This window comes from Ambystoma mexicanum, chromosome 7q (assembly GCF_040938575.1).
Source record: "Ambystoma mexicanum isolate Mex_15411 chromosome 7q, UKY_AmexF1_1, whole genome shotgun sequence".
NCBI classification, from domain to species: domain Eukaryota; kingdom Metazoa; phylum Chordata; class Amphibia; order Caudata; family Ambystomatidae; genus Ambystoma; species Ambystoma mexicanum.
Window position 1 is genome coordinate 426,452,998 of NC_090941.1, and position 144,179 is coordinate 426,597,176.

Below are 144,179 nucleotides of genomic sequence, written 5' to 3' on the forward strand. Positions count from 1 at the left end.
ACCTAGGACAAGGATTACTATAATAGAGCCTGCGGTGAAACGCCATGCCTTACTCTATGCATATCTTGTTGTTTACTAGATAAAAGCGGACACGATGCGAACCACTCGTACTGCCTATATAACAGACATACCTTGTAATTCGCTTGATGCAGAGAGCGAATACTCATAGACCGGCCAAAAAGTGCCGTGCCAACATTTAAAACGCGGTGCACTATTATAAATAGTACTCGCGTGCAAGCCCGAGACAAGTGCTCCGATATACAAGACGGACTTAAGTTGTCACCAAACATAAAGGAGGGACTGATGGACTCCAGTAGATGTAAAACACAAAAGAAGGACAAAGGCAGACTTAAAGTGTCGCCAGCCATCAAGGGAGGACTAATGGAACCCGGTGGAAGTGAAAACACAAAAGAGGGACAATAGGACTAGCCTGCAGCAGAAGCTACATAACAACACAGTGGGTATTATGGAAATCTACAACAACACACATAGTATAACTGTAAAAAAGACAGGAAACATGAATATCAGCCATATTCCCCACAGTACACCGTGCTATGAAGAAATATGTTCACATTAAGAAAAAATGAAAAAAATAAAAATTAAAAAATAAAAAATAAAGGACTCCAAAATCAAGTGTGTCCCGGTAACCAATATATTAATGCCAGACAACATCAAAGAAAATAAACAAAGTATATTAAAAATTCAGATAAATGCCCGGAATCTAGTTTTACACACATCAGACACAGCTATTACGGCAGATTTACTCATGTGTATGTTGCCACTCAATTTCTTCATTAAGACCCACAATATGACTTTGACATTTGAATATCATTTTCTGTTCCAACAGTAACAATTTGTGTGGGGATGTGCAGGGCATATATGCAGGGTTGTGTACATGTGTGTGTGATGACCCCATCCATTAGCTGATTCCCAATTCACATTTAGGGGAGGGACTCATGCTTGGCATTGCTGTGTCTTGCGTGGTCACTCACCTCCGTCTGACGTTGTTGCCACACCACACTCCATTCGGCCCACTCCCTCGATGGATTCTATGCCAATGGTGCTGGCACATGTCTCCTCCCACTCCTGCATCTTCATCGGGGATCCACCTCCGCCTCCTGTGCCCATGGCCAGATTCCTGTTGGCCGATAAAATGCTGCGTACACGGAGGCGCAGATCATCCCACCGCTTGCGCACGTCCTTTACGGTGCGGGGGGTGGAGCCCACCGCACTGACTTTCTGCGCCACCTCAGCCCAGATTTCCTTTTTTCTCAGGAGTGCCGGGCGCCGCATGTCGCTAGCGAACACTACATCTGCATTTGCAGCCAGGGTGTCTGCCAGCATTTTCAATTCCTCATTTGAGAAGCGTTCTTTGCGCTGGCGCGCATCGGCTTTCTTTAGGGCCTTGGGCATTGTTTGTTCTTCTGGGATGTGGTTTTGCCAGTCGTGGTGTTGCTGCAGGTCCTGAGTGCAGGGGATGGCAATGGATTGTGTTTTTAAAGATGGCCGCCGGGCTCTTTCCCGTTCCGGTGCGATGACGCTATTTCCGGTTCCGGTGTTTTACGGTGACCGCTAATAGCAGTGACCGCTAATAGCAGTGACCGCTAACAGCGGTGGCCGCTAATAGCGTGCAGCATGAGGGCGGAGGTGCTATCAGCACTTTGGTCGGAGCCGGTAAGGTGCTTTTCCGCCATGGCGGTGGGGTCATTTACCGTCATGGCCCTATGCGCGTGTCCGCTAACTCGTAATGTGACGCTATTAGCGGTCTCCTACGATGGCGGACACGCTAATGGCGCCATGACGGTAAATCACATTTTTTAGCGCATACCGTGTAATGAGGCCCTATGTCTTGTGAAATTTATAATATATTAGTGAATACCACTATTTCTGTAAGTAAACTGTTCTAGGTAATAGCGCCTCAATGTCATGTCTAATTTAAAGTAATTAAGTAAATAAATAAATAAAAACTAAAAATATGAAATTGTATAAGTATTTTTATAAAGATTTAAACATAGATTGTGTTTGCATGCAATTTTGTTTGAATATATGTAGTCTATATATTTCATTTAAAAAATGTTAGTTTAATATGATTTGAGTGTATGTGTATAAAGAAAGTAAAAAGTATAAAGGTTTATAAGTGATAGTTGATATTAGGAAATTGAAAAAAGTACAGTAAATTCATTTTACAGATTTTACAAGGTAAAAGTCTGTTTGAAAATGTGTTCATCTACCATAGGTCTCAACTCACACGCTTTTGGCGGGTGTCACATGCCTTGTAAAGGGCAGACTCACCCGCCAAGCCTCCTGCACGCCCATTCATTCCAATGGGTGTCTCACCCGCCAAAAACAAAATCGGGTGATTTCACCCGCCTGTAAAACAAAAATGGTTGAGAGCTATGTCATCTACTATACAGAAAATATGCATACCTGAAGTTTGTGTTCATGCATATGGATATGCATGGAGCTGTAAGTAGAAATCTTGAAGACTTGTACAGTATTTCTGGTAGATGCTGCTTGCCAATGATATGACACTTGTACTCAGAGAGATTCAGAGTACATTTGCAGTGCTGATCTATGATGATGCAGTTGGATGTAGAGGTCTTGAATGTGATTGGTGCATGGTCATTTGATTTTTGAGGTACATCCAATGAGGGAATGGCAGAGAGAGTGTAGTGGAAATGGTAGAAGGGCTGTTCATGTTACGATATGTCCACGGACATGGTGGTAGTTCGCGGACATCGGGAGTTACATCCAGGTATTTTTGGGTTCAGAAGTCATGCAAATGAGAATAAGCACTGAAAGGGATTGGTCAGGAGAGTTTGGTGGGTGTGTTGTGCCAGGAGAGATTTTCTCAGATACTCTTTTTGCTGAGAGAACAAAAGATAGCTATGGCTGTGTGTTTCAGAAAACAGATTGTTTGGATTTTAGGAGATTCGTGGATACATTGGTTGAAGGTGCATGCAGAAAGCTGTGGAGTAGCTGTAGATCTTTGATTCCCACATGTGGAAGTACACTGGCATGGAGTACGTGGAATGAAGTGGTTGGACTTGCTACCTCTCTTTGCTACTTTGGAGACAGAGCAACATCCAGACATAATTGTAATTCATTGTGGAGGGAACAGTTTAGGACATGTGACTGGAATTTTTTTGCAATTTGCTATGAAAGAAGGATTTAGGAAGGTTATGGACATGTTTCCTAATTCTCAAGTGATATTTTCACGGATTGCGCAGATACAAATGTGGCTTCGTTCTTCCTCATTTGGTCCACAAATGGAAAAAGCAAGGCGCAATGTTAATAAGGCTGTTTGTGGCTTTCTAAGAAATTTTGGCATGTCTTCTATTCACAATGAAAATATTATGTTTTGTAGTAGAGATGGAGTCCATTTTACTTATGCTGGCAATCAGATTTTTCTGAGAAATGTACAAAATGCATTGCGACATTTTTTGGAATTACAACAACGATTTTGAAGTAGATGTTAAGCATTTACAATTTTTTACTTACAAACACCACCCAAAGGCTCTTTTCAGACCCACCACTTCTTTCCAGAGAAAATTACAATGTTTGTGATGGAGTAGCAACCCAATTTTTTTAATGTTCGCGAACTGTCCGCGGACTTCTAAAAAATACAAAGAGCCCTGCTTCATTTATTTTCACTAGTATTTTTTAACTGGGAAAGGCGGCTCTGAAAAGAGTCTTATTTTTTTTTGATTTTTGTAATTTTGTATTTGTTTTGGTTTTTCAGAAACGACACACTAGGAGAGGAGGGTAAAGGAGGGTAAAGGGGGGGGGCACCAACCACAGGGATAAGAAAGGGCGAGCTGAGAGAGGAAGATGTAGAGTGGGTTTTATTTGGGTATTGAGCAGGTCTTCTCGTGCTCTGAGACGATGGTCTCAAAAGCACTCCGAAGTCGCTCCCCCCTGCAGAGTACTGTGTCACAGTACATACATACAACTGTGACCCTCGAAAGGTAAGGGTCATCAGCATTCTGTATGGCCTGTGAGGCAGCTTGAGAAAGACGCTGTCCCACAGAGGTGGTCCTTGTGGTGACAGGATCAGAAACAGAGGATGAAGTAGAGGAAATCAACCTGCTGCGTTCCTCGCAAGGTACAACCCTGCGAATAGCCCCAGAGTGAAATGACCTCAGGTGTCGCTTCATAGTAGTGGTCCCAAAGCTGTAGTTACCATGCTTCCCGCGACTGAGTATCATTTTGCACTCATTGCAGGTAACATGGTTCGCACAAGCCTTAGGACCATTCCCATGAATGGTAAATAACCGCCACACCCAAGACTCACGCCTAGTGCGGGTAGTAGGGATTTCCTCTGCCTCATTCTCATCATCCTCTTCTTCCTCCTCCGCATCCTCAGTCCTGTTCCCCTCTTCAGGCCCTTGGGGAGGTGGTGGTGGTGGAGGGGGTGGTTTTGTTGCTGAAGCAGGTGCAGCACGAAGTGGCAGTTCAGCAGCCAAGGATGCCATCTCGATGATGGTGTAGTCTGCAGGTAGCAGCAAAAATCACTGTGTTCTGAAGAATAGCCAGAAACACAATGGGAATAAGCTCTTGGGCATGGTCTTTTATAGGGGTGCTTGTGTGCGGTCCGCGGACATGCGCACTGTGTGCGGACAGATCGAACACAAAAAAAGGATCGGAAAGTTTCAAAAGGTATATAGAAACTCAAGATTGCTATGTGGGACTTGTGGCATGGTGAGATTTTATTGAAAAATATTATGGATTAACTGAAAATGTACTTTTAAATTGTTCAGGGACACGAACAGTGTCCGCATTTCAGGACACACGATGAGCGTGGGCGCGGTCATATGATCCGTTTGCGAACTAGTCCGCGAAGGAAGCGCCTGTCCGCAGGACACCAAGTGCACGGAGATTGGTTAGCGCATGCGCATTGATGTCCTACGGACATTTTCGGGTTCTGAAGTAATTAAAAGTGCGTCACACGTGAAACGAACATTTCAGGACACCGTGTGTGTTCTTAGAACAGTTTAAACTTGGTAGCGAACAGTAAGGACAGATATAGTGTTCTTCAGGACACGTGTAATTTAGTTTATGTACGAACATTTCAGGACACCAATTGTGTTCTTAGAACAGTTTCAATTGGGTAGCGAACACTACGAACAGGTATAGTGTTCTTCAGGACACCTCCATTTTCGTTTACGTACGAACATTTCAGGACACCAATAGCGTTCTTAGAACAGTTTGAACTTGCTACCGAACAGTACCGGACATGTATAGTGTTCTTTAGGACACTTTAATTTTTGTTTGTTTACGAACAATTCAGGACACCGCGTGTGTTCTTAGTACAGTTTCATGTTGCTAGCGAACACTACGAACAGTTGTACTGTTGTTCAGGACACATCATTTTTGTTTATTTACGAACATTTCAGGACACTAATTGTGTTCTTAGGACAGTTTTAAGTTGATAGCGAACATTACGGACAGATATAGTGTTCTTTAGAACACTTTAATTTTTGTTTCTTTATGAACATTTCAGGACACCAATTGTGTTCTTAGGACAGTTTCAACTTGCTAGCGAACAGTACGAACAGGTGTGGTGTTCTTCAGGACACCTCCATTTTCATTTATGTACGAACATTTCAGAACACTCGCACTGTCCGCGAACACTTTTATTGTTTAAAAAAAAAAACGGAAACTATTCACAATACAATATAAAAATTAAACTTTATTTAACATATATTAATAATTTATGACAGAGAAGGTGAGGCAGAAACAGAAACAAAAACAGGAGAATTTGGGGATTCAACATGATTGGTATTAGGTGAAGAAGGGATGGAAATCTCATCAAAACATTTAGGATTATGGAGAGGGTTTGGGGATAATTGACTGGGATATGGTTTGGAGGGACAAGTACATGTGTGGCAATGGTATGCCGTTTTTGTTTTAAAATGATCTTCAACAAAAGTTTTCAAATTATTAAAATTGGTCAACAGTAAATCAATTTTTTCTTTTATGTTGTCAAGCGTGTTTTCCATAACAGCTTCTTCAGAGGTAGTTTCTATTTTGTTATGCTCTGTACAAAGAAAATATATATATGTTAAATGTATACAAAATAATAATATTTAAATGGTTTATATTATAAAATGTTTACCATTAGTTTCACTATCGTGTGACATTCGTCATGTGGGAAATTGTCCTCTAGCCATTCCAGAGTACTAGACATTTCTGTGAGAAAAAAAAAAAAGATAATATATGTTTTAATCTAATACAGAAAGTTTATAAATATATGAGTACAATGAAGTACACTTACTATTTCTGGTAAGATAAGTCCTATGTATTCAGTGGGTCTGGTCTTGCTCTCAGTTCTGTTGTGTCTGTGAGGTAATTATGTTGGAAGCCAATTTATGTTCTTGTGGTATATTCCATTTCAGAACATATTGTATTTAAATGAATGGTTAGTGTGTTACATATATGGGTTACATTTCTTATGTATTACTATGTATAATGTGTTTGTGTGCTGCTTTTTGAATTTGTTAAATGTTCCTATATTATGATATAACAATCAAACATACAAAACCCACCCCCCCCCCGCAGTTTTTAGGTAGTGGTACTGTTCTCCGAACATGTCCGCGAACATTAAATAAGTTCGCGGACATCACGTTCATAAGAAGAGATCTAGTCAGTTACATATGACATGTATATAAAGTCAAAGTCATTATTGTTAAGTTTTGCTACTGAAAAACTATGAAATTCAGTGAAAAAACTTTGTTAAAGGGACGTTATGGTTAAGTTGCGCTACTAAAAACCTATGAAATTCAGTGAAAAAACTTTGTTAAAGGGACGTTATGGTTAAGTTGCGCTACTAAAAACCTATGAAATTCAGAGAAAAAAACTTTGTTAAAGGGACGTTATGGTTAAGTTGCGCTACTAAAAACCTATGAAATTCAGTGAAAAAACTTTGTTAAAGGGACGTTATGGTTCCAAGTAAAACCGAAAAACCCTTGAAATTCGCCAGTTATGGTAAGCTAAGCAACCATAACTCGCGCCACCACCGTGCACTGCTAAGACTAACACCCAGGACATCAAAGATGACATCCTTCACTTGAGCTTTATCTGGACTCTGAATGGTTCATTCATCCACTTCTATCCAATGGAGCTGCAAGTTATATCATGCTGTTCTTAGTGCTGCAATGATATTATAAGTTATCATTATCAGATCGGGGATGCTTTAGAATTGGTGAGCATGACACCAGATGACCAATTCCGTTGGAAATGAGTATCAAAAAAGCTTCTGTTAAACGTATCCCTATAGCTACAAATGGCAATATACATGCAAATTAAGGGACTACCCATTTCTCAAAACTCAATAATGGGAATTCAATTGATCAAGATGGGCAAAAGGATCACTACGGTTTACCAGAACTAAAGGCAGAACATGGGAGAATTAAAGATGTGTATCTATTTCATATAAGTTAGATTATCCCTACAATCAGAGCACAGACATCAGTCCTCATAAAGTTGCCTTCCCCCTGGATCTTTTTCAATTTATTTCGTCATTTTGGGGGGCTTATGATTGTAATTATATTTAAAGGCATCTTGCTTGTTAGAAAATATTGTTTCGGTACACATTTTTAAAAATGTGATGGATTTGCTCCCTGATGTTATCACCTTGTTTCACTTCTTGATACTCCGCAAATAGCTTTGTTAAAATGCTTTATAACTTAGTTATGGATTGTGCAGCCAGATCATTTCAACTATTTGATTTCCAATAAGACTTACGTTTGTGAGGGTCTTGAGTAAACATCACATGCACTAACTCTCTATTTGACAATATAGAAAGATGTCCTAGGACAGAGGTCTAAAACCTTTGGTTCTCCAGGTGTTTTGGACTACAAATCCCATCAGCCCTTCTTAGCCAAGTCAATGATGAGTTATCATGGAATTTGTAACCCAAAACAGATGGAGAGCCGCAGGTTGTGGACCTTGGTCTGAGGCAGTAAAGAAGAATCTAAATGACACACATGGGTCTGTCATCTGCTTATGACTCTGTCTCTCAATATTTTCTTTGGAAGACCTTGGTTGAGTCCTAAAACGTCACTGTGGTTCACATAGTTGGTGATTACTTTGACCAGATGCTTTTTTTTTATTGTCAATCAATCAAATAGATTCCCTAATCTGAAGAAACCAAATGAACAATTAAAGAGTCGTACAAAACTAAAATATCAAACATTGTTTGAAAAGTAAAAAGATGAATCCAACAACCCTACAGCCTGCTGCCTTTGTGTCTCCCACTCCAATCATGAATTGCCATCTCTTACTCTGTGCCTCAAACAATAAATTGCATTGTTGCAAGGCAAATGTCCAATAATTCTGTAAAAGAAAAGGCAAGAAAATTAGCAGCAACTAAAAAAAAAAAAAAAAAATCATTCATTCAGTATCTATTCTGTTTTTTCACTGACCATCTAGAGCTAGAGCTCATAGCCATCTTGGCCCAAAGACTTGAAAGCGACTTGGGCATTCAAAGGGCCCTGATCCCACCCAAGTCTCATGTGAATACTAAGATGGGTGTTGCATAGATTATCATATGTAACCCTATTTTGGAGGGATAATAAGTCACTCAGATGAACTTACTTTCTTTTGTGTCACACATAACTTACCTCCTCAAATGTTCAGGTGTGCACGAATCACCTGAAAACGAGTTGCCCATCCACTATTCCTTTGTGTACTGTTTTAAAAAATAACCTCACTTTGCTTGACTGCTGTAGTGTGAATGAGACAAGTTACTTGGCCGGAGAAATTGTTTAGTTTGGATTAGGAACATCATCCGCCTTCTTCCTTTTACAATGCTAATGCAATGGTAGGCAAGTGTCTTTAAGTCAGAGGCCTCAGCTCTTCTGTAATTAGATTCAATCCAAAGTGAAACTCTCCCCTCTTGAATCTATCAGCAAGTATGCAAGCTGCACTTCCACCAGAGAAGCAGGTACCCGCTTCAGAGGGTCTCTGATTGCCTAATACACTGAGATCATGTTGCATGAAAATAGTTATATGTATGCAAATGATTCTTATTACAGATATGGCTGTCTCGAAAAACAATAGCTGCCATTTAATTATTTAATGACTGATCATTTGTTGCCTTGATTTTCCACTGTGTTTTCTCTCAGGTAAAATGTACATCTCAGTTATGTATTTGTTTTCTACAGCATTTCCACACAAAGCCTCTTTCTCATTTTCACGGTCTATTAGGCAGCATAATACACTGAGGCGAATATAAATGGAACACGGTAAGAAGGATTCATAGTTTTTAACGCCAACCAATAAATAAAGATGCGTCAAGCTAATTACACAGCCATTTTATTTTGGAAATATGTATAATATTGATATTAAAAGTTGAACATAATCTTGCTCTGGAATATTTATGCGTACGCTTGTAGAATATACTTCTGAAAATATTCACACTTGAAAAAAAGAAAGCACCCATTATTCTAACGGGTTACTACATGTAGAGAACTTAGTCTGTCAGGAGGCATTGTATCAGAGGACAGTCGGCAAGTATATGTTTTCTAATAGGGATTTCAGCCTGTGAGATTCAGGGAACTTTCCCATAACAGAAGAATATGCTGAAGAGCTTTCTCTGTGGTGGATGGAATCCCAGGCACATTTTAACGACATCAACAGTAGCTGAAACTGGAAACTTGATGTTTGCACAATACATTCCTTTACTCTGCATCAACAGCAACGGATTCCTCCTGTCATTTATTGATCTACAATTTCTGGCCCATCTCTAGACCTAAAAGTATGTTGTCACACAACTCAGAAAGATACATCAATCTGACTACCAAAGTTATTTTGTCAGGTGCACATACAACTGAGAAAAAGAAACAAAAATATTAATCTATGCAAATTCAGAAAATGATGTGTCAACATACATGTAAAATGGGTGCTCCGAGGGGTGGAAGTCACATATTGGTGCATATCCCTTTTTACAGTTATGTATCCCTTGATCATGGATTAGAATTACACTGAGGGTGGTAGTCTTTATTCCATTACTCATTTTGGAGGTTCTCTGTTCCGATATTTTTATAGATTTCACCTGGAAATGTGTCTTTAATGATGTAACACCGTTTGAAGCACCTTCCACCTCCACCACCGCTTTGGCGAGTTTATGAGGCCTAGTCCTATGGTCCTCATCACTCTGAGCTCTGTAACCTCTCTCAGTTGAACTTTTCAATGCCTTTGCCAAATCTGCAAATGTCATAATTCTTTTGAAGAAATACTCTGCTGATTTAACCATCCCAGCAAACTATGGACCACTTGCATACCACCCTGCTATTTAAAGGTCCTACAGCTGATGGTTTTTAAACTGATATTTGAGTACCTTGAGAATAATGGCCTTGGTGTTTCACTTTCATCGGATTTATTTAGTAAAAATCTGTACCCAGACTGAATTCATGCATGTCTCTAACTTTCTCTCTGATGCTCACTACTCCACTTGCTCTTCTGTGCTCATAGTTTTAATCCACACTTCCACTTTCACCACTGTCAACCACTCATTTATCCTCCTCACTCTCCAGGGCCTTTGTGTTTGCAAAGCTACTCTAGCCTGAGTTGCCTCCTACCCGGAAGGTTGTTCCTTTAAAATCTCCTGGAACCTGCAAGCCTCTGACCCCACACCTCTCACTGTCTGCATCCTCCAAGGATCTTTCCTTGGACCTCTGTTCTTCAGCCTCTATATCTCTGCCTGAGGTAGACTTATCTTCTCCTTTGGCTTTCATTATGACTGTGTTGCTGACAACACTCAGATAATGTTACCTTTTCCTTTGTCACGCCTGCCCTTCCAGAACAGATTACCAACTGTCCCACTGCAATCCACCACTGCATGGATCTTGGCTGCCTCATACTGAACACTTTAAAAATGGAAGACCTCTTTCTCCTTGCTTCAAACACCATCTTTATACCTCTCCCGTGTCCTTCCTGCCAGACACTGCGGGACCCTCTTTGATCACAACCTCCCACTGCAAAAATGTATCACTACCACCATCTCTGTTTTTTTAACAAGTTTTATTGAGTTTAACACACATAAAATACAAACTCAATAACCATTATCCGATAACACATCGCAGTATTCATCTGTTCAACATTCCCAACGCCCCCCTCCCACCAGCCTATTCCACCTTTATATCCTCCCGTAATCCGAATTAAACTGCCTGAACCCTTCACCCAGGTCTCATACTGTTATTTGTGATGGTGCATTTATTTGTGTCTTTGTGTCGTCCTGTGCAGAGGATGCTAATTCCTGTATTATATGTTTCCAAGCCATCAGATTCTTGTTTTGTTCCTCCTGGCCTTTTCGGTATGCTTCTTAACATACCACTGCTTCTGCCCATTTCTGAAGGTCCCTTAGCCATGTGTTTGATGCTGGCCCGTACATGCCTTTCATCCCATTGCAATCCTCTGCTTTGCCAAAATATATGCTAAATCTCGTAGTTTGCTAACATGTATTGTCGGTTTGGGTCTCTGAAAATACCTAGTAGGCATGCCTTGGGAGTCACCAAATCTGCCGATAGGCCAATCTTGGTTAATGTTTAGGATATTTCTCCCCAAAATGAGCGCACTTCAGCACAGGCCCAAAACATATGTATCAGGTCCACATTGACCAAGCCACATTTCGAACAAGTTTGTGTCATCTCTGTGACAAATTTTAAAATTCTTCCTGGTGTCAAATATGCTCTGTGGGCAACATATAATTGGTTCAACTCTAATTCTGTGTTCCTGGACACTCTCTTATGATACCCCAAGATCCTACTCCCAGCTTCGTCTGATAATTGCTCCCCCAAGTCTGCTTCCCAACGTTGTTTAATCAGTGTCAAATGGCCATCAGGCTTTTCCATCAGAGTCTCATATAATATTGATACTGTGTGTCCACCCTCAGAAATATCATATAATGTTTCCACTGTTTGGTCTCCAACCAGAAATCCCGCCGCTTCTGGCCACTTCAGCTTTAGCCCATGTAGGGGTGGGAAATGGGTTTTATATTGCCTGCATCTATTCCTGATTCCGCCACTATCTCGCTAAAGGTCATGGGTTTCTCTTCCATCAGTATATCGCCCAGCATCACCTCCCCTTTAGGCTCCTAGTAATTTCGGCCGTAATTTCGGCCTAAGTTGAGTATCTTCACTTTTGAGTGTCACCAGTGGAATCTGGGGTGAATAAGGTGTATCTTTGCCCAGAAAGCGGCAGGCCCTTTGCTACATCACAATGCCTAGTTTCAGCAGTAGAGGAGGCCTAGGATCACGTGGAACTTTGTTCCACACCATCTCCCTCAGTAAGAATGGCGTACCTGCCGGTTGTAGTAACTCTGTATCTTGAGTCTGTTCATTGGATAGCCAGTATTTGGCAAACTGCAGCTGGCACGCCACAAAGTACCCTTTGAAGTTCAGCACTTTTATCCCTCCCTGTTCGTACGGCCTTTGCAGTCTTTATAGCGCTAGAACACACCTCAACTTGGTCCACAGGAAGCTTCTGCAAATGGTATACAGCTTCTTGAAAAAGGCTTTAGGTATGTTGTGTGGGATGTTTGTAAAATAATGCAGCAGCCTCGGGAGCACCACCATTTTCATCAGTTCGCCCCTCCCCATTAGTGAAATCAGCAGTTTGACCCAAAATTTCATAGAATTCTCTGTTTTATTGACCGCCTTCACCATATTCTGCTTGTGTTAAACTGTTGGATTATGAAATATATCCACTCCAAGGTATCTAAATGTTACTGTTTCCCATTTAATCAGTAATATCGGCAGCGCTTGCCTGGGACTTCTACTGTACCCAGCTAGGCGGAATAAGCTCGACTTCTGTGGATTAAATGTGATCCCTAACAAGTCTGCGTACCATTCCAGCACATCTAGTACATCTTGTAAATTGGTTTCCGGTTGTTGTATATAGAGGAACATGTTGTCCGCATATGGGGAGATCAGGTGTGTATGAACCTGTATATTAATGCCGGCCTCATGGTATTCTTTCTGTAGATATACCGTCAGTGGCTCTAGGGCCAACATAAACAACATCGGGGACCAAGGACAGGCCTCCCTGGTTAGTTTACTTAACTCCCATTGTTCCGATATCATGGTACCCGTCTTCAACCTAGTCACTGGGTTGCTATGTAATAGCTTGATCCACCTAATATTGGTTTGGCCTATGCCAAAACCTTTCAAAACCCCTAGTAACCATGGCCACCTGACTGATCAATGGCTTTGACTGCATCTAGTGAGGTGACCTCCGTAGGCTGGACACTGTCTTGGGTCCGGTCTATTACGTGATGTAATCATCTTAGGTTGCAGGTGATATTCCTATGTGGGACGTATCCCAACTGGTCTGAGTGCACGAGTTTATGTATTATGGGTTTCAGCCTATTAGCCAATAGGGCTGTCAGTATTTTCTCATCCTGATTAAGTAGCAAGAGGGGTCTGTAAGAGCCACACTCGGTATCACATCTGTTTGGCTTCAGCAGTGGAACAATAATGGACTCACGCAATGACTGTGGCAAATGCTCTCATCCAGGGTTTCATTCAACATTGCTAACAATTGGGGCGTCATTTCTGCCACAGATTCTTTGTAAAACTCACTGGACAGACCGTCCGCCCCTGGAGCCTTGTCCATCGGCAGTCCTCTTTGGGTATGTTCCAACTCTTCTTTAGTTATGGGGGCTTCTAAGGTGTCTGTGTCTTCCTAGTCTAGCTTTGGAAGATCAAACTGTTCTAAGGACTCCTCTATCTCTGACTCTGGACATCTGATGTATCTTCATACAATGCCTTATAGAATTCTCAGAAATAATTATTTATGTCCTGCTGTGTCTCGCATAGCTCCCCGCCTCTTGCCTCAATTGCACAAATCTCACTCTGTTCTGTCTCAGTTTTGTACAGCCAGTCTAACAAGCACCCAGGTTTATCTCCTTCAGCGTGTTGTCTTTCCATATATCTCCTGTAACTCAGTTTCCTGAGTCTATCCCAGTGTACTAAACACTCCTGCTGTAGGGCAACTGCCTCTTGGGTGCTCCCGCTACGGAGGTCGCTTTGACAATTCCTGTCTTCTAGTTTAGTTTCAGCCTTGCGTAAGTCATTTACTATTGTTGCCTGAACCCAGTTCTCCTTAGCAATTGCTATACCTTTAATCACCACCTTGAAAGCCTCCCATAATGTGCCTGCTGACTTCACACTTCCCGTATTATGCATGAAGTACTCCTGCCTTTAAATGTTCCTGGAATGCCTCATCTTGAAGGGATACACTACAGAGTCTCCATGTCAGAACACATTCCCTTGGGGGGAGACCCACCAAGAAACTACCAGAGGGCAATGATCCAATAGCACATGTGCCTTATATTCCACCCCTGTGAATTCTCGTATGAGATCTTCGCCTGTGAAAATATAATCTAGCCTAGTATGCAAGTCCTGGGGGGCTGCATAATGTGAATAGCTTTGAGTCTCCTGGTGCAGAGTCCACCAGATATCCACAAACTGAAATGATTGTACCAATATGTGTAGGGATTTGGCCGACGGAGCTGGGTGTGTATATTTCTGGACCGACCTATCCAGCATAGGATTCAGCATGCAATTGAAATCCCCACCCCAGATTAGTGTGCCATCTATGTGCGAGCTTATTAATGGATACACCGTGCAGAGGTAGGCTGCTCTCTCCTGGTGTGGTGCATATGTGTTAATAAAACTAAAATCTCTGCGTACACCCATCCTGGCAACCCGAACATCCTATCTTCTGTGTCCTGAAAGGTCTTAAGCACCTTCAAAGGGACCGACGGTGCTACACATATTATGTTATGCTCACCTGGCTCCCACAGAGGCGTCGATCTGAACTGGACAGCTGCGGTCTCCACCAATGTGACGCGTAGGGCCGAGATGACAGACTGGACTGGCCCACCTAGCTTCGTTTGCTTGGCCCGTAGGAATATTCTTCTGATGGTTTGAAAAGATGGTTTGAAAAGATGACCTCTCCATCCTGCATTGAGTGCAGGGGCGTGTTGATAACCAGTTGCTTCACTGGCTCGAAGGAATTGGTGAGTTCCAGAACAATATTGACTCCGAAAAGTATGTAGTTCATAAAAGTTCACATGTCTGACTTTCACTCTTGTCCGATTCCTTGCAGTTTGCAGCTTGACCCCAGCGAAGAGTTCCTCGTGGTAGCTGACGAAGTTCTTGTAAGGATTTGGCTTATCCTACACAGTTCAATACAATAAGGCCAGAATGTAACCTGTGGCTTGCTCCCTTATTCAGGTGTGGAGAGAAAATATGAAGATCGGGGAATAATGCCTCCGGCGGTAAAATTAGGTAAGTCTATTGTGGTGAGAAGAGTTCCCCTTATTTGTCCCTTCATCTCACCTTGTTGTCCTTTTGTTGCCCTTAGGGGCCGGGGTACAGCGAGGATGTAATGGAGACTGCGCCGACCCGTGAAGAGGAATAGTACCCCCGGCGGTAATCAGGTAAGTATATGGGGGTAGTTACTATTGCCTCTGTTTATTCCCTTGGCTCACCTTTGCTGTTTGGGTGTTCCCCTTAGGTGCCAGAGTGCGGCGGGAAGGATGCAGTGGATCGTGAGGATGCTACGAAGGCCGGTGAGTTCAGCGCGGCACTGCAGCAGGCAAGGCGGTGCGCGTAAAATGCTTCTTTCTTCCAGCTCGAAGGCACCGTGGATCTGGAATTCAGGTAAGGATCGAAAGTTTTGCTCTTATTCTAACATCTTCTCCTTCTGTTCCTCCCTTTTTCTAGGAGCTGCAGACTTGAGGCGGGCGTGGCAGAAGACTGGATGCAAGCTTGCAGACACGGTGAGCGTTACGCTGCTGGATGCAGAATAACGCGAAGCGTGTGCTGCTCTTCGGGCTTGGTTTAAATAGCCTCCAAAGTAGTCCCAGGTAAGTATTCCTCCCCAGCCACACCCGAGTAAAAAATAGTCCCTAGGTAAAATAGTCCCTTCCAAGCCTCATTTGGCTTGGAGCTCTGCAGCATGGTCTGCATCAGGTAAGCTTGCAGCATGGTCTGCATCAGGTAAGTTCTACTCTATGAGCCTGGCGCCATAGGTGCCAGGACTGACTCTCCATATGAACCTGGCGTCATAGGTGCCAGGACCGCACCCAAACAGCCCCTAGCAGGGGTTTTTGAGCTTGCTCAAAATAACTTGATGCCTGCTTCCGGGGTTGCTGGACCTGGTCTGGTTCCCCGGGGGTAGGCATCATGACATATTATTGCTCCCCTGGCATAAGCAGAGTTTGGTGAGCCCAGCCTGGTTCCTCTCCACTTTTTAGCCAATGCAGTCTGTCTTTCTTTCGTGAGATGTGTCTTCTGTAGAAGTGCAATATCAATTTTACTGACATCTTAGGTACGTCATAATTCTATTCTGTTTAATATAACTGTTAAGGCATCTGACATTCCAGGACATAACTCTAGGTTCCCCCATCACATTTCAAATTTCGAATACATACCGACTCACTACCCTGACTCCCTTATCCCTCCCCCTCCCAACAGATGCCCAGCTCAATACCTTGTGCTCAGGCATCCCCACTTCTCGCTATTTCTCCAGATAAATGTCCTGGTTCATGGGCGCAGTGGGCGGATGCATAACCTCTAGTATCCTGGAAAACAACTCAGTCCTGGGGGTATGTGCGTCCGCATGGTGCACAGTTAAATAAGCACCACATTGTGGGCTCCTGCATTGATTATCACATCCTCTGTAGCTACTACTTACACGTGTTGCCCTTATTGTCGTTGCATTTCGCAGACTCTTGTCCTTTCAATGTTCCGATCCTGCTCGTCGCGACTCTACCACCATCTCTGTTGATTCGCGTTAACCATTTCAGTATTCAAAAAATGTATACATTTCTTATGGATCACTCTACAAAATATCAAATCACCATCCAGGTGCTCAGCAACCTTGGCTAATGTGTATCTCTACTCATTGGCCTTACTCTCTACTCCTTCTTTCTACTAGGCAAAGTCCTCACTCTCTTTAACCTGCCCGGATCCTCCTCACTGCTACCTGAGGCTGGTTAACTTTCAAAGCACAACACTCCCTTGTTAAGTTCCTTGTCTGAGTTTGGACATCTGTCAATGGACCTGCTGCTCTGTTCTTGGCTCATTGTATTTCTGCCAAGTCTCCATCTCGTTCCCTTTACTCTTCCTCAGCACTCAACCAAACTGTCACATGATCCATCCTCTATAGTTCCTCTTGCTTCAACTCTTTCTGCCACCTCGCCCTACTCCGTTTGAACCCATTGTCCATCACAATCAAAGTCAGCCCATCTGTGGACCTCTTCAGAGAGGTTGCTTCATTCACCCGCTCCCCAATCATCCCTACTTGATCCCACCACTACCTACAGAGTTGCATAATGACATCATTGTGTATATGTGTACAGTATTCCTCTTTAGTTTGCAGCACCTGCCTCCCTAGGTTAATGTTACCTGTGTAAATTACTTTTGGTTTTTGTTTTGTTTTTGCCCCTGGTCTATGCCCCACTTTGTTCACACCCTCCTAAACTATCTCCCCACTTGTTTTAATCGGTGTGCTATTGTTTAGTTACACGTCTATTATAAATGTGTGAGTGTAAGTGATTTCAGATAGAACATTAAATCCCTGTTCTTTAACAACAACAAAAATACAAATACAGTACTTCAAATTAAAACGTGTTAGTGATAACCTGCTTTGGGAAGTTTGCACTTGATTTTGATCATCATAAATACATGATGGTTAAAAGTTCTCTTGTTTCCTAGATAAGCCCCACATTCTGTTGCCCGTGTTTGGTTAATGGACTTCCATATGCAATGCTATCAGCAAAACCAAGACCACAACATGGAACCATACAATGCAACAGTTTGAAGCCTTCCAGAGAAGGCGAGAGGGTATTACATGTTTAGTTTAAAACCAAAGGCCCTACACAAGTTGGAAAAATAGCACAATGTATATGAGGCTTCATAAAAGAGCTTTCAACAACAGTAGTTTGCAATTCATGCCCATAAGCTATAATACAATTTGCCACCTCTATGTTCATTTTCAAATTGATTATGGAAATGTAGCCAAGGTTTGTCTCAAAGACAGCTGTGATTCCATTTCTGAATTACAAAGCAAAGTACCCAAAACTTAAAGACTCCTGGAAAAAGGCATTCTTAGGGTCTTGCCTTGCATATAACAGAAACACCGTAGAATGATAGTGTGACAGTGTTAATTTACAAACCCCTGCTTGCCTTGCAGCCACTAAAACAGAAACTGTCATGCAGAAAGCATGCCTATGTGGGCCTAGATCCCCATTACTCTGTTATGAGGAAAATGTAAAAGAAACTTGAAGGGGGAGTGTCTCTTTGTGACATTTCAACTGAAATGTGTTTCTAGCACCCCTGGGAATAGAAAGCTAGGGTTCTCTTCACATATTTTGGCCGCTGACCTACCACCCAAATGTTAGATGGGAGGTAGTGCATACTTGTTTTTTGGGCGGGCTCTCAAAATTCACATATGGGGGGTGGGCAAGCAGCGCAAATATTCCACCCCACGCAGATCGCCTCTAAGTATTGAAGGCGTTGGCACGTTAAGCTGGATGAAGGATTCACCCATGGTGCACCCTGAACATTATTAACTGGCCGATTCATGGAATTATTTGCGCTGAAAATCGGGGATTTGTGCGCCATTCTGCCCGCAAATCCCTGTTTAACAAATGGGGGATTTGCGTGCAGAATGGCACACAAATCCACAATTATCGGTGCAAAAATTCCACGAATCAGGCATTAAATCTCAATTCCAGAAGGCTTACTGAATTGCTAACAATAGGAAAAAAGGAGTTAACAATAGCGACCTATAAAATAAAGGCATGTTTTGCCTAATACATGTTTATTTTATTTAGCTATTTGAAACCAAGGATCATGTGGACCGCAAGAACTGAGGAACTCGTGTTGGTGTATGCTATCAATTTAAAACTCAAGCAGACATCTTCCACTTTAAGAAACCATATTTGAGTTAGGTTCTCTCTGTTTCAGTTGCATGAAGGCATTCACTTGAGTTATTATTTCGGGCAATTGACTCCTCAGGCTGGCAGGTGTATAATGTCAAAGGGCGCGGATGTGCATGGACAGATGCAGCCCGCTCTAGAATGTGGCACTTTAAGCCCAGGCTGCTCCAGAAGAAAAGTTCCCTCCCTGGTGACTGGAAACGGCATCCTTGCAGCCCAATTACAGTAAAAGTCTTCTTCACCGACCTGACCTCTTTTCACTATTTGCTCATCTGCAGAATTCCCAGACGACTCGAGGAACCTGTATTTCTGAAAACCATTCGGAATAACGGCTGCAAGATGCTCTCAAGCTTCAATATTTGACTGGCACAGAAAATGCCCGTCGTTAGCATCTTTATTTCGACGTTTCGCACTGCTGAAGTGATATGCTGCTTTTCATCAGAGCCAGCTCTGCTGTGGATCCACTTGAACTCATTTTATATACAGCCGTATTGACAGAAACATGATTCAAATGTAACATTGTTAAAGCAAGTATTCAATTATGCACTTGGCAGCGTACACAAAACATCAATATAGAGCAAAATACATTTGCCGCATTCCATTTCTTTCTTGCAGACAAATTATTGTGGGAGCGATGGCATTTTATCCGCACCACTCTGTCATACCAGTGTACATTTGTGCTATTTGCGATGGTGCTGTTTGTCGTCATAACTTAGCATTTGTCCGGGAAAAACTTCTTCAGGTGATATATTGAAGTACATAATGCTGAACTAACTGGGCTTTTTCATTTTCTAGTATTTAACCTTACCAAGGGATGGGGGGGGGGGTGATTTTAAGGTTATGCGTACAGGTACTTTGCCGGAGAGTGTATGTGCCTACATTGGGAAATTGCACTCATTAAATGTATTAATAACTAACCAGCCTTTTTATTTGAATTTGAAAGGCTTTACTTATTTTCACACATTGTTCAACCATTCTGTTGATTTGATGATGCAATTTAAAAGAAAAAGCACGATTGTGTTTATTTCGAATTACGTTATCATCGTTCATGTTCTGAAACAAAATGTAGTTAATGGGTACTATATAAAGTGCATGTCAATATTTGTTCATATGCGTGTGTACAATAAGTGTTTCATTTGAATTACACAGTTATCTATATTTATAATAGTGAACATGTGTGAGTGGCGGGTTTGTGGCAAAGCAGTGTTACTGTTACTTATACAATTCCACACCGTTTCAACAATACGCACCACATTTTGCATAGCTACCTGTTACGATCCCCTGGACACTACTGGCTACATGACATTTGGAGACAAGACCCCATTCCTGAGATTTCAGCACAAGTCACCATTTGTTGGAGGGTTTGTGGCTTTGCGAAGCGTTGTTCCTTATACAATTTCACACTGTGTCACCAATCTGCACCACATATTGTATAGTTACCTTTTAGGACCCTGCATACATGACTGTCTACATACTAGATGGAGACGCCACCTCTTTCCCCAGATTCCAGCACCTTCTGACGTGAGACAGTTGCCTGAAATCGGTGAAACATCCATGTGTTAGTAGAAGGACCGGTCCTCAACCCTAAAATGCATGGTTTCTGGGATATTTGCATCGCAGTGCACCACAACAAACTGCACAACACCAAGGTGTGGCAACAGGTGGGGAGAGAGCACAGTAGGTCCCAGTATGCAGCAGCGCACTAACTCTCGCCTCCCCAAAGTCTGCACTGGGGTATGTAAGCCAGCCATACACTCCCATTCTCAGTGTACTTTACTTCAGAGTGCAAGGCACATCAAGTGATAAGCAAATGGGAACAGCGACCTAACTGATCATTGATTTTCAACAATTGATGGAAGTGTTGTCATGATTGTCCACAAAAGCCGTTCCTAGAGTGGGGACGTTTTGCTAGTATAGTTATATAACTGAAAGGAATCTGAAATTGCAATTGCAATATTAACTTTGGCTATCAAACAGTATGTGTTATAAGACATTTAAAAGAGCCGTAAGCGTGTTGGGAATTTGGTAGTCCTTATACTGAAATACATACATTAAACAAAGACATGTTTGTGGGTTTGTATGTGGCGTTGATCTTGGAGACGTAACTCCTCATGAACAGTGAGGTCTGACATCATGAATTGTGCATGGAATATTCTTTATTTCATTGCCGAATTAATGCAACTATTTCTAGTTCCCGAGATAATGAACTTTTTGGGAATATTTGGCATTACGTTTTGTGGTGTTCCGTGCGCTGTCAACAGATCATTCATTTGTGGTATGTGTGAACTGGTCTTGCATTTATTTGTTTTCACATTTTTTTTCAGAAGAGAGTTTGCATGTCTTTCTTTTCCTGTTTTATTTTGCAATAAACTCGATCGTTAGGGACAATTTTCATTTCTGTGCTAATTTCCTCCCACCTTAGCGACACCCAGATCTTTTGCTGGGCAGAGGACTTTTTAATTTTAACTCCTTATTGATTGGGACCTTTTTTTCACTCTCTCATTTGTTTTTCACTGACCAGGATTTTATGTTTTCACTGGTTTTGGAGTCTGACAAACTCCATAGGCATCTGCTTTTTGTAAAGTGACACACAGGACCCTCAGTGCAGTGTCACTGAGAAATTCTCTGGATTTCTCTTAAGGTTTAAATATCTTTTAATGGGTAAACTAATTTTCCCAAGAATAGTAAGGTGAAATTGATCGTACTTACCTTTTTACTTTGTTGGTCCAGCACACACCAGTGTAGAGGAGGAGCCAAACGGCTCTACCAGAAGTTCTGCCCCAATCTTGCCGATATATTGGAAACCAGAATTGTGACAAGCAAACCACTGGTAATGATGCCTATAAAACGAAAAGCCTTTGAGAGAAGTTATCCATTAAGAAAACCGTTCTTGCTGTATCCTCAGAGCGATGATGGCCTCTTAGGAGAGATCCCGGAAGAAGTGTAAAGTTGAATTAAAGCGGAGATTGGTGACGTCACATGAAGCAAAGATGACACACCAAGAAGAGATGCCAAGAGAGAAGGTGAATAGACCTTATAGAATCTGATGACAAAGTAAAGAATCGAGTAACATTTCGTACGCGGGATGAAGAGTGCACATGCAAAGAGCACTGCAGAAAATACAAGCCATTTTATAATTGTACAGATGCTGAACGCAAGTAGAAGGCTGGCTTTACATAGTGAATAGACTGCAGGAGGTGCCGCCAAAATACACATATGTAAAGAATCGGGATGTTCAATGTCTTATTTTAGCAAACCAGGACCTCAGTAGCAAAAGGGCTGAAAGTGTGGCACAGTAGAAAAAAGCAGCTGAAGATGGAGAAGGAATCGAGAAGTCTTGTCTGGCCCAGTGTTAGGGATTGAGGCAGCCAAGAAATTGGTTATTTGTTCAAGAGGATACATTGAACGAAGAGGATACATTGAACGTGAGAAGCGAGGCAAGCTCCTGTTGAGGTGCAATGGAAAATCATTATGAGTGCCAAATTTTATTCATTTAATAGTATTAAATGCGGAGAAGCAGCTAAACATGGTCTCCTGTCACATGAGGTAGATGGAAATAGACTTTGGGTAAGCCGCATCTAGACTTGAATATAAGAGTATGCTTGCACTTGCTTCTATTCTCAGGAGCAGTGATACTTTGCAAGGCCGAGTTCAAAGATAATTTAAAGGGCAGACAGCAGAAGTAATGATGGATGATGGGCTAATTGGGTGGGGAGGCATGATCAAGTCCACCCACCAGCACCAGGGCTAGCAGCTTGCGTGCTGCTAGTGAGTGGAATATTCCAGAAGGGTACAAGCGTGCCAACCAATTATAGTGTGCCATGTTGCAAAACTCCCTATAGTTTGAAAGCCAATGAAACCTTGTGTATTTGACGACAATGAAGATGACTTGCACTAGGGGTGGACATAGTTGTCTAGTTGACTATAAAGACCCAATCATAAGCCTATTCCCCATAGAAAGTATACCTAGATGTTCCCCGTAGGCCAACCACAATCCCAGATAACTTTCCTTAGTTTGCCACGTAGTATGAAATCAATGATGATGAGTTTTTACTATAAAGGTGCATTTTTCCATGTAAAACTTTGAGCGATATGTTGTAAGATGTCCTTTGATGTCCATTCTACTCCCTGTTTTAGACATATGACAATAAAACAGTTATTGTTTTGCCAGCTTCTTGAGTACATTCTGCATCCCCATCCATCCAATAAAGTGTTACCTCACTTAAAAGGGCCTACGGGTTCACCATCTTATGTGGCGTGCTGGGGGTTACCTAGTATCCCCTTATCCTACTTTCTCAAGTAACAGTTTTGTTACCATCACTACTTTAAATGGCTTGTGGCAGTGGTTCACTTTTTACTACCAGTGTGCATTTTTACCACAGACTAAACCCTTAGCTGCAGTACAGCACCAATGGGTGACCATTTTGTCAAAATGGCCCCTGTCTTCTTGTTTTGCCATTTTCTGTTTGTTGGGTCTTTCCTGGTTTTTACTCTGTGTGTTAATCTGTGTGTTGAGACAGATTTGAGCTCTTTGTGTGTTTTGTAGTTCTGAAGCCCACGCTTGGCTCCGGTGTATCTGGAAGGACAGGGAGTGGGGGAGGGTCCCAAAACTCCCCCGTCCTTTGTCTTTAGGTGTGCCTGAACGAAACCAGTCCTGATTGGCTAGCTGGCTGTCCGGGAAGGACAGCCACGCCGCTGGGTGATTGACAGCCTAAGGCTGCGAATGAATGAGAACAAGCTTAAATGGCAAAGTTCTTGGCACTAGAGGCAGATTCGACTACTGGAAGAAACATGCGAAGAAGAAACCGTGAAGAGAAGCCCACTGCAACTTCCTGGACCTCGAAGTGCCCGGTGAAGCCTTAATGCTGTGCTGACTTCCTTTTTCAAATCAACATAGAAGCTCCGGACAGAATGACTTCTCCCTTTGGGCAAGTGGGACCACCTAGTCCTGAGACACACTTCACTTTGGCGCAATTCCCGACTTGCTGTGCCTCTCCAGTGCTGCAGAAGCCCAATGCCAGGGTTCGAGTGTCCATAACTGAGTGCAACAACTGCCGTGGAAATAATCCAGCCAGAAGCACCAGGAGCCTCCTAATGACACTTGAGAAGCAGGAAATCCTGATCCAGAGTCCCCTCACCAGAGTGCAGGACTGAAGGATCAAGAAAAGTCCAACCAGATATATTCGTTCAGAATCTGTGCTGATTGAGAGGTACTGAAACCGCAAAGAGCCACTAAATCAAAGAGAGCCCATAGCTGCTGAAGTCCTTTCATGAGTACTGCCTCAGGAGCCCACTAGACTTCCTCCCTCTTTTCCCGATGACTGAGACTCAGGAACAAGGGTCTGCTTGGCTGTAGCAAGATGGAATCCAGCTGGACCACTTTCTTCAAACCAGCGGTACTTTTTGGGCTTGACATACTTACCTTATTGCCTTAAGTCATGCTTCCTCACTTGAGAAGAGCATTTGCTTAACTTTCTGAGCTGATTGCCCGGGCTTAACAGCTTGTGTTCCGTCAGCGATCTTTTTTGAACTATCTGACTTTGTGAAAGACTTTTATCCAAGAAGTGCATCAGATCTTTCGACTGTCCATTTGACTTTGGCTGTCCTGGCTCCTTAAAGGCACCCTTTTGATCTACTGACTTTGGCATTGCTTGTCCCTTCATAGGTTTTCATTTTTTGAACATTTTTACTGCTGGTAAAGGCTTACCTAGATTTCATTAGAGGATTCAAACTGTCTTCCTGTATATTCTAGCCTTTCTTTTTCCTAACTCTTCCTTGCTGAAACCCAGAGTATAAACCGTATATTGGTGTTTATGATAAATGCAATACTATCCTTGTTATTGAAGTCACTTCAGGGTGCAGGGAAAATGTATTAGCATATCCAAAGAGTATTCAGCAACTTTATTGACTTTGTAAAGGGATTCCAAAGTGTGCTTGACTGTTACAAACAATTGCTTTTTTAAAGAATGATTAACTTAAACGTATGTGTAAATAAATATATATTTATAAATGAACTTTGAGTTACTTGTATTGACTGATTTCATCTGCCCAACTCTACAGCTCACATTAACCTCTCTTGAGATAGGCCTGGCTGCTCAGTTATACTACCAACTTTTGTAGTACAGATCTATTCCAAAGGGTGGGTTACCTAATACCAAGCAGATATGTCTTGTGTAGTCTCACACATTGTGACTGCACCAATTCTTACCTAACATTGATATATGTTAATTTCACACATTAATTGAACACCACATTTTTATTTGTCTCCAAATTAAATTCTCACATGAATATGATATTTGTATGCTTACTCTGGTTATTTGCAGTTTGCGTTTCGCAGCGACAATGGCCACCACTGCTCACAACACTGCAAATAATCAAAGTAAGCATACAAATTTGATATTCATCTGAGAATTGAAATCAGAGATAAATGAAAATGTGGTGTTCAATTAATTAGTGAAATTAACATGTATCACATTTTACATTTGTGGCAAACAACAATATTTGTTCGTCTTTTCCGCTGGAATATGAAAAATAATCTGAGAATGGACATCGCGGGCAAAGCCGGGTACTTAGGCTAGTTAAATTTTAAGATTACGACTTCAGTAAAATAACTCTTACACAGGCAGAAATGATTAGTGCATTATCTTTAACAAAGTGTGTGCAGGTTTGTAAGAATATTCAATGAGTGCCAAATGCAATAAAACATGTTATGGTGTTAGTTACTAAGGTAGATACACATGTCCTCTGTAGATCCACACAACATTTTTGTTATTTCCACACTTCTATTTTAACGGTAAGTGGATTCTGGCATGTGTACTAATGGGGGATCTATTTGTGTTAAGTATAAATGCACTTTACTTGACGCGTGTTCCCTCTGCATTCGGAGCATAAGACAGGTCAGATAGGACAGGCCGATTGACGGATGTGCATGCAATTCCTTTTAATTGAAGCCAGCATCTGAGTGAAACACTTAGAAATAACCAAAGTATGTGTCCATACTAGTGTACTTCGTGTAGCCTTTCCAACATACTTCTTAACTGATGGTGACAAATAATATCTGTTTACCAATTGGAATACAGATAAGGTGCATTATTGACCTGTGCAATTATTTGGGTGGTAAAATACATGTTAGGCTCTAATTTACACAAACTCTTAAAATATTGCAAACCTTCATGCAAGTTCATCTTCTCTCAAGGCTTTATTGAAAGGGATTGCATCAGGATAGTTGTATTGCTCCATAAAATTCCACAGAAATGGCCTTATTGTTTTGATAGATTGTGTTAAAATAACTTTTTAGTAGCAGCAAACAAACACAATAGAGATTAACATCAAGTAGCAAGTGGCCCAGACAGCCTGCGTGTCATAGGGCTTGATTATGACCCCAGAGTCGTGTTTTTTATGGCGCCTGGCTTCGGGGAATTACCGGGGAATTGCAGCCCTGGCGGTCCCAGTAATTCCCCAACACCAGACGCCACAAAAAGTAACTCCCTATTCCCATTCGCATCCCTTAGGACTCAATGGGAATGGGGAGGACGGATGCATTGGCACGGTGTGCAACAGTGCCGTTGCATCGTCAAAGTCTGCAAACGGGTGCCTTTCTGCCCGCCAGTTCAGACTTGGCGGGCTGTAGGGCACCTGCATGCAGAACTTGGAGTGTGCCGGTCCATTAACAACGGTGCTTGTCGCTCACTGGCACCATTGTTACTGGCCCGGAATGCTCATAATGAGGCCCATAGTTAGCAAACATGCTTTTGTTAGGTTATTTGAAGGCGTACAGAGGTTTCATAGCTTCTTGGTGGTGATGGATGTCATAGAATAGAGGTGAAATCTGGCCCTCTTTCTGAAAGCTACCCATTGTACAGGATATGCTTGGAGAGGAGTTTAATCCTTCAACCTCCCCCCACGTTACATTGATCAGGAATATTCACTCCTTTTGTATTTTAATTTTAGGGAGAGAAAGGAGCAACAACTAATTTGGTAATGTTTAATGAACCATCAGAATGGGTCCTTGCTGTTTTTAATTCTGTTATGATAATAAAGTTGTAGGAAACTTGGTGAACAAATTTAATAGGGACGACATTGGGTGAGAAATTAAATCATACATTACAAATGAAATGGGCATATCCTGACGGTTCAAAAGTAAGTAAGAACAAAAAAAAAACATGTTCAGCCTATTTCCATACATTTTCTCCTATTAAAAAAAAGGTGTTTTAATTAAAGACATTTAGTGCAAAAAGCTCTGGACGGATTTGCACCAAATAAGAAGTAACTGGGCCAGAAAGAGCTGTAGAGTCCGAGTTAAGATGCTCATCACTTCCCACATCCGTTGAATCTCAAGGGTTCTTTTGTGATACACCAAATCACCTTAGTTCTCTCTTAAATATAGTTTTTTTTCCCATGCATTTCAAGGGTGTTGTTGTGCCATAGTTTCTTCTGGGCCAGTCATGGCCTTTGCCCATCGTCCCTGTATATGTTGCACCAATGATTACAAAAGATACACGTATGTGACCAGTGACCCCAGCCTACCGATAGATACCTATATCTGAGACCTATAGCCCGCTGCCCAGAACCAAGCCACATCCCACTAGCCATAGAGTTCGTCCATTGCCAGCAGCCTCAGAGTACACTGTGCTTCAGCCATTTCCAGTGGTCTACTAGCCATGACCTTTGACTATGCGCTCTATCAATCCTCAAATATTAAAAAGCACAAAGGGCCTTAGCGCTCACTGGACGACCATCATCTGTGTCCATTGTATATGTTGCACCAATGATTTAAAAAGAAGGAATACCTACCGGAGGAGGCCCTTACCCCCTCCTTACTACTACACCAGATGCCACTAGCCATAGCCTAAGTCCATTGCTAGTGGCCTAAGGGCACACTGCTCTTCATCCTTTGCCAGTAGACCACTAGCCATGGCCTTTGGCTGTGCCCAATGTCCATGTTCCCTCAAATATTAAAAACTTAGACAGCCACTGTACATGTTTGACCAATTATTCCAAAAAGACCCATATCCCCCTGCCTTGTATATGTGATTTTACCTCTGCACAGGATTAAAAGACTATTGCCAAGCCCCAATGGTCCATAAAATATTGCTTACACAAAAATTTGCTTGCATTAACTTCTTAACTGCTGTCTTCTATGACCACAGATGTCATTCCCAGTAATAACGTGTGCACTAACGTAATGTTTACCGATTATCATTGTAACCTAACATTTGCTGATTAGCATGGTAATGGGGAAACACTCCCCATCTTATTGGCATTCACCATGTGTCCCCATCCCCTTTTCTTGGTCGCTCCAATCCCCTCCCTTTCATTTTCCCTCCCTGAACCACTCTCATTACCGACTTTTACTCAGGGACGTCATTTGGGGGTGGCCAGGGGTAGCAGCTGCTATCCCTGTCCCCACCTTCTGCTACTCCTAGACCTGTCCTTGCTACCCCTGGGCCACTGGACAAAGAAGCAGTGCCAAGAGCAGATATATGTGCTGTGCCTGAAAAAGGCAGTTGTAAATGCAGCTCAATGTGCCACATTTTTTTTCACCTGGAATCTCGATCTCGTTAGCTGGAGAAATAGCAGGGATGCAGGAAAAACCATGAAACCGCCATCACCAACAGGTTGGCAGTCCATTAGTGAACAATTCTTCAATGGTTGGGTACAGAGGTGGGGCTGTCTGTGCAGCTCATAACCAGTACTGTAGCAACAGAAAGGGTATGGGGCCAGGTCTAGCTAGCTGGGTAAGAACATCCTGCAGTACTCAGTGACAGCACAGCATGACTGCAAATCTCATCAGTTTTCGTCATTGTCTGCTTTGCTTATCCACTGAACCACCGAGCCTGTTATGAGGGGTGTGCTCCAGTGGCTTCTGCCACCAATTCTGCCTGGGCACTGTTCGACCTGACCCAGATCTGCCAGACCTGCATCACAGGCACACTGTAGATAGACGCAAGGTGATATAATTATTTTACATGACGTTGCCCTCCGCCTTTGAAATAAACCATCTATTGCTTCCTCAAGCAAAAACAATATATTTGGAAGATTAACTCAGGGGGAACACACTTGCTTTGGGAAAAAAAGGATGGAGTGGAGTATGGGTTCAGTTCTTGTTCCAGTGCTTGAAAGCTGGAGGGGGCTGGCATTAAGCAAGATATAAAGGACCAACGAAAATAATAAAAGTAGCCTTTTCTAGGGCTGATCTCCTAGAGCTGCTGCTGCTGTTTATATTTTAAAATGAAAATGAAAAAAACTGCAATTACAGTGACCTGCAACTCATCCTTCCCCTCTATCTCACATCTAACAAAACAAAAAACCGGTGGGTTACTAACCAAATAGGCAAAACAGAAAGTTGATGGCTTGAAAGTTGCAAATCATTCATAAACACTGGCACAACTCTGAGCAATCCTCCAGACCATTGTTTTTCTGGTTGCACTCGTGTGGGTCAGTTGCTGGTTCCAGTCTGTGGCCAGACACTTGACATGCACTGGATGCCTGCGCTTTGCAGTCTAGGCCTCTTCAAATACGCTATTTACAGTTTAGCCCAAGTGATGTACAATAGTCCAGGTTGTTGTGTTGAATGTCTGTTTACATTCACAGTAATTTGGTAATATGGGCCTATATACACCACAAAAATAGATCTACATATTAATGCTACATATCGTGATTTATTCTTGTATGAAATGCATATTGTATTACAGTGATATTGTAATCATGTTTGTCTTAGTGTAAGGAGGACCAATGCTATGCCATGCAGCTTCCTGTTTTGTGAACGGGTGAAAGGTCGTGTACCATCACTTCCCGTGATGTCACTTGGGGTGGGGTCAAATGTCAGCACTTCCCATGATGTCATCACAAGTGAAGGGTCCTGCGATGTCACTTCTGTTACCCATGGCATTTTGGTGAAATGACATCCCTGCTTTCACTCCTCGGAACGTAAGGCACTTCTTTTTTAAATCTCTGCTTGCAACTTTACAGAAGTAATCTTGGGAGAGTCCCACAGGATTCCCCTGATCGTATGAACATTCCTTGCCCACGTGGGCTCCCCAACCAACCGCAAACACACCCACTTCACATGTGGTCATCTTTCCCCCTGCCCCTCTGTAGCCTGATATGACTGCACCATTTTTCTTTGTCTAAATATAGTTTTTAGCACTTTTAATTTCTGGTTTCGTTTGGTATTAATTCGATAATCACTAGCATTGATGCAGACATATGCAAGTTTTTTTTAGGAGCAGGAGGCTCCCCCTACTATGTCAAATATTTTAAAAACTACCAGATGGATTTAACACACACCACAAAAAGGCACATTTGCAAAACTGTATGCCTAAGTTGTTTCTTTTTGCTTAAAAATCCATCCAGTGGTTTTCACCCTATGGGTGTTCAATCAAAGCACTTTTTTTCTCTATGTGAACATTAATCTTTTGTTTTCTGAATAACATTTCCACCGTTTACACATATTTTTCCCTAAAATTTCCAGTTTACAGGGGCCGGGGTTAAAATGTCCTTTGAAAAATGTCATCCAATCCATCCGGTGAATCAAAGGTAATTTGCATTTGAATTGTTGAGACATTCCGTATAAACAGGTATCACCTTAACTGTAGGGCGGGGACCGCCAGCTTTTAATAAATATACATATTAATACAAATACAATTCTCTTCGGATGAATGACGAGAGAAGATAGTGACTGATGTGAGAGCTAGTTTATCCTCACATGCAAATGTTTGAATCAGTATCTATGCTTCAGTGCTTAATGTCAGGGTCAGCGTTATGAAAAATAAAATTAGCATTACACTCACTGAGAATGATGTATTTAGTGGTTCAAGTATACAACCCAAATCATAAAGTATGTACATATTATCCAAAAACAAAAAACAAAAATTGGTCTTTCTTATGTTCCCATATTTCTTATTCATTTTATTCGCATCAGACAGTGACATGACCTGTTTTTTTGCCCTTTATCAGAGGGGTTGCTTGAAACAGTGCAAAACGAGTGAACCATACTGTCGATCTCGGAATGATAAAAGCAGAAATGAAATTGCCAGGTTATTCCATTTGAAAAATGTGGATTGTTGGAGGCCTGTGTGCAACTACCGGTTGAAAACTGGGCTGGTGGTCGTTTGTGTGGTTAAAAGGATTCATATGAGCTAACAGCAAGCCCATATTAGGTGTACAGGAAAGAAATGTTTGTCGTGGTGTCATTTAGGGTACTGCCATTGTATTAACAGTTGTATACCAAGTGACAGTCATGGCATTTAACCAAGATGTTTAGGGGGAGGGAGTTTTGAGTGTGGAGGAGAAGAGAGCCTGGGGTGTGTTGACGCTTCTCTTTGAGGATACTGGGATTGAAGCCATGAGTACTTACTCCTAAGGTTTTTGCTAAACAATGCAATGAAAGTCAAAAGTAGTGGCACCTTCCTGGGCCCCATATGTGCTGCCCATCTGCCATACCTGACTAGCCAGTTCTTCATGCCCCTTTTCAAAGTGGCTTTTAAGTGAGACACACTATTATTTTGAATGCACAAATGTCACCTCTGACTTCAAAGCGTCATGTAAATCTATTTCAATCTTGAGGGTGAGAAGCTCAGTTAACTCTGAGGGCACGGGGCTCTTTCGTGGGTCCTCAAATTCACTTCTTTCCCACTAGAGGGAACAACTATGGCTGTTTTGTATTTTTCCTCATGTTACTGTTGTTTTACCGCAGTATAGGTAGATGTTGGGTTTGGGTTCGACATATTATAAGGGGGGTGATGTGGTATGTGAGGGGGTACGAGGGGATTCACATTATTTTGAGATTTAATAAAAGAAAATATATATAAAAGTAAATGGTGGAAATGTTATGTGTCCCAAAAAAGAAAGCGAAAACACATGCATCTGATGTGTGGAGTATACCAGATCACAGTAAATCAAAAGCACATTCATTGACTTACTATGATTGAAAGAGCATTGCTTAATGAACAAAGGTTCAATATTTGCCTTCTGACCTTTGTTTGGTCCCATAGAAACACAAAGGGAGGAGGCCACTTGCAAGTGTCTGTAGCCAGTAGAATCGTCCTTCTATCACAACTGCCAAACTACCAATTCTTACTTGCTCTACTGCATATTCTACAGAACGCCACAGAATGTCAACATGTTAAGACCATAACAAATAGAAGATCCCACCATTCCCTACTTAGCAAAGAGGTGTTTCCATAGGTGCAAAGTGATGAGCGTTGTAGCTTACAACACACAACCAAAAGTAACTTGATAATGCAAATTTGTTTGCTTAATGTGAATATTGGGTGTGGGAATTCCACACTTTTTTTGAAAAACTATGGCATTATTGTATTTTTACATATAATGTGCAGTTGAATCTGCACCTGGGGCACTCTCACCGATCTCGGTCCTTGGCCCAGCCACTCTCCACTTGCACTGCCTCCTTGGCAACCCCTGCACTGCGGGACTGTCTCTGCATCCCTTCAGCCTCCTTCCCAGCACTTGTCTGCACTTACCTTGCACTTGCCACCAGCTGGCCCTATTATTTATGTATTATTCTACTTACCCTCCCTTTCCCCTTGCACTTTCCCCCCCTCCCTTTCCCCTTGCACTTTTCCCTTCCCTCTACCCATGCACTTGCGCGGTCTGAATGACACCTGGCTAGTAGGATCGTTGTCTGTCTTCCCCTTGTTCCCCCCTCCCTGCCTCGTCACGCCTTGAAACACTTGTGTATAGGCGCGTTGCAAATGCCATATCATATCATATCATAATGGAAGAATTAAACATAATATGGGGGGGAGGATGGGAATCTGGCCACAATACTTTAGGGCAACTGCATAGGATGAAGCATTTTCACAAATAACTAGATTATTGGGTTGTGGTGGAGGGGCAGGAGACTTTTCTGCAGGTGGACCTTTTTAAAATGAATATAATGTGCCGGATTCCATGCCCCTAACAGTGATGTCATTCTAGCATGATTCTTAGTACTCTCTTTCCTACTAACAGACGTTTATTCAGGCCACATTCCATTCTTGCCATTGGCAATGTTTGTTTGAATGTGAACTTCTTCATGCATGTGCATGAGTATCAAGGACTTCAGGTCACTGACCAGCCCCAGTTAACTTGGTGGTGGTTGGTAGTCATTGTGTAGTATGCCTGGAGCAAAATAAGGCCAATGTAGAAAATAAACTGATAACCCTGCAGTTGCAAAACTTGCAAGGGCCGACAGAATCATCCTATGGGCTGGATTCCTTTGCAATTTTGGGAGCAGCGACATGGCAGTGGCAGAGGAACTCTAAACGCATTCCAGCAAGGAAAACAGGGTTACCAGGGACAGCAAGAACAGTATATTGATCAGTTGGCATGGAATTGTTGCAAATAAACAGGAAACTGGGAAAAAGAGGCACGCTCCCCAATTTTAAAATAGATGCACAGAGTCATTTCCCCAATCGTAATGTGATTGTTCTGGTTCCTTCTCAAACCTCAATGCTCCAAACTGTGCTCCCAGCCAACTGCAACCACCCAAGATAATTTCGGACTCAACCTGAGAGTTAATGTCTCTGCCAACCCCCTGACACAAGTAGAGCAAGAAGGTCTGTAAATTCCATCTGAGGTACACGGGCAATCCATCTCTTGTTTGGTAGATACAGGTTCTAACAAATCTGTAATTCAATCAATTCAATCAGAATCTTTTCACAATGCACCTTGATTCTCAAAAACTGTGACAGCAATAGAGATAGCCAATATCCCTGTGATAACCTGGTTATGGAGCTTGTTAGAGTTACTTTGGATCCAATTACAGATAGATGGACCTTTCTTCTTAGCTCTTCAGCTGCCATTAATCTCCCTGGAAGAGATATGTTGTTTGAATGTGCAGTACCTATTGTGTTTTTTTTTTTAAATATCTTTCAATATTCTAAATGGTCATAAGTGGACACCACTCTCAGTGGTATGAGATATTATACAATTATTATAATTAAAGCTACATTAATAATTCAAACCGCAAAACAAATCACAGGAATACAAAACAACCACAGAAAGTTACAAAAAAGTACACACTATGCAGAGCAACGTCCCACCTTATAAGAGCTCTCTATACAAAAACATATAGAATATGCAAAAAAAAGTTTGTCATTTGAATTCACTATTCAAAAGAGTGCATCACGATGAAATCTAATATCATACCCCCTAAAAGCGTTTATAAATGCCCTGCGTAAAACAGAGTAGCGTATGCAGAACAGTAAAAAATTATTCAAGTTCTCAACCTCTCCTTAAATGGCATTTTCTTTCTATCACAAACTACAACCACACTCATCTATTTTTTTCAAGGAAGCAAGTTCAGTTTGGAAATTAGCACCAGTCTCCTGCATTCCGCTGATCTAATAGAGCATATCTCACTATCAGGAAGTATGCTGACATGTAGATCATGTATTTACCACTGATAAAGATGAGCATAAAGATCAAACGAGGAGAATGTGCCTACTATCCTCACACTCTGCTTCTGATCAGTCCTTAATGCTCTTTGTTTCACAGTGGTTTGCAAATGAGAGAGTGATGAGTAATGAGAGGGATCTGTGTATGGTGTTCCCCAACTATCCATTAATGTGTGCCCCATCCTGTGCTAAACATAATTATTGGATGTAGGGGACCTCTCAATTTCTCCCACCACCACCGTCAGGTTTGGTTTTTCAGAGTGCCTTAGGCAAATTTAAATAAAAATAACAAGCAAACATAAGTTTCACCTGTGTCTCGATACTGGAAATCCCTAATTCTAAGTACAATGCCGAATTGGGGGTACTTACTTTGGGGGAGGACTACTATTTTGTTTAAGAATCCTTTCCAAAATGGAGCATTTAGCATGCAGCAAAGGAGGATTGACCCTCCATTCCTCTGCCCCAGTATTCAAATCAGAAAGAAATCAAATAAATCAAAATTGGTCTAAAGCACAAACCTGCTTTACCCCTTTATTTGTTGGGAAAGCTCCTGAGATCCTTGCAGAAAATGAGGTTCACTCTGACGCATACAACGCCTTATAAAATCAATGAAGAAGCCCGAGCGCGAAAAGGGCGAGCGTTATTACAGATGACTGTTTGGCGTTTGCGTTTGGAGGCTGCTGCAGGAGCACAGCTTTACTTTTGAAGCCCCCGCTTTTCCTCTGCGGCGCGCCGAGAGCCGTAAGGAAAGCAGGAAGAAGTGAGGCCACGCCCACACCAGGAAGTGGAGCGGAAAAGGAGCTCCCAGTCGCCCTTGCGGCGAGAAGCCCGAGCGCAAAAAGGGCGAGCGTTATTACAGCTGACTGTTTGGCGTTTGCGTTTGGAGGCTGCTGCAGGAGCACAGCTTGACTTTTGAAGCCCCCGCTTTTCCTCTGCTGCGCACCGAGAGCCGTAAGGAAAGCAGGAAGAAGTGAGGCCACGCCCACACCAGGAAGTGGAGCGGAAAAGGAGCTCCCAGTCGCCCTTGCGGCGAGAAGCCCGAGCGCGAAAAGGGCGAGCGTTATTACAGCTGACTGTTTGGCTGTTTGCTGGCTTGCAGGTCTTCCAAGACAGGCATACAACTAACCCTAACATAGAATATAGGCGGAGTTCGAGCAGAGTTAAGCAGTCTTTGCAGCCCTTGTCAGGACTGAAAGGCTGCTAGGCTGCAAGAAATGAACCTGGAATCTGTACACCCCTCGCAAATTAGGCCAGGGGACCTAACAGCAGAGGTTGAAGAAACAGAAAAAAGATGTTTGAGGAGCACGGGCCCTGCTCCACTAACCTCACAATCAACGATCCAAGCAGTAACAAAACCCGGACAAAAAGCACGTTCGCAACCAATTGCAAACTCTATCAACAGAACATCTTCTCTAAACTCAACCCCCCCAAGTGGGACCCCCAGTGGACATACAAAATGCATTCTTTAACAAACTGTACCACAAAAAACAATATCATTGGCCAAGGATCCCCAAAATATTCAGCCGCCGCCAGCGCCCGAGGCCTGCATGCCATCACAACTCACTCTGACATCGTGGCCGCTAAGCCAAAAACAAACAAACACGGAGCCGAACGAAGATCTGATTTCGTATGACCCACCTCCCGCCGAGAGCAGCCCCCCATGGCATGTCGGAGGACGGGCCACGAAGGGATGCGCTCCGGCCGGCGGAGTAACCTCGGATAAGTCCGCTCACATCACCAACAGGAGCGAGATAGGAAACCAGAAATTCTTACCGGCTCCCAGCTGCTCCAGCGAAGGAGGTGCGCAAACGTGTCCGTCCGACGTGTCGGCGGCCCCAGCTCCCGCACAGACACCAGCCAGCAACACGGTCGTGGCCATGATTCATGTATCGGAGGGCGTGGAGGAAGCCGCAGGAGCAGACGATCGGGAGAACTGCAGCTTGCTCCCCTTGTCTGCAGCTCCCACGCCCCCGTTTCCTGGAAGAGCGCCCCCTGAGGCGATCGACGGAACTCCTCCAAACAGTGTTTGGCAAGAGCTCGCTCCAGGAAAAAAAGCCACACCCAAAACAGATCAAGCGCCTGCTACAAAAGTAAACAAGCCAAAAAAAGGCACGAACCAAGAAACCAGAAATCACATAAATGTACACATGCAACGGGCAGCCAGTCAAAAAGGAAAACGAACAAAAGCCGCAATCAGCCAAAAATGAAAAAAGGAAAACAGGACCCATTAAACGAAATCCTAATAAAAACCACCCTTTGTAACTCTTTGAAGGACTTCTTCTCCAGACAGGGGAAACGAAAACACGAAATTCTCAACGAATTAACCGACAACGAAATACTGGAGGCTCTTATCGACCCAGTCCCAGCCACAAAAGCCCGTAAAATATCCTCTAAGGCTCGAAACTCAGAGGGCAAAACGACTGACCCCACTAAGGAAGGAGGTCAACCCGGTTTAAAATCGAACAGCACAACACCGGACCAAACATCTGCAACTAGAAACCAGATGGAGAAACAATCTTCAAACGTGGCTTCCACAGACGAACGCCTACAGGAGTCAAATGACAAACCACCTCAAAAGGAAACTATGCCACATCCGTATGAAGAAGCACCCAGTAAATCCAACGGACTCAACCCTGAAAAAGTAACAAACAGCGACTCTCAAAACAGGCTGTCAGAACCCCAAAATAAGCGGCCGGAACCAAAAACACTGCAAATAGCAGCACTCAACATTATAGAACAAAGACACTCCTCATTAGATCCACCAGCCGGAGCAGACTAGGAAATTACGCTAACGCCTCGACCTTTGCGCACAAGCACCCTAACAAGGGACCAAAGAGGAAGTTACTCACCACACAGCCGGACCCAGGAAAGACCTAGAGCAGAGCGGCCTCACACATCGCCGGCCAGATCATACCATACATACACATAACAAAGAACGCTCGACTCTACCAGTCCAAAGAAACTGACACAGACTTACGACAAAGAGGTTACCTGCTGACGGAACACCGGGTTGACCATCAAACCGCCAACCAGTTGACACGGACCAGCCCGGACCACCCCACATCGCCTTGCTCTGGACAAAAAAGAAGGGGTAACTACACTACTGGAATTAATCAGGAAAAGACACACGATCCGACGCTGAATGCCAGACGAGAAGACACAAAAGAAGCAACATATTCATTAAAAGAGAAAGAACATAGAAAAACAATCAACTATGTTGGTAACGAAACAACAGAAGAAAATCTTCCTACTTTGAGAAACAACCCTAAAGATAAAGAACAGATAAAGACAACCAGACTCTATTTAGGACCGATAAAACAGCTATGGTTCCCCAAAACAACCTCAAACAACCCCATAAAATAGCAACGATCAACGAGAGCAGAGGAAGATCATCTCGCAGGAACAACAAATGACCTGCTCTCGACGACAACAGCTCTGAAAATGGCTTTGTGTAACACACGCAGATTCAAACACCTGATGAGAACAGGAGAAACAAACCTAGGAGAGTTCGATATCCTAGCATTGCAAGAAACCTGGCCTTAGACGGATACAAATTAGTCTCCTCAAACGTCTTAAGAGGAAAAACAGGCAGTCCTTTAGAAGGCCTCTTGATTGCAGATCTCGCAGGCAACGGTTTGGCAATAAACAAAGAGTTATCCTCCTCACAGTACCACTTATCAGCTAAGGTAAAATGGACTACAGTAAATACTTCCACAAACACAAGCTGGGAAACCCCGATTGTCATAATAACAACGTACTGGAACCCAGAAAAAATCTCAGACAACATCTTTCTCCGCTTACTCGAAACAGAAATAGACGAGATTCAAATAAATTCAGCAAACACTGAATAAATTATCTGCGGAGACCTCAACGCAAAATGTCCTAATAAGACCTCTCATACTACACTACTGAACAGCGAGACAAGAGGAGACTCGAGAGGAAAAAAATGGCAACAGCTAATGGACTCCAGAAACCTACATAACACGTCATTGGTGGCGCAAACAAAACCCCAAATTCCAACCTGGGAAAGAGCATCTCAAGCGGGAACAATAGACTACATATTCGCCTCAGAAGGCATGTTCGAACTGATAACCGGATTTGAGGTTATATGCACAGAGGAAAGCGATCATAACATCCTCCAAATAACATGGAATACACAATGTCCGGCCAAACCCCAAATGCCGGAAGAAGTAGAAGTAACAACTCAAGGAAATCGCCTCAGACTTAACGCCGAAAGGATAAAAGATCTGGTACAAAATTACAAACTAAAACTCCACAACAGGGCTGACAGGTGTACAATGGAACCAGAGTATCAACCTTTGTTAATCCAATACCAGACAAAAAACACAAGGGTTCAGGCAAAGGACAAGCCCCAAGGTCATCACCAGTACGATAAACAACTGGTACTCAGGCGCCGAGAACTGAGAAAGCTAAAACGTGCTGTAAAAAAACTAAGATCGATAGACATGGAAATAAAACTAAGAGAAGAAACAGCAAAATACAAAGCTTGGCTAAAATCCCCCCGCATAATACTATACCAACAAGACTCAGAAGAAATGCTCAAAAAGGTAATGGGGTGAAATTCTAGAGACTTTTGGTCACTCATAAAAAACTCGGATAACAAGCAGGCAAACAAGCTAGTCAACGCAGTAAGTGAAGAAAGATGGACAACTCATTTCTTCACCTTATTTCAAAGTCCTGACGGCCCACAAACATCAAACATCCCCAAAAGAAACTTAATTTTGGAAAGATATCTCCAACACTGAAGACATAGAGGACGCAATCAAGAAATTAAAGTCAAGCCGCGCACCTGGACCCAACGGAATAACAAACGTCGACTGAAAAACAATCCAAAGTAATGGGCCGAGTTCATAAGCCTGATATTCGAAACAATAACAACTTCGAGAACGATACCACGGTCTTGGACAAGGGCCACGGTGGTCCCGATTTTCAAAAAGGGTGACCGAACTGACCCTACCAACTACCGCCCAATCGCATTGCTAGACACCATCGGGAAAATCTTCGGCTCACTGCTGTTGAGAAACTTCCAAAGGTGGGCCTCCACTTCTCCTAGCTGGGATCCTCTACAAGCAGGCTTCACAAAGAACATCGGAACACAAATAAACATCATGATTCTTAACATCATAAAGAACAAATTTCGACCACAGCAACGTAAGGTCTTTGTAGCATTTGTGGATCTAACACAGGCCTTCGATAAAATTGATCACAACAAGCTATGGGCAAAACTAGAACAATGGAAGTGTCCTCCCCAAATACTAGAGCCCATAAAGGCATTGCATAGAGACACATCCATGACGGTGAAATTAAACCAAGCCGGAACTCTATCAAAAGAAATTGTGATCAGCAGAGGTGTAAAGCAAGGCTGCCCCCTGGCTCCAGCTCTTTTCACGGCCTTCTTGGGGGACTATAAAGATTCTGGAAAAGATCTCAGAACGTTCCCTCCAATACTGGGTGATACTCCGACCCCTAGACTCCTTTACGCAGATGATATTATTCTCCTAGATAAAACTCCTGTTGGCCAACAACGCCAACTCAACAATTTAGCTAATTACATCTCAGAAAACAACCTTGAAATAAACAAGGACAAAACAAAAATCCTGATCTTCGAGAAATCATCAACTAGGAAAAGAAAATTCCACTGGTCAATAGGGAACACCAAAATTGAAGTGGTCAAGGAGTTTAAATACCTCAGAGTACTAATCGATAGCTCAGGTATTGAAGCAAGAATGCAGCATAACCTTTGGGAAAAGACTAGAAAACTCACAGCCCCGGGCCAAGCGATGGACAGGAAATTTGGGCGCTTCTCACTGCTCCCAATTATAAAGTTTTTCAAGGGTAAAGTGGTCCCAACCCTAACGTACGGAGGAGAAGCTTTCCTGACAATTCCAAAATCAATCTGGGACAAGCTGGAAGGATACTTCTGGCGAGAAGTAATGCGATTTCCGAAATCAACATCGATAGCTGCAATTCGAAGGGAATTAGGACTATCTTCCCTGAAAGCGACAGTGGACGCGAACGAAATACAGGAAAATAATCTTGGAAGACGCCCCGAACCAGTACAAACTGATTAACCAAGAAATTCAAAGAGGAAGCTGCAAAGCGTTATGTGCCTGGGCGACGCAAAAGGAAAACATTCTAACAGAATTTGGCATCTCTAAAGAAGAGCTTTTTCTCATCCCTAACAAAATCAAAAAGAAAATGAACTTACAAGATTGGATACTCACACAAGAAAAAGCAGCCGTTAACAAACTCCTCATCCACCTGCCACAACACACAAAAAAACTAAACGATTATCCACTATTCGTTAGAAGATTCCCAGACAAAAGACTAAGACAACTTTTCTTAAGAGCACGATTAAACCTTTTGCCCACTAATGGAATCAGAGCAAGGAGAGGTCTGTCCAACGCGAGTACTTGCAGATTGTGTAAAGACCCCTCAAGAACTGAAACAATATGCCACCTCTTAACACACTGCACAAAAACAACTGACCTAAGACAAGCCTTTCTACTTCCGCTGCTAAAACCTTTTGACTTACGAGAAGAGGAAGTCTGGTGGACCCGACTCATAAGTGGTAATAAAAACACTTGGTCAATTGCAACTGCAAAGATCATAGACGCAGCTCTAACAAGATGCCTCAACGAAGAAAACTTTTCAGAAAACGGTTAAGAACCTAAACAGATGTCCAACGAAAATCTGCCAGATAACACCGATAACACGGACGCCGAGACCGGCAGAACAGCCCGTATTTAGAAACAAAGAATGAAGACTTCTCTCCACTACACAGACTCAGAATCACTTTTGTAAAATCAAAGAAATTTGATAAACACAAAATAAAAAAATCAAAAAAATCAACAAAAAAAAAAACAATGTAAATAGTTTTAGGAGCCCTGCAGGTATTTTCAAAGCAGGTAACTGTTCCCATAGCTTTTGCCTCAGAATGGAATCAAAGGCCATGTCTAAGTCGATAAAAGCCACGTATAACTTTCCACCTCTAATTGCACAGTACTTATTAATCAGTGTGTTTAGAAACAGACAGTGGTCAATTGTTGGGTACCCTCTTCTGAACCCTGCTTGGGCAGGTCTTAATACATTATTGAAAGTGGCCCAGTGATCTACTCTGGTTAACAGGCATTTAGTAAAAAACAAAAAATATGAGCATTTGAACCAAATATTTGGTGCATACAAGTATTCACTCTTGCACTGTGCAATATTGAGAAAAGAAATGATAAAATAAACAAATAGGAGAAACCTTCTGGATACTTGTTGCATCCGAGTAGTGCCTCTCACTATAACAATTCAAAACACACATTTAATAACAACATGGAAGTTCAACAGAAACTTATGATAGTCACAAATATATCATAGAAATATGTTTAATGTGTTGACATGCAATCTAAAGATAACTAAGGGTCAGATGTAACAATCCAATGCATTTGGGATCTTTCAGGATCCTTCATCATTGACTAATCTGCAAATCATATAATATGTATAAGAAGGCAGTGCAATTCCAGGCAATGTTCCTAAAATTATAGCATTTTACTAATATTAATAGATGAGATACCTGCCCTCAGGATGTCATTCAAAATATGTAAACATCTATAAAAGTGAACATGTTTTGCCTTTAAATCCCATATGTCATGAGTAACAAACAAATAGCAACACCAAAAGTACCCTAAAATAAAAAAACATAATGAGAAAATATGCATGCATGCAAAATAAACCAGTGGTAAATACATGTAGCCGACTGAAAGTGAGCTAAGCGAACACCCACAATTCTATAGGGGTTCTAGAAATAATAAATACATACACAGTGATGCATGCAGATCTGCATTAACAGTAAACTAACTTAAATGAAAAACCCTATTCAAAATTAGACTCATCGAGTCACATCTTATTATCTATACAGGCATTGTCCAAAAAGTTAGAGGTGTTTGATAGGAATAGTAAAGCTATTAAAATAGGACATAAGGAGTGTTTTTATAGGCCAGAATTGCACGACATATTAGAAGACATCAATAACAATCTATCTCAATACAGTACATAGCTAGAACAGAACATTTTTCCAGAGATACCTTTGATTAGATTAATGACAAAGTATATACCTGGATGAACCGCAACATGCAAGCAGAGAGTAAACAAAGTGCTCTTATAATTTTTCTATTTCTGATGAGACATAATAACGAGTAGGAAAGAACAGCAGAGGTGGAGAACTCTTGAGATTGAGAGGGAGCCAGGACTTATAAGGAACACCTGTTTAATCCATTTCCTCTTTTTTAGCAAAAGGAGTAAAACAAGCAAGAACCCGAATTGGGGATGACAAAAGCTCCTACAATCTCAGAACTCAAACACAACTTCAGAACAAGAAAACATAGTGATAAATCTATCCAATAGGATGTTGACTACAAAATTGATCCAAACTAATCAAAAGGGCCTTAATTATGTGCCTACTAGCAGCACCACATTTTTTAGACTAAATTGACCTTTTTAAATTCCTATGTAAATTGCTGTTGAAAACCTTTTTTGCAAACATGGATCCTGACTCAGATTCTTCTAAGTGTAATGAAGAAAAATATACAGATTACAAACCAAAGAGTAGTTTCTGCTACCATTCATTAATTCTACAATAGAGATTTTTCAAATAGTTATATTGTTGGATTTACATAAGATTTCTTACAAAAAGCCTAATAACGGTAATTGCAACACGCATGAATTGATGGAGATCACATTTTTGTACACTGATGATAATATCACCATTCTTCCTGCTGACAAAGGTGGGCATTGTTGTTACTGAACAGAGTTGATTATGACAAGAAATGTGAACATCAATTAGGAGATGGCAGCAACAACTTGGATCTTAAACATGGCCCCACTCTGGAAATTTAAATGAAATTCAAGGAATTATAGAAATATAATATTCTGAGTCATTGGGATGAATTGCTGACAAAGCCAAACACTTATTGCAAGTAACTCATTTTATAATTTTTGTATTTTGTTGTTTAAAGTTCAGACCTAGATAAAGAACAGCATGCCAATAATGTATGTTTGATCTTTTACTCATGATTCACAAACATGCCAGAATCCACCATGGGGACTACACAATCCATGGTATGTTACATCTTCTTGGTTCTTGTATAGATTTTTTCCTGCAACCTCTTATATAGAAAAGCATGACATACATTAACGAGACACAACTCACAGATTGTAGAATCTCTTACATTGGATAGATCTGATTATTTTTATTTACCATTGATGTCAACATTATTTACACATCTATACTCCATGACTTATGGATTGCCATAATTATGAGTGTGCACATCAGTCTATGCAGTGAGTAGCAGTTACACTTCCAGTATTGTTCAGTCTGGTGTGGAGTGCTTGCAGAGTGCATTCTGTGCACAGTTACACATACTGGGAGCTGCAAGTCTGTTTAGTGTATCTATATCAGTGGGCACAGCAGCTGCCTGCCTCCATGTCTAAACAGGCTGGGAGCATGTAGAACTTGCGTGGAGTGCTCGCTGAGTGCATTGTGAGGACAGTTACACAGCCTGGGAGCAGCAAAGTCTGTTTTGTTTGTCTATCTCAGTGGGGGAAGCAGATGACTGCCTTCATTTTTAAACATAGCACTAGCACAGAGTGCTCGTTGAGAGCATTGTGGAACAGTTACACAGTTGCAGCAGTGGCGGCTATAAGACAGCGTGTGGCACGGATGGCTTGAAATCGTTACCCTGATTGATGAAACCACACCTTGGTGAAGGCAGGAGCTGGCCTACTCAAACCAAGACATACATGAATGCCTGTGGTATTTTACTATTTGTGTATGCACATGTGCTTGTAGTTTACAATGCTAGCAGGCAGCAATTGGGAAATTCTGACATAACACAATTAAGTAGCTATTTGATGCAGCACCCTGTTAATGTATGAACTAAGAAGTAAATCATACGTGCTCCCACACACCATGAACACTTCCTCTGAAAATGTGTTTAATAATAATGAAGCCTTATTGAACATTTTCAAAGCTTTTATTTTCTATCAAGGATGTTTTTGCTCGTCAAGCCAAAATGGAAATGAGGGAGTTTAGTGCCATCGGTCCAAATGGTGATTACACAATTACACAAACCACCTGCAAATACTTTTAATGACCTCTAATGAAGATGCATATGGGGTGAAAGATAGGGACACGCGTATGATATGTTTTGAGTCCTTAAATGCCCCTAATGTTTGACTTTGTATCAGCCTCCAAATGAGTCTCTAAATTCGAACTCAGACTCACCTTCCTTGTTCTTGAACCTACTATCAGCAGTGCACTTGCTATCACATTTAAAGTCTGCCAATCGATTAGCTTCTCCCCAGTTACTGGGGTTTGTGGGGCATGCTTCCTGTGTGGGCGTCTCCTCAAGTTCCTCAATTAATCTCACTTTAAATTCATTAGTCTGTCTATGTGATTTTATAACAGCAGAAGTGATTACTAATAAAGAACTCTTGTTGAAAGTCTTACAGGAATTAATGGAGTGTGGCCCTATTATGATGAAATGGGCTGATATTAATAGGTCTATGAACGTGTTTAGGTCACCTGAGGCATCAAATATTGGAAAAGGTAGATACAGCAATTTTAAGGATGACTAAGATTTGAAGGAATGCTTTTTGTGCATGAGACATAGTCCACTGAAGAGAATTTGCCAAAGGGAGTACAACAAATATATTTAACGAAAAAACACGATGACAAGAAAAGAACCTAAACAGTGTTTTAATAACAGAGACTTGAGAACATTCCTGCACTCTCCGTTTCATGTAACAGAAACTGCTGCCCACTGTGTTAATGATCCTTCATAGTGCTTAACATCTAAGTCTGGGGTTAACGGTGTAAAAAAGGTGATCTAAATCTCCAATGTAACGAGAAAAAAAAGTAAGGTGTGGACAAGACTCTATGAAAGGACAATAGTGGAGCTTGTTTACCTTTCTTTGTATTACATTTTTATTGTGGACCACAATAACATAGAGGCAAGATGGAACACGAGTAGTGCAACGAATACAAAATTGAAGAAAACAGCACAATAATTGGTAGAGCACACCCGTGTTCCATCAGAACTATAGGTAAAATAATTGCACAGTGAAAAAGAAAAAAAACAAGAAGAAAAAGAACACATCATGTACCATGAAAAAACATAGATATGCACATTCATCAGATAATATATACAGTAGGACTCTGCAGCCAAAACAGCCGAATTCAGCCCACAACTCTGGATCATCACTGACCATACAACAGAAATGCCTTTCATTGAATGTGAGGTGGTAGTAATAAAAACGTGGCAATTTCACACCTCCTTCTTTAAAAGAGTTACAGCAGTGACCAAGCAACTCCATCTGTGTGCTAACAACCCTTGCAGCAACAACTACCTCAGTTGTTGGTATTCTGCATAAGTGCAGCCTTGCAATTCAAACTCTGCAAAACGTGAAATGGGAATCCATAGTCCTTCCTTAAAAAGATCCTTGATGTACAGTATCCCTCCCAGATACCAGGACAGCCAGAAAAAAAAGTTTTCCCCTGCACAGAAAAGGCAGGATTCAGCCAAATGAATGCATCAGAGAATAGAAATGGGGCACTGGGCAGATGTTGTGATATGTTACACCAGCCCTCATGAAAGAAAACTGTAAGAGGATTCTTCACCCGAGGGCCTCTCGAGGTTGTGGACAACAAAGCCCTAGGTTCCATCTGTGATATATGGCTCAGTTCGAATTCAGCCCACAACTCTGGATCATCACTGACCATACAACAGAAATGCCTTTCATTGAATGTGAGGTGGTAGTAATAAAAACGTGGCAATTTCACATCTCCTTGTTTAAAAGCGATCTACATCTTCTACAAGGTGTGCCAGGGTGGTTTGCCATCCCAGAATAATTTCTGCATGAGTGTGTCAAGCTCCTTGAAGATGCTTTTCTGTGTCCTGAGCGGGACCATAGAAAGAACATAGCTGACCCTCTGAACCATATTCATTTTGATGCAGTTGATATTGCCTCACAGTGAATGTTTCAGAAGTGACCATCGGTCTACGTCAGTTCTAAGTGTAGCCAATAGGCACTCAATGTTGAGTTTTGGCAACATCTCCACCTCTGGGCCAATCCAAACCCTTAAGTATTTATCCTTTTAGGACACCACGTAAACTCCAGATGATTAAACAAGTATCTCATGCATGATCCAATGATAGGAAGTACTTTGATGTTTGCTCTAGTTGACAATATATCCGGAGACTTCGGAGAAGCCCCATATTTCATCCATCAGGTAGGCGAAATATCCATAGACGTTGGAGAAGTCCCAGATGTCATCCATCGAGTAGATGACGCTGAACTCAGGGTCACACACAATCACCAACAAATCATCTGTGGATAGCTGCATAGAGCCAAATCTTGCCAAATCATTCCCCACTTCCAAGACCATGAATATTTTCATTTGTAATAGTTTTGCCAATGGCTCGAAATCAAGAATAAATAACAAAGGGGAGAGTGGGCATCCCTGTCTGGTTCAATGCTTCAGCTGGAAGGACTCAGAAACCATACCATTAGTGAGGACACTGGTGGTGAGGCTCGCATACAATAGTCTAACCCAATGATGAATGCAACCCCATCCTCATCCTACTGAATCTCTCTTTTGCCTTTGACACGGTCAACCAGACCATCCTGCTCACTCATCTTCGTGACAAGCTGGGTATCACTGATCAGGCTCTGGCCTGGCTGACTTATTTCCTCTCTGATCAACCCTCCCAGGTCCAACTTGGGTTCTTCCTTTCATCTATCTCCCTTTCTACCTGCAGTGTTCCCTAGTGGTCTAACCTCTCACCATGGTTTTTCAGCCAATACCTGGCAACTCTCACCCACCACATTGCCATTTTCTGCTCCAATTTTCAGTGCTATGTAGATGACACTCCACTAATTTTCAGGCTTCCCTCTGCCACCTCTTCTCCTTCTCTCATCTCTGATCACCTATCTACCATTCAGGATTGTTGTGCCACCAATGATCTCTGCCTGAATGCTAGTGTGACAGAGATCCTCCTCAGCAGCACACCTTCACCCTCCTTTCCTGTCACTCTCTGGCCGGCCTCCCTTGGCCCTCCTCCTACCCCCACCCGCAAGGCTAAGAACCTCAGGGTCATCTTTCACTCCACACTTTCCTTCTCTGCCCACATCTCTGATGTCTCCAAATATCCAAACTTCCTACTGTACCTCCTCAGAGGTATTCTGCCTTTCCTCTCATTCCCCCAGAAGCTCACTGTCTCTCAAGCCCTGGTTCTCTCTAGGTTGGACTATTGCAACAGCCTCTTTCCAAATCTGCCTGCTTCTATTCTCTGCCCTTGGCAACTTATCCATAACAGGACTGCAAGACTTGCCCTTGGCCTCAAGCCCTGGGATTGTATCTATCCAGCCCTGAAATCTATCCACTGGCTCCCAGTTGCTGCAAGAATTAAATTCAAGACCCTTTGCATTGTCCACAAGGCTTTCTGGGGACGGGGTCCAAAATACCTTCAGCTGTCCCTCCATAAATACCTTCCCTCCCGAGCTCTTCGCTCCTCCACCTATAACTCCCTCAAGGTCAGTTGTTTTTCAAAGAAATGAGCTGTGGGTAGATCTCTGTCTTCGGGTGGGTCCTCCCTCTGGAACAGCCTCCCTGCCACTCTGAAACTTGAGGAGAACCATCTCTGGTTCCAGAAGGACTTCAAGACCTTCCTCTTTGATTCTGCCTTTTATTCTCCTCTCCCTTGCTGATCTGTTCTGTCTCAGCATTGTGCACCTGGTTACACTCTGACTTTCAGGCCCAAGTACCTGCTCACCCTGCCACCCACCCACACTGCCACCTGGCAATCACTTGCACTGTGGTCTTTATCTGTAAACCTACAGTCCCCCCACCTTTCTTTTTCTGCACTTATCAGACACACTCTGTCTGTTGCCTTTAACCTAACACTTGCCACTTGCTGGCTGCACTACCACCGGTTTGTTGTTTTTTTTATTTATTTATTATTCATTTTTATTCCTTTGCTCTTCCTTCCACTCCCACCCCCCCATGCACTTTACCTTTTCCCTCTCCCATGCACGTTTGCTTTCTCAATGTCACTGGGCCTAGTAAGATTGCTGTTTTCTTTTGTCTTGTTCCCCTCCCTTGCCTCGTCGCGCTCTGAAAAATGTGTGTACGAGCGCAATACAAATAAAATATCAATATCAATATCAATTCTGATCCAATCCCCATTGCTTTCAGGCTTTCAGATAGGTAAGGCCATTCAATTCTATCAAAGGCCTTTTCTGCATCAAGGGAACTAGCTGCCTCAGAAACCTCCAGCTTACTTCCTTGGTCAATGGTCAAGAGAAACCTCCTCATGTTATCTGCCACAGATCTTCCTGTAACAGAACTAGCCTGATTCTCGTGCACCAATGAAGGCACAACCGTCTCCAACCTCCTTGCGAATATTTTTTTCCAGCAGCTTACAGTCAGTATTAATCAGGTTTATCTGCCTGTGACTTTTCCTTCTTCAGTAAGACAGTTATTAAAGCATGACCCATGGAGAGAGGTAAAACCCCACTTTCAAACAATGCGATGTACACGATGAGCCCATCAGCACCAGGGCGTTTGTTCCCTCTTAGAGTTGAAATTGCAGAGCGGATGCCTTCCAGCGAGATTGGAGCATCCAGTGGAGCGACAAGGTCGTCTGACAACCAAGGGATTTGAATCTGATCCATAAAGGAAGCATTTGGACCTTGCTCGCAAATGTCTCAGAATCATATAAATGTTCATAAAATCCTCGGACTACCCCATTAATGTCCTTACAAGTTGTCAAGGTGTCTCTCACTGCTGTAATGGTCTGTTCACTCTCTGCCACTTTCAATCTATGTTCAAGTAGTCACCCTGCTTTTTCTCCTTGCTCAAAATAATTGATTTCACTACTGAACAATGCGTAGTTTGCCCTGTCCGAGATGATATTATTCAGGTCATACTTCTTCTTCCTGAGTTCAGATAATAACTCTTGGTCCTGAGGGCTCCACATAGTGTTGTTCAAGAGCCTTGGCCTCTCTGGAAAGTTTCTCCAAATATTTTTCTTTCTCCTTCTGATAGCAACCGGTCTTTGACATTAAGGCAGCCCTCGTAAAGCATTTTAATGACTCCCAGACTGCAGAAATTGAAACATCCTCAATTCTATTTATCGCAAAAAAATACCTCAAGTTCTTTCACCATCTCATCCCTCATGTTTTCATTTTGCTAAACAGATATGTTCATTGATCATAAGAAAGTCTTAGTCAGCATTTATCGCAGTGAGAGGCACATCACCACTGGCACATGGCCAGTAATTCCAAAATGTCCAGTGTCTGAGTGATAGCAACTAGGTGTCACATGCCCAGAGGACAAAAAGTAAAGTATCCGTGAGTAGACGTAGTGGTGTGCTGACAGAAATCTGCAATTCCTTTCCATCAGTTGTTCAAGGTGCCATATATCTGACAGGTGAAGTTCAGAAATCAAGTTGTCAAGCAACCATTTACTCCTCAATGACATCCTGGACCTGTTACCATTGGTTCGGTCAAGCATTGGATCTGTAACTAGGTTAAAATATCCACACAGGGTGACAGATTCCACATTGAAATTTGGGATATGTTGGGCCAGTTCATGGAAAAAGGGGGATTATCAAAGTTTGCGGCCTACACAGAGCACAGCAACATTTCAGTGTCCTGGATCTTGACACTAACAGACACAATCCTTCCATCTTCATCTGAGTTGCTGGAAAGGACTTTTAATGGCAAATTCTTCTTGAATAGTATAGGCACACCCCTCTGACCTGTCATGAATGTCGAATAACATGTCTGTCCCACCCTGCTAACCCTAAGTTTATTAGCCTCAACATCAGTGAGATGGGCTTCCTGAAACAATTCAACATCACAAGGCATAGACTTCAGGCAAGCCAACACTTTAGCACATTTAACAAGATTATTCATACCATTAACATTCCATGATATCACTTGGTTAAGTTGTTATTTCCATAGGAAGAGCACTTTTTGGGCGGCTTATAACTTCGCTCTCCCTGGACGAATCCTCACCAAACTTTGCAAAAAAAGTATTTGGGTCACTCTGAATTTTGGTTAGGATTCGTCAAGGGGGGGCAAAGTTATAGGGGGGGTCCCAAAACTTTTTTTTTCCCATAAACATAATGGGGAAAAAAAATTGCTCACGCCTACAGCCCAAACCGCTGGATGGATTTACACCAAATTTGCGGCAGGAGCGGCAGCTTGGTCCCGAAAGCATGCTTTGCTTTATTTGGTGTAAATACGTCCCGTAGTTGTAAAAAAAATGACAAAAATGTAAGTGAAAAAAATTAGTGATATCTGTGTTCGCTTCGCGGACACACTTCCCTGTTCGCTCCGCAGACAGGACGGTGATTTGTTAAGCAGCTTGCGTGATGTCCGAGGACATCTGATGTGCTCTCTCATTGGATGCAGGGAAAGCGTGCAGTGCGTCTGGCTTCAGAGACGCCCGACATCTTTGTTCCTCGCCGCCTGCACAGTAAGTCTTGTGTCTGTCTCCTGTTCCTCCCAACCCCGCTCATGCCCCGTGTGTCCTTCTTGTCCCCCTGACCCCCACTCATGCTCCGTGTCTCCCCTGTTCCTCCAGCCCCCTGCTCACGCCATCGGCACACGGTGGCCAGCGGAGGGCCGAGGAGCGGGATCTGCCGCCTGCACACGAACAACGTGTGTCTCTCTCCCTTCCCCCCACCCCCGGCCCATGCCCCCTGTGTCTCTCTCCCTCCCCCCACACCCGCTCATGCCCTGTGTGTCTCTCTCCCTCCCCCCCACCCCTGCTCATGCCCCGTGTGTCTCTCCCCCTCCCGCCCACCCCCTGCTCTTACCCCGTGTCTCTCTGCCCTTCCCCCCACCCCCGCTCATGTCCCGTGTGTCTCTCTCCCTCCCACCTACCCCCGCTCATGCCCCGAGTGTCTCTCTCCATCCCCTCACCCCTGCTCATGCCCCGTGTGTCTCTCCCCCTCCCGCCCACCCCCCGCTCATGCCCCGTGTGTCTCTTTCCCTCGTCCCCACCCCCCGCTCATGCACCGTGTGTCTCTCTCCCTCCCCCCCACCCCCGGCTCATGCCCCGTGTGTCTCTCGCCCTCCGCCCCACCCCCGCTCATGCCCCGTGTGTCTCTCTCCCTATCCCGCACCCCCGCTCATGCCCCGTGTATTTGTATTTTGTATTTTATTTATTTCTATAGCGCACCAGGCCCAGGGGCAACCGGGCGCTTAACTTAGTTACAACAAGATGAAAGCATGACAAGGCAATGTGACAGAGTATTACAGGAGAATTTACAGAATATACATTCAAGCGAATATCGATAAGGCAGTGATTTACAGGGTAGTTAATAAGGGATGCAGAGTAGGTCAAAGTGCAAGTAGGGCAGTAAACTAGTGTTAGCTGTCTTGGGCGGATAGCCAGGCTTTGGTAAGGTGTTTGAATTTCAGGAAGGAAGCTTCTGCTCTAAGGTCATTGGGGAGTGAGTTCCAAAGTTTGGCTGCCAGGATGGGGAAGCTGGTTCCACCTGATCTTTGGAGATTAAAACGCGGGATGACAAGGCAGTTGGCTTGGGCCGCTCTGCGAGGTCTGGTGGAATTGTGGAAAGAGAATCTGTTTGCCAGGTAGCGAGGGGCTTGGTTGTGGAGGCATTTGTGTGTGAGAGCCAGGGACTTCAAGGAGATGCGATGTGGGATAGAGAGCCAGTGCAGGTTGCGCCTGGTGTCAGATATATGCTGGCGCCTAGGAATGTTAAGGGCCGCTCTGATCGCATTGTTTTGGACAATTTGTAGCTTGTTTAGATTGCGGAGATTAGTACCTAGATAGAGGGCATTACAGTAGTCGACCCTGGACAGTACGAGAGTCCTGGCCAAGGTTACGCAGTTGGCTGTGGTTAGGAACGGGCGACAGGCGGTGATGAGCTTGCAAGTATACGCTGCTGCAGATGAGACTGCGTTGGACTGTCTAGTCAAGGATAGGGTTGAGTCAATGTAAATCCCTAGGGTTTTCGTGTCCTTAGCAATAGGGATGGTGTTCCCATCAATGGTGAAAGACTTGAAAGCAGGGTCAAGTTTAGTGAGTTTTTGTGGTGAACCAAGAATGAGGAGCTCTGTCTTTTCATCATTTAGGCAGAGGCCGTGTTGGGCCATCCACGCTTGGATGACCTGGTAGATGGCGTTGATGGCGAGGGAGTCAGTTGTGTAGTCTCCTGTGATGGGGATTAGTATCTGGGTGTCGTCAGCGTAATTAGTATACGTGACGCCCAAATGGTCCAGAATATCAAAAAGGGGTTTGGTAAACACGTTATATAACGTGGGCGAGACACAAGACCCTTGAGGCACACCACAAGAAACCGGAGCGGGTGGTACGGCCGCAAGTGGGGAAAACACGCGCATTGATCTATTATCAAGGAAGGATCTGATCCAAGTAGAGGCATTTTCTGAGAAATGTGCGGCTGATTTGAGGTGATGGCAGAGAATTTTGTGATTGACAAGATCAAAAGCAGCAGAGAGGTCCAGGAGAAGTAATAACGCCAGTTTGCCTTTGTCTTTGAGATCTTCGATCTGCGTTTTTAAATTGATAAGGGCGGTCTCAGTGCCATGGCGAGGCCGGAACCCTGATTGCCTGAGTCCCAGAAGTTTATTTGATTCAAGGTATTCCTGAATTTGTAGGTAGGCCGCGCGGTCAAGGATTTTTAGTAAAAAAGGTACAGTGGTAATTGGTCTGTAGTTTGTGGGTATGCTGGGATCCAGGGTAGGTTTTTTCAGAAGCGGGATGACCCACGCATCCTTAAGATTGTCCGGTACAATCCCAGAGCTAAAGGAGGAGTTGATGAGCGTAGTGATGAATGGTGCTAGGTCGTGAGCTGCTTCCTTAATAATAGGTGCAGGACAAAGGTCACCCTGACAATTGGACGGTTTAAGGCTAGTGATGATCTTTTCCACTTCGAGAATGGAGAGTGGAGAGAAGCTAAAAGGAGTCAGAGAGTCTGTGATAGAGGGGTTTATGGTAGGTATAGGGATCTGTAGAGGGTTAGATTGAAGGCTAGATTGTTTGTTGTTGATTTTAATTTGGAGAGTGGCAATCTTACCTAGGAGAGCTTCTTGGATTTTGGAGCACCAGGTGCTATCTTTGGTACAGGTGTCAGGTGGAGTAACAGGAGTTTCAAGTTCTTTTAGGATTTTAAACAATTCTTTGGTGTTGGATTTGGCTTGTTCGATGCGTTTGTTGTATGTGTCTTTTTTTGCCTGGAATATAGCTTCCTTGCAGTTAAGGGTGGCCAGGAGTACGCATGATTTGTTAGCTAGAGAGTGATTGCTTCTCCAGTGGGATTCTGCAATTCGTTTTTCTTTGCGTAGAGCTCTGAGATGGGGTGTAAACCAAGAGTTTAGGTGGGCTCGAGGTTTAGATTTTCTCAGTTTCGAAGGTGCAATGGTGTCTAAGGCTATAAGCATGGCCCGGTTGAATGTGTCGACCAGGGCCGTAGGGTCAGAGCATGAGGGATCCCGGTCATTGAGAGCTGGAAGGAGGAGGGGGAGGAGTCTATCGCAGGTAATGTTGCGTTTGTTACGGGTGGCCATAGCCGGGGCAATGCTGTGAGGGAGGCTGATAGGTTTGGACTCAATATTGAATGTAATTAAGTTGTGGTCTGTCCAAGCGCACTGTTGGTTAGAGGTGATGTTGATGGGACAGTTGAGGGCGGCTAGCCAGTCAAGGGTTTTGCCCTTGTTGTGGGTGGGTTGGTTTAGGAACTGAGTGAATCCAGCATTAGTGAGGATGTTGTCAATAGACGAAGCAGCAGTGTCCTTGGGGTCGTGGAGACCTAAGTTGAAATCCCCCAGTATCATGACCTGGGAGTTAGCTTTGGTGTTGTGTGTGAAGATGTTAGAGAGGTCCTCCGCGAAGGTGGATAGTGGGCCGGGTGGCCGGTAGAGTAGATGGAAGGTGATAGAATGGTTAGGTGTGACAGCTAGTTTAGCTGTCAGTGCTTCCAGAGTGGAGGAGTGATGTGTGGCTGAGAGGTGGAAGTTCAGAGCGTTTTTGTGGATGATGGCGATGCCACCTCCTTTAGATTGGATGGAATTACGGTCATGTCTGATAATGTTGTAGCCTGGAGGGATAGCGAGGGAGAGAAGAGGACCTGAAGCTGGGTGGAGCCAGGTTTCAGTGATTGCTATAAAGTCGAGGTCAAGGTTAAGGATCAAGTCAGCTACTTCTGGGGCGTGAGCCGGGAGTGATCTGGCGTTGATTAGCGTGCCTTTGATATTATTTGAGTTAGGGGAGTTGGAAGATAGTGGTAGATTAGGTGTAAGTGTGGGTGGTGACAAAGGGTGAGGCAGTTTGATGCGGTGAGCTAAATGATGGGAAGCGTGGGTAAGACGCAAGCCAAGTCTAGCATTTCTCAAGGAGATAGAGCAGGGTAGGTTAGGTAAAGGTCTGGTGGCGAAGTGCTGGATCCAGAGGGCTGGGTTGTTAAGGTAAGGGTTGGTGTGGTGAGCGTGGGATGGCATAGAGTGTGTCTCTCTCCCTCCCCTCCACCCCCGCTCATGCCCCGTGAGTCTCCCTCCCTCCCCCCCACCCCCGCTCATGCCCCGTGTGTCTCTCTCCCTCCCCTCCACCTCCGCTCATGCCCCGTGTCTCTATCCCATTCCCCCCACCCCCGCTCATGCCCCGTCTGTCTCTCCCCCTCCCGCCCACCCCCGCTCTTGCCCCGTGTGTCTTTCCCCCTCCCGCCCACCCCCGCTCATGCCCCATGTGTCTCTCCCCCTCCCGCCCACCTCCCGCTCATGCCCTGTGTGTCTCTCCCCTTCCCCCCACCTCGCTCATGCCCTGTGTGTCTCTCTCCCTCCCCCCCACCCCGCTCATGCCCCGTGTGTCTCTAAAACCTCCCCCCACCCCCGCTCATGCCTCGTGTGTCACTCTCCCCCCATCCCCACTCCTGCCCCATGTGTCGCTCCCCCTCCCGCCCACCCCCCGCTCATGCCCCGTGTGTCTCTCCCCCTCCCGCCCACCCCCCGCTCATTCCCTGTCTGTCTCTCCCCCTCTAGCCCACCCCCTGCTCATGCCCTGTGTGTCTCTCCCCCTCCCGCACACCCCCCGCTCATGCCCCGTGTGTCTCTCTCCCTCCCCCCACCCCCCGCTCATGCCCCGTGTGTCTCTCTCCCTCCCCTCAACCCCCGCTCATGCCCCGTGTGTCTCTCTCCCCTTCCCCCACCCCCCGCTCATGCCCCGTGTGTCTCTCTCCCTCCCCCACCCCCGCTCATGCCCCGTGTGTCTCTCCCCCTCCCGCCCACCCCTGCTCATGCCCCGTGTGTCTCTCCCCCTCCCGCCCACCCCCCGCTCATGCCCCGTGTGTCTCTCCCCCTCCCGCCCACCCCCCGCTCATGCCTGTGTGTCTCAACCCCTCCCGCCCACCCCCCGCTCATGCCCCATGTGTCTCTCTCCCTCCCGCCCACCCCCCGCTCATGCCCCGTGTGTCTCTCTCCCTCCCCCCACCCCCGCTCATGCCCTGTGTGTCTCTCTCCCTCCCCCCACCCCTGCTCATGCCCTGTGTGTCTCTCTCCCCTTCCCCCCACCCCCGCTCATGCCCCGTGTCTGTCTTCTGTTCCCTCCGCTCATGCCCTGTGTCTGTCTCCTGTTCTCCTCACCCCCGCTCATGCCCCGTATCTGTCTCCTGTTCCCCTCATGTGCCGTGTCTGTCTCCTGTTGCCCCCCACGCCCCCCGCTCATGCTCTGTGTCTGTCTCCTGTTCTCCCCACCCCCCGCTCATGCCCCGTGTCTGTGTCCTGTTCCCCCCACCCCCCGCTCATGCCCCGTGTCTATCTCCTGTTGCCCCCCAACCCCCCACTCATGCCCCGTGTCTGTCACCTGTTCCCCCCACCCGCTCATGCCCCGTGTCTGGCTCCTGTTCCCCCCACCCGCTCATGCCCCGTGTCTCTCTCTTGTTGCCCCCACCCCCCGCTCATGCCCTGTGTCTGTCTCCTGTTCTCCCCACCCCCCACTCATGCCCCGTGTCTGTCTCCTGTTCCTCCCACCCCCCGCTCATGCCCCGTGTCTGTCTCCTGTTGCTCCCCAAACCCCCGCTCATGCCCCGTGTCTGTTCTCCCCACCCCTCGCTCATGCCCCGTGTCTGTTGTTCCCCCCACCCCCTGCTCATGCTCCATGTCTCTCCTGTTGCCCCCCACCCCCTGCTCATACCCCGTGTCTGTCTTCTGTTGCCCCCCACCCCCCGCTCATGCCCCGTGTCTGTCTCCTGTTCTCCCCACCCCCGCTCATGCTCCGTATCTGTCTCCTATTGCCCCCCACCCCCCACTCATGCTCCGTGTCTGTCTCCTGTTCCCCCCACCCCCCGCTCATGCCCCATGTCTGTCGTCTCCTGTTGCCCCCCACCCCCGCTCATGCCCCGTGTCTGTCTCTTGTTGCCACCCACCCCCGCTCATGCCCGTGTCTGTCACCTGTTGCCTCCCACCCACTGCTCATGCCCCGTGTCTGTCTCCTGTTGCCCCCCACCCCCTGCTCATGCCCCGTGTGTCTCTCTCCCTCCCCTCCACCCCCGCTCATGCCCCGTGAGTCTCTCTCCCTCCCCCCACCCCCGCTCATGCCCCGTGTGTCTCTCTCCCTCCCCTCCACCCCTGCTCATGCCCCGTGTCTCTATCCCATTCCCCCCACCCCCTGCTCATGCCTCGTGTGTCTCTCTCCCTATCCCCCACCCCCGCTCATGCCCCGTGTGTCTCTCCCCCTCCCGCCCACCCCCGCTCTTGCCCCATGTGTCTCTCCCACTCCCGCCCACCTCCCGCTCATGCCCCGTGTGTCTCTCCCCTTCCCCCACCTCGCTCATGCCCAGTGTGTCTCTATCCCTCCCCCCCACCGCCCGCTCATGCCCCGTGTGTCTCTCTCCCCCCCACCACCACTCCTGCCCCGTGTGTCTCTCCCCCTCCCGCCCACCCCCCGCTCATGCCCCGTGTGTCTCTCCCCCTCTCGCCCACCCCCTGCTCATGCTCCGTGTGTCTCTCCCCCTCCCGCACACCCCCCGCTCATGCCCCGTGTGTCTCTCTCCCTCCCTCCCACCCCCGCTCATGCCCCGTGTGTCTCTCTCCCTCCCCCCACCCCCGCTCATGCCCCGTGTGTCACTCTCCCCTTCCCCCCACCCCCCGCTCATGCCCTGTGTGTCTCTCTCCCCTTCCCCCACCCCCCGCTCATGCCCCGTGTGTCTCTCTCCCTCCCCCCACCCCCGCTCATGCCCCGTGTGTCTCTCCCCCTCCCGCCCGCCCCCCGCTCATGCCCCGTGTGTCTCTCCCCCTCCTGCCCACCCCCCGCTCATGCCCCGTGTGTCTCTCCCCCTCCCGCCCACCCCCCGCTCATGCCTGTGTGTCTCAACCCCGCCCGCCCACCCCCGCTCATGCCCCATGTGTCTCTCTACCTCCCGCCCACCCCCCGCTCATGCCCCGTGTGTCTCTCTCCCTCCCCCCACCGTTGATCATGCCCCGTGTGTCTCTCTCCCCTTCCCCCCACCCCCCGCTCATGCCCCTTGTCTGTCTTCTGTTCCCTCCGCTCATGCCCCGTGTCTGTCTCCTATTTTCCTCACCCCCCGCTCATGCCCCGTATCTGTCTCCTGTTCCCCTCATGTGCCGTGTCTGTCTTCTGTTGCCCCCCACGCCCCCCGCTCATGCCCCGTGTCTGTCTCCTGTTCTCCCCACCCCCCGCTCATGCCCCGTGTCTGTGTCCTGTTCCCCCCACCCCCCGCTCATGCCCCGTGTCTGTCACCTGTTCCCCCCACCCGCTCATGCCCGTGTCTGTCTCCTGTTCCCCCCACCCGCTCATGCCCCGTGTCTCTCTCTTGTTGCCCCCCACCCCCTGCTCATGACCCGTGTCTGTCTCCTGTTCTCCCCACCCCCCACTCATGCCCCGTGTCTGTCTCCTGTTCCTCCCACCCCCCGCTCATGCCCCGTGTCTGTCTCCTATTGCCCCCCAACCCCCCGCTCATGCCCCGTGTCTGTCTCCTGTTGCCCCCCAACCCCCCGCTCATGCCCCGTGTCTGTTCTCCCCACCCCTCGCTCATGCCCCGTGTCTGTTGTTCCCCCCACCCCCCGCTCATGCCCCGTGTCTGTCTCCTGTTCTCCCCATCCCCCGCTCATGCTCCGTGTCTGTCTCCTATTGCCCCCCACGCCCCCCGCTCATGCTCCGTGTCTGTCTCCTGTTCCCCCACCCCCCGCTCATGCCCCGTGTCTGTCTCCTGTTGCCCCCCACGCCCCCCGCTCATGCCCCGTGTCTGTCTCCTGTTTTCCCCACCCCCCGCTCATGCCCCGTGTCTGTGTCCTGTTCCCCCCACCCCCCGCTCATGCCCCGTGTCTATCTCCTGTTGCCCCCCACACCCCCACTCATGCCCCGTGTCTGTCACCTGTTCCCCCACCCGCTCATGCCCGTGTCTGTCTCCTGTTCCCCCCACCCGCTCATGCCCCGTGTCTCTCTCTTGTTGCCCCCCACCCCCGCTCATGACCCGTGTATGTCTCCTGTTCTCCCCACCCCCCACTCATGCCCCGTGTCTGTCTCCTGTTCCTCCCACCCCCCGCTCATGCCCCGTGTCTGTCTCCTGTTGCCCCCCAACCCCCCGCTCATGCCGCGTGTCTGTCCTCCCCACCCCTCGCTCATGCCCCGTGTCTGTTGTTCCCCCCACCCCCCGCTCATGCCCCATGCCTCTTCTGTTGCCCCCCACCTCCTGCTCATGCCCCGTGTCTGTCTTCTGTTGCCCCCCACCCCCGCTCATGCCCCGTGTCTGTCTCCTGTTCTCCCCACCCCCGCTCATGCTCCGTGTCTGTCTCCTGTTCCCCCCACCCCCCGCTCATGCCCCGTGTCTGTCTCCTGTTGCCCCTCACCCCCCGCTCATGCCCCGTGTCTGTCTCCTGTTGCCCCCCACGCCCCCCGCTCATGCCCCGTGTCTGTCTCCTGTTCTCCCCACCCCCCGCTCATGCCCCGTGTCTGTCTCCTGTTGCCCCCCACGCCCCCCGCTCATGCCCCGTGTCTGTCTCCTGTTCTCCCCACCCCCTGCTCATGCCCCGTGTCTGTCTTCTGTTGCCCCCCACCCCCGCTCATGCCCCGTGTCTGTCTCCTGTTCTCCCCACCCCCCGCTCATGCTCCGTATCTGTCTCCTATTGCCCCCCACCCCCCGCTCATGCTCCGTGTCTGTCTCCTGTTCCCCCCACCCCCCGCTCATGCCCCGTGTCTGTCTCCTGTTGCCCCCCACCCCCCGCTCATGCCCCGTGTCTGTCTCCTGTTGCCCCCCACGCCCCCCGCTCATGCTCCGTGTCTGTCTCCTGTTCCCCCACCCCCCGCTCATGCCCCGTGTCTGTCTCCTGTTGCCCCCCACGCCCCCCGCTCATGCCCCGTGTCTGTCTCCTGTTCTCCCCACCCCCCGCTCATGCCCCGTGTCTGTGTCCTGTTCCCCCCACCCCCGCTCATGCCCCGTGTCTATCTCCTGTTGCCCCCCACACCCCCACTCATGCCCTGTGTCTGTCTCTGTTGTTCCCCCCACAGCCCGCTCATGCCCCGTGTCTGTCTCCTGTTCCCCCCACCCCCCGCTAATGCCCCATGTCTCTCTCCTGTTGCCCCCCACCCCCGCTCATGCCCCGTGTCTGTCTACTGGATGCCCCCAACCCCCCGATCATGCCCAGTGTTTGTCTACTGTTCCCCCAATCCGCTCATGCCCCGTGTCTGTCTCCTGTTGCCCCCCCGCTCATGCCCCGTGTCTGTCTCCTTTTCCCCTCACCCACTCATGCCCCGTGTCTCTCTCCTGTTGCCTCCCACCCCCCGCTCATGCCCCGTGTCTGTCTCCTGTACCCCCCACCCCCCTGCTCATGCACCGTGTCTCACTCCTGTTGCCCCCATCCCCTGCTCATGCCCCGTGTCTGTCTCCTGTACCCCTCCCACCCCCCGCTCATGCCCCGTGTCTCTCTCCTGTTGCCCTCCACCCCCCCGCTCATGCCCCATGTCTGTCTTCTGTTCCCCCACCCCCCACTCATGCCCCCGTGTCTGTCTCCTGTTCCCCCACTCCCTGATCATGCCCCGTGTCTGTCTCCTGTTGCCCCCAACCATGCCCCGTGTCTGTCTCCTGTACCCCCCACTCTGCGCTCATGCCCCGTGTCTCTCTCCTGTTGCCCCCATCCCCCCTCATGCCCCGTGTCTGTCTCCCGTTGGCCCCACCCCCCGCTCATTCCCCATGTCTGTCTCCTGTTGCCCCCCAGCCCGCGCTCATGCCCCCGTGTCTCCCTCGTGTTCCCCCACCCCCCGCTCATGCCCCTTGTCTCTCTCCTTTCCCCCCACCCCCGCTCACGTCCCGTGTGTGCCCTGTACCCCCCCGCTCATGCCCGTGTCTCCCTCGTGTTCCTCCCCACTGCCCGCTCATACCCCGTGTCTCCCTCATGTTCCTCCCCACCCGCTGCTCATGCCCCATGTCTCTCTCGTGTTCCCCCCACCACTGCTCATGCCCTGTGTTTACTTCCTTTTCCCCCCTACGCCCTGCTCATGCCCCGTTTGTACCCTGTTCCCTCTCACCCCCCGTTCATGCCCATGTGTCTCCCCTGTTCCCCCACACCCCCCGCTCATGTCCTGTTGTGTTCTTTATACACCCCGCCTTCCTTTTCCATGGTGTCCATCTTGGTAAAAGATGTTCCTACCTGCAGTGTAGGAAGGAAAATCTTTTTGTTTTTTTTACCACCCGGCGTTCCCACTTTGAGGACATAAGATGTTAGTGGTCTTCATCTATTGAAAAGGATGTTATGGTGACGTTGCACTAATAAAAACCTTTAAAATTTTGTAAAAAAAAAATGTTACAGGGATGTTATGGTTAAGTTGCACTAATAAAAACCTATGAAATTCAATGAAAGAACGTTGTTAAAGGGACATTATGGTTAAGTTGTGCTACTAAAAACCTATGAAATTCAGTGAAAAAACGTTGTTAAAGGGACGTTATGGTTAAGTTGCGCTACTAAAAACCTATGAAATTCAGTGAAAAAACTTTGTCAAAGGGACGTTATGGTTCCAAGTAAAACCGAAGAACCCTTGAAATTCGCCAGTTATGGTAAGCTAAGCAACCATAACTCGTGCCACCACCGTGTACTGCTAAGACTAACACCCAGGACAACAAAGATGACATCACAAATGTCATTGATGACATCACATGTCTGGCTCACTCTTTTTTCTTTTGCTGACATATCTAGGCCACATGGTTTTCTTCAGTAACAGTCATAAACTAAAAATGTTATTTTATTTGTAGACGTATCCTTCAAGTAGGTTCTTACAGTAATTCCCTTAGAGTCCAGTCACATCATATGAAACATATACATACGGGAAGACACAAGCTTGAAAGACAGCAATCCTTTTTGTGCATAAAGATAATCAATAGACTTATGAGCACTTTCTGATAGTTCTGTTTTTTTTATTTATGGCTGTACTTTCCCTGTATATGGTCATATTTGTATACATTGTACTCACACTACTTTTCTTAGGGTCCAATCACATCAAGTGATACATATACCGAGGGTAAATAGCAGCTTCGAAACAGAGCAATCATTTATTTGCATGAAAATAATCAGTTAAATTATGAATTGTTTCTGCTACTACTTGTGCTTTTTTGCTAACTTCACTTTCCCTGTATATACCCATATTGGTATGTGTTCTTGTGTCTTTGTGTTTTGTCTATAGTAATGCAATTATGTAATACATGTGTTTTATTAGCTACTTATTACATATTTCACAGTACAGAAAAATCTATTAAGAAAACAATTATTTCATTATTCAACATATTTACATTATGATTATTATACCTTCATCTTGTACACTGCACACAATGTTATGTTTCTGTATGAGTATCTTAGTATACTAGATAGAACCCCATAATAGAATGCTATTTATATCAATGCATCGTTCAATGCACTAATTAGGGTATGATATTTATTGCAATGATCCTTGACACTTGTTTCACAACATCATAATAAGAATCCCTTGTACACATATTTCATGAAAAGTACATACACATGTGATGTCATCAGTGATGTCATCAATGACATTTGTGATGTCATCTTTGATGTCCTGGGTGTTAGTCTTAGCAGTGCACGGTGGTGGCGCGAGTTATGGTTGCTTAGCTTACCATAACTGGCGAATTTCAAGGGTTTTTCGGTTTTACTTGGAACCATAACATCCCTTTGACAAAGTTTTTTCACTGAATTTCATAGGTTTTAAGTAGCGCGACTTAACCTTAACGTCCCTCTAACAAAGTTTTTTCACTGAATATATATATATATATATATATATATATATATATATATATATATATATATATATATATATATATATATATTACATGGCCATGTAGTTATGGTTAAGTTGCTGTTTCAATAGGAAGAACACTTGTGGCCTTTTGAAGGGGTGCAGGGGTGTGCCTTGCACCCGTCTTCATCCCTACACACATTTTACACAGCAACTCATGAGGTGGCCTATTGTTTGGGATGTGTGAAATTACATTTTTACACTCTTCAATAGTTTGCCTTGTGTCTACAAGTTCATTTTTAGAGTTGCGTAAGCACACAAACTGCGGAAACTAGTCCCCATGCGCAGCGTAGGTGCGGTCACAAGATGACGTCCTCAACACATCGGCCCCCTTACTGAAAGTCCCCTGGATAGCAAATGCAAAGATGCAAACATGCGCATGCGCACAAGTGTCCTACGAACAGAGTTCGGGTTCTCAAACTACTTCAAAGTGTGACATAAGTGAGACGGAAAGTTAGCAACTGGCGCCATGTTGCCAATCCTTTAGTTTGTACTGTGCACGTTCACGCATGCAATGTTCACTGTACGGACAGTTTCACTGTCCTTAGAACAACTCCATTTTGTTTGCCTGCAAACTTGCCAGCCACTGTGCATGTTCTACGGACGGCACCATTTTGACTGCGCCCAATATGGACCGCTATACTGTCCTTCCCACACTCCCTTTTTACTTATTTCTTATTTACACCCATTCCGGACATCTTGTGTGTTCTACGAACATGTATTATCTCTTTTCCAAGCAGTACGCCAAGGTAGTATATCCTGTGGACACCCCTTTCTGTTTATGTACGCACATTTTGAAAAGATGCTGCAGTCACACATCACATCCGTCTTACTTGGCATTAGGCAGCACCCACATTCCATTGCTTGCGGAAAGGGCGAACAGGCGCTCTGTTAGGGAAGATTTTACGTGTTTTATAAAAAAACATTACACACAAACTCTTTCTCTACAACTACTGCACATAACCATTTACTACACACACCTCAATCTAAAGAAACAGCGGGGGAAGCGGACACTGAAACAAATATGGGAGAATGTGGATTTAAAAGGGGCTGGTTATGAGGGGAAAATCTTTGAGGGGAAGAAGGGATGGATACTTCGTCGAAACATCTATGTTCCTCTTGCAGGTTTGGGGAAGGGTCACTCGGGAATGGAGAAGCAAGGCAGGTGCAGGTGGGGCAATGGTACCAAACTTTTCCTCTCACAATGTACTCTACAAACTCCCTTAAACTTTGAAAATTGTCATTCAAAATGTCCACTTCTGCTCTATCCTTTTTATCCTGTCTTCTTCTATCTTGTTTGTTGCTGTTTCCTCTTTTTCTTTTTTCCTGGTCTGTTGAAAAAAAAACACCATAAGTTAAATGCCTATAAAATACTGGTCACTATTCTCCATATGCACACCATTGTGTACCATTGTTGTTGCTGTCTTCAGACATTCCTCCAGCCACTCCAAAGTACTAGCCATTTCTGAGTCAAAACAACAGATAGAAATTATAATTTCTGCACCACATACCAAAAAAAACCACACACACATACAAAAATAGCCTGCACTCAGTCTTTTGATGTAATCTCCCTTTGTCCTACTGCATCCGTCCACTGTCGTCCCAGGCTGCCGAGTTTCTGTGAAGTGCTTACGCTGGAGGCATCCTTTCTTTTTTTTTTGGTTCCATCCACTTCATTCTACATGGTTATTAAATGTGTTGTTTTCTTTTCACACCTTCAGGTTTCCATATTCACTTATTTCTACTTACAATATCTTTATGCCCTTCTTCAACGTTTCACACTTTTTGTGTAAGACAATAGTACATTTTCAGAAAAACTCTGCTAAGGGGACGTTATGGTTAAGTTGCCCTCCCAAAAACCAGTGAAATTCACTACAAAAAAAACTTTATTGAGGAGACGTTATGGTTAAAGGGACGTTGGTTCCAAGTAAAACCGAAAAACCCCTGAAATTCGCCAGTTATGGTAAGCTAAGCAACCATAACTCGCACCACCACCGTGCACTGCTAAGACAAACACCCAGGACATCAAAGATGACATCACAAATGTCATTGATGACATCACATGTCTGGCTCTCTCTTTTTTCCTTTATTGATACACTGAATATACATTTTCATGGTGTGAATTTGATAGATGTTTACTACGATTCCCTTACTTTATATACATGTAAGATAGAACATACCAAACACCCTGCTAATGGTTTTGATGTCCGTGGACGGTCACAGACGACATCAACACTACCCAAACACTCAGGGGTTATTTGAAATGGTTCTATCATACCATATAAACACTGCACAAGTTCAAAAAGCAGCACATAAAGACATTATATATAATAATAAATACGCATTGGAACCTACATATTTAACACATCAACCAACCATTTAAATACCATATGTAATAAAATGGATTATACCATAACAAAAAAGATATGCCTCCAACATAATTACCTCACAGAAACTGCAGAGCTAGAAGCAACAGTAGGCCTACACAACACTATAAATACATTTTACCAGAAAATAGTAAATAAACTTCATTTGTCTTATATATTTCTAAATGTTTTGTATGAGGTACAGTACAATTAATATATTTTTGTTTTTTACACAGAAATGTGCAGTACTTAGGAGTGGCTTGAGGTCAATTTTCCACGTGAGGAAATGTCTGAAGACAGTGATAATAATGGTAGACACTTCTCTATATAAGCAAATTAATAATCATTACTTTATGTGTACTTAACATATATGTATATATTTATCTTTAACAGACCATACAAACATTGAAAATATTACACCAAAAGACACATTGGAAAAGACTCTGGAACGCATGGAACAGAAAATAGACATGCTGAAGGAAAATTTCAATGGTATGAAACAGTTAGTGGAGGACCACATAAAAGAAAAAAAAATAAGTATCATTGTCACACCTGTACCTGTGCCCCCTCTCCATGTCCCAGTGAACTATCCACAGACCCTGAACACCAAGATAAACGTTTTGATGAGACTTCCATCCCTTAATCCCCTCCCATCCATCCTCTCCAAATCCCTAATTGCCCTGTATTTTTATCAGTTTCTGCTTCCCCCTCTCTTTCATAAATTGTGTATATGCATATAATAAAAAAATATTATGTCTCTTTTAATGAAATTCTCAGTGTCTTATTTTTTTTTAAAAAGCAGTTAAAATGTCTGCGGACATCGCGCCCGTCAGGCCTGTCCATAATTAACAAAATGTGGATGTCCTAAGGACACTACACTTGTCCGTACCATTCACAACCAAGATGGAACTGTTCTTAGAACACACCAGCTGTCCGGGATGTCCGTAAATGAACAAAATGGGGATGGCATAAGGACACTATACCTCTCCGTACCATTCGCAACCAGGATGTAACTGTTCTTAGAACACACCAGGTGTCTGGGGTGTCTGTAAATGAACAAAATGTTGGTGTCCTAATGACATTATGCCTGTCCGTACCGTTCGCAACCAAGATGGAACTGTTCGTAGAACACGCGCGGTGTCCGGGATGTCCGTAGTCAAACAAAATGGAGGTGTCCTAAGGACACTATACCTGGCTGTACAGTCTGCAGAACATCTACGCACATGCACACCACACCTGTAAATCCTGCGAACATTGCGCCTGTCCGTAACTGTCCGTCTCACTTGTGTCGCACTTTTAATTAGTTCCAGGACCCGAACACTGTCCGTAGAACACCTACGCGCATGCACACAACAGTTTCTATGCATTTGGTGTCCTGCGGAAACCCGTTCCCATCGCGGACATGTTCCCAACGTCATCATGTGACCGCACCCATGCTGAGCGTGTGTCCTAATTTGCGGACTCTGTCTGGTTCCCCAATATTTTAAAAGAACTCATTCAGATAATCCAAATTATTTTACAGTAAAAATTCACCATTTCACATGTCCCAGACAATGGCCCGGCTTTCCACATAAGTTTTGAACGCTTTTGAGTGTTCAATATGGTCGCGAGACGCACCGCTCCACCCCTATAAAAAGCCACACCCCACAGCTGATCTTCATTGTACTTCTGGCTATTGCAGATTGACTGTTGCTGCCTTTGCTGCTCTTGCTGAGATTAGCTCATCAACCCTAATGGCATCCATGGCTGCTGTTGCTACATCTGCCTCAGCACCATCCCCAAACCCTCCACCCCCACCACCTCCCCAAGGGCCTGCAGAGGGGAACACGCGTGAGGATGTACAGAACGATGATGAAGAGGATGAACAGAATGAGGTTGAGAAATTCCCTTCTACCAGGACTTTCTGGGAGTCTTGGGTGTGGCGCTTTTATACCGTTTATGGTAAAGTAACAAAAGCACATGCAAACAAGGTCACCTGTAACTGGTGCAAATTGGTTCTGAGTCGTGGGAGACGTGGTTCGTACAGCTTTGGTACGACATCCATGAAACGACACCTAACTTTGTTCCACAGTGCAGAGATTTTCAAGGCTTTACGTTGTGATATACGTAGTAGGTTGAGTTCCTCTACAGCATCCTCCGTTTCAGCTCCTCTCACCACAAGAGACACTCCTGTGGGAGAGCGCATACTTCCAGCTGCTTCACAGGCCATTCGCGATGATGTTGACCCTTACCTTCCGAGGGTCACAATATTGTGTATGTACTGCGATGCAGTACTCTGCAGGGGGGAGAGTCTTCAAAGTGCTTTCGAGACTACGGTCATGGACCACCAGAAGACCTGCTACCTACCTAAATAAGGCCCACCCTAAATCTTCCTCTCGCCACCTGCTCTTTCTTATCCCTGTGGTTGGTGTCCCTTCCTTACCCTCCTTTCCCCTCCTCTCCTAGTGTGTCATGTGTAAAAAACTAAAAAAATATAAAACAAAAAAAATCCCAAAAAAGGCTCTTTTCAGTGCCGCGTTTCACAGTTTAAAAATAGAAGTGTCAAATAAACACTGCAGGGACCTGTGCATTTTTGAAAGTCTGTGGAGAGTCCTAGGACAGATAGAATGTTGGGGTGCTGCCCTAGCAAAACCAATTCACTTTTCCCTGGGAGGAAGTGGTGGCTCTGAAAAGAGCCTTTTGGTGGTGTTTTTGTGTGTTTGAAAAACTTGGAATCGTCAACATCTACTGCAAAATAGATGACTATAAGTCTAAAAAAGGTTGCAATGCATTTTGTACATTTCTCAGAAAAATCTGATTGCCAGCATATGTAAGATGGACTCCATCTCTGCGAAAAATATATGTGCTACGAAACATAATATTTTCATTGTGAAAAGAGGACATGCCAACATCTCTTGGAAAGGCACAAACAGCCTTATTGACATTGTGACTGGCTTTCGCCATTTGTGGACCAGATGAAGAGGAACGCAGCCACATTTGTCTTTGCGCAATACGAGAAAAAATTACTTGGGAATTTGGAAACATGTCCATGACCTTCTCAAGTCCTTCTTTCATTGCAAATTGCAAAGAAATTTCAGACACATGTCCTAAACTGTTCCCTCCACAATGAATTATAATTATGTCTGGATGATGCTCTGTCTCTAAAGTAGCACAGAGAGGTACCAAGTCCAGCCACTTCATTCCATGCACTCCATGCCAGCGCACTTCCACATGAGGGAATCCAAGATCTGCAGCTACTCCACAACGTTCTGCAAGCACCTCCAACCAATGTATCCATGTGTCTCCCAAAATCTGTTTTCGAAAAAACACAGCCATAGCTATCTGTTCTTCTCTCAGGTAAAAGACGTTCTCACAAAATCTCTCCTTATACAACACACCCACTAAACTTTACTGACCAATCCCTAGCTCTGCACATTCTCATTTGGATGCCTCTCCACCCCAGAATCCCCGTATGTAATACGAGCTGTCCGCAGACTACCGCCATGTCCGTGGACATATCGAAGATCTGAGCGTGGTGAATATACATTTAAATAGTGTGCCCCATAACCCCTTTGAGGTGGGCTCTGAAAAGAGACATTTTTTTTTAAAATTTTTTGCAGATGCCTGACAGACACCTGTTATTTTGTATTTTTTGGGTTTTTTTTATTCTTACTTTACAACTAAAATGTTCACATTAACTTCTCCAAAGCAACCCTTACCTTCAAAAACAGCATGGCATTTCCTAAAAAAAGATAAAGAAACACCATCTTCTTCAAAATAAACAGCATTAATCGAATCAATATTCTCATTGTTACAGAAAAACATACCAGCTCTAAGCATGAAAGCATGCCTGCCTCGAATGATTACACACATAGCAATGTTTTGCTGAGGACAAAAAACAGAACTATTGTCCCATATTGCCCTAGGTAGTAATCCAGAAAAAATTACTTTCGCATTTGGAAGGATGCTCGTTACTGCTTGAACCAACTGTTCCAAATCTGCCAACAAAGTAGGGGCACTCACATAGCCCGAATGGAAAGCACCATAGTGCAAAACTACCAGATGAGGACTGTTCATCCTACGCATATCTTCACAAACTTGGAGAATTGCCTCTACATTGCAATCAGGCACAGCGCTCCACACCACCTCCACTCCTTTAACATCAAAATTGTTTGCCACATGCCTGCATTGAGAATACTGCTGTAAACCATACACAAACATATCTGCGAGCACCAACACCCTGACTTTCTCCACCTCTGCGATCTTCACTACACACACTCTCTTTCTACACAAATCCCCAATGTGAACATCTGATTGGCTGATTCCTACAGTCCCCTTTCCATACTGGATTTGCTAGAAAACCCTGGATGCAGCACGCCCTACCCACGGACAGCCGCGGTGTCCACGCGGCACGTAACTCTTAGCCAGCCCTTCTATCCATTTCCACATCACTCTCGGTGCCATTCCCTCATTGGATACAGCTAAGCAGTCACACAACCATCCACCAATCACATCCAAGACCTCTACATCTAACTCCATCATCAGAGTTCTGCACTTCAAATGCACTGTTGATCACTCTGAGTACAAGTCTCATATCATTGGAAAGCACCTACTACAAAAACTACTGTACAAGTCTCAAAGATTTCTACTTAGAGCTCCATGCATATCCACATGCATGATTACAAACTACAGGTATGCATATTGTATTCAGAGTACATGTGCAACTCTTATGAATCCATATAAACAGAGTAATGCCACTAAACCTGCATAGCCTATACATACATGCCAACGCTCCCGATTTAAGTGCGAGACTCCTGATATTTCATAGAAAAATCACACTATTTTTTACTGTCTCTCGCATAACCTATACATACATACCAACCCCCCCGATTTAGGCGCGACACTCCCGATTTTTCATTGAAAAATCGCACAATGTTTTACTGTCTCCCACCTAAATTAATGCTAATCCCAATGCAATCCTATGAGAAAAATAAATGTTCCTGATTGCTGTGCTGAAATCTCCCTCTCTGGGGCTCCCGATTGTTGGCATGTCTACCTATAAAATTAACTTATTGAAATGTTTCCCATCTACTATAATCAACTATCACTTCCAAACCTGTCTGCTATCTACAACACAGCTTTAAAAAACTAAGTGAATTTCATGCACTTAAAATTCTACTAATTTGCAAAGCATGTTGAACTAAAATATTGTAAATAAAATATAAACACTGCAAATAGTCAAATGAAATGCATGAGCACACTATGTTCAGATATCAAACAAGAATACTATCACAAAAACATAAAAATGAACGTCCACATTAACATCAGTGCTATAAACACACAAAATTACTAACTTCTTTCTTTTACAATTGCAGGGAAGGCCACCCTCCTGAAAATCAGCAGCATCTAAACTACAAACAACATATCCGAAGAAACCTGCTCATTCCACAAAAAAAGAGTAAGTACAATACTACCTTAATATTCTGTGCTTCAATCATGTAATTTGTGCACCAAAAAAACAGCGATTTCTGAACCATTCTGCCCACAAATCCCCATTTATTAAACAGAGATTAGCAGGCAGAATGGCACACAAATCCCTGTTTTTTTCGAACACAAATAACATACTCAACCCTTCGAATGTTAGTACTAAAAAACAGAACTGTTTTATTTTTATACCATTACGTTTACTATTAATGCTTCTCCTCATCACTAGCTCACTTTCTACTCTCATCTGAACCGCAGTTTAGTAACACACAAATAGATGAATAGCCTTCCTAACTCATTGTAACTGCCCAATGCACAATCACACACCCCCACATACATCTTTCCGATCATACTCAGACACTTATGCACACAGCACACATGCATTGCAAAACGGCCCAACCCATACCTTCTTTTTCTTTTTCAACAGACCCCAAAGAATGCCTACCAAAAAGCAAGTCCGTAGAAAGCAACGTAGAAATAGAGCAAATGAAAATAAAAGTGTCAAAAATAAGCATCCATCTCTACCAGAGTTTTTTAAAAAACGTTCAAACTAAATAGCTAATACAGTCATTTAGTGAAACAAAACAAGCTTCTTGTACAGAAACTTTGCCTCCTCTATCAAAATGTAAAATGAAACAAAAAATGCTTAACAAGAATTCGGCTACCAGTACTGCTAAAACTGCTCCTATAAATCTTAATATACTAGCAACTAACCATACCAAAAAAAGTATTTTAGCAAAAATGCTCCACCGCAGAGTCCTTCAGAATCTTATAAAAACAGGAGAGAAATCATGCACTACCCTTAAAACCCAGTAACGGTAACCATGCCTATGACAGTCAAACACTGTTGTGGCTAGCCGCACAGGTCACCTAGCAACATGACGTGATGCATCACAATGTCCACGCGCAGTGCCACGTTTGCCTAGGACAACAAAACACTACGTTGCCCTGAAAGGGATACGCATGTACTGTATGAGGGTGCCTGCAACCTCTCATTGATGCCGGTGAGCTGTGCCGATACGGACGCTAAGTATTATATAATGTAAGTACAAGACTGTTAACACAGCTTGCAACACTAATACAAAGGCTAGCACCATTATGTATTTACAGACACATGTATACAGTGTTTGCTGCAATTACACCAACCCATTACCATCTTAAACCTGAAATCCAGAGGAACAGCAAACAGTGGAGCATGAACCACTTGTCAAAAGACAAGCAGGGACTATTATTCCTAGGGGCCCGCCAGCAATGAGCTGCAATCTCCAGGAATGTACTTACATCCAGGAAACAGCTATAACATAATTTCCCTGTAGAACAAAGAACAAAGGTCCTGCAACCATGTCTGCACCCAACAATGGGCACTTCAGACCCTAGAAATCATCAACTGATAAGCAGTCATGTCCACCATTTAAACACAAGTCTTCACAAGAATTAAAAAGAACCAATACATTGGGTAAGTTCACCATGCGAATAGGTACAAAAACAATGAAGAGTGCAATAAGTGGGACAACCCTAATGGCGTTTTGGTCATTATTTAGGTGATGATCAAAAACGGTAGAAGCAGAGATCAAAAGTGAGGCACAGGAGGATGCATATATACAGATCAAGGTTAGTACTATAGCGAGTCGGCAGCAGTGAGCCAGATTATCTGACTCATGTATCTTTTTTAGCCTTTACAGTTTTTAAGCATTTTTAACCACACATTACGCTCATACACATTCGTGATTGCTTTCCAGGGTTCCCACACACGACACAGTCCTCTGAGGAAGGTGGCACAGTTATAGATCCACCAAAACAACAACCTATTGTGAAAACTGATTGTGTAGAAAGTACACCAACACTAGAAGTAGACCTGGTGTCTTTATGTGTGATTAGTGGGATTCAGTACACAAGGTGATTCAGAAAAATTGTGGCTATGAAAACAGCATTTAGATTTCACGCTAGGATTTATGTGAATTTGAAATTGTGAATGGAGTCCTGCTGCTAAGAAAAAAATAAAATACCAGATGATGCAAAAAGAAAGCAATACGCTGTTGCAAACAAATGTGAAAATAATGAATACATTTATTATGTTTGGCTACTAAAAAATTGTCAATAGATTTTGCTCCAGCATTGAATGCAGTAAAAAATTGAAAAAAAGCAAGATAAGAATAAAGATACATGTTGAGTACAATTGTGCTATTATGTGCTTACCGTATATTCTAACATATTAGTTGCCCACTAGCCATTACCTATAGCCATGGCCAGTGGCTATGGCTTTTGAACTTGCCCACTGTATATTTTATACAAAACAGGCCACTAGATATGGATTTTAGCTGTGTCCACTGTATCATGTACAACAGTAACCGGCCACTAGGTATGGCCTTTGCTGATGGCCAGTGACCACACCTTTTGTGATGGCCAAGTCCATGGCCTTAGCAAAACGAAAAGGTGATGGCTGGAAGGTTTTGAATAAATCATAACCACGGGCAAAGCTCTGGGCAACCCTCCAGACCATCGTTTTTCAGTCTGCCAAGCCATTACAGAAGGGGAAAAAACATATGCAAATCAGGCATGGTCCTACCCCAAAAGGGGCAGTCCAGCCCGAACTGCTAGGTCACATCCCTTCTGCACGAGACCACAAGCATCCCCAGACATGTTTCAGCCTTGTTGGGCGTCATCAGTGAGGAGTAGCTTGGGTCTCTAGGCCCGGCAGACTCGGGACCCACGTCTGGGCATACCCGTCCCACTCGGGGTGACTTTAGCAAAACGAAAAGGTGATGGCTGGAAGGTTTTGAATAAATCATAACCACGGGCAAAGCTCTGGGCAACCCACCAGACCATCGTTTTTCAGTCTGCCAAGCCATTACAGAAGGAGAAAAACCATATGCAAATCAGACATGGTCCTACCCCAAAAGGGGCAGTCCAGCCCGAACTGCTAGGTCACATCCCTTCTGCACGAGACCACAAGCATCCCCAGACATGTTTCAGCCTTGTTGGGCGTCATCAGTGAGGAGTAGCTTGGGTCTCTAGACCCGGCAGACTCGGGACCCACGTCTGGGCATACCCGTCCCACTCGGGGTGACTTTACCAAAATGAAAAGGTGATGGCTGGAAGGTTTTGAATAAATCATAACCACGGGCAAAGCTCTGGGCAACCCTCCAGACCATCGTTTTGCAGTCTGCCAAGCCATTACAGAAGGGGAAAAACCATATGCAAATCAGGCATGGTCCTACCCCAAAAGGGGCAGTCCAGCCCGAACTGCTAGGTCACATCCCTTCTGCACGAGACCACAAGCATCCCCAGACATGTTTCAGCCTTGTTTGGCGTCATCAGTGAGGAGTAGCTTGGGTCTCTAGGCCCGGCAGACTCGGGACCCACGTCTGGGTATACCCGTCCCACTCGGGGTGACTTTAGCAAAACGAAAAGGTGATGGCTGGAAGGTTTTGAATAAATCATAACCACGGGCAAAGCTCTGGGCAACCCTCCAGACCATCGTTTTTCAGTCTGCCAAGCCATTACAGAAGGGGAAAAAACATATGCAAATCAGGCATGGTCCTACCCCAAAAGGGGCAGTCCAGCCCGAACTGCTAGGTCACATCCCTTCTGCACGAGACCACAAGCATCCCCAGACATGTTTCAGCCTTGTTGGGCGTCATCAGTGAGGAGTAGCTTGGGTCTCTAGGCCCGGCATACCCGTCCCACTCGGGGTGACTTTAGCAAAACGAAAAGGTGATGGCTGGAAGGTTTTGAATAAATCATAACCACAGGCAAAGCTCTGGGCAACCCTCCAGACCATCGTTTTTCAGTCTGCCAAGCCATTACAGAAGGGGAAAAACCATATGCAAATCAGGCATGGTCCTACCCCAAAAGGGGCAGTCCAGCCCGAACTGCTAGGTCACATCCCTTCTGCACGAGACCACAAGCATCCCCAGACATGTTTCAGCCTTGTTGGGCGTCATCAGTGAGGAGTAGCTTGGGTCTCTAGGCCCGGCAGACACGGGACCCACGTCTGGGCATACCCGTCCCACACGGGGTGACTTTAGCAAAACGAAAAGGTGATGGCTGGAAGGTTTTGAATAAATCATAACCACGGGCAAAGCTCTGGGCAACCCTCCAGACCATCGTTTTTCAGTCTGCCAAGCCATTACAGAAAGGGAAAAACCATATGCAAATCAGGCATGGTCCTACCCCAAAAGGGGCAGTCCAGCCCGAACTGCTAGGTCACATCCCTTCTGCACGAGACCACAAGCATCCCCAGACTTGTTTCAGCCTTGTTGGGCGTCATCAGTGAGGAGTAGCTTGGGTCTCTAGGCCCGGCAGACTCGGGACCCACGTCTGGGCATACCCGTCCCACTCGGGGTGACTTTAGCAAAACGAAAAGGTGATGGCTGGAAGGTTTTGAATAAATCATAACCACGGGCAAAGCTCTGGGCAACCCTCCAGACCATCGTTTTTCAGTCTGCCAAGCCATTACAGAAGGGGAAAAACCATATGCAAATCAGGCATGGTCCTACCCCAAAAGGGGCAGTCCAGCCCGAACTGCTAGGTCACATCCCTTCTGCACGAGACCACAAGCATCCCCAGACATGTTTCAGCCTTGTTGGGCGTCATCAGTGAGGTGTAGCTTGGGTCTCTAGGCCCGGCAGACTCGGGACCCACGTCTGGGCATACCCGTCCCACTCGGGGTGACTTTAGCAAAACGAAAAGGTGATGGCTGGAAGGTTTTGAATAAATCATAACCACGGGCAAAGCTCTGGGCAACCCTCCAGACCATCGTTTTTCAGTCTGCCAAGCCATTACAGAAGGGGAAAAACCATATGCAAATCAGGCATGGTCCTACCCCAAAAGGGGCAGTCCAGCCCGAACTGCTAGGTCACATCCCTTCTGCACGAGACCACAAGCATCCCCAGACATGTTTCAGCCTTGTTGGGCGTCATCAGTGAGGAATAGCTTGGGTCTCTAGGCCCGGCAGACTCGGGACCCACGTCTGGGCATACCCGTCCCACTCGGGGTGACTTTAGCAAAACAAAAAGGTGATGGCTGGAAGGTTTTGAATAAATCATAACCACGGGCAAAGCTCTGGGCAACCCTCCAGACCATCGTTTTTCAGTCTGCCAAGCCATTACAGAAGGGGAAAAACCATATGCAAATCAGGCATGGTCCTACCCCAAAAGGGGCAGTCCTGCCCGAACTGCTAGGTCACATCCCTTCTGCACGAGACCACAAGCATCCCCAGACATGTTTCAGCCTTGTTGGGCGTCATCAGTGAGGAGTAGCTTGGGTCTCTAGGCCCGGCAGACTCGGGACCCACGTCTGGGCATACCCGTCCCACTCGGGGTGACTTTAGCAAAACGAAAAGGTGATGGCTGGTATTAAGATAATTAAAGTTTGTATGAGGTAACTTATAACTATATAATGGAATTAGTGTTGCCAGCAGTGATAGCATCAGTGATGCGATCTGTGATGTCATCAGAGATGTCATAGATTTGTAATGAGTGATTTCACCAGTGATGTCATCTGTGATGCCATCATTATGGTCATAGGCTGCACAAAAGGGGGCACAACGTTAAGGTGGTTTTAACTGAATTTGAAGGGTTGTGTTGCATGTGTTTTCAAAGGATACAATGGTGTAATGTATGAACTGTGAAACTCACACATTATCAGTGCAGTTCATATGAAAGATACAGTTTGTATGAAAGATACTGTTCATAACAGTTCCTGAAAACTCCAAGTCAAAGGCAAGTCATATGATCTGTACGCAGAGTGTATGAGCTTTACTGTTTGTACATTACACAATACCAGCTCCTAAAAACTCACATGAACGGCAGGCCACAGCTGACTTTGATGTAGGTTTTTAAGTGATTGAATACATGTACACTTTTTATATGAAGTGGTCACAGAGCGTATGTTCAGACATTACATAATTAACTTAAAAAATGCACATCAAAGGCAATTCATACGGACTGCACTGAGAGTGTATGAGCTAAACTGTTCATACAATACATAATTTACATTTCATAAAAACTCACATCAAAGGCAAGTCGCAGTTGACTTTGATGCCAGTTTGATGGAATAAATGTACACTTTTCATACAAACTGTACACAGAGCGTATGTGTTTTGCATCTACAAGAATGTATGAGTTTTACTGTTTGTACATTACAGAATTAAAATCTCCTAAAAAAAAGCTCACATCAAAGGCAAGTCAAACAAACTGTACACAGAGAGTATGAGTTTTACAATTCATACATTACACAATTAAGTTAAAAAAAAACCACTTCAAAGGCAAGTCACAGTTGACTGATGTCAGTTTTGAAGTTATGGAATAAATTGACAGTCTTCCTACGAAAATGTGCCCTGTTCATGCAAAAAAATACACTTTAGGAGGAATAAAATGCCAGAGCATAATGGAGACACATTTTATATGAAAGCCCCACATATGCATTTGTGATATTAACATTGCGCACATGGGCACTAATAAAATTCTCTTACAACAAGCGCACCTAATAGACACATGCTTAATACACATAACATGTAGATGTAGAACGAGTACTGACACATATATCTATGACACATGCACCTACAAGATGTTCCTACCACACATGCTCCTACGACACGCTCATACCACACACATACTTGTGACCCACACTTTGTGTACACTTCTATGATACATCCTCCTAGGACCTGTGCTGCTACAACATGTGCTCCTACAACACACTCCTGTAAAATATATTCCAAAGACAAGCACACCTACTACACATTACAAGTGGCTGAACAACACATGCTCTTATGACATATGTTCCAACCACCTACACTCTTACAATACACACTTACTACACACTCTTACAACACACATTCCTACCAACAACATGCAGACTTACATGTTTGTATCACACATGTTTGTATCTGCAAAGCAATCAAAACCAGACGGTTTGCTTAAATCTTGATACACACCGTATCTAAGGCCTTCACCGATTCACCACTATATGTCTAATGTCAAATAAATGCACTTGATTGACGCTGAACTATGTATGACTTGACTCCAGCAACTGTAGCCTACTGACATTGTTTCTTCATATGCAGTTTACATGTAACCCTATGCTGCACCATAACACCATAACCTAAGTAATGTAACTATGTCATGTTTTCGCTTGTTATCATCCTGAGGGATAATGTAACCTAGCCACCTATATATGTACTGTAACTAAGCCATCTTTCTTATAACAGTGCCTCAATGCCCCCGGGCTGTGTGCATGCTATATAAATGCGAATAAAAAATGATCTACTATACGTGCTCCTACTACACACACATGCTCCTACGTCACATGCTCCTACATGTGCTCCTAAACACATGGTCCTGAGACACACATTCTTACAGCACAAACTCCTACCACAGAAGCATCCTCAAAATACACTGCAATCACATACACAGAGCGGATGAGCTTTATAGTTGGTACATTACAAAATCAGCATCTCCTGAAAACTCACATCAAGGGCAAGTCACACAAGAGTACATGAGTTTTACTGTTCATACATTGCACAATGAGCATCTCCTAAAAATTCACATCACATACACAGTATATGGACTGTACACAGAGCATGTGAGTGCTTAACTGTATGTACATTATACAATTAACATCTAAAAACTCACATCAAAAGCAAGTCACAGCTTATTTTGATGTCCATTTTAAAGTGATGGATGAAATGTACACTTTTCACATGAAAATGTACACTTTTCATATGAAAGTGTACACTTTAGGAAGCATGGAATCCATGAGCAGAATGGATTTACATTTTATGTTAAAACCCTATGCATATATTTATGACATTAACAGTGAGGTATATTATCACTAATGACACATTGTTACTATGCACCCTCTTACAGCACACACTCCTATGACACATGCGTATATAACATTCACTTCTTTTACATGTGCTCCTACCATATGTGGTCCTACGACAAACTCTAGTCTTGGAAGATAGCTCAGGGACAATGTGCTCGCTGTGGAAGCAAGACGACATCGAGCAAGACATGTTTCATCCCCGGGTCCATGCTTAGAAACCTCTGGGTATTAAGCGCATGGTAAATATTTCATATCAAATCTTATAAAACATACTCCTATAACGTGCACTACTATGAAATGCATGGATATTACTCACACACTTATGACACACTGTAATCAGCCATGCGGCTGACACATGCTCAATAACAAGTGCACCTACAACACATGCACCTACCACATATGCACCTACAACATGTGAATGCAAAACATGTGGACATACGACATGTAGACATCCAACATGTGGACACATGACACACACTCTTATAACACAAATTATAAAGACACATGGTCCTACAACACACTCTCCTACAACCTATGCTGATACAACACATGCTCTTACAACACATATTCCTACAGCACATGCTACACACAACCTTACAACACATGCCCGTACAACATATAAACTTACTACATATGCACTTACGACACATACACTAACATATGTGCTGTTATACAACATGCTCATATGCCACTCATACCCTTATAGTACATGATCTTACAACACAAACTAGCATTGCAACAAACACTCAGAACCAATAATTGTGTAACCATAAAAAATAATGTTAAATGATTTGGAGAAAAAAAGACTTTTACAAAAGAGGTAAGGTTAACCCATCAAAAACTAAAATCTGACAAACATCTGAAATAATAAAGGTAAGTTAACAAAATATTAAACTTTATTAATGCATGTTAATATAATATATAAATACCAAATATCATGGTAACCTTAACTCTCCCATACACTTAAAAGAGAGTTCCGGGACTTTTTTTTTATTGTCCCTACGGTTCGGCCATGTGTTTTTAAGCATAAATCGGTAGATCGTAGAAAACTTTCCTATGGACCATACCCGACTTTTCGTCCATTAACGCACTCCAAATCAGCCGCCATTTTCTGATAATCCTCTCACTTGCCGCATCGCCCTGGCTCACCTGCTTTTGCGGCACTAAATCAAATCCCCCGCCCCTGAGCCTGACATCAGCAGACGGGTACCGCCCATTTCCCAACGCCAAAGCACGTTTCGTGTCAACAATCGCTGCGCCTCAGCTAATGAAGTGTCGCCATGGAAATGGCAGGACGCCTCTTTCCTCAATAAGTATAAACACACCGTTTCACAACACACAGCAGCAGATTTTCGATTCCATTATTCTCTCTGTGTTACTTTGAGTATTCTGTGACTCGTTTCTGTGCTCTGGTCAGCTACCTTCGCCGCTTCTAGGCCTTGTGAACACCTGTACCATCTCTGTAAATTATTTTACTTTCTTTACCACACAATGGCTACAATAATGCCGTATATGTACGAGCCCGAGTACACCGAGGAAGAACTACTGGAAAGGCAAGCACGTGAAAACGATGGGGATTCGGACGGCAGTTGGGAGGACCAGTCAACGGATGAAGAGCCTGGACCATGTCGCATGGACGGCGTCTCCACCTGGTGCACGTGCAATCGGTGCGAGCTAATGCCAACTGAGGAGGAGAACTGCTGCTGCCGTGAAAATTCCGGGTGCTTGGCCTACATTTCGGAAGGCGAGCCAAGTCCGCAATGCATCACCGAGCTGCCAGAGTTCAGGGAAGCCTGCCTCTCACGGTCCGTATTGAGGATGATGATGGTGCTTATGCACGAACTTCGCGGCACTGTTCGTCCGCGTAATCCGAGTAACGAGTAAGTATACTCTGGTTGTGATGTCAGTGATGCCACTACTATGTCATGGTCGTCTCCCACATATAAAATTACATCTACATATCATTCGAATGCATGTAAATTGGTTCCATATTGTGCATGTTCTAGATAGAATTTTTTTCAAAGCAGAATGACATTTTTTACCTGAATCGACAGTGATAAGAAAGTTTTGTCATTTTAATACAGTTTGCATCTTTCATTTTCACAGGTGGTACAGGCTGGTGGCCTATCGTTGCTTCACTTGGTGGCTTCACGGGAGGCTCGGACACCGCGTTCGGAGAGTAATACCTGCCTGTGCGGTACTTGCCATTAGACAACATTTCCCCAGCGACAGTGGACAATACCGCAGATTTTCCCTGGATGTGCTGCAACCGCAACTTTACAATGTGTAATGTTTATTATTTATGTTCAATTGAAATTAAGATCTAAAATAAAACCCAACATATATTTTAACAATGGTTGTTTTGATTTTTTAAATGAATCTAGTGTGTCTCCATTGAATAGTCTTCCTGTGCCTTGTCTTGTCACACCACATGTCTCTGGCCAGCATCCTCCCTCACGCTGGCCGCCCACCTTCAATCCACATAACCGTTGAACCCATATGCAGCAGACATACATATGTTATTTTGCGGGTTGGCATCAAGCCTCCCAGCCTTGCCTCCTCCCCCAAAAATACTTACCACACCACTTTGTTAAAGCGTTGGCAATAAAAGGAAGGCCGTTGGATTTTATTGATACAAAACATGGTTATAGGTAAATAATCAATATGGTTGATCATAATAAATCATCCTTTTGGGCACCGGGTACAGAGATGACCACCTCTGGCCTGTGCCGCCTTGCCACCACAGGCCAGCCTGCTGCTGACTAACTGCCTAGGCATCCAGGGTCTCCAGGGTGAACTGCACCCATATATTCTCCTGGGAGGGTGAGGTATTAATAAACTCACCCCCCTGCCTTCCATGTACTAGATCCTTCAGGCAGCCTCTTACATGCAGTTAGATGGCCTCTCCTTGGTGAGGCCCTGCGGCAAACGAGTCTTGTCTGCACGACCACCGCCCTAATCCACACCCCCCCCCGCCCTATCAAAGGCAGTTCGCACCGGGGTACTTGCGCTGGCAAGTGGAGCTGTCAGGGAGCGATAAAGGCCAAGAGGTGCCAAAGACCATGTACACTTCAAAGTGGTCTATAGAGCATGGGTTGTTGTTCCCATGTCTACCTCCAGACCCCGTGTCTCCTGCCAAGCATCCCCCTCACGCTGGACGCCCCCCTGCAATCCACATAAGTGTGTCTCCATTCACGAGTCTTCCTGTGTCTTGTCTGCACGACCACCGCCCCAATCCACCCCCCGCCCTATCAAAGGCAGTTCGCACCGGGGTACTTGCGCTGGCAAGTGGAGCTGTCAGGGAGCGATAAAGGCCAAGAGGTGCCAAAGACCATGTACACTTCAAAGTGGTCTATAGAGCATGGGTTGTTGTTCCCATGTCTACCTCCAGACCCCGTGTCTCCTGCCAAGCATCCCCCTCACGCTGGACGCCCCCCTGCAATCCACATAAGTGTGTCTCCATTCACGAGTCTTCCTGTGTCTTGTCTGCACGACCACCGCCCCAATCCACCCCCCGCCCTATCAAAGGCAGTTCGCACCGGGGTACTTGCGCTGGCAAGTGGAGCTGTCAGGGAGCGATAAAGGCCAAGAGGTGCCAAAGACCATGTACACTTCAAAGTGGTCTATAGAGCATGGGTTGTTGTTCCCATGTCTACCTCCAGACACCGTGTCTCCTGCCAAGCATCCCCCTCACGCTGGACGCCCCCCTGCAATCCACATAAGTGTGTCTCCATTCACGAGTCTTCCTGTGTCTTGTCTGCACGACCACCGCCCCAATCCACCCCCCGCCCTATCAAAGGCAGTTCGCACCGGGGTACTTGCGCTGACAAGTGGAGCTGTCAGGGAGCGATAAAGGCCAAGAGGTGCCAAAGACCATGTACACTTCAAAGTGGTCTATAGAGCATGGGTTGTTGTTCCCATGTCTACCTCCAGACCCCGTGTCTCCTGCCAAGCATCCCCCCTCACGCTGGACGCCCCCCTGCAAACCGCATAATGCCACGATTTATACACGTCATTCATTCACAAACACACCCCTGTTTCGAATTCTTTATAACCCACTTCATATTTCTAATGAGCACTTCTTTGCGCTTTGCTAGTCAACCCGTGAAGGTGCTGGCTATCTGCTCTTCGTCTCTGTGAACTTCTGTGACCACTTCGAGGAAACTCCTCAGTTTGCAACCTGTGAACTGCTCCCTGTTCTACGACAAGAAACTACTCTGATCCCTGCATCTAACTGTTTGTTCGTCAAGGTAAGGCCATGTACCATAATCATTTTGCGTCCAATTTCTTTTCGTTCAAGACAGTACATGCAAGGAACTAGTCACATGTTCTGAGTTTACATTGGTATTCATAGAGAATTGTTGATCTTTACTTTTCAGAACTTTCCACAATGCCTGCCTGTTCCATTGGCGGTTGCCCTTCGAAGACCCATAATAAATCTGAAGGTACTATAATGCATGTTTTCCCTAAGACAATAGATCAGATAAGAGAATGGGTCCGATATTGCGGATATCCACCGTCTGAGCTTGAAAGTAGAGTCCTAGAAGTCTTTGCGGACAAGAGGGGTGATCGATACCGCATCTGCAGCAGGCACATTACCTCTGACATGTACTCCACATCATTGCTAATAAAGAAGAACACACCGCGAGCGAGGCGAAAATTGCTCTCAACCGCTATTCCCACTCTATTCGTCCACATCCCTCCACTGGTGAGTCAAGTTTACATATTTATCTCTCGGCCTTGCGGTAGTGTGTAGCATTAGCTAACAATAATTTCCCCATTTATGTATCCACTCAATATGAAGGCGGAAGATTCTCCATCCGTGTCGTTATTGCAGTCATCAGCCACTTCAAGCGCCTATCGGGTAATCTTACTTGGCTATTCTGCCACTGACTTGTTTTAGGCATGTAAATCAATAGTTTTAATTTATCGTGTAATTATTTTACCTAATGGTACACCCTTGTACTCGTCCTCTAGTCTTTGTTTTCAGTTATAATTATTGTTATCCAAAATAATTCAACTACTGTCTTTCAGGGAGATGCTGAGGAGTCCAACGTATTGACGACTACTGTTGATGTCACTCAGATGCTCGAGGTACGTTTCAGGACAGTTCCATCGATGGAGATCATCAGATCTTGCATTCTTGTAGCGTGATTGTTACACACAATGTTTCTTTCGTTTTTAGCCATTGATATGTCCTTCTGTCGTCGCCCTCCTATGTGTCTTCTTTTTTCAATATTGTGTTCATTACTAATGAAAGTCCTATGTTTCAGGGAGTCGATGGAGCATTAGTCCAAGAAGAAGGGGGAGCGTGCAGTTACGGGTCGGCGCAACAGCTTGCAGAAGTGTGCACCGCAGTTACATCGTCCCTTGATGTTCTTATGCATTTCGAGGTATGGATACTGACAGTTCAATCAAGCGAAATCATATGACGTGATTACATCCGCTATACTTCCTTCTTTATTAACGCAAGTACTATGTTTCAGGGAGATGACGGAGCTTCTTCTACAAGAACATCACCCCTAGTAGTTGATGCAGATCTCTGGGTGGTGACACTTCCAACGATCGAGCAAATCGAATCATATTGACATATCCATTATTTATTTTAGACAACTGATCATGTGTGCAGGTCTATTTAGATGAGCCGTTCACGCCTGCACAAAGTTTCTGTTCTTTTTATCAAAATAGAAAACCATACTAATGCAATTACTGTGTTTCAGGGAGTCACTGAAGCATCATCTTCAATAATATCATCAATGGAAGTCTATGAGGAGCCCGAGGTATGGATCTTGACAGTTCCATCTAACTAGATCAACAATACGTGAATAATTGTCGTTTGAATGTTCTACACAAAGCGTTCATTCGTGTTTTGCTATTGAGATGTACGTGGGTATTGGTCCCCAAGTACATTTTGTGTTTTCGATATTATTATACATACTAATGAAAGTTCTATGTTTCAGGGAGTCGATGGAGCGTCAGTGCGTGATGGATGTGCTTATCAGGAAAACATAGTCGTTGCAGCGCAAGAGGAAGTGGAGACATGCACACACGAGTCGGAGCAACAGCGTCCTGATGTTGAAGTTCGAGGCAAGAAAGTTTCAAAGAAAAGAAAGCAAAAGAAGGTTAGTGTCCTGGTCACTATATTATGTTGTTTTTCACTGTTAATAGTTCAATACTGTAAGTTGTGTTTAAACTGAACATCCCTTTTCCAATCTGTCCTCTAGTTGCGAGTGGGTGTACGAACTAGATCTACACAGACAGTGAAGCGAACGAGAGATGTTGCTTGTCAAACCTTTTGGCAGGGACTTGAGACTGGAGATGCATCGTGCCAATGGGAAGAATATGAAGTGATTGACAACGGAGCTATACCACCCCCAGCCATTGATAGTGAATGTCCTCCTGGTAGTTCGGATGCAGTCGGAGATCAATTCACAGAATCCACACCCGCAAAAACTAAGACCGCGAGAAAGTTGAAGAAATTGTTTTATTCACCCATCTCCGGAGAAGGAACAGATGTTGCAATGGAAGAGAATGAAGTGGACGACAATGAAACACCATCAATATCACTGAACATAGCGGAAGACGATATCAGAGATTCTACCTTTCATGTGAGTGACATGTCCTCAACGTTACAGGCCGAACCAGCTGGGATGCAGAGTGACAGTATAAGGAAAGAGGCCAAATTCATTGTATTCGATAGTTGTTTGATTGATATTATTATTCGGATGAAATGTGGGCATTCGGTTGGTGGGGAAGTATGTGGGGAGCCATTGATTAATGTGACTCGTGCAATTCGAGGCACTAACCTTAAAATACATGCCACCTGTACAAAATATCATCCTTTCACATGGTCTGCACAACCTATGCTGGGACAACTGCCAGCAGGCAATCTACTTTGTGCAGCGGCTGCACTTTTTAGTGGTTCAAGTTTTAAAAAATTAGAGTCTTTCTTTCAGTTTGTGGGAATCCATTTCATTGCGAAAACTCAGTTCTACAAATACCAAACCGATTATCTATTTCCAGCCATTAGCGAAGCTTGGAGAATGGAAAAAATGTCTATTGATAGTACATTCGCGGGCAAACGGTTCAGGCTAGCCGGTGATGGACAGTGCGACAGCCCAGGATTTTCAGCCAAGTACTGCACCTACCACTTTCAGGACATGGAAAGTAAGAAAATTGTGAGTTCGGTGGTCGTGCAGGTGTCACAAAGTACATCCTCAGTGGCCATGGAGAAAGTTGGCTTTGTAGCATCATTGCAAGAACTACAATCGCGGGGAATGGTGATCGACCTGATAGCCACGGACAGACACGTTTCAATTGCCAAGACAATGAGAGAACAGTACAAAAATATAAATCACCAATTTGACGTTTGGCATCTTGCAAAAACAATCAATAAAAAATTGTCGGCTGCAGGTAAAAAAAAAGAATTGCAAGGTATTTCACAGTGGTCCAAGTCAATCAGCAACCATCTTTGGTGGAGCTCAAAAACATGTGGAGGGTCGTTGGAAATTCTACTGGAAAAATGGCGGTCAGTAATGCCACACTGTACAAACGTTCACCGATGGAACACGAACCAACATTTCCACAATTGTGAACATGGCCATTTGTCCACAGAGGAGGCACGGAAGAAGAAGTGGTTGATTCCTTCATCACCCACTCACAAAGCCATTGAAAAGATTGTATTTGATAAAACTATAACAAAAGCTTTGAGGGGACTCACGGAATTCTGCCACACAGGAGATTTGGAGGTGTTCCACAATATGTGCCTCAAGTACAGGCCAAAACGATTGAATTTTGGCATGGAGGGCATGATAAATCGGACTCTTTTAGCGGTCTTGGCACATAACCATAATGTTGGCCGTCAACAAAGTAGGACGACCGGAACTTTAGGGACGCTTCGCTACAATAAGGCCTTCACTAAAAGAAGTAAACAATGGGTGATCAAACCAGTGTTTGAGGATATGCAATATGAGTTTATTGAGAAACTTATTGTTGACGTCCTAGATAGGCACATAAATGGAGTTGTGAACGAACCTGTGCAGGGGACAACTGCATTGCCACCCAACATTGCCTCTGTTCCATGTCCACCTAAAGAAGAACTCATTGAGAAATACACATCACGGTTTAAATGATTGTAATTTGTCTGTTCTCTCGAGTCTCCTCATGTCGCAGGCCCATTGAATATGTGTATCTATCCAACCTTGTTCATTTGCGCATTAAATTAAACCAAACAGTAATATAAATCATTTTTCAAAAAATATAGAATGTCTCCGTATTTATGGTTCTGTGGGGCTGCAAAGCACGCAGACAAAATGCAAAGATGGAGTGTAAATTTCAAGTCCTGTGAGATGGCCTTACACTGAATGTAGCTAACTAGGAATGTGTGCTCATTCAAAGTGAAGGTCAGCTGCTTTGATTTTTTCTCGGGTGCCAGAATGGCCCACGACTCAGTATAAGGTTCTATTGTTATTTGACCTTGACAGGCCGGGACCACGTAAGAAACGATAATGAATATAATTTCAGAAACGAAAGCCATTTCATGTTCGTTCATTAGAAGAAATAACGTCGGCATAGAAGGAGTGGTATTTTGGGGCTGCCCTACGCACAGACACAATGGAAAATGCAAATATAATGTAAGTAACTCTTTAGATGAGTTTATACCGCAATTTAATTACTATACAGTAGCTTTAAAGACGGGTTAAGTTGTACTTGTTCGTTCTATGTGGCATATTGTTTTGTACCGCGCACTATCTTGGGGAGAACCGTCTCCTTTTACGGAAGCACCTCAAAACCTTCCTCTTTGCTTCTGCTTTCTCTCTCCCTCTCCCCTGCTACAACTGGTCCACTGTCTGCGATCTCGGTCCTGGGCCCTTCCACTCTCCACCTGCACTCCCTGTCAACCCCTGCACTGGGGGACTGTCTCAGTATCCTACAGCCCCCCCTTGACGTTTAAAACCCAGTTGCACTGTCATAGCTATGAAATAATTTCCCGACCGAATATATAAAATGAATAATTTTAATAAAGATCTGATGGTGAGACTAATTTCATTTTTTATGTTTTTCAAACAGGTACTTCACCCATTATTGTCTGTGTCACGAGTACCAGACACCGGCGGATGGCTTCTATAATCGCCAATTGCTTCTCCGCGTGAACAACGTTAGCACCCTGACCATTTTGTGGGACGATCGCCAAGTACAAGTATGCCCTTACGCGGTACTAACGGCTAGATGCAACATACAGACCGCTGTGGTGGCCTAGTGCCTCGTTGTTGGAACAGCCATGCGATTATCAGTGCGACCGAAGAGCTTATTTTATCGTAAACCAACACCCTGTGTACTGCACACGAACATCGCTTGCCTCAAGACGAACTATTTTGGATCGAGAGCAAATAAAAATGCAAATCGCTGAATATTCTCTAAAAATTTGATGTCCAATAAATGTACTTTGCCAAATGTACAATCTTGCAGTTTGCTTTTAAACCACAGTTTCATATTCCGAATTGTGGCGCTGTATTGTGAGATGATCTAAGACCCTGTGTACAGCAAAGGAACATCGCGTGCCTCAAAACGAACTTTTTGGAACGTGAGCAAATAAAAATGAAAATCGCTGAATATTCTCTAAACATTTGATGTCAAATAAATGTACTTTACCAAATTTACAATCTTGCAGTTTGATTTAAAAGTACAGGTTCATATTGCGAATTGTGGCGCGCTGTGTTATGAGCTGATCTGTGTTGATTTCCGGGTTCTGTGTGGAGTCGCGTAGAAGACGCATGGGCGCGTTTGCCTACGCAGCACAGTCACGTCACGGATAGAGGCAGGGAATATGAATGTTTTGATAAAGTCTGTTTCAGGGGCGGGGGATTTGATTTAGTGCCGCAAAAGCAGGTGAGCCAGGTCGATGGGGGGAAATGATAGGATTATCAGAAAATGGCGGCTGATTTGGAGTGCGTTAATGGACGAAAAGTCGGGTATGGTCCATAGGAAAGTTTTCTACGATCTACCGATTTATGCTTAAAAACACATGGCCGAACCGTAGGGACAATAAAAAAAAAGTCCCGGAACTCTCCTTTAAAAGCATAAAATATTGCCATACATTATAACAATTTCACACATGAAAATAGGTAATTGTATAAAATGTAAAATCATTCAAAAATAAAGTATACAATATTGAATATACATAAGCATAACTCCTCCCAACAATGGAATAAAAAGAAAATATACAGAATATTTTAACAAATACATATACATTAACAAAATATGCATATGCATTCAAGTGTCATAAATTACATTTACAATATCATTGAACAAATCACTTTATAAATTATTGAAAATGCAAATATCAAGTAACAAAGCACATGCCATAATTATTAATGCATATACTGTACGAAAACAATAAATATTACATACAAATAAAATGTAAAATAAACAACTAGGCATGTATTAAAATATCCCATACACTAAAAGCATAGACATATCTACTTTTACAAATAACATTAATATATAAACAACAGTAACTGTCATTAAACTGTGTTAAATAACATTGTGTAAATTATGCTTACTGTAAATACTAACAAAATCATCACAAATGTAATACACATTAAAAACATGAAAAGAGTTTAAAATTTGTATTAAAAACAAAAATTCACATGCAACATTACATTATTATACTATGAAGTATTTAGAGCAAAAAAAGTAATGTGAAACTAAAACACGGTCAGATAAGGTTACCATGATATTTGATTTTAACATATACACATTTAAATGTATTAATACAGTTTCATATGTTGTCACCTTATCTTTATTAAATCGAAAATCCAAAGACATTTGCTGGGCAAATGGTAAACTGGGCAACCATAACTCACACAACACCATACACTGCTCAGACTAACACCAAGGACATTAAATATGAAATCACAGACGCCATCTTTGATGTCAGTGCGAATGTGGTGATTAAAACTATATTAAACAAGTATGCGTGAAAAGAACATGGCAAAGTACAATCAGGATGATAGTTAATAAAAAGGTAATCAGCCATTCACTGCTTTATGCTGGATCATGTCTGCATGAAAGCATTGCAATAATATTTGTTATTATGCAACACAAAAGTCCTTATCATGAGTATGGTGGTGTGGTAAAAAAGTGTCAGTTACCAAATTAACGGCAGGTTTACTACACATCCATATTCCAACTTTGAAGGGAAAGTAGCCCCTCTATCCCTTGCCTGAAAATGGTACCTGTAGATTACCTCCAGAATATGGAGGAATGGCAACCAGCAAAATAACCACTGCTGTGGTTCTCCTAAACCCCAAATGAGGAACATCACCACCTTTCAATCTGGACATAAAGGTAATCAAAGCAACATTAAAACGGGTAATTCTATCATAATGGTACCTAGGCACAATCTATGGGTCTCAGAAGGATGATTTAAAGATCTGAGCCAATTGAAGGACTATCTTTCAGCACTAAAACAATCCTTAAATCACTAAAACAACTCTTAAATCATCAGATAACCAAATACAATACATTTGTTGCTAGGCAAAGAATGATCAATTTAAACACAGAGGTTTCTTCGACGATATTTATATTTAATGATGCACATGGACTTCCAGTACCACCTAGATGTACATGTGTCTATTGTTCATTCTCTGTGGATATGTTAACAGGAACGAGATATGATTCTGCTAACAGGATCCCAGACATGTTCTGTTAAATGTATCTCCCTAAAACAACCCACACCTGAGCTATAGAGAATTCATGTCCAGTCAGCCTGTGAGAGAAGCTGGCGTTCGTTAAAACAGACGGACCTTGTTCCTCATGTAAGAGCTGAATTTCTTTGAAAAATATACTCCCAAGTGAGCAGCGCCAATTTCCTATCACAGTGGAAGCTGACCTCGTTGGCTTTGTCACCAGTATGGGCGGCATTCATCGTCAAATATTCATAAATGGACACAAATAAACGTTACGGTGGTTGTATGACATATTTTCTGTCGGGTGCAGTGTAGAGAAAGGGCAACAAATGTTTATCATTTTACAATGTCAACACAAGGCCATGCTGACATTGCCACGCATATGCTAATTTCTCTGCAATTAAATTCACAGATGCAGGTCCAGAATCTTCTTCGCAATTCTAAAATGTTCTGTATATTACGACGTAACTGTGAACACTGTTTTATTAAGTGCATATGTTTTTCTCTGCTGAATGAAATATGCTGTTTCTTTTGGTTTGTCAGTTGCGAAAGCGTTCTTCACACTACCCTAAAACTAAGTACTGCACACTGACTCTTGCACCGGGTAAGTGCAGTTATTACAACAATGTGTTCCGTTAGATAAATGTAACCACACTTCATCAGTTGTGTTGGCTGGTTTACAATGTACTTATGGAACTAAGTGTGAGAGTGTTCAGTACATTTTATATTTTTCTAATGGCACTATAGACAATACCTTTGGCCTGAACCTAGCATAACCATATTTATTTTCTATGCAAAGTTTACCCATCTGAACTCGTTACTGCTGGTGAGGTTTGCACTGTTAACAAGCAATTTCTAATGAACAGCCCTCCTTCCCGAGACAGTGAGCAGGGTAAATACGTGTTTATAGAGGCATATGCTTGATGATTTATTTATTTATGTATTGTAATGTGTAATATGCCTTGAAACTGTTTCTTTTTCTGTTGGAATGTGTGGTCTATTCAGACTCTAGGATGTAAGACACCTCGCCTCACAGGTTACAGCATCACTAGCCCAGTCTATGTCACTTTTTCAGTGTAAATTAGGAAATTCTTTTCCAACTCTTCCTTCATACATAAACTTTGCCACATTGTTTAATATTTCTTAAATTCTTTGGTTCCTCATGTCATGTAGATTTAAAGCTCACCCTGAAGAGGAAGAGCCCTAAATCGATATCAGGCCTACAACTTTAATAATGCACATTTAATTAATAACTTCAGAAATTGATTTCTGGAAGAGCATCGTCTAATCACATAGTGTGATCTACTTTTTTTCTCATAAAGCTCTATTGCTTCTGGTGCTTTTGAATTATAGGCAACCTCATGTTGGTAGTGTCACACTTTGCCATCCTTTTTGTCAGCTGATGCATGCAGTTCTCAATCCTCCCCTTGTGTGCCAGTATACATGTCTGATCGAACCAAATATACTGTTCGATTTCAATTCGAAGTGTCCCACTGTCCCTCTCCATCAAATTTTTGTTACAGCAATCGAAGCAATGCAAAGTCATACTTTACAGTATAGAGACCTCTGTGTCTGACATGGTGGCTCTACAACTAAAAGTCTATGTTAAGTGTTCCACTTGGTTGCAGCGAGTTCCACGACATGGAAGAGCGTCTGGTACCTAGCGACAAGATATGGTATAATTATGATTGAAAGGAGACCCCATACTTTGGGGGGCCCTTGTGACAGTTGGCAGACCTACACCCTACACGAGACTGCTTGTTAAGGCATACATCGAATAATTCAAAACAGACATGTATGGAGAGAAATGAGTGTGCAATCGTAATTAACTGAAAGGAGATTTCTACACGACATGTTCTCAAAACAGGCCATGCCATAGCTGAATGCTTAATTAACAAAGTGGTATATAAAGCGTTCAGTCATTTGAATACATCCAGGTGTCACAAACCATTCCTGATATTTTAATCTCTTCCAATTGACTGCTGTGTCAGACTCAGGGAAGGATCTTCCATGTCAAGCACCTGCCTCACGAAGTGGATCTAACTGCAAACTGTTCTCTACCATACTCTTTACAGAGTGTACCCAAGTCCTATGCATTTGTTGAGGAGTCCAAATGCCTTTATGGATGAATATGTCCGTTGTAATGTGTTGTATTGTGGGTGGCTCTTGTTGACCTACAGTTCCCCGTTCTCCTATATGCTTCCTGACCTGCATCTCTATGAGCAACCTGCTACTTTTAGAGCCCTGAAAATATTCAGCAAAAATGTCTTGTTCCCTGCTACCAAAAGATAGACCCTGCCCCAAGAAAAGTTGCAGGTGAACACATCACTCGTCAGACTGCATCTATTGATGACAGGCCCTGTACTGTTACATATTTTACAGTGGAGTTGTTTCTCCTGCACAAAGAGTATTGGAATGATTCTAATGACCTAGAATCCCACCACTGAACTCTCAGCAGTGTTTCAAACCAAACCATCTAACCTCTTCCTGCCAGTGTTTAAGTTTGCTAATTTATTTCTGTATATTACAAAACAGAAGGCCCGGTACCTTGGGTGTTGGTGTAGTTTTGTCCCACATTGATCTCTTGCACACCTGACTCTCTGCAAACCCCCTTATGATTATTCCAGAGAGTGTGTCAGTTCTCAAGCCAGGGGTACCCATCCAAGTGATCCTTTTGTTCTTGAAGCACAAGCATCTATGCCTCACATGAACCTTGAATGCATCAGCAACCTCAACTATGGGTCACCCCATTCATATGCTCTCTCCACAAAGACATCCGTTGGCTACTGTGCAAATGGAGACGTACCCTCTCTCATGAGGACCTGCAGCTCTACCTCTCTGCCCTGAACTCTCTCAAGTCCACTCTTGATTTTGCTAAAAGTGATAATGCTAAAAGGTAATTCTACCTAACCCTCATTGACTCTCACTCCAACCATCCTTGCCGGTTACAAGGCACCCTACACTCACTCCTCTATAATCTATGACTATCAACTCCATTCTCACAGCTAATGTCCTAGATGAATACTTCACTGCAAAAGTTACCAAAATTAGAGGCTCCATCCTGACCTTGCTCACACTCCCTCTTCCTACATTGTACACTCTTCTCACTCTATCTGCACCCTCTGCCTCCATCTTCCACTTTAGTCTCACTAATACTGATGAAATGCTATCTCTGTTGATGAAGGCAAACCCCTCTTGTATTCAATCAGTCCCTCTGGCTCCTCAGTTAGTCAAGCCTAACGCCCCTCAACTTGCTGAACTCTTCAACCTGTCCTTCAACTCTGCTTGCTTTCCTTCTGTTTTCAAAACAGCCACGGTGATCCCTCTCCTAAAAAAGCAAGGGGCAGACCTAAACCTATCGGCTAACTTTTGCCCTGTGTCTCTCCTTGCGCACTACTCTAAAGTGCTCAAAGGTTTTGTTCAACCGTCTTACCAATTCCATAGACATCCAGAACATGTGAGACCCCTACAAGCAGCTTTCGCTCCTGTCACTCCACCGAAACTGCTCTCATGAATGTGTCCAATTTCATTGCATCCGTTAAGCACTCAAATCTACCCTCTATCCTAATTCTCCTTGACCTGTCTGGTGTGCCTTGACACTGTCGATCACTCTCATCTCCTCAATACTCTCTTATGTCTTGGAATTTGCAATCAACCTTACCTGGATTGAATACTGCATTTCACCTCATCAATTCACTGGCTCCTGGGGCAACAACATTTCAGAACTCACTCCTTTAACTGTTGGTGTTCCACAAGACTCTGTCTTGGGACCGCTCCTCTTTGCACTCTACACTTTTGCTCTTGGGGCACTAATATTTTCCTTTGGGTTCTTGTACCAACTCTTTGCGGACAACACCAACAATGTTTTTCTCTTTTTCTGAACTCTCCTCTGATCTCTCAATATTTTAAACCATCGTTCTGCCATTAAATACTGGATGGCTTCTTACTCTCTGATATTAAACTCTACCAAAACAGAGGTACTCTTCTTCTCTGCCAACAGCTCTCTTTCATCTATTCCTCTGCCTATCCAGTTCCCACCTGACACTCTCCCTACTCTTCTTCAGCTAGAAACCTCATTATCATCCAAGACCCTTCTCACATCTTCACAACTTTCAACTCCAAAACTGAAACAGCAGCTCGCCTCAACCTCCTAAATATTACAACAATCAGCCACCACCTTCCTTTCAAAACCGCCAAGTATCTCTTAACCACTCTTGTCTTCTCTAAACTGGACTGCTGTGAAGGTATCTTTGTTTGGTATCCCCAACTATGCTTTCTGTCCTCTCAACAAGATCATTACCTTCACTACCAGGACTCTCTTTGAACCAGAACACTTCACACCTACTTCCTGGTACCGTCACCAGGCTGGATGGCTGATGATGCAAAAAAGGCCAGATTAAAAAGTCTTCTCCTGGTTCACAAATCTATCCACAGTAATGCACCAGTGTATCCATCCTCCTCTGTCCAACTTTATAAGCATTCTCATAATATCCCTTTGCCTCCTCCCTGGGCTTCCTCTCGCTTCCGCTTTTTCCTTCTTCTTGCTCCACTTTCATGGAATTCTCTTCCCCCAGATATCCGAGAAACAGTACATAAGGATTTGTTCAAAACCAAACTAAAAGCCTACCTCAACTCTGAGTTACCCTCTTAACGTACCTCTCCTCTGCCTGCTAGCTAAACATGTTCACTTGCTTCTAACCTGTATCTTTCACTTCCTCTGCCTCCATTCTAGCACTTCACTCATAATGGTCATGTCCCAAGCACACCTAGACGTACCGCCTACCTGCACTTAAAAATGTAGAATTTTGGTTGTCCTTAATCTATGTCTGTCCACTTATGTATTGTCCCCAGTTTCATTTAATCCCCTCCACAACCTGGTCAGAATATCCCTGAAACTCACCTCATTGTAAGATTGTCACTGCTTCCTGTCGAATCTGTTTTATTATTTATTGTACACTCTTTTGTGATCAAAAGAGCATAGTCCCTCCTGTATATAAATAAATAAATACATACACACATATTCTCCTTTCTTAAGAAATATACAAGTGCCTAATGACCCACACACTTGGCTTAGCTGGAAGTTATTAGAAAGAGCTAAGTACTAGGTTTAGTGCAAACATGTTCACTGTCTTTACATGTAACAGCACAGACATTTTAAAAGAACACAGGAGCAGCTCTACTGACAATTTACACAGACACTGCAAGGGAATTCTCCTCTGAACAAGAGAACCATCAGCAACCGAGTATTTCATAATACAGTGAGAAAGGTGTTCACATCTAGATTACATTAAGAATTTAGGGTTAAACCCAAAATTTTTCAAAATTAGCAAAAATATGGGAGCCTCTCTGTTGCAAATGAACATGGCCAAAAACCAATTTGATAAGGTTGATCCCACTTAGAAGGGTCAAAAATCACGTTTTTTTTCTCTGTACCTTTCACAGAGGAGAAATGTCCATTTGCATATCAGTCTGGTCCCATCCACAAGGTCAGCCCAGCAGCAAAATGCTATGCAATTCTCCACAAAAGCCTAACCTCGCTATGATTCTCAGACAATGGTATGATTTCTAAGAATTAAGAGTGTGGGGAATATCACTCTAGCTTTGAGAGGCATCACTGGTTACTGGTGAAGAAAATAATCCACTTCAAAGCACTATGCATCACCCACAGAGTGCTGCATGGACAGGGAGCAACATTCCTTCAATCAAAAATCACCACCTAGTAACCATCAGTGACACTTAGACCTAGCAATGACATACTTATCAAATCCAGATGATATGAGAAAAACAATTACAGAGGAGCAACTTTCCCTATATTCATAGCAAAATTGTGGCACTCCATCGCAAAATAAATCTGCATAATAAAAGGCCATCCAATGTTTAGAAAACTGTTAATAACAGACTCTTCAATATCCAGGATAGAAAATATTCACAATCCAATGAAGCTAATAAAAAACAATGGGCGACCACAAAACTACCACCATTGCATAACCTGTCACCAACCATCAAAGGACTCATCACAATGAACAACACGAGCAAATACATATCAAGCAAAAGCATAACAGTCCTCTCACTGAACTTTATCTGTGCCAGTATTCTGGACTTCCACCTGCTATGAGTTATTGCTCTCTGAGTTTACAGATTATTAAGACAATGAGCACTGTTTCCACCTTACCGTGTGAAGGGGTGCCCCTTATTTCTGCAGAATGAGACAGACTTCTCTGACTTTCTTCCACTTAAAATGAGATCGGTGCAGTACTGGAACATCTATAGGTCTGCAGTGTTCGAAATTAAGATTCTACAAGCAGGAGCTGTTGATGTGCAACTATATATCCAACAATTTCATCAGTAAGCCTAACACTACAGGACATGATTGTGATCAGCAGCATGGCTTTGATCAACTGCATGGACACCATGTTGTCAGCCTAAAATTATAGCCTCTGTCTCATAGGTTCTTGTGTCAAATCACATGTTCCAGCATTTTTGGCAGCAGCACACGTACCATTATGTTTTAGGTTCCCCTTTTCACAGCCACTAATCAGGCCATCATGTGTGATGCCATGCCTTGCCAAACATGATTCTTGCAACCTGTGACATTTGCATAGAGCTGGATATCTGTTCTAGTGCTAGATGCCACAAAACCACTGGATAGGTACCCACCATTGACATGCTTCAGGAATGTGTGTAAGGCGCTCTATAAATAAATAAATCAATAAATCAACAATGTTTACATGTGTCCTCGTTTAGGTACCCATTTTGTCTGATAAAATAGTGTTTCCTGTGACAAAAGTAGTGTTTCTAGGCAAGCCCCTTGTAAAAAGCATACTACGGATTATGATGCGAAATTAACATTTCAGGAACTCAGAGGAGTGAAGGAGATGGTGAATTAATCACTATATTCCATGTTCTCTTTTCGGTGCAACCCCAAAAGGTAAAATAATTAGACTTTTTATTATGGTCAAGGCAGTTTCACATTTACTACCACAATTCTTCAGCAGAATGCACACTCTTAGACAGTCTTTCCCTTAACAGTCCCTTATATGGAATTGTGAAGCCATCACTGAACCGAAACAGAGCATCTCTTTTTTTATGGGCCATTGGATTGTGTGGCATGTCAGAAGTAGGACGTGAACTCTTGTAAGATATTTCAAGTGTGTATTTATCAAAGAATATGACAATGCCTATATGGCCCTACTTCAATGGGGAGTTCCCTACCTAACAAACTAATTAATGTGCTCATCAGTCATGAGCGAATGTCTTGAAAGTATCTGTCCACCATCCAAACTATGCTAACTGACCCGACCACTATCTTCAGAACTAAATACACTAGAATGATTCCCTTCTCTTGGTTTTTGTTCTTGCAAGTTTTATGTTCTTGCAAGTTTTAATTCAATAGCTGATTTTCAAATATTCTGTCATGACTTCTTTGATGAGTTTATATAGTTCTCTCAGTACTTCCTTATCCTTTGGTTTCTTCTCAAAATGGGGTCTCTTTGACTCCTGACTGATATCTTCTACCTTGGGGATGATTTCTGTTTGATTATCACTCTCCTCTTTTGTTTTGCTACACAGATACATCCTTCCTTTTTCCTAGGGTAAGGTTTTCCAACCGTTCAGATTCTCTCTCTTGAGATGCTCTTCCTTTTTTTGTAGTTCATACCCTTTTTCATCTGTATGTTATCTGTGTTATGAAATTTAAATTAGTTTATCCTTCTCCTCCGGTTTTTCTCTTACATCTTCACTCTCTTTCTTAATGATGATTTCTATACTCTGACTATGATGATTATGAGTATTTTTATAGTAATTATCATTCACTTTTCTTGGTTACACAGATATCATCACATTATCCTGACTGGGACGAGTGCAAACACTTGTATAGTGATTCTCATTCAATTATCTTGCTTTCACTGTTTTCATCTCTTTATCTTGACTGAGACGAGTCTGAAGACTATTATAATTATTCCCATTCACTTCTCTTTCACTGTTATTGTCTCTTTATCGCGACTCAGCCAAGTATGAAGACTCTGATAATGATAATCTTTCACTTCTCTTGCTTTTGCTTGTATTGTCTCTTTATCTTGACTGGGAATAGTTTGGATAGTCCTATAATGATTTTTTGTCTCCCTACTGTGTCTCCCATTTTCCCCATTACCTGACAATCTCAGGGATAATGTCACTGGGGTTTCTCTTTGTTTGGGTTTGGCTCTCCCTTTCACCTGTCTGACTTCTTTTCTTTTTTTATTATCTCGTACTTCATATCTTCCTCTAGGATGGCTTTCCAGTATCCATGGTACTGGTACTTTACGTGTATCCATCCGCATAGTGGTTTTGGTGCAGTTACAAGGACCAGCAGTCCACCACAGGATCTGCATGATCACACCACCACTTGCTGCTTCTCTCTCTCTCCAGTTTCCAGGCTGCTGCACATCCAGATCTTGACTTCCATCTCAGCAGCAAATTGGAATTTGCGGACTTCTCAGAATTGCTAGTTTCCTCCCCTCTCCATTGCGATGTCACTGTGGGCTTTCCTCAATGTATCTTTGTGTCTCTTCTCTCTCTCTCTCTCTCTCTCTCTCTCTCTCTCTCTCTCTCTCTCTCTCTCTCGCTCTCTCTCTCTCAGACTTTTGCAGGCTCTCGTCTCTCTGCTTTTTCCTCCCAGTTAAATGATTTTTTTTCCATTTAAAGCGATATTCACAGTTGCTTGTTTGCAATATCACATCTCTGTTGTTTCTTCATATTAATCTTCAAAGAGTGTGTCTGAAGAGGTAATGTCGAAAGGAACAGGGTTTCTCAGAGAAACGGGAGTCCTTCTTTCCACCTCCTGTTGAGGTCCTATTTGCCTCGAACCCTACGGAGGGTGTTGCAGAGCAGGCTTACCTCCCTAGCCTCACAGGGAGTAGGGGGGTGCCCCTTGGGGGGAAGGGATGAAGTTATGTGATTGATCACAACTGTTAGCTAGTAGTGGATTCAGTCATTGTCAGTGGGAGAAGAACATTTTAACTATAACTTCTGTCCTCCTAAAACATTCCCATCTCTGGCACCTTTGGCTAGAAATGGCTACATGTGATGCATGTCACTCTCCCCAACATAAACCACTGTTGTACAACTAGGAGCTCTACCTCACAGGTTATAGTGGCCAATGCCTACCTTACAAAGACTCCTTTTGGAATGTCTTTGTTCTCTCCGACCTTAACTATTTTTTCAGTGTTTTTGGGTCTTTATTTTGGCAGCCCTATTCTTTGCCCCCGGCACTGAACCCAACCCTATATTTCCTGCTCATCCATTTTTGTTAGAACTCAATGTTCTTTCTGTATTCTCTGTCATAGGGTCACATTATGAGTATGCCGGTCCGGTAAGCTACCGGCACTGTTGTTACTGGACCGGCATACTCCAAGTTCTGCGAGCGGGTGCCTTTCCACTTCCCACTTGCAGACTTTGATGTATGCATCGCCACTGTTGCACACTGTGCTGTTGCATCCGTCCTCCACATTCCCATCGAGTTCTATGCGACTGGAATGGGAATGTGGAGTGACTTTTTCCGGAAAAAAAGCATAGCTATGCAGCAGCTTGACGTATTTACTGGCATTGCTACTGCTGGAGTTATAATGAAGCCCATAGTCTAAACATTGAGTTCCCCTGCGCAGCCTCTGTTCCTTATGAATGATAACTTATGAATGATAACTTTTATGTTTGTTCACATTACTTCCCAGTTCTCCTGTAATTTCTCCTTCAATCACTTAAGTACCAAGCAAGGTTGCCCATTTCCTGGGTTAGGCTGCTGGGCTTCCAAGGACATGTATTACCATTATCTCATGGAATAGATTTTAAAAACAGTTACAAAACTGCAACATGTTTTGTAGTGGCACACAAGAATTTAAAGTGGTAGATAGTACACTGAAGGTTTCTGCCCAACTTGTTATTAAACACTTCACTTTGACCTTCCTGCAACAATTTGTAACCTCATCGTACATAATATCAGCCCCATTCTTAACAAATATACTCTTTCAGTGATTTTGTTCATGAGAGGGTTGCCACTTTTGGTAATGGGGATATTAATGTGACAAGTAATTTGTAGGATTAACACCACTATCATGACCTATCAGCGGTCTCCCTGTCACCTCTGTAGATGTTTCACTATTCTTTAGCTGCAGATCTATGCCCCTCTTATCACCAGAGGTGAATATGATAGGGCCTTAGGAGAGCTGATTAGCCATTTTTCTTAAGCAACCTTCGCCTAACACTACAGGTGACCCTTCATAATCCATTAATTTGGTTGCGGTGGATGTCATGATGACTGCACCATGTCATTTTGATAGTCTTTACAATCACTGTACACCCTAAAAAACCTTGCCCCTTCATCTCAATGTCTCCACTCCTCTACATCCATACACTTCTCCATTCATTGTCCTCATCAACTTTAGCAAGCCCTTTCTCATGGCAGGTTGCTCAGACTAATTATTCTGCACATGTCATTTTGTAGTGTGAAAATTCTCACCAGGCTGACCTTTTGACCAGTTTCCTCGGATGTAACTATCACTAATGCCTCAACAGATTCAAGTGACTGTTTTTCCCTTGTAGCCATGTCAGTGATCCTCTGCAACCTCCTTCTGCATGGATTCACAGGTGTAGCCTTCCATGAGCCTCTTTGCCTTGCCTACCATTTGGGCCAATTCATGAGCCCTTCATTGCGGACTGTGATAACCCATGTGATGGTTGTCATGTCCCTTGTGGTCAGACAATAATGGCACACATTATCATTTGCCTTGGTCTCCTAAGAGTCACATGTTATTTGCTATACATTTGGTAGCCCCATGGCCAGTTCACCTTGTGAAAATGTCCTCTATGCTAACGTTGCTTCGGTGACAACCATTCCGCTAAGGGCCTGAAAACCCGGCATCGTAGTGTGGCGGTCCAGAAAGGGTGCCGGTTCATTGCTACCAGCACCCTTATTTCCAGACAACCATACTAGGCCCATATCCATGTTTTACTTTGCAAGTGAACAATCAAAATTAGTCATAATCTCTAAGCATTGTAAGGTAAAATTCCAAAATTAGCCTATTACAGAGAACTTCAAAAAGTATTTGACAATCATTGGTGTGTTTCTCCCTTATTTGAATTCATTAGTGCATGGTATTGAATATGCTTTTAAAATAATGAAGTTGACACAATCCAACATCCAACCTCAATGATATGGAATGAAACCAATGGAAAACAAGGAATGTAATGTAAAACTGAAAAATATATTCACACTGCAATATATACATACCACACGCCCACAGCCACACACACACACACACGTGTACATGTACACAGTCACACACAAACATCACCCCTTTAAAACTGACAAAAGCTAAAACTCAATCAGATGGCAACTGTTGGTCATGCGGGAATACCCGGGTCTCTCATAAGCATATGCTTTATGAATGCCCATTTGTATTCAGGTTATGCCAAGAAATCTGCAAATACCTAACAGCAATCTTTAATATACATTTTCATCTTTCCCTTACAGATGCATTTCTGGGAAGCATTGCCATCAAAGTGGACAAATCTCTCTCCTCCCCCATCCTATTTCACCTCTGTATTGCTATTCCCATCAAGCTCTTTACTGCCAATTGGAAACACTTTCAAAACATCTCAGCTAAGGTCTGGTGGAACTATATCTGGCACACACATAGAATTGAACACTGTATGGCTTTGTATCGTGATACTGTCTCCAAACAGAACTCGAAATGTGCCACCTTTATTAATTACTTGGACCATCATAATATGTCTGCTCATGGTTCATGAAGTTTCTCTGATGCCTGTAACACATGAATATTTGATCATTAACTATATGTAGTGCACGATTCTTAACTATAGATGAGGACATTTATAAACTGTATCTTTTCCCCATCCCCCTTTTTCCTCGTGTACCATGTCTGCCTCCTGTTTATCCACCTGTCTGTCCAAAACTCAAACGTTTATCCACTTTTATGCGACTCAATTGACAGTAATCAATATTTTATTCTCTTCTTGCTAACTGGATTATTCAATTCACCTGTTTTTATCCATTTACTTACCTCCACCTATCAAGATTTGAATATACTGTCCCAATTCATGCACCAAGGTATTATACACAGGTCTTCATCATTTTCAGTCTTACCAATGTTTGGAATTCATTCTTTAATGTTCAATAAAAATGTATTAAACAGAAAAGAACTTGCATTAAAGGACGGAGTGCAACCTGTAGTCCAGTTTCAAATTGCGATTATGTCAATTGAATCCACACTTTTCTGTTGTTTGGAGATCTGAATAACATCGATTTAGTTTACAACTACACCAATTACTGCAGTGCTTGGAAGTGTCAGGACACCACCATGAAAACACATATCAATACATGATTTAATGATTGCTGCATTACTTTGCTTCTTTTATATATTATTGTGGTTAAACATGCACTTGCTGTTCTTTAGCAAAACGTTATCCAAAGTCCTTCGAAAATAGCCTTTATTCCAAATACTGAGAGGTGATTTCATGTCTAACGTGACATTTCAACTATACAACTATCATTTAAGTAGGAAGGAGGTGGCACTGTATTTAAGAATGTCAATGTTTGCTTTTACAAGGTAGTAATAGTAATGATTATGACAGGTGTTATTTTGTACTCCGCAGCACTGTGCAGTTGACAATAACTGAAATGCTCGAAATCATAGGCACGATGAACCCACACATATTCTGCCTTTTAAGCACTAAAATATGCACATATAATCACCATACTAAATTATTTGAGAGGTTCTGCAGCCAATTTGGCGGTAGATGAGCAGTTTGTTCAGGTAGCCATTGAAACAGTTTAGAGACCTCATCCAAAACGATAATGTGACTGACATGCTCAAAGGCAATAACCCTGGCATTGTAGATGTAGAGAAAAATGCACACACAAAAATCCACAATATTCCCAAGCTGGCACCAGACATTGGGTTCTGGGCAATTGAGATCATTAAGGAAAGGTAGTGATGCTTTTTTGCTTTTCAGTAGATTGAAGCAATTGGGCACTGAGCACTGATCACTGAGCATGGACATTTGTTGAGAGTGGAGTCCAGGATCTACGCCAATGAATAGTGCAGGATGCCTGAACCACTGCCAGTGATGACACCTGTTGCGCGAGTAGGCACGTACAAGAAAGGTGGCCAAGTGGTAACTTTCATGATGCTGGCACCCATGTGGTCACTGATTTCTTGCACAGCTGTCAGGACAAAAAGCGACAGCTGTGATGCCTTTTTATTCCACATGAAAACAATAGGTAAAGGTGTACACTATTAAACTCAATCAGAGAATAACCTGTGATGTTGTCCTCGGCTTTCTCTTCCACATTACCAGGTGATTGTGGGAAATCATCATATGCATCCATCTCTTTCATGTTATCTCCTTCCTGACAATGTATGTGATTTGTGTTATATACATGCCTCTTTTCCAAACACTAATGTCTCTTATTAAAATGTAACACTGTGCAGGAGTGGTAGGGTGTTGGTGCCAATAGCCAATCAAGACATTTCTTTAGGTACAGTAGTGAATTCTATTGAATGTCATAGCAATTCAATGCTGTGGAATGCTGCCATTGCATACAAAGAAATTGCCAATCACTTCTAAGGGAACTACACAATTAAGCTTTCGAATGTAACATTAATTTATACAGTACATTGTCCTGGGTTTTCAATGGTGGTAAAAGAAATTGGACCAAGGCACAAGCAGTAAGTATTTCAAGTTTACAAATAAAATGTAAATACTGTTCATGTCTTCCTTACCATATAATTCAATGTAAAACAACACCAGGTTTGCAGTGGAGCACATAAAGAGATGTTCTCAGAAACACAGATTTTCTCCCAATGCCTGTACCTTATCCTCACATTCTAAAACTGGTGAAAATACGGAGCTATCACTTCTACAGATAACCAGGTGCTAATGCTCCGGATTTACTCTAGTTTTAGACTTTATGAACAGGTAGGAGGCAGCAGGAGCAAATTGCTGTGAAATCTCGCCCTCTGTACATAAACATATTCCTATTGATTCCCAAACTACTATTTAGTGGGGAAAACTTCCCACAGATCACTGCATTCAGGAATGTACAGACAGTGGGCTTTATTCTGAGTATGCCAGTATTTTCCAGACCGGCATACCCTGAGTCTGCCGGTAAGGGTCAGTGTAGGCCTGACCTACTGGTAGTTCAAGAACCTAACGACAGATAATTCACTGAAGAGCTTGGGAGTGTTTACATCTTTATAAAACAGAGTGAAAAATGAAAGAGTGCACGTTTGTTTGCCTTGCTTCAGTTCCCTGTTGGGATGTTTTCACATGTAACCCAGCATGCAAAATAATTTGATTTTCTGACAACTGTATCCTAAGGAGTGGGTGAATCTCACAATAGACGACAGAGTGAGCTAATATAAGGGAAGCTTATCCATGCCATGACTTGAAAATGTGTGGCATTTTTATGTTAAGTTATAAAAGTTCAGTCAGGACATGAACAGCAGTGGGGTGGTGCAGTAAAAGACAGTAAGGGAAACGTGGGGTTTAGGGGTGCTATGATTTGTACACAATGTAGGTGAAAGGTAACGAAGGATGCAAGGTCTCAAAGAAGTCAAACTCCGAAGTGGCAGATCAGGCCAACTACATGTAAAAGGTATACATTTACCATAGCACTCTATATGCAGAGGGTAGATAGCATGAATGCTTAGAGGTGAGAGTTTAAGGAGGAGGCAAACAGAAAAAGGAAAGGGCTTAATTGAGCATCTGAAATGAGATCTGATAGGCCCTCAAAATTTAATTTCGTATATTCACCTTTAAATGATAAAAAAAATCATTAGGCATTCACATTCATGAAAGTTACATACAATGATACATAGGTAATACAATTTGCACATTAACAATGACCACCTTATCACTAAACAATCTCATTCGTAACAACAAACACATGCAAACCAGTTTACAATCATATCTATGGTACTGCTTGCTACTATTAAAAGCAAATAGGCTTGATATTATGTTCTAGATTCAGCTTACACGCGTCCATACCGCTGCTCTCCTAAGCCATGCTCGGTGTGAAAATGTAGCAACAGCAAAAACTATAACTTCATCATTCGTCCTTTAATTACAAAAAACAAAAAACAAAAACAAGCATGGCTTTGTTAATAGGATCTTATGCCATGGGGTATCAACCGTTGCCTCAAATACAATATCCTAAAATTCAAGTACAACAGGCATTATAAAATAAAGTGCTGCTCAGTTTCAACAACAGGCTTTCAGTTCGGGCATTTAGCCGATATCTCCGTATCCCATCTTTCCAAACGATATGAAAGCGGCAACATTCCAAATGTTATTTTGACAACACAACACATTAGCCTCAGCTTCATTCTATATAAATAGGTTTCATAGGCAGGTGAGATTCTGCTGTCCCTGTATACACTATAGCAATAATCACCTGTTCCCAAGGCCCAATTTAAAGGGCCGAGCATAGCGAGGACATTTAATGCATGTACCCAGTGCTATTAGCACCCATCCCAGCCCCTGGAGTGTGTGATTATTGCTATTAGCGCTCTGGGTTGCACATCTATTAACCATGGGTGCTAAGAGCAAAGTATTTTGTTTGAATGAATAAAGCACCTCACTATGTCCCGTTCATTCACCCAAAAAACCTCTCTAAAGATGGCCACCACTCTTCCGTTTCCATGGCTGCCAGCGGGGACAACTGGAGGAGGCAGTTCTTAAATAGTGACTACTTTATATTTGTGAGAAAGGCGAAGTGGGGTAACTATTTGGTTATGCGCTAGGGCCCAAGAGATGAGATTCTTTATAGGGAAAAGTGGGTCCCCCTACTTGATAAGAGGATTCCCCAACCCGTGCTGAAAGACCACTGACATATATTTGCCCTCCCTTTCCTTCTTTCTTCACCATGTGCTCTGATATCCCATTAGTATGAATACTTGGCATTTGCTTTATTTCAAGAAAGACCCTGTTGTATGAACACTTGGCATTTGCTTTATTACAAGGGTTTCCAGATGCAGCAATATTAATGATGGAGCTGTGTGATATGCACAAGTAAGCTTGCTTTCAGCACCACGATGCCCATGGGCAGATGTGCGCTATACAAATCCAAATAAATAAATAAATAAAGTGTTTGTGGGTTGAATCACGTATAGCACCCGGAGAATTAATAACTAGTACATGCCCTGAGGAGGACCCGATAGCAGGTCAAAAAACGTGTTAGCATTATTTATGATTGACTTTGGTATGAGACACTCATATGATAATTGGGTATCTTCCATGATTGCTTTGGTATAATCCATCAGATCATTGTGCATCTTTGTTTTTGCAACAAGTTACTTGTATGACAATTGGGCCTTTTCTAGGATCACTTTGGTATTATACATCAATATTAGAATTTGAAGAAGCTACTGTCTAGAATGTGAAAAATCAATTGTATAGGAACATTGTGGTGTACTTGGCATACTGTGCCAATACAAGAGTAGGGTAGTATCACTTTTGAGTCAGTATGGAAAAAAGTGCCTAATGGTGATTATCGTATTATATGTTTAAAATCTCCACCCAGTACAAAAAATGTTGACACTGTTCTTCACCAAATCTTTTCCGTTTCCACAAAATGTGTTCACAAATTTATGTGAGTGGTTTTTCAGCCTGGGTTGGGGAATCCTTTTATCAAGTACTTTATATTTGTCCATCACAGACTCATGTCTTGCCGACACTTCATTGCATGAACATTCCTTGACACCCATGACACCAGCAATTAAATATCGGGATAGTATTTAGCCTGTGTTCTTTTTCCTTCACACAAAATTGTTCATGTTTTGCTGTGCCTCCTATCTACTAGTCCTATGTCCGACAGACCTTCTTGGCAGCAGCCTCCACACACATGACAATGACAGGGCTTGGATTCTCCTGGCTTCATCCACCTTTTGGCACTTAGAAATATAGGACACTGATTTAATATTATTCAGTGCACCTAGGCATGTGTGTATTGTGTTTTAGTTGGTTTTAACACGTGTCTATTAGGTTGGTATAACTTGGTTTTTGCAGATGATGTTTTACAAAATATTTTCCTTTTTAGAATTTTTTGTTTAGTTCATAGTATATTAATGTCAATATGTGTAAATTTTGTTTTAGTACACCTGTTAGGATTCCCTGATGAAGATGTGGACTTAATAATCCATCCTGTCGAAACCGGTTCAAAACCGAAGCATGATGGAGATGTGATTTGATGAATTGTATTAATTATTATCTAGATTAATTCCAAAAATGTATGACATGATGCCAAACCTCTGATATAACATGAAATTATTTCTAGTAAATGTTTTTTCATGTCATCATTTGAATATATTTTTCACATCTAAAAACAAACACATTTTTCTGGATGTGTCTGTTGTATGTATGTGAATGTATGCAGATGAATGAATGAATGAATGAATGAATGAATGAATGAATGAATGAATGAATGAATGAATGAATGAATGAATGAAGTAATGTGTCGGGTTAGCTGCAATGTTTTAGATCTTGTGTTTTCTGCAAGACTTGTTTTGTTTTCTGCAACCTTAATGTAATTTTGAGTGTTAAGTAATTTATGATTCACTATTTTTTTTTTGTAAATTGTGTATCACGGCTAATAAATAATATTTTTGATACGTTATATTAAAATAGAGTTCTTTGAAAAAGAATTCAGTATATTTTGTCGCATTGACTTGTCTAGTCAGAGTCCTAGAGGAATCAAGGTAAATCCCAAGTGTTTTCCCTTCCTTGGACACATTTATGTTGATACCATCTATATTAAAGGATTTACACTGACTGGCTAGTTTATTTAGTCCGGTTTGGGAGCAGACAAGAAGTAACTCAGTCTTATCATTATTGAGACAGAGGCTGTGTGTGGCCATCCATGCTTGAATGATTAGGTACATTTTGTTGCGGTTTTGTTTCAGTGTCTTAGTCCCTGGTGATAGGGATGAGGATTTGGGTGTCATCTGCATAGATAGTGTAGGTGACACCCAAATGGTCAAGGTTATCGAAAAGGGGCTCAGTAACCGTGTTATTAAGCACTGGTGAAACGCATGAACATTGTGGTACTCCCCAAGTGATGAGTGCTGGATCAGCCGATGTAGTCAGAGCAAAGACCCTCATGGTTCTGATGTCCAGGAAGGATTGTATCCAAGCAGTTGCTTTAGCTGAGAAATGAGCTGCTGAAGATAGGTGTTTGCACAGGACTTCATGATTTACTAAATCAAAGGCGGCCGATAATTGTAGTAGGAGAAGGAGGGCTAGATTACCTTTTTCTTTTTGGTCATCCATCTGAGTTTTCAAGTCTAGCAAGGCAGTTTCGGTGCCATGTCTCGGTCTAAAGCCTGATTGTCGAAGGCCAAGAAGATTATTGGTTTCAAGAATTTCCTGTATCTGTAAGTAAGCTGCCCTGTCAAGGATTTTCAGCAGGAATGGTACTGTGGTTATTGGTCTGTAATTCGTAGGAATATCAGGATCAAGGTTGGGTTTTTTATAGTGGGAGGACCCAGGCATCTTTCAGATTAGATGGGACTGTGCTAGTTTCAATGCGTTTATTAGTGTAGTGATGAAAGGAGCAAAATCATTTGCTGCCTCTTTGATAATAGTTGCAGGGCAGATGTCACCCTGGCATCTTGATGGTTTGAGACTAGTTATTATCCCTTCTACATCATTGATGGTGAGAGGGGATAATTGAAATGGGTTGCACGGTTTTGAGGAGGAATGCAGGGACTCAGGTGGATGTGAGTCAGGGTGATACTACGTTTTTTAGTTTCAATTTGTGCTTGTAGAAGCATTATTTTATCAAGCAGAGCTTTTTATATGTTAGTGCACCAGGTCATAACTTTGGTGCAAGTTTCTGGTGGTGGTATGGGGTCTCTAATTGTCTAAGAATTGTGAATAGTTCTCTGGTGCCTGATTTAGCCATAATGATTCTGTTATTGTAGGTGTCACTTTTGGTCTGGTGAATAGCAGATTTGTAGCAGTTAGAGGCTTTTAGGAACTTTTCTTTGTTTGTTGCTGATGGGTGATTTTTCCATTAAGTTTCAGCACTTCTTTTTTTGTTGCATAAGCATTTGAGGTTGGGGGTGAACCAGCAGTTTAGGTGAGCTTGTGGCTTGGCTTTGCACATTTTCAATGGCGCTACAGTGTTGATGGCTTGGTGTAGCGTTTGTTGTATAGCTCTACTAATGATGAGGGGTCTGTATTAATAGTTGGGTGATTGACGATGGGTTGTAATACAGGCAGTAGTCTCTCTACTGTGATAATAAGGTTGTTTCTAAGGAGTGCTGGTGGTGCCGGGGCATTGTGCTGGTTTGGTCGAATGCTGTTCTGTTAGGTGACTCCGGCCAGGTGCATGCTGCGTTGGAGAGGATATTGGTGTCACAATTGAGGTCTGCAATCCAGTCTTGGCTTCTCCCTTTACTATGCAAATGTGTAGTAATATGATGTGAGAAACCTAGTTCTATAATTGTGTTGGCAAGGGCTGTGGCATTGTCATCAGTTATATCTTGGAGACCTAAATTAAGTCTCCAAGCGGCATAATTTGAGATCCTAGTTTGTTATTTCTAGAGAGGAGTTGTGTTATATCTTCCTTGAAGGTAGATATTGGGTCTGGGAGTCTGTACAAGAGGTGGAGTGTTACTCTTCATGATGCTGTAAGCAGTGATTTAATAGACAGGAGTTCTCCTGAGGGGAATGGTAGATTGGGTAGAGCTCTTAAGCCAAGTTGGGTCTTGGCAACACAGGCAACTCCTTTTGATTTGATTGATTTGGTTGCAGTGGGGGACGATACCGCAGTGGTGGAGCCAGGGGGGTCAAGGGAGTGGCCGTCCCCCTGGATCCATTCCATGTACCAGTGTGCCCCTGCAACCCTGCCCGATTGGCCGAGAATTGTGGAGATGAGGAGAAAATAAGCACTTCTTCTGCAGTATTTCCTCCATCCTGCACAGTGTCCTCTTTATTTATAGCACAATTTACATGGCACGGAAGTAAGGAACAGAAAAGGAAGCAAACTGGCTGTCAGCTGCCTGCTGAGTGGAAGGCAGATCAGTGCTGCAGTGAATATTCTGTTCGCTTTGGGAGTAGCGCCTATTAACTACTGCATGATCCATAGAGCCTGAGGACAAACACTGTGGGCCCGATTCATGTAAGTGTGCACAGAAATCCTGCAAAGGCTGCGTGCCGAGAAGGACACAGCGTGAGCTTGCGTGCAGAATAAAAAATGTGCGCCCCGTGTATTCATGAAATTCATTGCGCAAAGCAAGCGCATTCGCAAGTTGTGCCCGGAAGGCCCCTGACACGCCCCCATGCAAAGCACAAACAGCCAGAACAGCTACCTTTGAGTGCTCACCCGGGCACAAATACAGGCACCCTTCAAACAGTGTGTGGGGTCCCCTGCAAGCAGGCCTACATCTCAGGGACCCTGCGCAGGGTCCCCCCGTAACTGTTGCTAGCACCCCGACAACATGCGTATGAAAAATTGATATCTGTAAAAACTCAGAAAAACTGCGTGCGAACCCCAGTAAACTGTTCATGCACCCCGCTACCGTGCATACGCACAACCCTAAGTTAGATCGGAACCCTGGTTGTGTACACACTGTAACGCTCACCTGATTCTCGCAGAGGCGCCGGTCTTGACTGGGCGACTACTATATCTTCAAAGGTGATGTGTAGCACCCGGTTGGCTCTTTGGGCTGGACCTCTGTGCACTGTATGCCTGACGTGTAGAGTAAGATGTCTGCAGATAGAAAATATGGGGTTAATGAACTGGGGTTATTGGGGTGTCCCTATCTCTTTCCTCTTCTCCTTTCCTGTAGACCCCCAAAGGTTAACGCTCTCACCTTAGGTAAGTGAATGCCGAGCTCTCCATCTGCCTCGGGGCAGGGTGCTGTAACCAGTTTCTTCACTGGATAGGTAGCGCAGGCCTCTTGACTTCAGAGGACTGCTGTCCGTCGTTTACTGCACGAACGGTAAGTTTCGAGTCATTCAAATGTCTTTAAAGTCTTTAGTAATGATGTCTCTTGTTTTGCAGGGTTCCGGCGATGGCGGATGACGGGCTGAAGTGAGTTGAAGATGGAGCCCGTGTGATGAATAGAAGCGCCTGGAAGCACGTAAGTAAGCGCTTGTTGCCTGCTTCACTATGCGCTCTAACTGTCTTTTTATTTTGCAGGTACGAGTTCGGAGCGGCTGCAGGGTGCCGGAATACCCACTGGATTAGATGTGGAAAGGAGTAATGGCACGTGAGTATAAAGTTCCCCAATGTCTTTAAACGCACCTTGTTTTGTCTTTCAGATGCGGGATGCAGCGCCGAAGGCCTCCGGAGCGTGCGAAGAGTTGGTAAACTTTTGTCTTTCAGATGCCGGAATGCAGTGTGAAGACCTCCGGAGCGCACGAAGAGTAGGTAAGCCTTTGCCTTTCAGATGCCGGAATGCTAACCTGTTCTTTCTTGTCTTTATAGGTGTTGCTGAAGACTGGATTCAGGATGGTAAGCCTTTTTCCTTAGGCCCAGGACCGGATGCAGAAGACACGATGAGCGTTCTGCTGCAGAGGTTGCAGAATAACGCAAAGCAAGATTCATCCACCGGGTGTGGTTTAAATAGCCTCCTGTAGTGCTTAGGTGTCTCCTTCCACAGCCACGCCTAAGTAAGAAAAGAGTTCCTGGTAAGAAAAGAGTTCCTGCCTTCCAGAAGAGTTCCAGTGTTCTGAATCTAGGGAGTGGCTCCAGCCCCACCCAACAGGAAAAGTAGTTCCAAACAGAAGAGGATCAGAGGCTCAACTGGCAGGTAAGTAAGCAGCATGGTCTGCTGAAGGTAAATCCACCCAAGCATTATGAGCCCGGCGCTTCCAGCGCTGGGACTGGGCATATTTATGAGCCTGGTGCCACTGGCGCCAGGACTGGGTCCAAAAGGTCCCAATTGGGACTGGTTGGAACTCGGAACCTGGGTTATGGATCTGCTTCCAAGGGAGTTGGGAAAACCCTGACCTTTTGGAAGCAGAGATCATGACACACACACCCCTATATCCGACATGCAAAACTACTTCTGTGCTGCTATTCCTACGTGCAAGTGTACTTGTGCCTCTCTTTGAGTGGCGGATAGTACTAAGGACTTACATGGCTAATTCCTTGCTCAAATCCATGAATACATCTTGTGCCACACAATTGTGGGTGTGTGATGGACTGCATGCGAGCCGCTCCTTAAAATGCCCACTTTTTTGCATGTTCTTCCCCATTTTCTTTGTTCTGACTCCATCCCCTGCGCAGGCCTCGCCCATGCTCTGCGTGGTGTCTCGTGCAAGGTGCACAACGGCTCACAGAGATGTGCAGAGCCTGGGCAAACTCCACGCAAGCCCTGCAGAAGTACAGCACATTCGATTCCATGAATCGATGAACACGGATTTGCACACAGTTTGGCATGCAAGTACCCTATTTTCCAAGCAAATAATTCCATGAATCAGTCCCTTTGTATTTAGGTAAGTGGGTAAATAACGTGTTTGTGGGCATGTTTGTTATGAGTGCATGTTGTGTGTGTGTGTGCAGTTCCTTTTTTTGCTTGTCTGGCTGGGGGTAGGGAGGATTACTTTACAGTGAAGGTACTATCAATTAATGGACCGTCATTTGGAAGGTGTAGTTTTAAAGGAACAAACTGACGCTGCTGCTGTATGTCAGTAGATGACTTGTCTCATATCATTTTGTTTCCTGAATTTCAACTGAAAAAGCAGAGTTTCCTCCTTTCCTCAAACAACCGTACTTGCAGATTCATGTTCATTTGTTAATTAAAAAAGAAACATTTATGATAGAAAATACAAAGGTGGCATTTCTTGGGGGATACCGAAATGAAACACATGACATTGTGTAACAGTTTGGACCTCACAAAAAGTAACGTAGCCGTGCAATGGGAGTAAGTTCTTGTATAAACTGTTCTCTTGTAACTTTGCATTATGTTTCTTTAAGGTTGCTATGTGCTTAGTGTTGTGTGGATAAGGTCACAACATGCATCGGACGAATGGGGCTTTGTCCCCTCGCTCTGAAATTCTGGGTTATGTTGAAGTGACCTTGCTGACTTACAGAAGCAGGCAGGGATGGACACAGAAGCATAGTGCTGCACTGTTGAAAGCAAAGGAATACTTTCTCTAACACATGTCATTGTTAGCAGCAACTGTGCTTTTTCACTTGCTTTCCGTGTTAAGCATTTGAAATCGTGATGGGATGTTGGCACTTGCATGCCAGTGGAGTGATTGGAAGGGAAAGAGTGGAGAATAGACAACTCATCCTTATGCAGTCCTTATGTGTCTGGTTTCAGAGGTGAGGGGTAGAGCTATGGCTGTGTTTAACATAGAAGCTACTCCAGAAGAGTAACACTAAAATGTGTAAAGAAGTTAGATGGCCTAAATACCACATTTGGCCAAGAACGTCCACAGAAAGAACGAGTCACAAAATAAACTACATTTTTAACGCTAAGTTTATATCTATGAGGTCTACTAGTTTAAGATGAAAAGAAAAATGGATTTGCACTCTGGGATTTGTAGTCCTCCATTCAAGGGGTGGGTACAAATAGAGTGACAAAGATACTCTTTTGGTAAAAAATTTTATATTTGCCTTTCCATATTGTAAGGTGATTTCTTTGTTTTGCTAGTAAACTCAATAGGCTGTATTAATGTGGTTCTTGAAAGCCAAATCAAATATGTGTACTTAACTTGGAAGGCATGATTGCAAGTTTATGACATTACTGGATTCAAGTACTGACTTCACCGTTTAACTAAAGTGTACAATCCTGGGCAAAACATGTTCTCCACACCACCAACCACTGTGCTGGTAATTATCAATAGAAATGTGCACATTCCCCTTCAATCCTATCATTCTCAGACTATTTCCAGTGGCAAAATGTGCCTTCAATTGCACAATTTGCTACACTAATTTGTGACACTAGTTCCCACAAACATGGAGAATGACCCCACACAATTAACGTTTGTCCATGCCACTGAAGGAGAGCTGTGGTCTTTTATCAAGCCTCCTTCATTCCCGGATGAAATGATTCTCACGTCTGCAAAAGGTGGAGACATCCCTATGTTTGTTTATTTGTTTACTCAATTCGGCACCAAACACCCAAATAATAACCGAACAAAGAAACAAAGCCTTTTTTCTGATCCTGCACGCTGACTACATTTTGTGCCATCCCACAATCCCATCTTCTACTAGGCCTGAGAATGATCTCTGAAAATGTGTCTCTTCCTCTGTCCAGAGCTGTGCTCCAGCAGCCCAGCCTCCCGCCCTCCACCTCTCTCCAATCCACGCAGATCCCTTTCTCACGGAAACACTGCCATGTATTGTTACAAATAGCCTGTATATCTCTCTTCCTCTGAGCTCATTGCCCTGTGTGTGACCGGGGTGGATCTTGAATTGTGTACCCATCCGTCTCCGCAAACCAGCATGTTCCCTCTCAACCCCCACCTTCGTACCCACAACTTACAGCACCCAGACCCCTCTGTCCCTTTGATGCTGATACACATTCCCTGCAGTGACCAGAGGAAGCACCCACCAAAGTCCTAAGTCCTGCTACACCATATATTTAATGTAGAATTAACACCTATCAACCCGTATCGTGAGGCATCAGGTAGATCAAACCCCTTCAAGGTAGGCACCTGGATTTGGACAATATGCTTTATGGTTCCTTGGGCGCAAAGCGTATAGTTGTTAGCTGAACTTTATATCACCTCCACTAAATGTCAAGGTTTAATGTTGATTAGTTGTTTCTAGTCTTTTTCTGTGTTGTCAGAATAAAGAGATTAGTTAGCAGATCCATGCCTTGCGCCTCTGACCTTCACCCGTCCCGGATGAGCCCAGCTGACCCACGTGCTGTGAGAAGCAACAGCCCGGAACCAACCAATCAAGCTGCATCAACCCACTATATTCTATAGTGTAACTTTGTAGTGAACCAGTGATCATGTAGCATTCATCACCTATACTGTTAGTTATTGATGATGAAATGGATCCTTATAATGTGATGATTTTGTAATGTTTGGCAGAGCTCTCTCAAGACAGCAGAGTCCTCTGCTTGCCCAAATTGCTTATAAAGACTTTGTTCAACATGCAATCTTTCTCCTGGTCTCATTTCCTACTGCGGTGTGCCCATTTATTCTGACTTTTATAAGATTGTGCAGTGACCAGGCCCGTTCAAGTGGTGACCTGTCCGATGGGATTATTCATCGAGACCCGCCGTACTTGTGGTGAGATCCGGGGCTTTCCCGGAAGGGCCACTCCCACCTACAGCTGACCTTTCCGCAAACCGCTTACGCAGAAGAAAACGGTTATCGTGGTTTCCAGCTTTGCAAATACCCCGCTGCTCACCAGAGATATGTGCGGACAGAAATGGGAGGCCCAGGCTTTGTGGATAGACCGCAAACTGAGGATCTCGGAATACCAGGAACACGTGAGTACTGATGGCAAGAATAATTAAATGAGGGAAATTGAGAAGGGAGGGAGCAGATAAAGTAGTAGGGGAACACGCGAAAGGTTGGGTTGGATGGGAGTGAGTGTGTTGAGTGATTGTGAAAGGAAGTTCTTTCTTTTTTCTATGGCCATTATTTTGTGATGAACAAGGTGAGGAAATAAGAGGAGATACAGGAACCTAGCTCCGAAAGGGGGTGGAAGGCGGCAAAACATAGCTTTGTCTCGACTAGTGCAGGAATTTAAGAGGGAAAAGTAAAAAATGAGGAGCCTCATATAGAGCAGACTCGGAAAATAGTAGTAGTTCTCTTTTTGACTTTAATGATAATCTTCTTTGGAAACAGGCCCAGAAGGGGCCAGAGTGATGTAAATGAGAAGGGTGAATGAGGGGGAAACAAAACATTCTCAAACAGAGCTGAAGGTACGAAGAGATATTCTAAGTGTATGTTTCCTGTATCACGTTGTGAGTACACTGGGCCTCATCACGAGTTGGGCAGTAACGCCGGCGCTATTACCGCCGGTGCTATTAGCCCTACCGCCAAACCCCCAGCGCTATTATTGCCGGATCAGGTGTTTGGCAGAATGGTTAGTGCCCATTCCCCATCGGGACCATTCGGGAATTCCTCATTCCCCATTGGGCCCAATGGGGAAAATTCACGCTATTACCGCAGGCGGATTTCCCGCCGGCAGTAATAGCACCGAAAATCAGCAAATTTGCTGCAGATTTCCCCCCAGTTCAGAGCTGGGGGGAAATCCACCGGCGAACCCTTAAATGCGGCGGTAATAGCGCTACCACTGCATTTAAGGGTTACTGCCAGACTTGTGATGAGGCCCACTGTGTCGGTTTGTCATGTTGAACTGTTAAATGGTTATTTGTCTTCATGTTTTTTGTTGTTCTCCATATGAATTGACGCAGGTAATGCAAGACATGAGCAACATTTTTTGAAATATAATCTGAAAAATCGTTGCTGATGATATATAGAAATTGAAGTGGTAACTGAGTTTAGTGAGACACACACACAAACCACAGATAGCGGAGGGGAATATAAGAGAACTATGGGGGGCGACACACCGCTCTTGCACATCTGCAAACACCTCCCCCTATATAGTAACAAAATAAGAAAGTACCAAGGGCAATGGCTGACGGAAATAAAGGATGAAGGGTCGCCTCCGATTTGGCCGGAGAAGGGGTCAATCGATAAGAGGGTGCTGGACCTTGTGGGACATACTTGATAGCCAAATATAAAGGGAAGCAGCTACAGAATAGAAGGGAAGTGCTAGATTTGTAGAGGATGTTCGAAGAATCACCCCCTACCAATAATAAGGAGAAGGAATTAGAACATGTAGCAGCAGCAAAAACTGAGGGGGGCTAAACTAACAGAGAAGGAGAGTAACCAAAAAAGGTATACCCACTGCTAACTAAACCCGCTGAGGGCTATTGTGACCCATTATTTTTACCTCAACCAAGCGCCCCCGCCTCTCTAGCAGTGACTCCCCCTCCTCCTTATGACCCGAAGTACCTATACGGTCCAACAAGCACACCCAAGGCATTACCATAAATATTCATATTTATTTATTTGTTGTTTTACAGTACAAAATATACTTTTAACACAAAACACTAACATAATACAAAATGTCATCATAGTTTATCATTAACATATAAAATAGAATTATAGCAACACATAATTATCAGTCTATCAAAATTAAGATCAAACTACAAATCTACCGTACAGGCCTCTAAGAACTCTATAATTCGAATGAACAAACTCAGCTCATTACAATTTAAAATACTTCTCCAAATATCTTCTATTGGCATAGAGTTCAAAGATAAAATGTGGGTATGCAAAGTCCACAGGATCAGGCACTGCACACACAAATGCTTCAGAGTCTCTATATGTGTGTGACAATGATGACACAGGGCCACATCAGGACTCCGGCACTAAACCATGGTGATATTAGCACCATGGTCCATGCTGGAGTCCGCCATGGCGGAATGGGGAATTACCACCCCATTCGGAGGTTGGTGGGGCGGTAATGCCCCATGCCACCATGGCCCTTCCCCATTCCCATTTTTGCCCCATAGGGCCGAAAGGGAATGGGGACGGCGCTAATTACGGTACCACTAATTGCGGTACCATAATTAGCACCAAGGTCCCTTTGCGGGTCCCTACTTTAACGGCTGGTAAAACCAGCCGTTAAGGTCGGGTCCCGCAAAGGGTCCTCGTAATTAGGCGCTAGGTGTTTAACGGCGCTGCAGCCTTTTATGGTGCCGTTAAACACTTAGCGCCTGGGTCATAATGAGACCCACAGTCTCTGATTCCGTGGAGTGTTATTTCGCTGGCCCAAGATTTCTTGTGGTAGCACTAGATTTAACCTGAATCTCAAGACTTGAAACCTAAAGTGCCTTGAGGGATGCTTTTTCAGGTAAGGAACAGGTATGTTTAAACTTTTAGATGTCCAGAAAAAGTGATCACCAAAGCATTTATATTGAACTAAGAATTATCTTAATTTTGCCCACAAGTGTCTAAACAATTTTGTCTTAGCCAGTTTTGGTGTGGATCCCAGTACATCTAAGGATATGTCTATTTCTTCTAATATTTTTGCACAACCAGTGGCCCAGTCTACCAAAACCTTGCATCCGCCTTTTTCCATATGGAGTTCAAACACTCATAAATTGACGCAGCCGGAGGGGAACAACATACTTGTGAACAACTGTAGCTTCCCCCAGTCAATCATAGTTTGAATGGGTAGCTGTCCTAATCCATAGAGTATCCCCACTAATAGAACTGACTGTGGTAGGTGGAGGAGCTCACGCCAGATTAAACCTTCTAATTTGAACCAATCCCTTCGTCTACTCCTAGTTTGAGCTGCGTATATCAATGTCGGGATCATTCGCTGTTTGTACAATTTTAAAACCGGGAGAATCAAAAATTTCCTGAATTTAGCATCAAATAAGTGTAACTTAACAAGAGCTCACAGGAAATTAGCCTTGAGGTCCACCACAAGCTCAGGCCCATCCACGTTATCGTAAACAGACGAGGTTAGATACACACACTTAGTGACCACCTCAAGGCTACCAGTTCAAGGAGTCATTTTACATTTTTTTTCCACCACCTTTTAGCACCAATGCCTTTGATTTCGATGTATTTAGTGACAAGTCTAAGCTTTCCAGAAACTCTTCTAAGGCAGCTAAGGCTCTTTGTAGACCTATAGCAGTTGGATCACGTAATACAATATTGTCTGTGTACAGTAAATATTGTATCACCAGGGTTCCCAACCTTGGCGGGTTTGTTCTTACTTTTTACAAATGGCCTATATACCCAATAATAAAAAAAAAGAAAGGGGGCCAACACACACCCCTGACATGAACCTCTATTAGTTTGGATCCATATTGAATACCCACCAAAGGCGTCCAACCTAACCCTGATTCTTGTATCTGTGTGCAAAGCCTCAAGTATACCCACCAATGAGGGGGGGCAGCCCCGTTCATATAACTTTTTTTCCAAAGCAAGACCCTGTTTACATGATCAAAGGCCTTGCTAATGTCCAAAAAGGCTAAAAAGATTGGTCTTGCTTGGGCTTCAGCTTGGTGTGCAAGTAAATCCAGCACAAAACTATGTAGGGCAGTGCCCATACCCTGCCGAAACGTCACCTGATAAATGTCCAGGGAATTAGATTTGCGTGCCCATTTCTGTAGCTCTTTAAGGCGCATTTTGGCAAAGATTTTATTTGAGGCGTCCATAAGAGATATAGTCCTTTAAAATGAAGGTGACAACCTATCTCCACCTTTAAAAATCAGAATTATGGTAGCAGCAGACCAAGTATCAGGGGACACTTTATTAATAAGGATACTGGAAAACAAATCTGATAATACTTTAAGCCAGACATCCAGATTATCTTTACATTTGAAAGGCCACCAGGGCATGGGCGTTAGAACGCTTGCTCCTTTTTATCAGATACATGATGTCCTCCAGATCCCAGTTAAGTGCCCCCTTCCACCTGGCCTGTGACCAAACTAATGAACTGGTGACACCTGATTTCGTATAAAGTTGAGAAAAATGCTTCACCCAGGTTTCTTCCGGAATTGAGTGGGACTGTACAAAACATTCTCTCCCTTGCGACATTATTAGCTGCCAAAATCTGCCTGTATTATTCCCTGCCATACAAGCCAACATCGTTTCAGCATCATTAATGTACAGCACAAATTTCCTCCCCTTCACCGAATTTCTGTAGTGTTGTCTTCTGAGTCTACGTACCTCCTCCTTGTAACCAACTTTTAGAGCCTTCTTTAACCTCCTCACTTCTCTATGCAGTTGTTTGTTACAAGCCTGTGTCTCCCAATCAAAAGCATGGGAATGACCCCACTTGTTCGCCCCCTTCTTTAGTAGTCTGTCCGTAGTCAAACTGTCATAAACCTCCCGTATTATTACAGAGAAGCCTACTGCAGAACCTAGAAAAGCCCTCCTTTCTATGGACAGGCTAGCAATCTCCACCAGGAAGGCTTTGGCCATTTTTGGTACCGTTCTAACCTCAGAGTTTCTAGGGTTTTTGTCCACTACTGGTTGCACAATATTCTCTTTTTTCAAAGGCAGAATAATGTTGTACACCAACAAAGATTGATCGATCAAAGTCAAAGGGTTTATTACCAAAGATCCCCCCTCACTGCTAAATCCTGTGAAACAAATACATAGTCTAGTGTTGTTTTCCGGGGCCCATTGTGCCACGTGAAGTTTGGGGGAATGTCCACTTGAGCATTCCCGTTCACAATTACCATGCCCCAAGCTTCAAATTCTTGGATGACTCTTTTTCCCCTGGCACGTGACTCATTAGCCACAGACTTTCTGTTCGGTGCCATATGCCACTTACCATCTAAACACCTTGAGGGAAAGAGCCGACAGAGCCACCTCTAGTTTTTCTTTGTGAGGGCTAAAGTATACATTTACCAACAGACATTTACTGAATGTACCAACCTCCGCTTCCTGCCAGACCAAGAGTGCCACCAGCATATCACCCCTATCAATTTTGATTTTTTTAATGGAGACCCCGCAAGAACGTTTAATAGCAGGCAAAGAGATCGTGATTAATTCTAATGTTCTTGAAACCCCTAGAGTTCCAGTAAGCCAGTGACCAATTGGACCATCATGTGTAGTGTGTTTCCCTACGGTCTTGCTTCCATTTATTACTGACACCTTTCATTCAGGAACCCTTCGACCGCCTATAAGACGGGTCCTGTGTGTAACCTCTTGAGCTGTAGACATCCGAGTGATGTGTGCCAGCCAGGCCACACACCATCCAGCTCTTATCTAAATTAATTGGTGCCACACTTGAAATTATTGAGGGAACTGTATCGGTAACTTTGAAGCCCAAAGCTAAGAAACTTTCTTTTTCTGTCATAATAATCTCTTTGGTGATAAATGACACCAGGTGTAGTTTTACTGTGTCTAAACAATCCTCATACACACATTCCACAGTCATAATATCTCTTGAGGTCATGAGTCTTAGATTTGGGCTATCATGCATTAGGGAAAGTGTATAATGTCTATTCAAGGGGTATCTATTCAAACTCTCAAAGAGCCGATTCAAATAAATACACAACTGGTCATTTGCAGGCATATCTTTTTTTAATTAGTGTTTCTGTCGGTGTTAATCCCAAGCTTTAAATCTAACTCCAACCGAGTCCTGTCTAATGTCGGAGACTTTCTTGCTAGTGAAGTGCTGGCACTTTGGTCAGCCAAACCAATTTCTTCTACTGTTTTTGCAAGTGGTGCCGGCATAACCAACTGGGTTTTTCCAGGGGGCTGCCCCCCTACCGGGTCCTTTATTACAGCCGGTTTTGAGAATAGAGCATAATGTTTTTCCCTGGGGGATTGCCCATTTGGGCCCAATGAGAGGTATGTTTTACCCATAAATGCAGTAAATAAATGTTTTTCACGTTTAATCCATATTACAAAATGCAAAGTACCTGAAGGTTCATGCCATTGCAACCTCTCGTGCCAAAACATCCTTGCACTGAGAGGTCCAAAATGCAAAGGTCTTGCAGGTTCATGCCATGCCAATTGCGACATCTTGTGCCAAAAAAACCATGTGCAGAGAGTTCCCTGGGACCAACTGGCTGCGTCTAACTGGGTGCACCCAAACAGGAACTGCAGCAAAATGGTCACGTCATAATGGCATGCGCCCAACTGGCCACACCGAAATGTCCTGTCCCGTGCTCCAAGTTCCTTGTTTTATGGCTGATCTCTAGGTGACTGTTGTGATACTTTGCATGACCCCAACTAACCATATTTAAGCAGCACAGAACTGGGGAAAAAATGATCGGATGCAAGAATAATGTATGTCCAGGTACTTTCTGCACCCACAGCGAAAATCAAATGCTGGCACTGATGAATACTACTGCTTAGTTTCAAAGTGACAAAGTGGCCGGCCACCTCAGGCCATGTTGCTCTAACGTTGCCTTACTTATTAGGCACCATGATCTGGGGCTGCAGTCCTTTTCCTCACTTTGAAGCTAAACCAGGTCAGTCCTGGTTAATGCATGGATGGGAGACTCAGGGTGACCAGTGATGTGTCACCCCTGATATCACTGTAGCTGTAAATACATCCATTTTGTTTATTATGTATAAAAGATTTCAGGCTTTGAGAACTCCCAATCTTTTTAGGTAATTTCCTGTGCTATTAAATTATTTGCCGAGCATCACACACTTTGGTTAAGCAGCATGCTACAAGCCCCTTGTTTTATGGTCGTTCTCTTTGTGACTGTTCTCATACATTGCACACACCCAACTAACTGCATTTAAACAGCACGTAAAAGGGGGAAAAATGACCAGCTGTAAAAATGACATATGCCCAGGTACTTTTGCCCCAATAGAGAAAATCAAAAGCTGGCACCCATGAATATATGCACAGTAGGTAAACATATATCTTAAAGGCAAATATACAAATGTAGTTCAATAGACCTACTCCTTAGACGAAAATGTGCAAAACAAAATAGCATTGGACTTTTAAAAAGCATAATGAACACCAGAAAACTAAACTTAGAGAGGAAATGTTCCAATAAATATGCTGGCAAAGTACAAAAGGTGCTCACCTTTTAAACCCAGCAATCTGTTGTGAAATATTCCCTGGAAAACGAAATCCCAATATGAAACAAGTGCGTGTGGTCAAGCGCCTGCACTGGGAATATGACAACCTGAGTAAAATCCTGGTAGCCAAATACTTGAGCAAGCTTGCCAACCTCAATAAAAAACAAGGGGTTGCGAAGAGAAGTTATTCTGTCCACCCACATGTGTCCTTTACTGGTGCCCTAAAAGCAGCCACAATCAGGAGGAAATAACTGGACCAATGTTGAGGATTGCAAACTCTCTTGCCACATAGTGGGCATATACTCATGACTTACTTTCCCTCTCATAATTTCCCCTCCTCACCCCCATGTCAGGCTTTCAACAATATTCTGCTTTATAAATATAACTTGAACATTTGCTATACCATAGTGTCACTCAAATATATACATCCTTATAGAACTATTTTAGGTGTGCTTTAGTGTATTGGTGGTGGAGGAGCCATTTAGTGTGCTTTTAAAATAATTTTTAGGTGTAATTTTAGTTACATTGCAGGGGAACTTCTGTTAGGTGGCCCCAAGGGGAAGACTCAACTTGTGTGGCTGCTTTATTAGATACTGGGACTCTGTTTCCCAGACCTGCCTGTTCTGGCACACCGCCCGATGTGTCACTGACTGATGCCGCAGGCCTTATCAGACTCACATCAGCAAAACTTGTTTAGGCTTGTTTGCGTCCTGTAGTGCCAGTCAGCAGGATATGCTGCTGGTTAAGACGGCGATGTAAATACGACTAATACCAACAGGTTGGTGATATTTTGACGGTGGAGCACTGCATTAAGCTGCTGGAAAAGATAGTGGTATAAGTTATGATGGCCTTATCCTGAGAACGCTGGACAATGTAAAGGGTCATTTTAGACTTAGAACATTGAAAAAGATGCAGAATTTGGGGATACTCAGACCCACTCTTATCCATGGATTACAGCAGCACTGATGAATGCCTGCTCTGCCATTGCCCATGAAGAGGTTGTGCTCATTAACCTGTATCCTTTAGATATGCTCCTAGTAACTGAAACATGGTTCTTGGATGTGTCATAGAAGTTGTTTCATAATTTCGTTCCTGAGGACTATTGTATTCAGTTTATCGACCGGATTGGCAAGAGGGTGGAGGCATAGCAGTAATTTATAGATTTTTATTGCATGTCTCCCACCTCGTTGACTGATGGATCTCAGGCGGGCCAGGTCTCCATCCAGCTATCACCTACTTTATCAGTGAGTGTCATCTTGGGCTATAGACCACAGGTCCCGCTGTCAGATTTTTTGTCTGATTTTTTGAGAAGTTGGATATCTTTCTGACCCTCCCGGGAGCATATCGAAAGTACTCTTATGTTTGGGAGACTGGAGCATCTGGACGGACAGTTTCAAACATCCAGACTCTAAAGAACTTGGTGAATTGATGGGGAACCATGGGCTTTCACTACTGATGAAGGCCGCTTTGCATGTTAGAGGTCACTGTCTGGACATATTGTCGGCCAGGGGCAGCTGTGCAGTGTTGAGGGGCGGAATTCCCATACTTTGGTCTGATCACTTTGCTAAATATTTTGACATAGTCATTCCAGGGAGAGGGAAAGAGTCAGGGAAGGATGGGCCACAGGTGCTTACTCGAAAAGCTAGAGGTCTGGCCAGCATTCTGGGCGATTGAGTGTCTGAAAGACTGACTAGTATTGATGGTACATTGTTGAGTGAGGAATTTGTCACTAAGGGCACAATCATTTTGGATGCAATATGTTCCAAATATGCCAAGTTGAAACCCAAGAGCAATAGGATTCTAAGCCCCGTTTCACCCACAACCTAGTTCCTCTTTGAAAGCACGTTCGCCAAACAGACAAGAAATGGAGAGAGATTAGATCACCGAAGAGCACCGAGTCGGCCAAGACAGCGTTGAAGAACTTAAAACAAGCCATTTTTAGGGCTAAACTGGATTTTCTCCATGAAGAAATTGCCAATGCCAGTAAACAGCCAAGAGAAGTATATACGGTGGTTACTAGGTTCTGTAAGCCAAGCTGTATTGCTTCGTCTCTTGAACCCTCATTGGCAGAGGCTATCAATTCAATGTACTTTTTAACGTAAAATTGAAGCAATACAGGAGAGCATTGTGACAAAGGCCCAGGGGGGCCAGTTATGTCCCAATCCTTTAGATGACATAGGATCGGGCATCCAGCTAGGCGTATTAGCTGTGGGAAGCAATGAAAAATGTGTGAGGTTTGATTTTTAACCAGTTACAGAGGATTTAAAATAATCTTTCATTTTAAATCTTAAGCCCACCAACAATTCTTTGTTTACGTTACCTGCCTGTACTGCTAGATGCTTAGTCCAGAACATCACTCCATTTATGACCACATTTGTTAACAAATCATTGGCCCAGGGCACGTTTCCTAGTGAGTTAAAAAAAAAACTTGGATCCGGCCTGTTTGAAGAACTATCGACCGGTTGCAGGCCTATCGTGGCCTGGAAAAATATTAGAGAAAGTGGTTACCTCTCAAAGTCAAACATTTGTTGAGAATTAGCTGCTACTGGATGGGTTCCAATCAAGAGTTTGCCCTAAGAATGGGACCAAGGCGGCTTTCCTATCAGTGTACAATGAGTTGCTGCCGCTCACGGACAAAGGAGGGCTTACACTTTTTGTGATGCTGTACCTGTTTGCAGCCTTCGACACAGTCAATCACAATATCATACTTGAATGTCTGAGAGTGCCCGGGAATGTTTCTAAACAGGCCATGATCATTTCTGGAAAACAGACGTCAGCAGGTGAAATTTGGGGGCTATACCTCAGACCCTATTGTAATGAGTTGTGGAGTTCTGCAAGGATCTTCACTATCTCCGCTGTAGTTTAACTTATACATGTAACCATGGTTAAACATTGTGAAAACTCATGGTTTGTGTTTCCACTCATATGCCGATGACACACAAATTAATATAATAAAATTTGGGTTAATCATTGTCTGGAAGACATAAACAAGTGGATGGCAAAAAAAACAGCTCCAGCTGAATGCAGCCAAAACTAAACTCATCCTGTTCGGACCAAGGCAGCAGGTTCTCGCTGCAAGGTAATCTTTTGCCCCATGTATCCTCAGTGAGAACCGTCAATTTGCTACTAAAATCAAGAACTTAGGTTGCCTATAGCGGGAGAACCTGGGCAGTGAAGCACAGGTTCAGGCTATGGTTCAGGCAGTCTATTACTCCTTGTGGATGCTCCATCAAGTCTTACCATTCATTCCTGAGGAGCATCATGCAGGTGTGGTGGGGGCAATGACAAACACCCATTTAAACTACTGTAATAGTCTTCTGATGGGCATCCCGGACAAACAATTTTATAGGCTTCAGAAGGCCCAAAATCCAGCCGTCAGACTGGTTGGCTGGCTTGGTAAATAGCCCCATGTTTCCCCTCTTCGAAGAACACTGCACTAACTGTCAGTGGCGGACCGTATTAAATTTAAAGTGGCATGCATGATTTTTAAGTGTGTAAATGGATTGGCACTGGAGAGTCTAAGCAATAAAATCTGTCCTCAGAACCTCCTGAGGACACTCCGTTCAAGGAGTCAGTTGCTGCTGAGTAGGCCCCCCTCGGAGTTTGTTTCCAGAGGAGACAGAAGATGTGTTGTCTTCTGTCCTAGGCTGTGGAATAGCATACCTTTGGAGATTAGGGATTGTCAGACACTTGTTCAGTTTCAGAAGGCCTTAAAAAGTAACAGGGCAGCTTACCTGGTGACTTACTCACCCGCTTTTACTTTTGTGCTAAAAGTGTTTTGAACCAACTGCACCTTTATACGGTTTATACGTTAAGTCCATCTTGAGCATGTTAATAGTATTCAAAATCAAAATCGATGCAATTAGGCAAAAAGTGTGCAACTGTGGCATTATTCCCCCCATCTTGACATGGATGCTACAAATACCAGAATGGAATCTGAGTGCAAAACTTTCAAGGACTGACAGAAAAACAGTGTAAAAATAAAAATAAGACTGCTGTGTGTTATGAGATATTTAAAAATAGAAAGCAAACGTCATTCAGGACGGTGGACTTTCTCCCATCCATGCAGTAACCAGTACCGACCCCCCTTAGTTTCAAAGCAAGGAAGGATCCGGCCCCCTCAGGCCATGCTGCTCTAAGTGGTCTTGCAAGGTGGGCTAATATATTAGGCAACATGGCCTTAGGGGGCTGGTTCCTTCCTCGCATTGAAGCTCAGCAGGGTCGGCCCCAGTTACTGCATGGATGGAAAACCCACTGTATGTGTGAACATGTGCACTTTTTTATATTATTGACTGGGAGACTACAAATGCCATAATGCAATTCAGCAAAAGGCAAAACATGGTCTCTTAGTGCAATAAGGACTGACAGTAGAACGTTTTTTTTTAAAAAAAATGAATAATTTGGATGACCAGTCAGTCGCCCATTCATGGAGTAACTGGGACTGACCCTCTTCTCCGTCAAATAATTAAATAACTGCTGCGTGGAATAACCCGAATCCACACATGGATCGCTAGTCAACGCTTCATGCCCAAGTTGTTTTGCACCTGGACCTTTGCCAAAAATTGACCTTGACATCTGTCTGATTTCATCATTGTGGTAATAGGCTGCACAACAGAGGGTGCAAATTTAAGGTGGCTTTAGCTGAATTTGAGGGGTTTTGTTAACGTCCCTGCAACTAAAGTTTTTTTTCATATATATATAAATTCAGTGAAAAAACTTTTTAAAGCGACATTTTGGTTAAGTTGCACTAATGAAAACCTATAAAATTCAGTTAATAAACTTGTTAAAGGGACGTCATGGTTACGAGTAAAATTGAAAACCCACAGAAAGTCACCTTTTATGGTAAGCTAAGGAACCATAACCATACTCTGGAGATGGCGCCACAATGTCTACTTAGTTTATGAGGGGCAGGAGCTGTTTGGTCACCACAAGTGCAGTTGGCTTTCACCCTAACCCCTAAATTATCATATCATGTAACTTGGTCAACCAGTCAATTTTTCAGGGCAATTACGAGTCTGTGGATTTTCTTTGGTCTGTGTTTGCTAAAGACTGTTGATTTCATTTTTTGTGTATTAATATCCATATAGTGGGCCACACAAAATTATTCAACTATATTTAACTGATTACGAGGCACATGGGGGTGAGTGAAAGCAAAACCGCATCTTTGGCGAACAGGAGAATCAGGATTACCTCATCCACCAAGGTTGGCGCAAATGATTGCCCTGGTGACAGTTTGTTGATTACCCCATTTATAAATAAACAGAATAGCCTAGGGGCCAAACCACAACCCTACTTTAGGCCAATTTCAATGTTTACCCTGCACGTTGTTCGCCCATAACGAGAATGCCCGATTAGAGAACCATTATCAGTGTACACAGTATTTTATATTTTCTTAGAATTGATAGACGTGTACATGCAACGTTGCAGTGGGCAGATGAGCACTACAGCCATGATTAAGGACATGATGTGGAAGAGCCGTGTGTACATGTAAGTGGTTGGAAAACTCAGGAAGCTCATAAATCCATTCGGCTGAAGGACCTGCAATCCCTGTGATTGATCCTCAACAAACTCCAAACCTTAAATGTTTTGTGCCAATGTCTATATGAAACTCATCGTGTCATATACATATAAATACCGAGAGAAAACCAATGTCTGGGTCCCTCTTTCGTGGACGGTGCCAATTTCTCTCTCCATTTCTGCAAAGCTGCAACTAAATAAGGCGGAATCTGCTGTGTTTGCCTGATTTTCCTTACTGAATGTGTTGGTGAATTTCAACACTTGGAAAGTCCAGGAGTTTTTCATTGTTGCATTGTTGAAATTGTGCAAGATTTACATTCCGTACATTTATGGAATGGTGAGTTGAGGACAAGCTTAAACACATGAATTGCTACTGTTATGAAAATATGGTTAAGGAAATATTTTAGTTTACCCCCATTCCCCATTGTAATTCAATAGGGTAATGTATCACTAAGACACCATTGCTAGTATGTATCTATTAGAACCAGAACGCATTGACAATGTATGTACACACAGTGCCAATGTTAGGCAAAGCAGCATGAAATAATGTGTACACCAGCATGCTAAAATTATGGGGAAATGGAGAAGAGCATTGACAACAGTGGCATATATTTGGGGACCGGAGGCATGAAAACATGTTTTACAGGGCAATGCTGGGATACGTTATTAAAACAGGGCTCATATCTTTCTTTGCACATAGCTGCTTGAACAAACGTTGACATATGTTGGACACGTGGCAACCATTGAAGCTTCCTCACATCCTCGCCTTCCTCTCCTCCCACCATCATTATTTCTCTTTGCACGCTCATGTTCTCTCCTTGAACATTAACTATCTCACTATACACCCTCACTCTCTCCTTGCATCCTCATTTACTCACCATGCACCTTCACCCTCTCTCTGTTTACCCTTACTCTCTTTGTAGTCACCATTACATATTATCTCAATTGCACCCGTAATCTCTTTGTCTATCTCTCTGTATCTCTCTCACTCTCTCTCTCTTTCTACATCTCTCCCCCTGCACACTTGTATGCATCCCCTCATGCACCCTTATAATAGCTTCTTACTCTAGTTCTCCTCTGCCCTCTTGATGAACCTCCCTCTCCCACCTGCCTTCCAGCTCTCACCCTCACTCAATCACAATTACTCTTGTTAAACTTGCCTTCCTCCATTGCTCAGACGGTCACAACGTCACCCTCTCTTTCACTCTCGGTTCTCATTCTCTCTCCTACAATCATTTTTGCATCCTATAGTTTGTTCTTTTTCCATTGTGACCTAATGCTTATGAGTGCAAACTCAACTGCATATTTTTGTGATTGCCTTGCATACAACATCATCCTTTTCAGTATCAGTATCTCACCCATGTGCCTACTGATTTGACTCACATTCTTTAAAAGTGGAGGTCGTGTTTTCCTAAACTGATTTTGTATCTATGTTCTATTCAAATAAGTGTACCGTGCTCCCATCTCCATTTTAAGTGTATACATATTTCCTGCATGCAAGCAATGTCTGGCTGAATGAACAGGATTGAGTCATATACAGTGATTTTCCTTCATTTGCACCATGACTTCTCTACCGAGCAGCACACTTCGTGGGTCTCTTTTATTGAATTCCTGATGCCTGAAAATATTTATCTGCATCGTAGCGTGCTGAGGCCAATCAGGTCTAGGAGCACACAAAAGGATGTTGCTAGGCAACGAGTAAATTAGGAGGCGGCGGCCATTTTAGCAGTGCTGCACGTGTTGTGGCATGGTGGATCAGCTGTAATGAACGCTGGTATCTGATTGCATGTGGAAACAATGCTGCGGGAAGATCAGCTTCTCCTTAAGCTCTCCGGCGGATGGGAGGAAGGGATCCTGCCCTTCCAGAGCCGTGGTTGTGGAAGTGGAGAGCGGCACGGATAGGCTCTGGCCTTTTGTGTCGGGCCTCCTGTGGGAGGTGCTGGCTAACACCTTGCGGCTGGTCCAGTCAAAAAAAGAAGTGTGCTGAGGCCAATCAGGTCACGGAGCACACGAAAGGATGTTGCTAGGCAATGAGTAAACTTAGGCAGCGGTGGCCCTCTTAGGTGCACTGCACGTGCTTTGGCACAGCGGATCAACTGTTATCAACACTGGTAGACGATCGCATGTGGAAACTTGGTCGGGTGAGATGAAATCTTCTGTAATGGAGGGTGAGGTGGCCGTGCAATGATGCGGCTTGCCCTGGAATTCTTTGTGGCAATGCTGCGGGAGGGGCAGCTTCTCCTGAAGCTCTCTGGTGGATGTGAGGAAGGACTCCTGCCCTCCTGAGCTGTGCATGGGGAAGAGGAGAGCAGCACGGACAGGCTTGGCCTTTTGTCTCAGGCCTTCTGTGGGAGATGCCAGCTATCAAATTCCTGTGGGTCTGGTCGAAAATAGTTGCGTGCTGAGGTCAATCAGGTTGTGTAGCACATGAAAGGATGTTGCTAGGCAATGAGTAAACTTAGGCGGCAGCGACCATTTTAGGGGCGCTGCACGTGTTGTGGCACAGTGGATCAGCTGTTATCAACGCTTGTAGCCAATCATATGTGGAAACTTGGTCGGATGAGATGAACTCTTGTGCAGTGGATGGTGAGGTGGCCGTGCAATGATGCAAATGATCGGTTTACCCTGGAATTCTTTGTGGCAATGCTATGGGAGGATCAACTTCTCCTGGAGCTCTCTGGTGGAGGCTCCTGCCCTTCTGAGCCATGGTTCCGGAAGTGGAGTGTTTTCTTTGTTTGGGTCAAAGGATCATCAAAGACTCTATCTCATTAATCGGCACAAATGTCTCATCAATAGGCTATACACAATCAGTTCAGGGACATTTTATGGGAGGGCAAAAGGGGCACTTGCCCAGGGCCCCCACCTTGGAGGGGGCCCCGCAAGGCTGCCTGATCTAAAGAAGTAAGATTCCTTTGTTCACCAGACTTAAATAGCACACACAAGGATATTGGATTGCATGGTGCTGAGGCTCTAAACCTATAGCCTGTCTGTTTTGGAAAGTACATTTTACCTCAATCAATTCATCATGTAATGCTTTCTGTGTTCACTGTGGTACACATAGTTTGTGTGTTCCTTGCGGCACAACTCCTGTAGCATTCTTTCCTTTCTGTGGGAATTATGTTGATCATGTGCAGTAGCCACATTTGAAATGCATACTGGTAAATTGAGTGCCACGATGGTTCAGAAGTTAGCTCAGTGTGTTAAGCACTCATTGCAGTGATATGTGTTACTATGCAAGATTAGAATAGCACATTCCTGTAAGGCTGGCTGAGCCTTTCCTATGTCTGAAGTTTATAAACCTGCCTGCATATGTACTTGGTCTTGCAGCACAACAGCTGCTATAATCAGCAATATAGCTGCACCAGATAGGGGTTGCTATACAAACGAACATGTCATCGTTATGGTGAAGGTCTAGAAATTGGTGTAATCAGATGGGTGTTGTAAAACCTAGGCAATCATCTCCAATGATGAGCATAAACTGTTAGTCCAAGAGATGAATACGTATCAGAATTTGGAACCAAAGCATTCATGCTTGTATCCTGGCTTTGCCAGCAGACAATGCAGTGATCCTATCAATCATTTTATATCTCGTACATTAGTGTACTGTCTTCTGTGAAGTTTGCCTCCCTGCATGCTGGTAGCAATGTTTAGCCCATTACTTGATCTTTCTTCTTTTGTAGGCTATTTGAGTGGAAGGGGTGGTAGGCAGAAGGGATTTTCTTCTCAGGGTATGATCTTCAAAACAGCCACACTCATGGTTTCACTGGCTATAGTGTTGCTTCCACTATAATAGTGAGCATTGATATACTGTATACCACAGGAACTTGTTCCTTTTAATCTCTAATGGCAACACTATTTGAAAACGATGTCCCACTTATAATCTCAGCCTGCCTGGATACAGACACCTTCCTCGTAGCTTCTAATCTACATCCATTATTCATGCTATGGTACGTGTAGCTTTCTCCTTCCTACCAATTGGTCTGCTCTATCCATGTTTGAGCACGTTTGCATTCTGTGAGGCAGAAAATGTGAGATCTCTGTCTATTCTGGGTTACATGTACCTTTTACATACAGTCCTGCATTAATACTACAGGCTGCATATCTTCCTGGATTCCATTGATATAAAGTCTCCTGTATCTATGCTAAAACAAAAGTAACCTCTTCCTAGACTGATAAACAAGTAGCATTTGAAGGCCAACATTATCAGTCTGATTAGAGCAAGAATGAAGAGGGTAAGGGGACTTAAAGGGAATAAACATCCTTATTTTTAATGCTGTGAGGCAGCATATCAATTTATGGGTTGTGATTGCGGCAGGGAGGGGGGGCATCTCAGATATTCTTGATCACTTAATTCCTTTGGTTTGATGGAGGGGGGCTCCAAAGAAGTCCGTGCCCAGGGCCCCAAAAGTGCTTAAGATGGCCCTAAAGCTGTTGATCGCCTTGCAGCTTTGAAAGGTGACAACATTATTTGCTTTTCTCTTGGACATACGATTGTGTGTTATATTTGGTATGAAAACAGTAAAAATCCCCCCCATATGAATAAACTCTCTCTAGCCAATTAGAAAAATAGTATAATGAAGTAAAACCTGCACGCATTAAAAACCTTCTTCATTCATTATTAACAAAATCTGACTTAAGAATGCAAAAGGCATTCAGCAATTGATACATGTAAAATATAAAATGTACTGCTAGTGCAGGCTCTAAGGGCCAGCCTGTAGTCACCTCCACTAGTACACCCGTTTTTTTGTTTGCAGTAGTCACCAAAACAGCTTACTCTGAAGCGGGAAACATTTGTCTCTTTCAGATGCAGGGGCACATTTACATGTCCATGTCTGTCCACCTTGACACTAGGCTCCAAATTGTATGTAGAGATCTCTGTAGTAGTACTAATGAACGCTCAAAGGTGCTCCCCAATGTCTCATCCAAAACTCTGTAGACTTGACATTCCCAAAAGTTGATGCAGCCTATAAAACCACTTGAATCCCTGAAGGCTAAGATCGGAGCAGTGTTGGGGGTAACTAGCCGGGAAAGCATGTTCGGATGTTATTTTAACTAGAAGTCAAGGTGGGGCGGTGAAGTACAGGAGTTGACTGTGCAGGGAGAGTGTTTCAATCAAATGTAGCACTGTACTTAGCACACTATGAAGTAGAGCAATAAACATGGGACTGGAAAAAACAGCAAGATGCACAGGTTTTGGGAATCCAACTGCACGCCGCTTGTCGCTCAGCATGCCTGTAAGTAGGCTTTCTCGCACCTCTTTGCAGCTTTGCCACACAATGAGATTTCTGAAGGCTCAGCACAGCTTAGTGTGACAAATCCTTGGTTGTCGTCCTTCTTTCATAGGTGGAGATCCTTGGCATGGGGGAGAGAGATAATATTCTACAGGGGTAACCCCACACTTTGGTTATATTCCCTCCTACTAAGTGAGGATATATAATATATATTTCAACAAAAGGAAGGAACATACAGCAACCTATATCAAAACAGTAAAACAATACCCTCAGATAGCTATTTCTAAAAACAGCCGCTTAACAAATATAGGCTGCACTCTGTGTTCTAAGTAATCATCAGAAACAGTATTCTCAAAAAAATATCATTTTTAATATATTAATCTCTATTCAGCACAAGTAATATAGAAAATTGTTAAAAAACATATACACATCACAAAGTCATATACACATCACAAAGTCATATACATGTTAAAATCACTCCACCTCATAGTATCAAAACACATATGCCGAAATATTCGATCAGCACACCACACCAATGGCAACTAAATTAATCTCATTTCCCATTGTGTGAACAAGCCCAGCATGCCTGTAAGTAGGCTTTCTCGCACCTCTCACCTCTTTGCAGCTTTGCCACACAATGATATTTCTGAAGGCTCAGCACAGCTTAGTGTGACAAATCCTTGGTTGTCGTCCTTCTTTCATAGGTGGAGATCCTTGGCATGGGGCCAGGCAAGTGTGCCCACAGCCCAAACGTCCCTGTGGGGGTGGAGCACTGTAGGAGGATCACATGGGGAGGGAAGCCCTCTGTGAGACAAGGGAGGACATCTCAAGGAGAATGCAGTATTCACGACTCCTTCATCACCTCCGTTATCCTCTTTCTCTATGCAGGGTCCCATAGTCCCCTACACTCCCATCTACCTCTGTAAGGTAGAGACTTCCACCTCCTTTACAAATACTAGGATGAGGAAGAGAAGGGACTACCCAGATGAATCATGTAGGAAGGCTGAGATGAAGAAGAGACAAATAGTGATGAAGAATGCTCTATGTAACCAACATCAACACTCTAGACAATATAAACCGTGAGTGAATTATACAAAGGGAAGAAGGGCTAAAAAGGCAGTCAGTCCCTCCCCGGAGGTGCAGCATATCAGGAGACTGTCCGATTGCGTGCAAGGAAGAAGAAGCGGGCTGGGATGTGAGAGTAGAGGTGTCCCCGAGCGGTGTCCAGGCAGTGGACCAGAGAAGATGGCAGAGAAGCGGAAACGAGGTGGAAACAACCCACCTGCTGGCACTGCAACAAGAGAGTCCCTGAGCACCCCATCGTCTATGCTGCAGGGCATCTACAGTGTGTCTACACCCAGAAGGCAACCCAAACTAACAGGAAACTTTCAGGAAGGTGTTCAACACTGGGATGGCCCGGTAATGCTGAGAAGCAGTAGAGGCAGGGTGTGAGACCCATCTGAACACCAGGAATACCCGGTTAAATGGAGAAGCAGCACAGACAGGTCTGGGACCCACCTGAAGACTGAAAGGCCTGTAACACTGAGATGCAGCAGAGACAGGGTCTGGGACACCTCTGAACCTCGTGAAGGTGTGGTAAATCCGAGAAGCAGCACACCTCGGACACACCTGAAGAGCTGGATGGTCCGCTAGTATGGAGAAGCAACAGAACCAGGGTCTGGGAACCATACAATTACCAGGATGCCTGTGAAACCAAAGAAATCAGAGAAGCAGGTACTGGGTGCCTCGCTCAGGTGCAGAGGCTGCAAACAAATCTGCGGAAGCACTTCACCCTCTACCTAGAGGGAAAGACTGCTGTGAAGTCGTTTTCTCACCAACACATCTGGCAGGTTAGTGATCCGGGCCTGGGGTGTAACAAATCATCATTGTGTCTGTCAGGTTAGTAACCAGGCCTGTGATATATACACATATAATATGGACGAACCAGGTGGAGGGAGAAACCCCCTTTGGTTGGAGAGACACTTTGAAGAAGCCATTGGTAGTCATCTACTATGCTGTGGTGGAAATACTGTAGAAAAGCTAGGAGGAGGGAGACAGCCCACGGATACCATCACTCATGTAAAAGAAAGCAAGGAGAAGGAGCTATTCTTTTTTAAAATTGTTTGATACTTGAATAAATCCATGGGAAGGGAGATACCCCCATTTGAAGAGCTTTTAGGGAACTGTGGAAACCCTCTGTCCAGGAGGCAGGAGTTATCCTTCTGTACTCAGTAGAGATATTTTCTTTAAGTACTTAATAGCATTTAAAGTAGAAGTAGGATTTGACATGTTGGTGCACATTTTTACGTCTGGGCATTCTGACAGACCCTTATTTTATTATTTGAGGCAGGGAAACCCCTCTTAGCGTTAGGGTTAGGTGGGTTTACCCTTGTCCTTTTAAAATATAACAAAAGTAAATAGCAATCATTATACCAGCACTGTGTCTGTCTCTTGCTTCTGTACACTTACAGTAAGTATGCAGCCGCTCTTTCATAGCTGCTCCTCCCAAAGTGAAGGCAGCAAGTCCCTGGCACAATCATATTCAATGTCTCACCAAACAATCCACCCCTTATAGCGCAAGGCAGTCAGTGAATGCCTATCACAAGCAACAGCTCGCAATAGGAACATGAAGCACATGTGAAAGAGTGACTGCAACATACAGCACAATTAACTGAAGCCAATTACATTAGAAACTGCCCAACAACAGTACTGATTTAAAAAGTGCCTGTAGCAGGATTTCTAGGACTGAAGGATGTCGTTGGGCTGCATCTGTTGACGGTGATGCATGGCTACTGATTCATCAAGGAACATGCCTATGAATGGAAGGTGGATGACGGAGCAAGCTTTAGTTGCAAAGGTAGTTGGAAACCAGCCTTGCTAACTTTAGAAATGCCAGTATTTGTCAGGTCTTGGATGTCAAGTAAGATGTGTCTTGAGTGAGGGGACTATGAATGATTGTAAGCTAAAGGATGACTGCCTCAGTTGGAAGGGGCTTGAGTACTTAGGGAGGATGTTGACCATGCACAATGTGGCCTTCAATGAACATAGGCTGGCTATCAGATGGTCCATGGTTAGTGTCTTGAAGCCTTGAAAGATGGCCAGTCAGTAGTCATTGTGCGAAATGGGATGTGTTTTGTCCAGTCAGTTGTGCTGTTGACAAACATGTGCAGGTAGATCCTGATCTAGCTGATGATGATACGTGTCATGGTGTTGAATTCCTTCATGGAGTACAGTATGGTTATGTTGGGGACAGGCCTGATGCAATGGTTGATAAGTTGAAATAGATCTATGCCTTTGTTGATGTCCTTAACTCTGGTGTTCATACACTATTGGGCGTTGGTAGTTTTGGTCAGTTCTCTGTGTGCATTGCACAGTTCCATGAGCTGGGTGTGGTTGGATGTTGTGAGGGATAGTTCCCAAGTTACTTCTTGTCAACTGGTGATTCTTTTGAAAAGGTTGGGTACTTCAGTGTGCCAGGGTGTGAAAGGTTATGAATTGAAGGTGTGTTGTTACAAAGGTGTATGGTGGTTGGTGTTGCTTACAAGAGTGTTGGTCATTTTTTGGAGAAGCAAGTCACAGTCCTGTTCAGTTTCATGGACATCTGCCCATTTGAGGTGGAGGTTGCTTAGGTCTTCCATGAGATTTTACACTGGGAATTTCTTGAATGATCAAAAAGCCTGTTTGCTAGCCTACCAATGGGTGTGCTTGACTGGGGTGTGTCAAAGTGAATTGTCAGATTGCCCAGCAGATTCAGTGTGATTGGAGACCCATGATGGATGGTGTGCAGAGTGGTGATGATGAGGAAGGTTATATACCATTTTCTATGTGTTGGGTCTAATATGAAATCTATTTGGTTCATTGTGTTGAGAAAGCAGTGACCTCCTTCAGACAATTGTTTACTGGTTTGGCAGGATGTTGAATGAGTTAGAAACATGGTGGTGACCATTTGCATAGTAAACTGTAAGCTCAGGGAACTGTATGCATGCACACTCCACTACGCACACACACATACACACACACACACACCATGCAATTCATGCATGCATATAAACACATGCATGCATGAACACTGCAGCAACACTGCACTGCACACACTGACCCAAGCATTGCACTGCCTAGATAGATACATAAGATGGACTGCACTGCATACACACACAAACACACTTACTGCAACACCACAAAACATTCAATTTCCCCCTTGCCATGCGTGACAAGGCCAATCAGCCCTATGGTTTTCTTGGAATTTTGGGAAAGAAAAAGATTGACAAGAGCCAGAATTCAAAAGGGAACACTCAGGACTGGGTGGTCTTCTTCTGCATGGCAAAGGGAAAACTGAGAGTTCTGCACACAGCCAACACAGCACGAGGAAAGGAGCATACATACCAGTGCTTGCTGGTGGTCAAACGGTTATCTGACTTTACTGTGATAATTATGAATAATGGCCTGTTGCTTTAATTGTCTTACCGGATATAACATAATTGGGCATTTCTGAGCTCACTATGCAAATGTGTAACTAGCTTTAATATGCTAAATTGCTATCCTAAACATTTGTGAAGATCTGCTCTCCAACCTTGACTCTAACATCCCCTCTATCCTCATCCTACTCGATCTCTCTTCCGCCTTTGACACGGTCAACGACACCATCCTGCTCAACCATCTCCGTGACAACCTGGGTATCATTGATCAGGCTGTGGCCTTGCTGCCCTCTTTCCTCTCTGATCCACCCTCCCAGGTCCAACTTGGGTCCTTCCTTTCCTCGGTCTCCCTTTCTACATGTGGTGTTCCCCAGTAGTCTAATCTTTCACCCTGGCTTTTCAACCAATACCTGACAACTCTCGCCCACCGCATTGCGTTTTCTGCTCGAATTTTCAGTGCTATGCAGAGGACACTCAACTCATTTTCAGGCTTCCCTCAGCCACCTGTTCTCCTTCTCTCATCTCTGACTGCCTGTCTGCCATTCAGGAGTGGTGTGCTGCTAATGATCTCTGCCTGAATGTCAGCAAGACTGATATACTCCTCATCGGCACACCCTCTCCCTCCTTTCCTGTCACCCTCTGGCTGGCCTCCCTTGGCCCTCTCCCTACTCCACCTGCGAGGCTAAGAACCTTGGGGTCATCTTTGAATCCACGCTTTCCTTTTCTGCTAACATCTCTGATGTCTCAAAAAAGTCAAACTTCCAACTGCACCTCCTCAGAGGTATTCTGCCTTTCCTCTGCTTGCCCCAGAAGTTGACTGTCTCTTTAGACCTGGTTCTCTCTAGGTTGGATTACTGCAACAGCCTCTTTCTAAATCTTCCTGCATCTACTCTCCACCCTTTGCAACTCATTCAGAACAAGACTGCGAGACTTGTCCTTGGCCTCAAACCCTGAAATCATATCTTTCCATCCCTGAAATCTCTTCATTTGCTCCCAGTTGCTGCAAGGATTACATTCAAGTCCCTCTGCATTGTCCACAAGGCTTTCCGGGGCCTGGGTCCAGAATATCTACATCTTTGCTCCTCCACCTTCAACTCCCTCAGGGTCAGTCGTTTCTCAAAGGAACAAGCTGGGGGTAGAGCGCTGTCTTTGGCTGGGGCCACCCTCTGGAACAGCCTCTCTGCCACTCTCAAACTTGAGGAGAACCATCTCCAGTTCCGGAAGCACCTCAAGACCTTCCTCTTTGCTTCTGTCTACGCTTCTCTTCTCCCCTGTTGATTTGTTCAATCTTCAGCATTGTGCACCTTGTTACCCTCTGATTTCCGGCCCAGCTACTTGCTCACCCTGCCATGCACCCGCACTGCCTCCTGGCAACCCTTGCACTTGGGTCTGTAGCTGTAACCCTACAGCCCACCCATGCTCATATGTACTTATCAGACACCCCCTGTCTGCACCTAAAACCTACCACTTGCCACTTGTTGGCTGCACTACCACTTTCCACTTTCCACCTTTCCCCCTCCCTCCTGCGCTTCCCCCTTCCCACTCACCTGCACTTGCACGTTCTCAATGTCACTGGGCCTAGTAAGATCATTGTTTTTGTTCTCCCTTGATCCCCTTCCCTGCCTGGTCACGCTCTGAAACACCTGTGTATGAGCGTGATACAAATAAAATATCAATATCAATGAATTTTGAATTTCCGTCATAATTGGGAAGAAATTGTGCATATTTCATCCTTGTACTTTTATTTGTTAAATGGTGATCATTTATTTTGGATCTACCTTGCTGACTAGGTTTATGGAATCCAACACTGCTGGGCTAAGTGGGCATAGTGTAGCCTGACACTGCCATGCTTACTGCACACAACCTTTAAATTGGTGTGAGTACCTGGACTTTCGATTGCAAATACAAAGGCACCTGGTATTTTTATGGCAAAATAGAGTATTGAGCCTGTTAGACAGCACAGCAAGTTAATCACTCACTTCTGATATCTATTTAACATCTGCAATCACAGTTTCGAAGTTTCCAATTATGGCGGGCCTTACTTAGCCCTTCATCTGTCGATTAATTTAGTGTCATTCCCAAACATTAACATCAACACCTATTATTAGGTGACAAGATACTGTTCAGTTTGTAGAGTGCACTTTTTAAATTGAAAATTGTATATTATTATTATTATTATTATTAGTATTATTATTATTATTATTATTATTACTATTATTATAATAATAATCTATATCCAGTAATGCTTGAATTGGTATAACAGAGCCTTAGCATCGGGCTAGTACAGAGACATTTGATAGCATATGGTTTGAGTATCAGAGCACATGATGATTGAAGACACCACACACACAATATAATTCCCTTCTAGCTGTGTGGGTATGGGTGTCAATAGTTTGCAAACTGGGTTGGTACCTGGCAATGTGATTTGAATGCCTTTGTAATGCTTCTATATTACCCAAAGCAACTGACTTTGTCCGTGTTTGCAGTGCCTTTCACGCCACCCTAATCAGCGATGCTGATGTGACTAGATTGTCCACTTTCCATTTTGACAATATAGTAAATGGGTATTTTTTGGAAATACATTTACCACATGCAGAGGTTTATTTCACAATCATGCTAAAGAGTGTTCACTGAAAACACAAGCAATCCTTTTGTAAGTGTGTATTTTATTGGTTTCACACAAAGAAAAACAAACGGTAACTACTTTTGTTCATAACAAGGTATCAATAAGACACGTTAAACGGTGGTTGAAGATTTAACATTCTTCCATAAACGCACACAGGGATTTTATTAACACTGTGTATACCACCAGTGGCCGGCAACCTCCACCTCTCCAAAGGTTGTTAACAGTGACTCTGGTGATATCTCTGTCTGGGCTATGCTGGCTAGAGGTGGTGGGAGTTGTAGTAGACAACAACTAAAAAAGAACCGTGACTTCTACATACAGTGTTCCTTTCTATAGTTTCTGATATTGTAACATTTACTTGAGAGCACTTATTTGACCACGTGACTCACATATGCTTTAAAAATTGCCAGTACCATTAATACAATCAGGAATCCAACAGAGACACTATTCCTTATCTTCCCTGTTGATAAAATCCATTCTTACTTGAAATAATGAACTTGTTCTGTCTTCTTAAAGTACCTGAACAGAATGATTTGTTTCATGTCTGCATTGATTTAGCCACTCCTGCGTGAACTTTCACCCCATCAAAATTCTATAAAGACATTGTCAACGACTAATTAAACCCCTTTTATCATGATCATTTAAACGTGTTTTTAATGGATTGCTTTAGACCGACGAAGTGAAATATTGCTTTGAATCTGGGACTGGCAACAAGGCCATATGTATTCTAATCCGAAACTCTAAAAGTAACAGTGTTATCGAACTTCACCTAATAGCTTATCATTTCTTGAAAAACTGTGGTCTGGCTGTACAACAAGAATGCATATGTCTTAGGAAACGCCCACTTTCCACTACGGCATATTCTTTCTTTTACATCTGGTTTCATCTTCGACCTGAACAACTCATTTTGCAGTCTTAACATTTCAGTGCACATCCGCTCACCAATATATAAGGATGCAATTTGTTGAGATCTCGTTAACCTACATTGTCTGCAACATGTGCTGTAATGTAATCAACATATCGGGCTCAATATAAAGCACATCTGAATAAAGACATCTACATGTACCCAAGTGTTTACTAATGGGCCAGTTTGGTGCACACATGATGACTCACCTTTGCCATTACTCTCTGTTTTGATATTAAGAAGAATCAGATGAATTCGGTATTAACCATACACAGTTAATATTACAACCAAAAAAACACACTGACAATGTTCTCATTTAAAAACGCAACCCCATTTTATAATACCTATAACATTTTCTAAAAAGATATTCCTAGCTTTTGAAGGCCGCTTTTACAAACATCTGATACAAAATCTATCCTATTAAAATTCAAAAATAGTCTCATTGCTTCCCTGGTCCCCCTAATTCCTATATTAATACAATGCTTTCTAAGCCATTGCCTTCTAAAGGTAATACAATATAGGGCAGAGTAACAAAACATGTAGAAGATGTTCTTAGCAGCCAGGCCCACATGCGCACTCCTCATGACCCTGAAACCAATACATTCTTGATAGTAAAGGTAACACAGTCAGACAGGTCATTAAAAATGTCTTCCTATGCTCCGGAGATCTAAATGTGCGTACAAGGTTCCTGTAGGCAGGGCTCTTGGGTGATGTAGCAAAGAATGTCATTGACGGTAAACCACAGAATGCTTCAACATGCTTGCATAGGCTCATCATACTGCTTATCTTTAAGGGCTCTCTTGAATACATTCAGGTTTTTGACTTGGCCAGGGGCAATGCCCCACTTCCTCGCCAGCATATCCATATTTAAACTATGAGTAATTGTTCTGTGATTGGGACAGGCTTTTTTCAGTCACCTCATTTAACATGCGTGGGTCCTTAATATCAAGTGTATTCGGTTTGACAAAAAACTCCAGAAACTTGCATTCAGCGTAGACAGCAAGGCTGTGCACCCCCAGCTCAAACCTTAGAGCAACTCCTGGTGTGCTTTGGTCCAGGCCAGTTACTTTCCTTAAAAAATAATATTGGATGAGTCTAGTCTTCAGCAGTCAGCATAGCCCCATATTTCACTGCCAAATCACCCGGGCGAGTAGACTGTGGCCTTCATCACCCTTAAGCATCTGTCTAATCTTTTCCCCAAAAAAATGTAATAGAATCCTTGTAGATCCTTAAATGCAGACAAAGCAATAATTGAGCAACCAAGGGAGGTGCACAGTGATTTAACCATGGCTGTTTAAATGTCAGGTGGCACAAAATCTCTCATTATTTTGCCAGGCTGGCACGTTTATTAATGTTAATGTTAAAGGATATTTGTACTGCGCACTATAACCACCGAAGTGGTCCCCTGGCGCTCTGGCAGCTATGAAAAGGGAGAAAGGGGGCTCGGGGTTGTTAGTGGGAATAAACTGGAAAAGTGCAAGAGAGCAGTGATGTGCTGTTGGCAGCCTCAGCCTGGTGGGTCCGTTGGCTGGGCTTGGGGTGTTTTACGGTCTGTAGTCATCGTGTGCTGTTGTGCAAGTCTATGTGTGGTTTGTTTTGTTGTTGCAATGTAGTGAAGTTTGTGCAGATTGCTGTATTTAGGCTTGTGGTTGTGTTTGTTAAGAGTTTGAGAGGTGTATGCGGAGGGCTGAAGTTGTTAGTGCATTATTTAGTTGGCATTGCTGTCCTTCAATTGTGTCAAGGTGTGATGCCCGCTATCATTCATTATTCCATCCAGGTGTGGAATGTGTCATCCCTCACAGTTTCATTAAAGTGTAGAACATGCCAACATTCACAACCTCGTCTAGAAGTGACGGAAGCTAGAATTAAGGATGACATCTAAATGTGGCACATGCTAACATTCACATTTCCATCTAGATGCGATGAGGGCTAAAGTTAAGTTAAGTTAATGCCTATAATCGTCCAGGATTCTGCACAATAAATGCCCTGAAAGCTGTTTCGATAGGTTATGGTTAATTTAGTTTAGTTTAGAATTTGATGAAAACAAATAATTTAGTTTAATTTAGAATTTGATGAAAACGAAACGAGGTTTAAGAAATACCTGAAATCCAAATACACTAATGCCAAAAATGACATCTTTTAGCTGTACAGTTCGCACTTGATCAAGAAAAAACTAAAGTCAAGCTCCTGTACTGTTCCTAAAGGTATCCCCTGAACCCTATATTTTGGGTCGGCCAGAGGTCCAGCATTAATGATTATATTGTAATTGAAATTTGTTATGGACTTTAAAGTTGTTGTTAGAGTCAATAGTGATTATAGTTCCTTTTGTATGCACTGTGATGTGTGTGGTAGACGCCTGGTCAGGTCTTCTCTCTGGTACCCTGTTGTGTAATTTTCTAACAATCACTACAATAGTGCATCATCTCCTTTAAAACAAGAGATCAGTGTTCCCTATGTGGACCACAAATGACTAGACACATTCAGAAACTGAGGGACCCAACTATGATGAGATATGCAGTGACATTATATAAACAATTAGCATGAAAAATGTGACCATTGTCACCAAGCAATATGAGGTGATAATGATCCATTAGATGGAGTAAGATCCTGGTTTGGAAGTGAGTGCAGAACCTCTAAATGTAGACTGCATGAAGCTGTCAAAGAGCCATGGTGCCCAATTTACAGAAAAAGCACTTACTCTATGTAAAGTAGTTAACAATAGCGCAAATATTGTGTCAATCAAATGTACCGCCCCTGGAGCTGATTCACAGAAAGATATGCATGTAGAAAACTGCAGTGCCAAAAGAAAAAATGAGTACGGCACGCCCACAACATGCCCCATGGCCAGGATAA